A 144,179-nucleotide genomic window follows, 5' to 3' on the forward strand; every position below is an offset into this window, starting at 1 on the left:
ATTAAACCAAGTCACAACGGACTTGTGGCTTTTACCAGAGCCATCAGTGAAGAGAGTCACAGCATGTAAAGGTTCTTCACTTAATTTAGGTTTTTCTCTGAAACTCAATTTTGCTTGCAGTAGTTTGTGAGCTGGATAGTGTATGGAACAAACACCTGGAAAACCTAAGAATGCATATTGTAAATCATCAGAATTTTGCATTGCCCAATTGAAATAATCATTTTTCAATGGCAAATAGATAACTGAACATTCTTGACCTGCCAAAGTTAACAATCTGGTTCTAGCCTTAATTATAATGTATGCAATCATTTCTAAAACTGAGCAAATGGTCTTTGAAAACCTGTAGGGAGGAAAAACCCATTCCATTATTAACAAAGGATCTTGTTCTGTGGCATCCCACTGGAAAATGAGACCACAAAGCTGCATCTTCTCTCCTAAGATTGCAAGAAAGAAAGGATTTTCAGGAACGCAGCGATGAGCTTGTCTTTTTTGAAGAGCTTCTGTGACTTTGTCGAGAGCAGCACGAGCTTCAGGGGTTAAAGTTCTTGGCGAAGTGATGTCGCAACTTCCTCTCAGCAAATGGAAGAGCGGACTCAGTTCATCATTGGTGATTCCCAGCATCGGTCTGACCCAGTTGATTTCTCCTAGAAGTTGTTGTAACTCTTGTAGGTTGTTGACTCTGGTTCGGATCTGAATTTTCTGTGGTATTATTGTCGTCTTCCATCGTCTTCCATCATCTTCCATCCCAGGTACTTCTAAGGTGAAACTTGTTGAATTTTCGTTGCAGAGATTTCAAGTCCAGCTTTTTGAATTTCAGCAACAACACAGTCGCCAGTTTCTTCCATCTCTTCCTTTCAAAGGACTCCACCCTTAAAGCCAATTTTTCTTTCTCTGTATCTATAGATTGACAAACACCAGAACAACCATGTTTTTGCTTAAGTGAAAAAGAGTTCCCCGGAACCACAATTTCCCGAGTGGAAGCAGCCACCTCAGCCTCCACCCCAGGCCCAACAGAATCCAATTCAGGTTTCAGTGTCCCTGCACAAACAATTTTAGGAAGTACAGTCACTTTTTCATTTCCATCTTTTACACACTTTGTTCCATCCCCCTTACAAGAGTCACATATTTTTACATTAACAGAACAACGCAAAGAAAAGTCCAAAAGAGTCTCATTTTTTCCCAGAGAGAGAGAAGAAAGATTTTGTTCAACAGAGTTCAAAGCAATACTTTCAGCATTTGCAACAACACTTGTAACATTCTCCGATACTCACACAGTCTCCTGTTTACTGGAATTTAATGAGACAGAACCAGAAGCTTTGTTTTCTGAGTCCAAGTTGATCTTATTATTATCAGTTTGTTTAAAACAGTGCTCCAACAGCGCTCTACAAACCGGCATAAGTTCTCTTAAGCTTTCATCTTTTTTGAGAGAGACTAGTTTATAGATTCTCCAGTTTATCTGATCCCAAAAATGAAAAGTCAAAGCAGACTGCAGATTTAAATCTTGCGTATTCGCTTTAACCCAGATAAGTAAGTTTTTAAGCTCAGTTTTTGAAATTTCAGAGTGACCTTTTTCTTGTAACATTGTCTCTAATTGATGAAAAACATCCCATTCAACTTTTGATAAATTCGTTCCCATTTTTGTGTTCTTTTAATAATTTTCTTTTTCTCTATTTTGCCTCCCAACGTCACCCAAGCGCTCTCCCGAGATAAGTTACTTACAATTTTCTTGGCTTCGGCGGGAGAGATGATACAGTGTGCTCCTTGTTAACACTTGGGTCTCCGCAGCTGGTACTTCCACGATTTTTCTTTGTTTTTCTTCTATTCTACGTCCTCACACGAGGCACCAATATGCGGGGGACGGGACAGGTATAAGTCCAATAGTGTCAGGAACCCACGCCTTAAAAAAGGAACCCACTAGGCCGCGGCAAAATATCCAAATATGGATAACATGGTAACCAGACCAGTGAAGAGATTTTTGCTTTTATTTCCAGCACATCAGTCTCAAAATACAAAATGGAGACATGACAGCTCACTGATCCACACCAAAAAATGTCTCCTTCAACAGGGCTCATACAGCAATACATAAAATCATCTCAGACTAGAATTCAGCCAATCAGACACAGAAAATACATCTTGACAAGCATTCTATCCAATCTTATAAAACATAGGTAATCGTAGCTAAAACAAAGACTAGTTGATAAGAGACAAAGAACAGAGTTCTATTCATGCTAACCTTCTAAAGATATACATTAAATAACCTTGTTGCCATCCTAAAGCCAGTTCTACAGAAGCCTATTGTTATTTGTCACGTCTACTGCTTGGGAAACTTTTCTGCTTGCATGGAAAACTTTTTCTGCTTGCATGGGAAACTTTTCTGCAATGCTAACAAAACTCCAGTCTAAGGCCTACATACTTCTTTGTAACCATTTCTTAAAAATCCTCTAACCTTATGGATTCCAACATTTCCCCCTCTCTGTTTGACCCAGAAGCTTTCATTTTCTTGTCGCTTGCTATTTGCGTTTCATAGCTCTATTGCAAAATTTCTGCTTATTATCTGCTGAAGACCTATTTTCACTAAACTGAAGCATTGCTATATTATGGCACAGCAACTTAATGCTGTGAAGACCCAATCCCTGAAAGAGAGATATGAATCACGTTTGGCAACAGTCACAAGGCATCGTTCAAAAAACTCTGGTCGATTCCAAGGCCTTAATTCAAAACCTTCGTTCATGTCAATACCCTCATCTACTGCTTTCGTGAGATTTCGTACACTCTCTGTGCTTCTACTTCCTAATTCTCCTGCTTGAATGACAAAAACTTCTCGGGCTGTTTTGTTCATCATTCGCCGAAGACAACAGAGTATACAAGGTGCCACTATCAATATCAGTATTAGAACACCTAATATGTAAAGACCTATCTTGCAAAGTTGCCTTAGCCAAGGTGCAAAACTCCAATTTTGAAACAAATCATCCAACCAGGAACCTCCATCTTCTTTAATTTGGGCTGTCTGATCCTTTAATTTTTGAATGCTTTTGTGAATGGATTCAGAATGATCAGACAAATTCATACAACACAATCCTTCAAATTCCTCACAACCATGTCCTTGTGCCAGTAAAAGAAAATCAATGGCTGCTCTGTTTTGAAGAGTAGCATGTCTAATACTATCAACATCGGTCAACATATCACTGATTGCGGAGGATGTGGCATTAGCTTGTTTGCTCAGCCAACATCCAACTCGATCTAATTGTCTCAATGCCACAGCTGAAGCCAATTGGGGTAGAAATATACCTGCTGAAAGCCTTCTGGCAGCATTCCAAGGCATAAAATCACTCTGACAGTTCTCATCATAATGAGGAACAGCTCTTGTTTTCCTTTGTTTCTTTTTCATCACTGCTTTGGCAGTGGGGGCAATTATGGTAAGCATACCAATGCTACAAGGGCCACCTTCAAGGTGGGCTGGAATGCCTTGCCAACCTCTGTCTCCGCAAATGATCCAATACCCTTCTGGCAATTGCCGTGGATATTGGTCCGTCTCCAGAAACACATCCCAACTGTTTGAAACATTTGCTGCCCTGAGAAGTTTTTTCGAACAAATGTTCCAATTGAAGGAAGGACTGTTTCCATTGTCAATTCCACCTGGTTTACCATTGGATTCTTTTCTGACCAAAGGAAACTCTTTCACTGGCACACCAACCAAACAGGTTGAGAAAGGCTTTTCTGGTTCCGAATTAGACAGGCATATAGTATCCGAGCCGGCAGCCTTGGCTAAGGTCACCCAAACACTCGTTTTCGGTTGATCCACAGGCAAATCTGCACGACAAAAAACAATTAAAATCAAGCAAAACAAGTATACCATTTGATTCTTCCCCATCTCTTTCAAGAACTAAGTTTTGGCAGAATTCTTTCTAAACAAAAACAATAACCTAAATTTTCAGCCAAAAATTAGCTTTGTTAAACAAACATTCAGCATTCAATTCGTATACTCATAAATAACATTGGCACAAAATCAGAGTTCATGGGTTCCACCGATGCACAAAGAACGTCAGGCACAAGAGGCGTCAGGCGAGACCCGGGATGCTTCCATTCGGTCCACGTCTGCGTACTCGCTTCCTCAGTTCTAGGCTCGACAACAGGTTCTGAAGTGCGATACGGTTTGACGTTTTTGGCAGGAACCCACTTAATTCTTCCAGCACCTGTGGAAATAGAAGCATACCCTTTGCCCCACGTTATTAATTGAAACGGGCCTTCCATCTGTCCAGAGTCAGGGCTTCCAATTAGAAGAGGAGGATGTTCTTTCAGTTTTGCCTGTGTGCTATTTGAAAAGTGTCTAAAGATTGGTGGATCTGGTTCTGTACTTGAACTATTTAGAAAATTTAAACCATACAAAGCCTTACTCAGTCTCATCTGTGGGGTGATTTCCGTTCCCCCTCTCTGTTGATCTAATATGCGTTTTAAGGTTTGATGTGTTCTTTCAATGATTGCTTGGCTTGTGGGAGAGTGGGGAATACCAAAAATGTGTGGAACACCCCATTCATTTAAAAATGTGGCCAATTTTTGAGATATGTATGCGGGACCATTGTCAGTTTTTACTTCTTGGGGTATACCCAATGAAGCAAAAGCTTGCAGGAAATGATGACAGGCATGGCTGCCAGTTTCACCTGTGTGAAGGGAAGCAAAAACTGCACCAGAGAACGTGTCTATGGAAACATGAATATTTTTAAATTTACCAAAAGAAGGCTATTTAGTAACACCTGTTTGCCACAACTGTAGGCTTTGTAAGCCTCGGGGGTTGATTGCTCCTGTAGAAACAGGAGGTTGTACCAATTGACAGTCAGGGCAAGTATGAATGATAGCTTTAGCTTGACTTTTAGTGATTTGGAACATTCGCATGAGTGCTTGTGCATTTTGGTGGAAAAAGGCATGACTCAATTTTGCTTGTTCAAAAATATTTGGCAATGTGTTAGAAATGACCATTGTCAGCTTGTCCGCTCTTGCATTTCCTTCCACTAAAAATCCAGGAAGTGAAGAATGCGCCCTAATGTGAGAAACAAAATATGGATTAGTTCTATATTGCAAAGTTATAAAAAGACATGAAAGCCAACGATGTAAAGTTTCATTACTAACATCCTTTAAAATGGAACCTTCTATTCTCCTGACTACATTAGCAACATAAGCAGAATCTGTGACCAAATTAAAAGGCTGAGGAAACAGCTGAAAAGCTCAAACTACTGCAGCAAGCTCAACAATTTGAGGGGATCCCTCTACTGTTTGAATATCAGATTCCCAAACATCAGTCTTTTGATTAAACCAAGTCACAACGGACTTGTGGCTTTTACCAGAGCCATCAGTGAAGAGAGTCACAGCATGTAAAGGTTCTTCACTTAATTTAGGTTTTTCTCTGAAACTCAATTTTGCTTGCAGTAGTTTGTGAGCTGGATAGTGTATGGAACAAACACCTGGAAAACCTAAGAATGCATATTGTAAATCATCAGAATTTTGCATTGCCCAATTGAAATAATCATTTTTCAATGGCAAATAGATAACTGAACATTCTTGACCTGCCAAAGTTAACAATCTGGTTCTAGCCTTAATTATAATGTATGCAATCATTTCTAAAACTGAGCAAATGGTCTTTGAAAACCTGTAGGGAGGAAAAACCCATTCCATTATTAACAAAGGATCTTGTTCTGTGGCATCCCACTGGAAAATGAGACCACAAAGCTGCATCTTCTCTCCTAAGATTGCAAGAAAGAAAGGATTTTCAGGAACGCAGCGATGAGCTTGTCTTTTTTGAAGAGCTTCTGTGACTTTGTCGAGAGCAGCACGAGCTTCAGGGGTTAAAGTTCTTGGCGAAGTGATGTCGCAACTTCCTCTCAGCAAATGGAAGAGCGGACTCAGTTCATCATTGGTGATTCCCAGCATCGGTCTGACCCAGTTGATTTCTCCTAGAAGTTGTTGTAACTCTTGTAGGTTGTTGACTCTGGTTCGGATCTGAATTTTCTGTGGTATTATTGTCGTCTTCCATCGTCTTCCATCATTTTCCATCCCAGGTACTTCTAAGGTGAAACTTGTTGAATTTTCGTTGCAGAGATTTCAAGTCCAGCTTTTTGAATTTCAGCAACAACACAGTCGCCAGTTTCTTCCATCTCTTCCTTTCAAAGGACTCCACCCTTAAAGCCAATTTTTCTTTCTCTGTATCTATAGATTGACAAACACCAGAACAACCATGTTTTTGCTTAAGTGAAAAAGAGTTCCCCGGAACCACAATTTCCCGAGTGGAAGCAGCCACCTCAGCCTCCACCCCAGGCCCAACAGAATCCAATTCAGGTTTCAGTGTCCCTGCACAAACAATTTTAGGAAGTACAGTCACTTTTTCATTTCCATCTTTTACACACTTTGTTCCATCCCCCTTACAAGAGTCACATATTTTTACATTAACAGAACAACGCAAAGAAAAGTCCAAAAGAGTCTCATTTTTTCCCAGAGAGAGAGAAGAAAGATTTTGTTCAACAGAGTTCAAAGCAATACTTTCAGCATTTGCAACAACACTTGTAACATTCTCCGATACTCACACAGTCTCCTGTTTACTGGAATTTAATGAGACAGAACCAGAAGCTTTGTTTTCTGAGTCCAAGTTGATCTTATTATTATCAGTTTGTTTAAAACAGTGCTCCAACAGCGCTCTACAAACCGGCATAAGTTCTCTTAAGCTTTCATCTTTTTTGAGAGAGACTAGTTTATAGATTCTCCAGTTTATCTGATCCCAAAAATGAAAAGTCAAAGCAGACTGCAGATTTAAATCTTGCGTATTCGCTTTAACCCAGATAAGTAAGTTTTTAAGCTCAGTTTTTGAAATTTCAGAGTGACCTTTTTCTTGTAACATTGTCTCTAATTGATGAAAAACATCCCATTCAACTTTTGATAAATTCGTTCCCATTTTTGTGTTCTTTTAATAATTTTCTTTTTCTCTATTTTGCCTCCCAACGTCACCCAAGCGCTCTCCCGAGATAAGTTACTTACAATTTTCTTGGCTTCGGCGGGAGAGATGATACAGTGTGCTCCTTGTTAACACTTGGGTCTCCGCAGCTGGTACTTCCACGATTTTTCTTTGTTTTTCTTCTATTCTACGTCCTCACACGAGGCACCAATATGCGGGGGACGGGACAGGTATAAGTCCAATAGTGTCAGGAACCCACGCCTTAAAAAAGGAACCCACTAGGCCGCGGCAAAATATCCAAATATGGATAACATGGTAACCAGACCAGTGAAGAGATTTTTGCTTTTATTTCCAGCACATCAGTCTCAAAATACAAAATGGAGACATGACAGCTCACTGATCCACACCAAAAAATGTCTCCTTCAACAGGGCTCATACAGCAATACATAAAATCATCTCAGACTAGAATTCAGCCAATCAGACACAGAAAACACATCTTGACAAGCATTCTATCCAATCTTATAAAACATAGGTAATCGTAGCTAAAACAAAGACTAGTTGATAAGAGACAAAGAACAGAGTTCTATTCATGCTAACCTTCTAAAGATATACATTAAATAACCTTGTTGCCATCCTAAAGCCAGTTCTACAGAAGCCTATTGTTATTTGTCACGTCTACTGCTTGGGAAACTTTTCTGCTTGCATGGAAAACTTTTTCTGCTTGCATGGGAAACTTTTCTGCAATGCTAACAAAACTCCAGTCTAAGGCCTACATACTTCTTTGTAACCATTTCTTAAAAATCCTCTAACCTTATGGATTCCAACATTTCCCCCTCTCTGTTTGACCCAGAAGCTTTCATTTTCTTGTCGCTTGCTATTTGCGTTTCATAGCTCTATTGCAAAATTTCTGCTTATTATCTGCTGAAGACCTATTTTCACTAAACTGAAGCATTGCTATATTACGGCACAGCAACTTAATGCTGTGAAGACCCAATCCCTGAAAGAGAGATATGAATCACGTTTGGCAACAGTCACAAGGCATCGTTCAAAAAACTCTGGTCGATTCCAAGGCCTTAATTCAAAACCTTCGTTCATGTCAATACCCTCATCTACTGCTTTCGTGAGATTTCGTACACTCTCTGTGCTTCTACTTCCTAATTCTCCTGCTTGAATGACAAAAACTTCTCGGGCTGTTTTGTTCATCATTCGCCGAAGACAACAGAGTATACAAGGTGCCACTATCAATATCAGTATTAGAACACCTAATATGTAAAGACCTATCTTGCAAAGTTGCCTTAGCCAAGGTGCAAAACTCCAATTTTGAAACAAATCATCCAACCAGGAACCTCCATCTTCTTTAATTTGGGCTGTCAGATCCTTTAATTTTTGAATGCTTTTGTGAATGGATTCAGAATGATCAGACAAATTCATACAACACAATCCTTCAAATTCCTCACAACCATGTCCTTGTGCCATTAAGAGAAAATCAATGGCTGCTCTGTTTTGAAGAGTAGCATGTCTAATACTATCAACATCGGTCAACATATCACTGATTGCGGAGGATGTGGCATTAGCTTGTTTGCTCAGCCAACATCCAACTCGATCTAATTGTCTCAATGCCACAGCTGAAGCCAATTGGGGTAGAAATATACCTGCTGAAAGCCTTCTGGCAGCATTCCAAGGCATAAAATCACTCTGACAGTTCTCATCATAATGAGGAACAGCTCTTGTTTTCCTTTGTTTCTTTTTCATCACTGCTTTGGCAGTGGGGGCAATTATGGTAAGCATACCAATGCTACAAGGGCCACCTTCAAGGTGGGCTGGAATGCCTTGCCAACCTCTGTCTCCGCAAATGATCCAATACCCTTCTGGCAATTGCCGTGGATATTGGTCCGTCTCCAGAAACACATCCCAACTGTTTGAAACATTTGCTGCCCTGAGAAGTTTGTTGGAACAAATGTTCCAATTGAAGGAAGGACTGTTTCCATTGTCAATTCCACCTGGTTTACCATTGGATTCTTTTCTGACCAAAGGAAACTCTTTCACTGGCACACCAACCAAACAGGTTGAGAAAGGCTTTTCTGGTTCCGAATTAGACAGGCATATAGTACCCGAGCCGGCAGCCTTGGCTAAGGTCACCCAAACATTCGTTTTCGGTTGATCCACAGGCAAATCTGCACGACAAAAAACAATTAAAATCAAGCAAAACAAGTATACCATTTGATTCTTCCCCATCTCTTTCAAGAACTAAGTTTTGGCAGAATTCTTTCTAAACAAAAATAATAACCTAAATTTTCAGCCAAAAATTAGCTTTGTTAAACAAACATTCAGCATTCAATTCGTATACTCATAAATAACATTGGCACAAAATCAGAGTTCATGGGTTCCACCGATGCACAAAGAACGTCAGGCACAAGAGGCGTCAGGCGAGACCCGGGATGCTTCCATTCGGTCCACGTCTGCGTACTCGCTTCCTCAGTTCTAGGCTCGACAACAGGTTCTGAAGTGCGATACGGTTTGACGTTTTTGGCAGGAACCCACTTAATTCTTCCAGCACCTGTGGAAATAGAAGCATACCCTTTGCCCCACGTTATTAATTGAAACGGGCCTTCCATCTGTCCAGAGTCAGGGCTTCCAATTAGAAGAGGAGGATGTTCTTTCAGTTTTGCCTGTGTGCTATTTGAAAAGTGTCTAAAGATTGGTGGATCTGGTTCTGTACTTGAACTATTTAGAAAATTAAAACCATACAAAGCCTTACTCAGTCTCATCTGTGGGGTGATTTCCGTTCCCCTTCTCTGTTGATCTAATATGCGTTTTAAGGTTTGATGTGTTCTTTCAATGATTGCTTGGCTTGTGGGAGAGTGGGGAATACCAAAAATGTGTGGAACACCCCATTCATTTAAAAATGTGGCCAATTTTTGAGATATGTATGCGGGACCATTGTCAGTTTTTACTTCTTGGGGTATACCCAATGAAGCAAAAGCTTGCAGGAAATGATGACAGGCATGGCTGCCAGTTTCACCTGTGTGAAGGGAAGCAAAAACTGCACCAGAGAACGTGTCTATGGAAACATGAATATTTTTAAATTTACCAAAAGAAGGCTATTTAGTAACACCTGTTTGCCACAACTGTAGGCTTTGTAAGCCTCGGGGGTTGATTGCTCCTGTAGAAACAGGAGGTTGTACCAATTGACAGTCAGGGCAAGTATGAATGATAGCTTTAGCTTGACTTTTAGTGATTTGGAACATTCGCATGAGTGCTTGTGCATTTTGGTGGAAAAAGGCATGACTCAATTTTGCTTGTTCAAAAATATTTGGCAATGTGTTAGAAATGACCATTGTCAGCTTGTCCGCTCTTGCATTTCCTTCCACTAAAAATCCAGGAAGTGAAGAATGCGCCCTAATGTGAGAAACAAAATATGGATTAGTTCTATATTGCAAAGTTATAAAAAGACATGAAAGCCAACGATGTAAAGTTTCATTACTAACATCCTTTAAAATGGAACCTTCTATTCTCCTGACTACATTAGCAACATAAGCAGAATCTGTGACCAAATTAAAAGGCTGAGGAAACAGCTGAAAAGCTCAAACTACTGCAGCAAGCTCAACAATTTGAGGGGATCCCTCTACTGTTTGAATATCAGATTCCCAAACATCAGTCTTTTGATTAAACCAAGTCACAACGGACTTGTGGCTTTTACCAGAGCCATCAGTGAAGAGAGTCACAGCATGTAAAGGTTCTTCACTTAATTTAGGTTTTTCTCTGAAACTCAATTTTGCTTGCAGTAGTTTGTGAGCTGGATAGTGTATGGAACAAACACCTGGAAAACCTAAGAATGCATATTGTAAATCATCAGAATTTTGCATTGCCCAATTGAAATAATCATTTTTCAATGGCAAATAGATAACTGAACATTCTTGACCTGCCAAAGTTAACAATCTGGTTCTAGCCTTAATTATAATGTATGCAATCATTTCTAAAACTGAGCAAATGGTCTTTGAAAACCTGTAGGGAGGAAAAACCCATTCCATTATTAACAAAGGATCTTGTTCTGTGGCATCCCACTGGAAAATGAGACCACAAAGCTGCATCTTCTCTCCTAAGATTGCAAGAAAGAAAGGATTTTCAGGAACGCAGCGATGAGCTTGTCTTTTTTGAAGAGCTTCTGTGACTTTGTCGAGAGCAGCACGAGCTTCAGGGGTTAAAGTTCTTGGCGAAGTGATGTCGCAACTTCCTCTCAGCAAATGGAAGAGCGGACTCAGTTCATCATTGGTGATTCCCAGCATCGGTCTGACCCAGTTGATTTCTCCTAGAAGTTGTTGTAACTCTTGTAGGTTGTTGACTCTGGTTCGGATCTGAATTTTCTGTGGTATTATTGTCGTCTTCCATCGTCTTCCATCATCTTCCATCCCAGGTACTTCTAAGGTGAAACTTGTTGAATTTTCGTTGCAGAGATTTCAAGTCCAGCTTTTTGAATTTCAGCAACAACACAGTCGCGAGTTTCTTCCATCTCTTCCTTTCAAAGGACTCCACCCTTAAAGCCAATTTTTCTTTCTCTGTATCTATAGATTGACAAACACCAGAACAACCATGTTTTTGCTTAAGTGAAAAAGAGTTCCCCGGAACCACAATTTCCCGAGTGGAAGCAGCCACCTCAGCCTCCACCCCAGGCCCAACAGAATCCAATTCAGGTTTCAGTGTCCCTGCACAAACAATTTTAGGAAGTACAGTCACTTTTTCATTTCCATCTTTTACACACTTTGTTCCATCCCCCTTACAAGAGTCACATATTTTTACATTAATAGAACAACGCAAAGAAAAGTCCAAAAGAGTCTCATTTTTTCCCAGAGAGAGAGAAGAAAGATTTTGTTCAACAGAGTTCAAAGCAATACTTTCAGCATTTGCAACAACACTTGTAACATTCTCCGATACTCACACAGTCTCCGGTTTACTGGAATTTAATGAGACAGAACCAGAAGCTTTGTTTTCTGAGTCCAAGTTGATCTTATTATTATCAGTTTGTTTAAAACAGTGCTCCAACAGCGCTCTACAAACCGGCATAAGTTCTCTTAAGCTTTCATCTTTTTTGAGAGAGACTAGTTTATAGATTCTCCAGTTTATCTGATCCCAAAAATGAAAAGTCAAAGCAGACTGCAGATTTAAATCTTGCGTATTCGCTTTAACCCAGATAAGTAAGTTTTTAAGCTCAGTTTTTGAAATTTCAGAGTGACCTTTTTCTTGTAACATTGTCTCTAATTGATGAAAAACATCCCATTCAACTTTTGATAAATTCGTTCCCATTTTTGTGTTCTTTTAATAATTTTCTTTTTCTCTATTTTGCCTCCCAACGTCACCCAAGCGCTCTCCCGAGATAAGTTACTTACAATTTTCTTGGCTTCGGCGGGAGAGATGATACAGTGTGCTCCTTGTTAACACTTGGGTCTCCGCAGCTGGTACTTCCACGATTTTTCTTTGTTTTTCTTCTATTCTACGTCCTCACACGAGGCACCAATATGCGGGGGACGGGACAGGTATAAGTCCAATAGTGTCAGGAACCCACGCCTTAAAAAAGGAACCCACTAGGCCGCGGCAAAATATCCAAATATGGATAACATGGTAACCAGACCAGTGAAGAGATTTTTGCTTTTATTTCCAGCACATCAGTCTCAAAATACAAAATGGAGACATGACAGCTCACTGATCCACACCAAAAAATGTCTCCTTCAACAGGGCTCATACAGCAATACATAAAATCATCTCAGACTAGAATTCAGCCAATCAGACACAGAAAACACATCTTGACAAGCATTCTATCCAATCTTATAAAACATAGGTAATCGTAGCTAAAACAAAGACTAGTTGATAAGAGACAAAGAACAGAGTTCTATTCATGCTAACCTTCTAAAGATATACATTAAATAACCTTGTTGCCATCCTAAAGCCAGTTCTACAGAAGCCTATTGTTATTTGTCACGTCTACTGCTTGGGAAACTTTTCTGCTTGCATGGAAAACTTTTTCTGCTTGCATGGGAAACTTTTCTGCAATGCTAACAAAACTCCAGTCTAAGGCCTACATACTTCTTTGTAACCATTTCTTAAAAATCCTCTAACCTTATGGATTCCAACATTTCCCCCTCTCTGTTTGACCCAGAAGCTTTCATTTTCTTGTCGCTTGCTATTTGCGTTTCATAGCTCTATTGCAAAATTTCTGCTTATTATCTGCTGAAGACCTATTTTCACTAAACTGAAGCATTGCTATATTATGGCACAGCAACTTAATGCTGTGAAGACCCAATCCCTGAAAGAGAGATATGAATCACGTTTGGCAACAGTCACAAGGCATCGTTCAAAAAACTCTGGTCGATTCCAAGGCCTTAATTCAAAACCTTCGTTCATGTCAATACCCTCATCTACTGCTTTCGTGAGATTTCGTACACTCTCTGTGCTTCTACTTCCTAATTCTCCTGCTTGAATGACAAAAACTTCTCGGGCTGTTTTGTTCATCATTCGCCGAAGACAACAGAGTATACAAGGTGCCACTATCAATATCAGTATTAGAACACCTAATATGTAAAGACCTATCTTGCAAAGTTGCCTTAGCCAAGGTGCAAAACTCCAATTTTGAAACAAATCATCCAACCAGGAACCTCCATCTTCTTTAATTTGGGCTGTCTGATCCTTTAATTTTTGAATGCTTTTGTGAATGGATTCAGAATGATCAGACAAATTCATACAACACAATCCTTCAAATTCCTCACAACCATGTCCTTGTGCCAGTAAAAGAAAATCAATGGCTGCTCTGTTTTGAAGAGTAGCATGTCTAATACTATCAACATCGGTCAACATATCACTGATTGCGGAGGATGTGGCATTAGCTTGTTTGCTCAGCCAACATCCAACTCGATCTAATTGTCTCAATGCCACAGCTGAAGCCAATTGGGGTAGAAATATACCTGCTGAAAGCCTTCTGGCAGCATTCCAAGGCATAAAATCACTCTGACAGTTCTCATCATAATGAGGAACAGCTCTTGTTTTCCTTTGTTTCTTTTTCATCACTGCTTTGGCAGTGGGGGCAATTATGGTAAGCATACCAATGCTACAAGGGCCACCTTCAAGGTGGGCTGGAATGCCTTGCCAACCTCTGTCTCCGCAAATGATCCAATACCCTTCTGGCAATTGCCGTGGATATTGGTCCGTCTCCAGAAACACATCCCAACTGTTTGAAACATTTGCTGCCCTGAGAAGTTTTTTCGAACAAATGTTCCAATTGAAGGAAGGACTGTTTCCATTGTCAATTCCACCTGGTTTACCATTGGATTCTTTTCTGACCAAAGGAAACTCTTTCACTGGCACACCAACCAAACAGGTTGAGAAAGGCTTTTCTGGTTCCGAATTAGACAGGCATATAGTATCCGAGCCGGCAGCCTTGGCTAAGGTCACCCAAACACTCGTTTTCGGTTGATCCACAGGCAAATCTGCACGACAAAAAACAATTAAAATCAAGCAAAACAAGTATACCATTTGATTCTTCCCCATCTCTTTCAAGAACTAAGTTTTGGCAGAATTCTTTCTAAACAAAAACAATAACCTAAATTTTCAGCCAAAAATTAGCTTTGTTAAACAAACATTCAGCATTCAATTCGTATACTCATAAATAACATTGGCACAAAATCAGAGTTCATGGGTTCCACCGATGCACAAAGAACGTCAGGCACAAGAGGCGTCAGGCGAGACCCGGGATGCTTCCATTCGGTCCACGTCTGCGTACTCGCTTCCTCAGTTCTAGGCTCGACAACAGGTTCTGAAGTGCGATACGGTTTGACGTTTTTGGCAGGAACCCACTTAATTCTTCCAGCACCTGTGGAAATAGAAGCATACCCTTTGCCCCACGTTATTAATTGAAACGGGCCTTCCATCTGTCCAGAGTCAGGGCTTCCAATTAGAAGAGGAGGATGTTCTTTCAGTTTTGCCTGTGTGCTATTTGAAAAGTGTCTAAAGATTGGTGGATCTGGTTCTGTACTTGAACTATTTAGAAAATTAAAACCATACAAAGCCTTACTCAGTCTCATCTGTGGGGTGATTTCCGTTCCCCCTCTCTGTTGATCTAATATGCGTTTTAAGGTTTGATGTGTTCTTTCAATGATTGCTTGGCTTGTGGGAGAGTGGGGAATACCAAAAATGTGTGGAACACCCCATTCATTTAAAAATGTGGCCAATTTTTGAGATATGTATGTGGGACCATTGTCAGTTTTTACTTCTTGGGGTATACCCAATGAAGCAAAAGCTTGCAGGAAATGATGACAGGCATGGCTGCCAGTTTCACCTGTGTGAAGGGAAGCAAAAACTGCACCAGAGAACGTGTCTATGGAAACATGAATATTTTTAAATTTACCAAAAGAAGGCTATTTAGTAACACCTGTTTGCCACAACTGTAGGCTTTGTAAGCCTCGGGGGTTGATTGCTCCTGTAGAAACAGGAGGTTGTACCAATTGACAGTCAGGGCAAGTATGAATGATAGCTTTAGCTTGACTTTTAGTGATTTGGAACATTCGCATGAGTGCTTGTGCATTTTGGTGGAAAAAGGCATGACTCAATTTTGCTTGTTCAAAAATATTTGGCAATGTGTTAGAAATGACCATTGTCAGCTTGTCCGCTCTTGCATTTCCTTCCACTAAAAATCCAGGAAGTGAAGAATGCGCCCTAATGTGAGAAACAAAATATGGATTAGTTCTATATTGCAAAGTTATAAAAAGACATGAAAGCCAACGATGTAAAGTTTCATTACTAACATCCTTTAAAATGGAACCTTCTATTCTCCTGACTACATTAGCAACATAAGCAGAATCTGTGACCAAATTAAAAGGCTGAGGAAACAGCTGAAAAGCTCAAACTACTGCAGCAAGCTCAACAATTTGAGGGGATCCCTCTACTGTTTGAATATCAGATTCCCAAACATCAGTCTTTTGATTAAACCAAGTCACAACGGACTTGTGGCTTTTACCAGAGCCATCAGTGAAGAGAGTCACAGCATGTAAAGGTTCTTCACTTAATTTAGGTTTTTCTCTGAAACTCAATTTTGCTTGCAGTAGTTTGTGAGCTGGATAGTGTATGGAACAAACACCTGGAAAACCTAAGAATGCATATTGTAAATCATCAGAATTTTGCATTGCCCAATTGAAATAATCATTTTTCAATGGCAAATAGATAACTGAACATTCTTGACCTGCCAAAGTTAACAATCTGGTTCTAGCCTTAATTATAATGTATGCAATCATTTCTAAAACTGAGCAAATGGTCTTTGAAAACCTGTAGGGAGGAAAAACCCATTCCATTATTAACAAAGGATCTTGTTCTGTGGCATCCCACTGGAAAATGAGACCACAAAGCTGCATCTTCTCTCCTAAGATTGCAAGAAAGAAAGGATTTTCAGGAACGCAGCGATGAGCTTGTCTTTTTTGAAGAGCTTCTGTGACTTTGTCGAGAGCAGCACGAGCTTCAGGGGTTAAAGTTCTTGGCGAAGTGATGTCGCAACTTCCTCTCAGCAAATGGAAGAGCGGACTCAGTTCATCATTGGTGATTCCCAGCATCGGTCTGACCCAGTTGATTTCTCCTAGAAGTTGTTGTAACTCTTGTAGGTTGTTGACTCTGGTTCGGATCTGAATTTTCTGTGGTATTATTGTCGTCTTCCATCGTCTTCCATCATTTTCCATCCCAGGTACTTCTAAGGTGAAACTTGTTGAATTTTCGTTGCAGAGATTTCAAGTCCAGCTTTTTGAATTTCAGCAACAACACAGTCGCGAGTTTCTTCCATCTCTTCCTTTCAAAGGACTCCACCCTTAAAGCCAATTTTTCTTTCTCTGTATCTATAGATTGACAAACACCAGAACAACCATGTTTTTGCTTAAGTGAAAAAGAGTTCCCCGGAACCACAATTTCCCGAGTGGAAGCAGCCACCTCAGCCTCCACCCCAGGCCCAACAGAATCCAATTCAGGTTTCAGTGTCCCTGCACAAACAATTTTAGGAAGTACAGTCACTTTTTCATTTCCATCTTTTACACACTTTGTTCCATCCCCCTTACAAGAGTCACATATTTTTACATTAACAGAACAACGCAAAGAAAAGTCCAAAAGAGTCTCATTTTTTCCCAGAGAGAGAGAAGAAAGATTTTGTTCAACAGAGTTCAAAGCAATACTTTCAGCATTTGCAACAACACTTGTAACATTCTCCGATACTCACACAGTCTCCTGTTTACTGGAATTTAATGAGACAGAACCAGAAGCTTTGTTTTCTGAGTCCAAGTTGATCTTATTATTATCAGTTTGTTTAAAACAGTGCTCCAACAGCGCTCTACAAACCGGCATAAGTTCTCTTAAGCTTTCATCTTTTTTGAGAGAGACTAGTTTATAGATTCTCCAGTTTATCTGATCCCAAAAATGAAAAGTAAAAGCAGACTGCAGATTTAAATCTTGCGTATTCGCTTTAACCCAGATAAGTAAGTTTTTAAGCTCAGTTTTTGAAATTTCAGAGTGACCTTTTTCTTGTAACATTGTCTCTAATTGATGAAAAACATCCCATTCAACTTTTGATAAATTCGTTCCCATTTTTGTGTTCTTTTAATAATTTTCTTTTTCTCTATTTTGCCTCCCAACGTCACCCAAGCGCTCTCCCGAGATAAGTTACTTACAATTTTCTTGGCTTCGGCGGGAGAGATGATACAGTGTGCTCCTTGTTAACACTTGGGTCTCCGCAGCTGGTACTTCCACGATTTTTCTTTGTTTTTCTTCTATTCTACGTCCTCACACGAGGCACCAATATGCGGGGGACGGGACAGGTATAAGTCCAATAGTGTCAGGAACCCACGCCTTAAAAAAGGAACCCACTAGGCCGCGGCAAAATATCCAAATATGGATAACATGGTAACCAGACCAGTGAAGAGATTTTTGCTTTTATTTCCAGCACATCAGTCTCAAAATACAAAATGGAGACATGACAGCTCACTGATCCACACCAAAAAATGTCTCCTTCAACAGGGCTCATACAGCAATACATAAAATCATCTCAGACTAGAATTCAGCCAATCAGACACAGAAAACACATCTTGACAAGCATTCTATCCAATCTTATAAAACATAGGTAATCGTAGCTAAAACAAAGACTAGTTGATAAGAGACAAAGAACAGAGTTCTATTCATGCTAACCTTCTAAAGATATACATTAAATAACCTTGTTGCCATCCTAAAGCCAGTTCTACAGAAGCCTATTGTTATTTGTCACGTCTACTGCTTGGGAAACTTTTCTGCTTGCATGGAAAACTTTTTCTGCTTGCATGGGAAACTTTTCTGCAATGCTAACAAAACTCCAGTCTAAGGCCTACATACTTCTTTGTAACCATTTCTTAAAAATCCTCTAACCTTATGGATTCCAACATTTCCCCCTCTCTGTTTGACCCAGAAGCTTTCATTTTCTTGTCGCTTGCTATTTGCGTTTCATAGCTCTATTGCAAAATTTCTGCTTATTATCTGCTGAAGACCTATTTTCACTAAACTGAAGCATTGCTATATTACGGCACAGCAACTTAATGCTGTGAAGACCCAATCCCTGAAAGAGAGATATGAATCACGTTTGGCAACAGTCACAAGGCATCGTTCAAAAAACTCTGGTCGATTCCAAGGCCTTAATTCAAAACCTTCGTTCATGTCAATACCCTCATCTACTGCTTTCGTGAGATTTCGTACACTCTCTGTGCTTCTACTTCCTAATTCTCCTGCTTGAATGACAAAAACTTCTCGGGCTGTTTTGTTCATCATTCGCCGAAGACAACAGAGTATACAAGGTGCCACTATCAATATCAGTATTAGAACACCTAATATGTAAAGACCTATCTTGCAAAGTTGCCTTAGCCAAGGTGCAAAACTCCAATTTTGAAACAAATCATCCAACCAGGAACCTCCATCTTCTTTAATTTGGGCTGTCTGATCCTTTAATTTTTGAATGCTTTTGTGAATGGATTCAGAATGATCAGACAAATTCATACAACACAATCCTTCAAATTCCTCACAACCATGTCCTTCTGCCAGTAAGAGAAAATCAATGGCTGCTCTGTTTTGAAGAGTAGCATGTCTAATACTATCAACATCGGTCAACATATCACTGATTGCGGAGGATGTGGCATTAGCTTGTTTGCTCAGCCAACATCCAACTCGATCTAATTGTCTCAATGCCACAGCTGAAGCCAATTGGGGTAGAAATATACCTGCTGAAAGCCTTCTGGCAGCATTCCAAGGCATAAAATCACTCTGACAGTTCTCATCATAATGAGGAACAGCTCTTGTTTTCCTTTGTTTCTTTTTCATCACTGCTTTGGCAGTGGGGGCAATTATGGTAAGCATACCAATGCTACAAGGGCCACCTTCAAGGTGGGCTGGAATGCCTTGCCAACCTCTGTCTCCGCAAATGATCCAATACCCTTCTGGCAATTGCCGTGGATATTGGTCCGTCTCCAGAAACACATCCCAACTGTTTGAAACATTTGCTGCCCTGAGAAGTTTGTTGGAACAAATGTTCCAATTGAAGGAAGGACTGTTTCCATTGTCAATTCCACCTGGTTTACCATTGGATTCTTTTCTGACCAAAGGAAACTCTTTCACTGGCACACCAACCAAACAGGTTGAGAAAGGCTTTTCTGGTTCCGAATTAGACAGGCATATAGTACCCGAGCCGGCAGCCTTGGCTAAGGTCACCCAAACATTCGTTTTCGGTTGATCCACAGGCAAATCTGCACGACAAAAAACAATTAAAATCAAGCAAAACAAGTATACCATTTGATTCTTCCCCATCTCTTTCAAGAACTAAGTTTTGGCAGAATTCTTTCTAAACAAAAATAATAACCTAAATTTTCAGCCAAAAATTAGCTTTGTTAAACAAACATTCAGCATTCAATTCGTATACTCATAAATAACATTGGCACAAAATCAGAGTTCATGGGTTCCACCGATGCACAAAGAACGTCAGGCACAAGAGGCGTCAGGCGAGACCCGGGATGCTTCCATTCGGTCCACGTCTGCGTACTCGCTTCCTCAGTTCTAGGCTCGACAACAGGTTCTGAAGTGCGATACGGTTTGACGTTTTTGGCAGGAACCCACTTAATTCTTCCAGCACCTGTGGAAATAGAAGCATACCCTTTGCCCCACGTTATTAATTGAAACGGGCCTTCCATCTGTCCAGAGTCAGGGCTTCCAATTAGAAGAGGAGGATGTTCTTTCAGTTTTGCCTGTGTGCTATTTGAAAAGTGTCTAAAGATTGGTGGATCTGGTTCTGTACTTGAACTATTTAGAAAATTAAAACCATACAAAGCCTTACTCAGTCTCATCTGTGGGGTGATTTCCGTTCCCCTTCTCTGTTGATCTAATGTGCGTTTTAAGGTTTGATGTGTTCTTTCAATGATTGCTTGGCTTGTGGGAGAGTGGGGAATACCAAAAATGTGTGGAACACCCCATTCATTTAAAAATGTGGCCAATTTTTGAGATATGTATGCGGGACCATTGTCAGTTTTTACTTCTTGGGGTATACCCAATGAAGCAAAAGCTTGCAGGAAATGATGACAGGCATGGCTGCCAGTTTCACCTGTGTGAAGGGAAGCAAAAACTGCACCAGAGAACGTGTCTATGGAAACATGAATATTTTTAAATTTACCAAAAGAAGGCTATTTAGTAACACCTGTTTGCCACAACTGTAGGCTTTGTAAGCCTCGGGGGTTGATTGCTCCTGTAGAAACAGGAGGTTGTACCAATTGACAGTCAGGGCAAGTATGAATGATAGCTTTAGCTTGACTTTTAGTGATTTGGAACATTCGCATGAGTGCTTGTGCATTTTGGTGGAAAAAGGCATGACTCAATTTTGCTTGTTCAAAAATATTTGGCAATGTGTTAGAAATGACCATTGTCAGCTTGTCCGCTCTTGCATTTCCTTCCACTAAAAATCCAGGAAGTGAAGAATGCGCCCTAATGTGAGAAACAAAATATGGATTAGTTCTATATTGCAAAGTTATAAAAAGACATGAAAGCCAACGATGTAAAGTTTCATTACTAACATCCTTTAAAATGGAACCTTCTATTCTCCTGACTACATTAGCAACATAAGCAGAATCTGTGACCAAATTAAAAGGCTGAGGAAACAGCTGAAAAGCTCAAACTACTGCAGCAAGCTCAACAATTTGAGGGGATCCCTCTACTGTTTGAATATCAGATTCCCAAACATCAGTCTTTTGATTAAACCAAGTCACAACGGACTTGTGGCTTTTACCAGAGCCATCAGTGAAGAGAGTCACAGCATGTAAAGGTTCTTCACTTAATTTAGGTTTTTCTCTGAAACTCAATTTTGCTTGCAGTAGTTTGTGAGCTGGATAGTGTATGGAACAAACACCTGGAAAACCTAAGAATGCATATTGTAAATCATCAGAATTTTGCATTGCCCAATTGAAATAATCATTTTTCAATGGCAAATAGATAACTGAACATTCTTGACCTGCCAAAGTTAACAATCTGGTTCTAGCCTTAATTATAATGTATGCAATCATTTCTAAAACTGAGCAAATGGTCTTTGAAAACCTGTAGGGAGGAAAAACCCATTCCATTATTAACAAAGGATCTTGTTCTGTGGCATCCCACTGGAAAATGAGACCACAAAGCTGCATCTTCTCTCCTAAGATTGCAAGAAAGAAAGGATTTTCAGGAACGCAGCGATGAGCTTGTCTTTTTTGAAGAGCTTCTGTGACTTTGTCGAGAGCAGCACGAGCTTCAGGGGTTAAAGTTCTTGGCGAAGTGATGTCGCAACTTCCTCTCAGCAAATGGAAGAGCGGACTCAGTTCATCATTGGTGATTCCCAGCATCGGTCTGACCCAGTTGATTTCTCCTAGAAGTTGTTGTAACTCTTGTAGGTTGTTGACTCTGGTTCGGATCTGAATTTTCTGTGGTATTATTGTCGTCTTCCATCGTCTTCCATCATCTTCCATCCCAGGTACTTCTAAGGTGAAACTTGTTGAATTTTCGTTGCAGAGATTTCAAGTCCAGCTTTTTGAATTTCAGCAACAACACAGTCGCGAGTTTCTTCCATCTCTTCCTTTCAAAGTACTCCACCCTTAAAGCCAATTTTTCTTTCTCTGTATCTATAGATTGACAAACACCAGAACAACCATGTTTTTGCTTAAGTGAAAAAGAGTTCCCCGGAACCACAATTTCCCGAGTGGAAGCAGCCACCTCAGCCTCCACCCCAGGCCCAACAGAATCCAATTCAGGTTTCAGTGTCCCTGCACAAACAATTTTAGGAAGTACAGTCACTTTTTCATTTCCATCTTTTACACACTTTGTTCCATCCCCCTTACAAGAGTCACATATTTTTACATTAATAGAACAACGCAAAGAAAAGTCCAAAAGAGTCTCATTTTTTCCCAGAGAGAGAGAAGAAAGATTTTGTTCAACAGAGTTCAAAGCAATACTTTCAGCATTTGCAACAACACTTGTAACATTCTCCGATACTCACACAGTCTCCGGTTTACTGGAATTTAATGAGACAGAACCAGAAGCTTTGTTTTCTGAGTCCAAGTTGATCTTATTATTATCAGTTTGTTTAAAACAGTGCTCCAACAGCGCTCTACAAACCGGCATAAGTTCTCTTAAGCTTTCATCTTTTTTGAGAGAGACTAGTTTATAGATTCTCCAGTTTATCTGATCCCAAAAATGAAAAGTCAAAGCAGACTGCAGATTTAAATCTTGCGTATTCGCTTTAACCCAGATAAGTAAGTTTTTAAGCTCAGTTTTTGAAATTTCAGAGTGACCTTTTTCTTGTAACATTGTCTCTAATTGATGAAAAACATCCCATTCAACTTTTGATAAATTCGTTCCCATTTTTGTGTTCTTTTAATAATTTTCTTTTTCGCTATTTTGCCTCCCCACGTCACCCAAGCGCTCTCCCGAGATAAGTTACTTACAATTTTCTTGGCTTCGGCGGGAGAGATGATACAGTGTGCTCCTTGTTAACACTTGGGTCTCCGCAGCTGGTACTTCCACGATTTTTCTTTGTTTTTCTTCTATTCTACGTCCTCACACGAGGCACCAATATGCGGGGGACGGGACAGGTATAAGTCCAATAGTGTCAGGAACCCACGCCGTAAAAAAGGAACCCACTAGGCCGCGGCAAAATATCCAAATATGGATAACATGGTAACCAGACCAGTGAAGAGATTTTTGCTTTTATTTCCAGCACATCAGTCTCAAAATACAAAATGGAGACATGACAGCTCACTGATCCACACCAAAAAATGTCTCCTTCAACAGGGCTCATACAGCAATACATAAAATCATCTCAGACTAGAATTCAGCCAATCAGACACAGAAAACACATCTTGACAAGCATTCTATCCAATCTTATAAAACATAGGTAATCGTAGCTAAAACAAAGACTAGTTGATAAGAGACAAAGAACAGAGTTCTATTCATGCTAACCTTCTAAAGATATACATTAAATAACCTTGTTGCCATCCTAAAGCCAATTCTACAGAAGCCTATTGTTATTTGTCACGTCTACTGCTTGGGAAACTTTTCTGCTTGCATGGAAAACTTTTTCTGCTTGCATGGGAAACTTTTCTGCAATGCTAACAAAGCTCCAGTCTAAGGCCTACATACTTCTTTGTAACCATTTCTTAAAAATCCTCTAACCTTATGGATTCCAACATTTCCCCCTCTCTGTTTGACCCAGAAGCTTTCATTTTCTTGTCGCTTGCTATTTGCGTTTCATAGCTCTATTGCAAAATTTCTGCTTATTATCTGCTGAAGACCTATTTTCACTAAACTGAAGCATTGCTATATTACGGCACAGCAACTTAATGCTGTGAAGACCCAATCCCTGAAAGAGAGATATGAATCACGTTTGGCAACAGTCACAAGGCATCGTTCAAAAAACTCTGGTCGATTCCAAGGCCTTAATTCAAAACCTTCGTTCATGTCAATACCCTCATCTACTGCTTTCGTGAGATTTCGTACACTCTCTGTGCTTCTACTTCCTAATTCTCCTGCTTGAATGACAAAAACTTCTCGGACTGTTTTGTTCATCATTCGCCGAACACAACAGAGTATACAAGGTGCCACTATCAATATCAGTATTAGAACACCTAATATGTAAAGACCTATCTTGCAAAGTTGCCTTAGCCAAGGTGCAAAACTCCAATTTTGAAACAAATCATCCAACCAGGAACCTCCATCTTCTTTAATTTGGGCTGTCAGATCCTTTAATTTTTGAATGCTTGTGTGAATGGATTCAGAATGATCAGACAAATTCATACAACACAATCCTTCAAATTCCTCACAACCATGTCCTTGTGCCAGTAAGAGAAAATCAATGGCTGCTCTGTTTTGAAGAGTAGCATGTCTAATACTATCAACATCGGTCAACATATCACTGATTGCGGAGGATGTGGCATTAGCTTGTTTGCTCAGCCAACATCCAACTCGATCTAATTGTCTCAATGCCACAGCTGAAGCCAATTGGGGTAGAAATATACCTGCTGAAAGCCTTCTGGCGGCATTCCAAGGCATAAAATCACTCTGACAGTTCTCATCATAATGAGGAACAGCTCTTGTTTTCCTTTGTTTCTTTTTCATCACTGCTTTGGCAGTGGGGGCAATTATGGTAAGCATACCAATGCTACAAGGGCCACCTTCAAGGTGGGCTGGAATGCCTTGCCAACCTCTGTCTCCGCAAATGATCCAATACCCTTTTGGCAATTGCCGTGGATATTGGTCCGTCTCCAGAAACACATCCCAACTGTTTGAAACATTTGCTGCCCTGAGAAGTTTTTTCGAACAAATGTTCCAATTGAAGGAAGGACTGTTTCCATTGTCAATTCCACCTGGTTTATCATTGGATTCTTTTCTGACCAAAGGAAACTCTTTCACTGGCACACCAACCAAACAGGTTGAGAAAGGCTTTTCTGGTTCCGAATTAGACAGACATATAGTATCCGATCCGGCAGCCTTGGCTAAGGTCACCCAAACACTCGTTATCGGTTGATCCACAGGCAAATCTGCACGACAAAAAACAATTAAAATCAAGCAAAACAAGTATACCATTTGATTCTTCCCCATCTCTTTCAAGAACTAAGTTTTGGCAGAATTCTTTCTAAACAAAAACAATAACCTAAATTTTCAGCCAAAAATTAGCTTTGTTAAACAAACATTCAGCATTCAATTCGTATACTCATAAATAACATTGGCACAAAATCAGAGTTCATGGGTTCCACCGATGCACAAAGAACGTCAGGCACAAGAGGCGTCAGGCGAGACCCGGGATGCTTCCATTCGGTCCACGTCTGCGTACTCGCTTCCTCAGTTCTAGGCTCGACAACAGGTTCTGAAGTGTGATACGGTTTGACGTTTTTGGCAGGAACCCACTTAATTCTTCCAGCACCTGTGGAAATAGAAGCATACCCTTTGCCCCACGTTATTAATTGAAACGGGCCTTCCATCTGTCCAGAGTCAGGGTTTCTAATTAGAAGAGGAGGATGTTCTTTCAGTTTTGCCTGTGTGCTATTTGAAAAGTGTCTAAAGATTGGTGGATCTGGTTCTGTACTTGAACTATTTAGAAAATTAAAACCATACAAAGCCTTACTCAGTCTCATCTGTGGGGTGATTTCCGTTCCCCCTCTCTGTCGATCTAATATGCGTTTTAAGGTTTGATGTGTTCTTTCAATGATTGCTTGGCTTGTGGGAGAGTGGGGAATACCAAAAATGTGTCGAACACCCCATTCATTTAAAAATGTGGCCAATTTTTGAGATATGTATGCGGGACCATTGTCAGTTTTTACTTCTTGGGGTATACCCAATGAAGCAAAAGCTTGCAGGAAATGATGACAGGCATGGCTGCCAGTTTCACCTGTGTGAAGGGAAGCAAAAACTGCACCAGAGAACGTGTCTATGGAAACATGAATATTTTTAAATTTACCAAAAGAAGGCTATTTAGTAACACCTGTTTGCCACAACTGTAGGCTTTGTAAGCCTCGGGGGTTGATTGCTCCTGTAGAAACAGGAGGTTGTACCAATTGACAGTCAGGGCAAGTATGAATGATAGCTTTAGCTTGACTTTTAGTGATTTGGAACATTCGCATGAGTGCTTGTGCATTTTGGTGGAAAAAGGCATGACTCAATTTTGCTTGTTCAAAAATATTTGGCAATGTGTTAGAAATGACCATTGTCAGCTTGTCCGCTCTTGCATTTCCTTCCACTAAAAATCCAGGAAGTGAAGAATGCGCCCTAATGTGAGAAACAAAATATGGATTAGTTCTATATTGCAAAGTTATAAAAAGACATGAAAGCCAACGATGTAAAGTTTCATTACTAACATCCTTTAAAATGGAACCTTCTATTCTCCTGACTACATTAGCAACATAAGCAGAATCTGTGACCAAATTAAAAGGCTGAGGAAACAGCTGAAAAGCTCAAACTACTGCAGCAAGCTCAACAATTTGAGGGGATCCCTCTACTGTTTGAATATCAGATTCCCAAACATCAGTCTTTTGATTAAACCAAGTCACAACGGACTTGTGGCTTTTACCAGAGCCATCAGTGAAGAGAGTCACAGCATGTAAAGGTTCTTCACTTAATTTAGGTTTTTCTCTGAAACTCAATTTTGCTTGCAGTAGTTTGTGAGCTGGATAGTGTATGGAACAAACACCTGGAAAACCTAAGAATGCATATTGTAAATCATCAGAATTTTGCATTGCCCAATTGAAATAATCATTTTTCAATGGCAAATAGATAACTGAACATTCTTGACCTGCCAAAGTTAACAATCTGGTTCTAGCCTTAATTATAATGTATGCAATCATTTCTAAAACTGAGCAAATGGTCTTTGAAAACCTGTAGGGAGGAAAAACCCATTCCATTATTAACAAAGGATCTTGTTCTGTGGCATCCCACTGGAAAATGAGACCACAAAGCTGCATCTTCTCTCCTAAGATTGCAAGAAAGAAAGGATTTTCAGGAACGCAGCGATGAGCTTGTCTTTTTTGAAGAGCTTCTGTGACTTTACCGAGAGCAGCACGAGCTTCAGGGGTTAAAGTTCTTGGCGAAGTGATGTCGCAACTTCCTCTCAGCAAATGGAAGAGCGGACTCAGTTCATCATTGGTGATTCCCAGCATCGGTCTGACCCAGTTGATTTCTCCTAGAAGTTGTTGTAACTCTTGTAGGTTGTTGACTCTGGTTCGGATCTGAATTTTCTGTGGTATTATTGTCGTCTTCCATCGTCTTCCATCATCTTCCATCCCAGGTACTTCTAAGGTGAAACTTGTTGAATTTTTGTTGCAGAGATTTCAAGTCCAGCTTTTTGAATTTCAGCAACAACACAGTCGCGAGTTTCTTCCATCTCTTCCTTTCAAAGGACTCCACCCTTAAAGCCAATTTTTCTTTCTCTGTATCTATAGATTGACAAACACCAGAACAACCATGTTTTTGCTTAACTGAAAAAGAGTTCCCCGGAACCACAATTTCCCGAGTGGAAGCAGCCACCTCAGCCTCCACCCCAGGCCCAACAGAATCCAATTCAGGCTTCAGTGTCCCTGCACAAACAATTTTAGGAAGTACAGTCACTTTTTCATTTCCATCTTTTACACACTTTGTTCCATCCCCCTTACAAGAGTCACATATTTTTACATTAACAGAACAACGCAAAGAAAAGTCCAAAAGAGTCTCATTTTTTCCCAGAGAGAGAGAAGAAAGATTTTGTTCAACAGAGTTCAAAGCAATACTTTCAGCATTTGCAACAACACTTGTAACATTCTCCGATACTCACACAGTCTCCGGTTTACTGGAATTTAATGAGACAGAACCAGAAGCTTTGTTTTCTGAGTCCAAGTTGATCTTATTATTATCAGTTTGTTTAAAACAGTGCTCCAACAGCGCTCTACAAACCGGCATAAGTTCTCTTAAGCTTTCATCTTTTTTGAGAGAGACTAGTTTATAGATTCTCCAGTTTATCTGATCCCAAAAATGAAAAGTAAAAGCAGACTGCAGATTTAAATCTTGCGTATTCGCTTTAACCCAGATAAGTAAGGTTTTAAGCTCAGTTTTTGAAATTTCAGAGTGACCTTTTTCTTGTAACATTGTCTCTAATTGATGAAAAACATCCCATTCAACTTTTGATAAATTCGTTCCCATTTTTGTGTTCTTTTAATAATTTTCTTTTTCGCTATTTTGCCTCCCAACGTCACCCAAGCGCTCTCCCGAGATAAGTTACTTACAATTTTCTTGGCTTCGGCGGGAGAGATGATACAGTGTGCTCCTTGTTAACACTTGGGTCTCCGCAGCTGGTACTTCCACGATTTTTCTTTGTTTTTCTTCTATTCTACGTCCTCACACGAGGCACCAATATGCGGGGGACGCGACAGGTATAAGTCCAATAGTGTCAGGAACCCACGCCTTAAAAAAGGAACCCACTAGGCCGCGGCAAAATATCCAAATATGGATAACATGGTAACCAGACCAGTGAAGAGATTTTTGCTTTTATTTCCAGCACATCAGTCTCAAAATACAAAATGGAGACATGACAGCTCACTGATCCACACCAAAAAATGTCTCCTTCAACAGGGCTCATACAGCAATACATAAAATCATCTCAGACTAGAATTCAGCCAATCAGACACAGAAAACACATCTTGACAAGCATTCTATCCAATCTTATAAAACATAGGTAATCGTAGCTAAAACAAAGACTAGTTGATAAGAGACAAAGAACAGAGTTCTATTCATGCTAACCTTCTAAAGATATACATTAAATAACCTTGTTGCCATCCTAAAGCCAATTCTACAGAAGCCTATTGTTATTTGTCACGTCTACTGCTTGGGAAACTTTTCTGCTTGCATGGGAAACTTTTCTGCAATGCTAACAAAACTCCAGTCTAAGGCCTACATACTTCTTTGTAACCATTTCTTAAAAATCCTCTAACCTTATGGATTCCAACATTTTCCCCTCTCTGTTTGACCCAGAAGCTTTCATTTTCTTGTCGCTTGCTATTTGCGTTTCATAGCTCTATTGCAAAATTTCTGCTTATTATCTGCTGAAGACCTATTTTCACTAAACTGAAGCATTGCTATATTACGGCACAGCAACTTAATGCTGTGAAGACCCAATCCCTGAAAGAGAGATATGAATCACGTTTGGCAACAGTCACAAGGCATCGTTCAAAAAACTCTGGTCGATTCCAAGGCCTTAATTCAAAACCTTCGTTCATGTCAATACCCTCATCTACTGCTTTCGTGAGATTTCGTACACTCTCTGTGCTTCTACTTCCTAGTTCTCCTGCTTGAATGACAAAAACTTCTCGGACTGTTTTGTTCATCATTCGCTGAAGACAACAGAGTATACAAGGTGCCACTATCAATATCAGTATTAGAACACCTAATATGTAAACACCTATCTTGCAAAGCTGCCTTAGCCAAGGTGCAAAACTCCAATTTTGAAACAAATCATCCAACCAGGAACCTCCATCTTCTTTAATTTGGGCTGTCAGATCCTTTAATTTTTGAATGCTTTTTTGAATGGATTCGGAATGATCAGACAAATTCATACAACACAATCCTTCAAATTCCTCACAACCATGTCCTTGTGCCAGTAAAAGAAAATCAATGGCTGCTCTGTTTTGAAGAGTAGCATGTCTAATACTATCAACATCGGTCAACATATCACTGATTGCGGAGGATGTGGCATTAGCTTGTTTGCTCAGCCAACATCCAACTCGATCTAATTGTCTCAATGCCACAGCTGAAGCCAATTGGGGTAGAAATATACCTGCTGAAAGCCTTCTGGCGGCATTCCAAGGCATAAAATCACTCTGACAGTTCTCATCATAATGAGGAACAGCTCTTGTTTTCCTTTGTTTCTTTTTCATCACTGCTTTGGCAGTGGGGGCAATTATGGTAAGCATACCAATGCTACAAGGGCCACCTTCAAGGTGGGCTGGAATGCCTTGCCAACCTCTGTCTCCGCAAATGATCCAATACCCTTTTGGCAATTGCCGTGGATATTGGTCCGTCTCCAGAAACACATCCCAACTGTTTGAAACATTTGCTGCCCTGAGAAGTTTTTTCGAACAAATGTTCCAATTGAAGGAAGGACTGTTTCCATTGTCAATTCCACCTGGTTTACCATTGGATTCTTTTCTGACCAAAGGAAACTCTTTCACTGGCACACCAACCAAACAGGTTGAGAAAGGCTTTTCTGGTTCCGAATTCGACAGGCATATAGTATCCGATCCGGCAGCCTTGGCTAAGGTCACCCAAACACTCGTTTTCGGTTGATCCACAGGCAAATCTGCACGACAAAAAACAATTAACATCAAGCAAAACAAGTATACCATTTGATTCTGCCCCATCTCTTTCAAGAACTAAGTTTTGGCAGAATTCTTTCTAAACAAAAACAATAACCTAAATTTTCAGCAAAAATTAGCTTTGTTAAACAAACATTCAGCATTCAATTCGTATACTCATAAATAACATTGGCACAAAATCAGAGTTCATGGGTTCCACCGATGCACAAAGAACGTCAGGCACAAGAGGCGTCAGGCGAGACCCGGGATCCTTCCATTCGGTCCACGTCTGCGTACTCGCTTCCTCAGTTCTAGGCTCGACAACAGGTTCTGAAGTGCGATACGGTTTGACGTTTTTGGCAGGAACCCACTTAATTCTTCCAGCACCTGTGGAAATAGAAGCATACCCTTTGCCCCACGTTATTAATTGAAACGGGCCTTCCATCTGTCCAGAGTCAGGGTTTCTAATTAGAAGAGGAGGATGTTCTTTCAGTTTTGCCTGTGTGCTATTTGAAAAGTGTCTAAAGATTGGTGGATCTGGTTCTGTACTTGAACTATTTAGAAAATTAAAACCATACAAAGCCTTACTCAGTCTCATCTGTGGGGTGATTTCCGTTCCCCCTCTCTGTTGATCTAATATGCGTTTTAAGGTTTGATGTGTTCTTTCAATGATTGCTTGGCTTGTGGGAGAGTGGGGAATACCAAAAATGTGTCGAACACCCCATTCATTTAAAAATGTGGCCAATTTTTGAGATATGTATGCGGGACCATTGTCAGTTTTTACTTCTTGGGGTATACCCAATGAAGCAAAAGCTTGCAGGAAATGATGACAGGCATGGCTGCCAGTTTCACCTGTGTGAAGGGAAGCAAAAACTGCACCAGAGAACGTGTCTATGGAAACATGAATATTTTTAAATTTACCAAAAGAAGGCTATTTAGTAACACCTGTTTGCCACAACTGTAGGCTTTGTAAGCCTCGGGGGTTGATTGCTCCTGTAGAAACAGGAGGTTGTACCAATTGACAGTCAGGGCAAGTATGAATGATAGCTTTAGCTTGACTTTTAGTGATTTGGAACATTCGCATGAGTGCTTGTGCATTTTGGTGGAAAAAGGCATGACTCAATTTTGCTTGTTCAAAAATATTTGGCAATGTGTTAGAAATGACCATTGTCAGCTTGTCCGCTCTTGCATTTCCTTCCACTAAAAATCCAGGAAGTGAAGAATGCGCCCTAATGTGAGAAACAAAATACGGATAAGTTCTATATTGCAAAGTTATAAAAAGACATGAAAGCCAACGATGTAAAGTTTCATTACTAACATCCTTTAAAATGGAACCTTCTATTCTCCTGACTACATTAGCAACATAAGCAGAATCTGTGACCAAATTAAAAGGCTGAGGAAACAGCTGAAAAGCTCAAACTACTGCAGCAAGCTCAACAATTTGAGGGGATCCCTCTACTGTTTGAATATCAGATTCCCAAACATCAGTCTTTTGATTAAACCAAGTCACAACGGACTTGTGGCTTTTACCAGAGCCATCAGTGAAGAGAGTCGCAGCATGTAAAGGTTCTTCACTTAATTTAGGTTTTTCTCTGAAACTCAATTTTGCTTGCAGTAGTTTGTGAGCTGGATAGTGTATGGAACAAACACCTGGAAAACCTAAGAATGCATATTGTAAATCATCAGAATTTTGCATTGCCCAATTGAAATAATCATTTTTCAATGGCAAATAGATAACTGAACATTCTTGACCTGCCAAAGTTAACAATCTGGTTCTAGCCTTAATTATAATGTATGCAATCATTTCTAAAACTGAGCAAATGGTCTTTGAAAACCTGTAGGGAGGAAAAACCCATTCCATTATTAACAAAGGATCTTGTTCTGTGGCATCCCACTGGAAAATGAGACCACAAAGCTGCATCTTCTCTCCTAAGATTGCAAGAAAGAAAGGATTTTCAGGAACGCAGCGATGAGCTTGTCTTTTTTGAAGAGCTTCTGTGACTTTGTCGAGAGCAGCACGAGCTTCAGGGGTTAAAGTTCTTGGCGAAGTGATGTCGCAACTTCCTCTCAGCAAATGGAAGAGCGGACTCAGTTCATCATTGGTGATTCCCAGCATCGGTCTGACCCAGTTGATTTCTCCTAGAAGTTGTTGTAACTCTTGTAGGTTGTTGACTCTGGTTCGGATCTGAATTTTCTGTGGTATTATTGTCGTCTTCCATCGTCTTCCATCATCTTCCATCCCAGGTACTTCTAAGGTGAAACTTGTTGAATTTTCGTTGCAGAGATTTCAAGTCCAGCTTTTTGAATTTCAGCAACAACACAGTCGCGAGTTTCTTCCATCTCTTCCTTTCAAAGGACTCCACCCTTAAAGCCAATTTTTCTTTCTCTGTATCTATAGATTGACAAACACCAGAACAACCATGTTTTTGCTTAACTGAAAAAGAGTTCCCCGGAACCACAATTTCCCGAGTGGAAGCAGCCACCACAGCCTCCACCCCAGGCCCAACAGAATCCAATTCAGGCTTCAGTGTCCCTGCACAAACAATTTTAGGAAGTACAGTCACTTTTTCATTTCCATCTTTTACACACTTTGTTCCATCCCCCTTACAAGAGTCACATATTTTTACATTAACAGAACAACGCAAAGAAAAGTCCAAAAGAGTCTCATTTTTTCCCAGAGAGAGAGAAGAAAGATTTTGTTCAACAGAGTTCAAAGCAATACTTTCAGCATTTGCAACAACACTTGTAACATTCTCCGATAGACACACAGTCTCCGGTTTACTGGAATTTAATGAGACAGAACCAGAAGCTTTGTTTTCTGAGTCCAAGTTGATCTTATTATTATCAGTTTGTTTAAAACAGTGCTCCAACAGCGCTCTACAAACCGGCATAAGTTCTCTTAAGCTTTCATCTTTTTTGAGAGAGACTAGTTTATAGATTCTCCAGTTTATCTGATCCCAAAAATGAAAAGTAAAAGCAGACTGCAGATTTAAATCTTGCGTATTCACTTTAACCCAGATAAGTAAGGTTTTAAGCTCAGTTTTTGAAATTTCAGAGTGACCTTTTTCTTGTAACATTGTCTCTAATTGATGAAAAACATCCCATTCAACTTTTGATAAATTCGTTCCCATTTTTGTGTTCTTTTAATAATTTTCTTTTTCGCTATTTTGCCTCCCCACGTCACCCAAGCGCTCTCCCGAGATAAGTTACTTACAATTTTCTTGGCTTCGGCGGGAGAGATGATACAGTGTGCTCCTTGTTAACACTTGGGTCTCCGCAGCTGGTACTTCCACGATTTTTCTTTGTTTTTCTTCTATTCTACGTCCTCACACGAGGCACCAATATGCGTGGGACGGGACAGGTATAAGTCCAATAGTGTCAGGAACCCACGCCTTAAAAAAGGAACCCACTAGGCCGCGGCAAAATATCCAAATATGGATAACATGGTAACCAGACCAGTGAAGAGATTTTTGCTTTTATTTCCAGCACATCAGTCTCAAAATACAAAATGGAGACATGACAGCTCACTGATCCACACCAAAAAACGTCTCCTTCAACAGGGCTCATACAGCAATACATAAAATCATCTCAGACTAGAATTCAGCCAATCAGACACAGAAAACACATCTTGACAAGCATTCTATCCAATCTTATAAAACATAGGTAATCGTAGCTAAAACAAAGACTAGTTGATAAGAGACAAAGAACAGAGTTCTATTCATGCTAACCTTCTAAAGATATACATTAAATAACCTTGTTGCCATCCTAAAGCCAATTCTACAGAAGCCTATTGTTATTTGTCACGTCTACTGCTTGGGAAACTTTTCTGCTTGCATGGGAAACTTTTCTGCAATGCTAACAAAACTCCAGTCTAAGGCCTACATACTTCTTTGTAACCATTTCTTAAAAATCCTCTAACCTTATGGATTCCAACATTTTCCCCTCTCTGTTTGACCCAGAAGCTTTCATTTTCTTGTCGCTTGCTATTTGCGTTTCATAGCTCTATTGCAAAATTTCTGCTTATTATCTGCTGAAGACCTATTTTCACTAAACTGAAGCATTGCTATATTACGGCACAGCAACTTAATGCTGTGAAGACCCAATCCCTGAAAGAGAGATATGAATCACGTTTGGCAACAGTCACAAGGCATCGTTCAAAAAACTCTGGTCGATTCCAAGGCCTTAATTCAAAACCTTCGTTCATGTCAATACCCTCATCTACTGCTTTCGTGAGATTTCGTACACTCTCTGTGCTTCTACTTCCTAGTTCTCCTGCTTGAATGACAAAAACTTCTCGGACTGTTTTGTTCATCATTCGCTGAAGACAACAGAGTATACAAGGTGCCACTATCAATATCAGTATTAGAACACCTAATATGTAAACACCTATCTTGCAAAGCTGCCTTAGCCAAGGTGCAAAACTCCAATTTTGAAACAAATCATCCAACCAGGAACCTCCATCTTCTTTAATTTGGGCTGTCAGATCCTTTAATTTTTGAATGCTTTTGTGAATGGATTCAGAATGATCAGACAAATTCATACAACACAATCCTTCAAATTCCTCACAACCATGTCCTTGTGCCAGTAAGAGAAAATCAATGGCTGCTCTGTTTTGAAGAGTAGCATGTCTAATACTATCAACATCGGTCAACATATCACTGATTGCGGAGGATGTGGCATTAGCTTGTTTGCTCAGCCAACATCCAACTCGATCTAATTGTCTCAATGCCACAGCTGAAGCCAATTGGGGTAGAAATATACCTGCTGAAAGCCTTCTGGCGGCATTCCAAGGCATAAAATCACTCTGACAGTTCTCATCATAATGAGGAACAGCTCTTGTTTTCCTTTGTTTCTTTTTCATCACTGCTTTGGCAGTGGGGGCAATTATGGTAAGCATACCAATGCTACAAGGGCCACCTTCAAGGTGGGCTGGAATGCCTTGCCAACCTCTGTCTCCGCAAATGATCCAATACCCTTTTGGCAATTGCCGTGGATATTGGTCCGTCTCCAGAAACACATCCCAACTGTTTGAAACATTTGCTGCCCTGAGAAGTTTTTTCGAACAAATGTTCCAATTGAAGGAAGGACTGTTTCCATTGTCAATTCCACCTGGTTTACCATTGGATTCTTTTCTGACCAAAGGAAACTCTTTCACTGGCACACCAACCAAACAGGTTGAGAAAGGCTTTTCTGGTTCCGAATTAGACAGACATATAGTATCCGATCCGGCAGCCTTGGCTAAGGTCACCCAAACACTCGTTTTCGGTTGATCCACAGGCAAATCTGCACGACAAAAAACAATTAAAATCAAGCAAAACAAGTATACCATTTGATTCTGCCCCATCTCTTTCAAGAACTAAGTTTTGGCAGAATTCTTTCTAAACAAAAACAATAACCTAAATTTTCAGCCAAAAACTAGCTTTGTTAAACAAACATTCAGCATTCAATTCGTATACTCATAAATAACATTGGCACAAAATCAGAGTTCATGGGTTCCACCGATGCACAAAGAACGTCAGGCACAAGAGGCGTCAGGCGAGACCCGGGATCCTTCCATTCGGTCCACGTCTGCGTACTCGCTTCCTCAGTTCTAGGCTCGACAACAGGTTCTGAAGTGCGATACGGTTTGACGTTTTTGGCAGGAACCCACTTAATTCTTCCAGCACCTGTGGAAATAGAAGCATACCCTTTGCCCCACGTTATTAATTGAAACGGGCCTTCCATCTGTCCAGAGTCAGGGTTTCTAATTAGAAGAGGAGGATGTTCTTTCAGTTTTGCCTGTGTGCTATTTGAAAAGTGTCTAAAGATTGGTGGATCTGGTTCTGTACTTGAACTATTTAGAAAATTAAAACCATACAAAGCCTTACTCAGTCTCATCTGTGGGGTGATTTCCGTTCCCCCTCTCTGTTGATCTAATATGCGTTTTAAGGTTTGATGTGTTCTTTCAATGATTGCTTGGCTTGTGGGAGAGTGGGGAATACCAAAAATGTGTCGAACACCCCATTCATTTAAAAATGTGGCCAATTTTTGAGATATGTATGCGGGACCATTGTCAGTTTTTACTTCTTGGGGTATACCCAATGAAGCAAAAGCTTGCAGGAAATGATGACAGGCATGGCTGCCAGTTTCACCTGTGTGAAGGGAAGCAAAAACTGCACCAGAGAACGTGTCTATGGAAACATGAATATTTTTAAATTTACCAAAAGAAGGCTATTTAGTAACACCTGTTTGCCACAACTGTAGGCTTTGTAAGCCTCGGGGGTTGATTGCTCCTGTAGAAACAGGAGGTTGTACCAATTGACAGTCAGGGCAAGTATGAATGATAGCTTTAGCTTGACTTTTAGTGATTTGGAACATTCGCATGAGTGCTTGTGCATTTTGGTGGAAAAAGGCATGACTCAATTTTGCTTGTTCAAAAATATTTGGCAATGTGTTAGAAATGACCATTGTCAGCTTGTCCGCTCTTGCATTTCCTTCCACTAAAAATCCAGGAAGTGAAGAATGCGCCCTAATGTGAGAAACAAAATATGGATTAGTTCTATATTGCAAAGTTATAAAAAGACATGAAAGCCAACGATGTAAAGTTTCATTACTAACATCCTTTAAAATGGAACCTTCTATTCTCCTGACTACATTAGCAACATAAGCAGAATCTGTGACCAAATTAAAAGGCTGAGGAAACAGCTGAAAAGCTCAAACTACTGCAGCAAGCTCAACAATTTGAGGGGATCCCTCTACTGTTTGAATATCAGATTCCCAAACATCAGTCTTTTGATTAAACCAAGTCACAACGGACTTGTGGCTTTTACCAGAGCCATCAGTGAAGAGAGTCGCAGCATGTAAAGGTTCTTCACTTAATTTAGGTTTTCCTCTGAAACTCAATTTTGCTTGCAGTAGTTTGTGAGCTGGATAGTGTATGGAACAAACACCTGGAAAACCTAAGAATGCATATTGTAAATCATCAGAATTTTGCATTGCCCAATTGAAATAATCATTTTTCAATGGCAAATAGATAACTGAACATTCTTGACCTGCCAAAGTTAACAATCTGGTTCTAGCCTTAATTATAATGTATGCAATCATTTCTAAAACTGAGCAAATGGTCTTTGAAAACCTGTAGGGAGGAAAAACCCATTCCATTATTAACAAAGGATCTTGTTCTGTGGCATCCCACTGGAAAATGAGACCACAAAGCTGCATCTTCTCTCCTAAGATTGCAAGAAAGAAAGGATTTTCAGGAACGCAGCGATGAGCTTGTCTTTTTTGAAGAGCTTCTGTGACTTTGTCGAGAGCAGCACGAGCTTCAGGGGTTAAAGTTCTTGGCGAAGTGATGTCGCAACTTCCTCTCAGCAAATGGAAGAGCGGACTCAGTTCATCATTGGTGATTCCCAGCATCGGTCTGACCCAGTTGATTTCTCCTAGAAGTTGTTGTCACTCTTGTAGGTTGTTGACTCTGGTTCGGATCTGAATTTTCTGTGGTATTATTGTCGTCTTCCATCGTCTTCCATCATCTTCCATCCCAGGTACTTCTAAGGTGAAACTTGTTGAATTTTCGTTGCAGAGATTTCAAGTCCAGCTTTTTGAATTTCAGCAACAACACAGTCGCGAGTTTCTTCCATCTCTTCCTTTCAAAGGACTCCACCCTTAAAGCCAATTTTTCTTTCTCTGTATCTATAGATTGACAAACACCAGAACAACCCTGTTTTTGCTTAACTGAAAAAGAGTTCCCCGGAACCACAATTTCCCGCGTGGAAGCAGCCACCTCAGCCTCCACCCCAGGCCCAACAGAATCCAATTCAGGTTTCAGTGTCCCTGCACAAACAATTTTAGGAAGTACAGTCAATTTTTCATTTCCATCTTTTACACACTTTGTTCCATCCCCCTTACAAGAGTCACATATTTTTACATTAACAGAACAACGCAAAGAAAAGTCCAAAAGAGTCTCATTTTTCCCCAGAGAGAGAGAAGAAAGATTTTGTTCAACAGAGTTCAAAGCAATACTTTCAGCATTTGCAACAACACTTGTAACATTCTCCGATACTCACACAGTCTCCGGTTTACTGGAATTTAATGAGACAGAACCAGAAGCTTTGTTTTCTGAGTCCAAGTTGATCTTATTATTATCAGTTTGTTTAAAACAGCGCTCCAACAGCGCTCTACAAACCGGCATAAGTTCTCTTAAGCTTTCATCTTTTTTGAGAGAGACTAGATTATAGATTCTCCAGTTTATCTGATCCCAAAAATGAAAAGTAAAAGCAGACTGCAGATTTAAATCTTGCGTATTCGCTTTAACCCAGATAAGTAAGTTTTTAAGCTCAGTTTTTGAAATTTCAGAGTGACCTTTTTCTTGTAACATTGTCTCTAATTGATGAAAAACATCCCATTCAACTTTTGATAAATTCGTTCCCATTTTTGTGTTCTTTTAATAATTTTCTTTTTCGCTATTTTGCCTCCCAACGTCACCCAAGCGCTCTCCCGAGATAAGTTACTTACAATTTTCTTGGCTTCGGCGGGAGAGATGATACAGTGTGCTCCTTGTTAACACTTGGGTCTCCGCAGCTGGTACTTCCACGATTTTTCTTTGTTTTTCTTCTATTCTACGTCCTCACACGAGGCACCAATATGCGGGGGACGCGACAGGTATAAGTCCAATGGTGTCAGGAGCCCACGCCTTAAAAAAGGAACCCACTAGGTCGCGGCAAAATATCCAAATATGGATAACATGGTAACCAGACCAGTGAAGAGATTTTTGCTTTTATTTCCAGCACATCAGTCTCAAAATACAAAATGGAGACATGACAGCTCACTGATCCACACCAAAAAATGTCTCCTTCAACAGGGCTCATACAGCAATACATAAAATCATCTCAGACTAGAATTCAGCCAATCAGACACAGAAAACACATCTTGACAAGCATTCTATCCAATCTTATAAAACATAGGTAATCGTAGCTAAAACAAAGACTAGTTGATAAGAGACAAAGAACAGAGTTCTATTCATGCTAACTTTCTAAAGATATACATTAAATAACCTTGTTGCCATCCTAAAGCCAATTCTACAGAAGCCTATTGTTATTTGTCACGTCTACTGCTTGGGAAACTTTTCTGCTTGCATGGAAAACTTTTTCTGCTTGCATGGGAAACTTTTCTGCAATGCTAACAAAACTCCAGTCTAAGGCCTACATACTTCTTTGTAACCATTTCTTAAAAATCCTCTAACCTTATGGATTCCAACATTTCCCCCTCTCTGTTTGACCCAGAAGCTTTCATTTTCTTGTCGCTTGCTATTTGCGTTTCATAGCTCTATTGCAAAATTTCTGCTTATTATCTGCTGAAGACCTATTTTCACTAAACTGAAGCATTGCTATATTACAGCACAGCAACTTAATGCTGTGAAGACCCAATCCCTGAAAGAGAGATATGAATCACGTTTGGCAACAGTCACAAGGCATCGTTCAAAAAACTCTGGTCGATTCCAAGGCCTTAATTCAAAACCTTCGTTCATGTCAATACCCTCATCTACTGCTTTCGTGAGATTTCGTACACTCTCTGTGCTTCTACTTCCTAATTCTCCTGCTTGAATGACAAAAACTTCTCGGACTGTTTTGTTCATCATTCGCCGAACACAACAGAGTATACAAGGTGCCACTATCAATATCAGTATTAGAACACCTAATATGTAAAGACCTATCTTGCAAAGTTGCCTTAGCCAAGGTGCAAAACTCCAATTTTGAAACAAATCATCCAACCAGGAACCTCCATCTTCTTTAATTTGGGCTGTCAGATCCTTTAATTTTTGAATGCTTTTGTGAATGGATTCGGAATGATCAGACAAATTCATACAACACAATCCTTCCAATTCCTCACAACCATGTCCTTGTGCCAGTAAGAGAAAATCAATGGCTGCTCTGTTTTGAAGAGTAGCATGTCTAATACTATCAACATCGGTCAACATATCACTGATTGCGGAGGATGTGGCATTAGCTTGTTTGCTCAGCCAACATCCAACTCGATCTAATTGTCTCAATGCCACAGCTGAAGCCAATTGGGGTAGAAATATACCTGCTGAAAGCCTTCTGGCGGCATTCCAAGGCATAAAATCACTCTGACAGTTCTCATCATAATGAGGAACAGCTCTTGTTTTCCTTTGTTTCTTTTTCATCACTGCTTTGGCAGTGGGGGCAATTATGGTAAGCATACCAATGCTACAAGGGCCACCTTCAAGGTGGGCTGGAATGCCTTGCCAACCTCTGTCTCCGCAAATGATCCAATACCCTTTTGGCAATTGCCGTGGATATTGGTCCGTCTCCAGAAACACATCCCAACTGTTTGAAACATTTGCTGCCCTGAGAAGTTTGTTGGACCAAATGTTCCAATTGAAGGAAGGACTGTTTCCATTGTCAATTCCACCTGGTTTACCATTGGATTCTTTTCTGACCAAAGGAAACTCTTTCACTGGCACACCAACCAAACAGGTTGAGAAAGGCTTTTCTGGTTCCGAATTAGACAGGCATATAGTATCCGATCCGGCAGCCTTGGCTAAGGTCACCCAAACATTCGTTTTCGGTTGATCCACAGGCAAATCTGCACGACAAAAAACAATTAACATCAAGCAAAACAAGTATACCATTTGATTCTGCCCCATCTCTTTCAAGAACTAAGTTTTGGCAGAATTCTTTCTAAACAAAAACAATAACCTAAATTTTCAGCCAAAAATTAGCTTTGTTAGACAAACATTCAGCATTCAATTCGTATACTCATAAATAACATTGGCACAAAATCAGAGTTCATGGGTTCCACCGATGCACAAAGAACGTCAGGCACAAGAGGCGTCAGGCGAGACCCGGGATCCTTCCATTCGGTCCACGTCTGCGTACTCGCTTCCTCAGTTCTAGGCTCGACAACAGGTTCTGAAGTGCGATACGGTTTGACGTTTTTGGCAGGAACCCACTTAATTCTTCCAGCACCTGTGGAAATAGAAGCATACCCTTTGCCCCACGTTATTAATTGAAACGGGCCTTCCATCTGTCCAGAGTCAGGGTTTCTAATTAGAAGAGGAGGATGTTCTTTCAGTTTTGCCTGTGTGCTATTTGAAAAGTGTCTAAAGATTGGCGGATCTGGTTCTGTACTTGAACTATTTAGAAAATTAAAACCATACAAAGCCTTACTCAGTCTCATCTGTGGGGTGATTTCCGTTCCCCCTCTCTGTTGATCTAATATGCGTTTTAAGGTTTGATGTGTTCTTTCAATGATTGCTTGGCTTGTGGGAGAGTGGGGAATACCAAAAATGTGTCGAACACCCCATTCATTTAAAAATGTGGCCAATTTTTGAGATATGTATGCGGGACCATTGTCAGTTTTTACTTCTTGGGGTATACCCAATGAAGCAAAAGCTTGCAGGAAATGATGACAGGCATGGCTGCCAGTTTCACCTGTGTGAAGGGAAGCAAAAACTGCACCAGAGAACGTGTCTATGGAAACATGAATATTTTTAAATTTACCAAAAGAAGGCTATTTAGTAACACCTGTTTGCCACAACTGTAGGCTTTGTAAGCCTCGGGGGTTGATTGCTCCTGTAGAAACAGGAGGTTGTACCAATTGACAGTCAGGGCAAGTATGAATGATAGCTTTAGCTTGACTTTTAGTGATTTGGAACATTCGCATGAGTGCTTGTGCATTTTGGTGGAAAAAGGCATGACTCAATTTTGCTTGTTCAAAAATATTTGGCAATGTGTTAGAAATGACCATTGTCAGCTTGTCCGCTCTTGCATTTCCTTCCACTAAAAATCCAGGAAGTGAAGAATGCGCCCTAATGTGAGAAACAAAATATGGATTAGTTCTATATTGCAAAGTTATAAAAAGACATGAAAGCCAACGATGTAAAGTTTCATTACTAACATCCTTTAAAATGGAACCTTCTATTCTCCTGACTACATTAGCAACATAAGCAGAATCTGTGACCAAATTGAAAGGCTGAGGAAACAGCTGAAAAGCTCAAACTACTGCAGCAAGCTCAACAATTTGAGGGGATCCCTCTACTGTTTGAATATCAGATTCCCAAACATCAGTCTTTTGATTAAACCAAGTCACAACGGACTTGTGGCTTTTACCAGAGCCATCAGTGAAGAGAGTCACAGCATGTAAAGGTTCTTCACTTAATTTAGGTTTTTCTCTGAAACTCAGTTTTGCTTGCAGTAGTTTGTGAGCTGGATAGTGTATGGAACAAACACCTGGAAAACCTAAGAATGTATATTGTAAATCATCAGAATTTTGCATTGCCCAATTGAAATAATCATTTTTCAATGGCAAATAGATAACTGAACATTCTTGACCTGCCAAAGTTAACAATCTGGTTCTAGCCTTAATTATAATGTATGCAATCATTTCTAAAACTGAGCAAATGGTCTTTGAAAACCTGTAGGGAGGAAAAACCCATTCCATTATTAACAAAGGATCTTGTTCTGTGGCATCCCACTGGAAAATGAGACCACAAAGCTGCATCTTCTCTCCTAAGATTGCAAGAAAGAAAGGATTTTCAGGAACGCAGCGATGAGCTTGTCTTTTTTGAAGAGCTTCTATGACTTTGTCGAGAGCAGCACGAGCTTCAGGGGTTAAAGTTCTTGGCGAAGTGATGTCGCAACTTCCTCTCAGCAAATGGAAGAGCGGACTCAGTTCATCATTGGTGATTCCCACCATCGGTCTGACCCAGTTGATGTCTCCTAGAAGTTGTTGTAACTCTTGTAGGTTGTTGACTCTGGTTCGGATCTGAATTTTCTGTGGTATTATTGTCGTCTTCCATCGTCTTCCATCATCTTCCATCCCAGGTACTTCTAAGGTGAAACTTGTTGAATTTTCATTGCAGAGATTTCAAGTCCAGCTTTTTGAATTTCAGCAACAACACAGTCGCGAGTTTCTTCCATCTCTTCCTTTCAAAGGACTCCACCCTTAAAGCCAATTTTTCTTTCTCTGTATCTATAGATTGACAAACACCAGAACAACCCTGTTTTTGCTTAACTGAAAAAGAGTTCCCCGGAACCACAATTTCCCGCGTGGAAGCAGCCACCTCAGCCTCCACCCCAGGCCCAACAGAATCCAATTCAGGTTTCAGTGTCCCTGCACAAACAATTTTAGGAAGTACAGTCACTTTTTCATTTCCATCTTTTACACACTTTGTTCCATCCCCCTTACAAGAGTCACATATTTTTACATTAACAGAACAACGCAAAGAAAAGTCCAAAAGAGTCTCATTTTTCCCCAGAGAGAGAGAAGAAAGATTTTGTTCAACAGAGTTCAAAGCAATACTTTCAGCATTTGCAACAACACTTGTAACATTCTCCGATACTCACACAGTCTCCGGTTTACTGGAATTTAATGAGACAGAACCAGAAGCTTTGTTTTCTGAGTCCAAGTTGATCTTATTATTATCAGTTTGTTTAAAACAGCGCTCCAACAGCGCTCTACAAACCGGCATAAGTTCTCTTAAGCTTTCATCTTTTTTGAGAGAGACTAGTTTATAGATTCTCCAGTTTATCTGATCCCAAAAATGAAAAGTAAAAGCAGACTGCAGATTTAAATCTTGCGTATTCGCTTTAACCCAGATAAGTAAGTTTTTAAGCTCAGTTTTTGAAATTTCAGAGTGACCTTTTTCTTGTAACATTGTCTCTAATTGATGAAAAACATCCCATTCAACTTTTGATAAATTCGTTCCCATTTTTGTGTTCTTTTAATAATTTTCTTTTTCGCTATTTTGCCTCCCAACGTCACCCAAGCGCTCTCCCGAGATAAGTTACTTACAATTTTCTTGGCTTCGGCGGGAGAGATGATACAGTGTGCTCCTTGTTAACACTTGGGTCTCCGCAGCTGGTACTTCCACGATTTTTCTTTGTTTTTCTTCTATTCTACGTCCTCACACGAGGCACCAATATGCGGGGGACGCGACAGGTATAAGTCCAATGGTGTCAGGAGCCCACGCCTTAAAAAAGGAACCCACTAGGTCGCGGCAAAATATCCAAATATGGATAACATGGTAACCAGACCAGTGAAGAGATTTTTGCTTTTATTTCCAGCACATCAGTCTCAAAATACAAAATGGAGACATGACAGCTCACTGATCCACACCAAAAAATGTCTCCTTCAACAGGGCTCATACAGCAATACATAAAATCATCTCAGACTAGAATTCAGCCAATCAGACACAGAAAACACATCTTGACAAGCATTCTATCCAATCTTATAAAACATAGGTAATCGTAGCTAAAACAAAGACTAGTTGATAAGAGACAAAGAACAGAGTTCTATTCATGCTAACCTTCTAAAGATATACATTAAATAACCTTGTTGCCATCCTAAAGCCAATTCTACAGAAGCCTATTGTTATTTGTCACGTCTACTGCTTGGGAAACTTTTCTGCTTGCATGGAAAACTTTTTCTGCTTGCATGGGAAACTTTTCTGCAATGCTAACAAAACTCCAGTCTAAGGCCTACATACTTCTTTGTAACCATTTCTTAAAAATCCTCTAACCTTATGGATTCCAACATTTCCCCCTCTCTGTTTGACCCAGAAGCTTTCATTTTCTTGTCGCTTGCTATTTGCGTTTCATAGCTCTATTGCAAAATTTCTGCTTATTATCTGCTGAAGACCTATTTTCACTAAACTGAAGCATTGCTATATTACAGCACAGCAACTTAATGCTGTGAAGACCCAATCCCTGAAAGAGAGATATGAATCACGTTTGGCAACAGTCACAAGGCATCGTTCAAAAAACTCTGGTCGATTCCAAGGCCTTAATTCAAAACCTTCGTTCATGTCAATACCCTCATCTACTGCTTTCGTGAGATTTCGTACACTCTCTGTGCTTCTACTTCCTAATTCTCCTGCTTGAATGACAAAAACTTCTCGGACTGTTTTGTTCATCATTCGCCGAAGACAACAGAGTATACAAGGTGCCACTATCAATATCAGTATTAGAACACCTAATATGTAAAGACCTATCTTGCAAAGTTGCCTTAGCCAAGGTGCAAAACTCCAATTTTGAAACAAATCATCCAACCAGGAACCTCCATCTTCTTTAATTTTGGCTGTCAGATCCTTTAATTTTTGAATGCTTTTGTGAATGGATTCGGAATGATCAGACAAATTCATACAACACAATCCTTCCAATTCCTCACAACCATGTCCTTGTGCCAGTAAGAGAAAATCAATGGCTGCTCTGTTTTGAAGAGTAGCATGTCTAATACTATCAACATCGGTCAACATATCACTGATTGCGGAGGATGTGGCATTAGCTTGTTTGCTCAGCCAACATCCAACTCGATCTAATTGTCTCAATGCCACAGCTGAAGCCAATTGGGGTAGAAATATACCTGCTGAAAGCCTTCTGGCGGCATTCCAAGGCATAAAATCACTCTGACAGTTCTCATCATAATGAGGAACAGCTCTTGTTTTCCTTTGTTTCTTTTTCATCACTGCTTTGGCAGTGGGGGCAATTATGGTAAGCATACCAATGCTACAAGGGCCACCTTCAAGGTGGGCTGGAATGCCTTGCCAACCTCTGTCTCCGCAAATGATCCAATACCCTTTTGGCAATTGCCGTGGATATTGGTCCGTCTCCAGAAACACATCCCAACTGTTTGAAACATTTGCTGCCCTGAGAAGTTTGTTGGACCAAATGTTCCAATTGAAGGAAGGACTGTTTCCATTGTCAATTCCACCTGGTTTACCATTGGATTCTTTTCTGACCAAAGGAAACTCTTTCACTGGCACACCAACCAAACAGGTTGAGAAAGGCTTTTCTGGTTCCGAATTAGACAGGCATATAGTATCCGATCCGGCAGCCTTGGCTAAGGTCACCCAAACATTCGTTTTCGGTTGATCCACAGGCAAATCTGCACGACAAAAAACAATTAACATCAAGCAAAACAAGTATACCATTTGATTCTGCCCCATCTCTTTCAAGAACTAAGTTTTGGCAGAATTCTTTCTAAACAAAAACAATAACCTAAATTTTCAGCCAAAAATTAGCTTTGTTAGACAAACATTCAGCATTCAATTCGTATACTCATAAATAACATTGGCACAAAATCAGAGTTCATGGGTTCCACCGATGCACAAAGAACGTCAGGCACAAGAGGCGTCAGGCGAGACCCGGGATCCTTCCATTCGGTCCACGTCTGCGTACTCGCTTCCTCAGTTCTAGGCTCGACAACAGGTTCTGAAGTGCGATACGGTTTGACGTTTTTGGCAGGAACCCACTTAATTCTTCCAGCACCTGTGGAAATAGAAGCATACCCTTTGCCCCACGTTATTAATTGAAACGGGCCTTCCATCTGTCCAGAGTCAGGGTTTCTAATTAGAAGAGGAGGATGTTCTTTCAGTTTTGCCTGTGTGCTATTTGAAAAGTGTCTAAAGATTGGCGGATCTGGTTCTGTACTTGAACTATTTAGAAAATTAAAACCATACAAAGCCTTACTCAGTCTCATCTGTGGGGTGATTTCCGTTCCCCCTCTCTGTTGATCTAATATGCGTTTTAAGGTTTGATGTGTTCTTTCAATGATTGCTTGGCTTGTGGGAGAGTGGGGAATACCAAAAATGTGTCGAACACCCCATTCATTTAAAAATGTGGCCAATTTTTGAGATATGTATGCGGGACCATTGTCAGTTTTTACTTCTTGGGGTATACCCAATGAAGCAAAAGCTTGCAGGAAATGATGACAGGCATGGCTGCCAGTTTCACCTGTGTGAAGGGAAGCAAAAACTGCACCAGAGAACGTGTCTATGGAAACATGAATATTTTTAAATTTACCAAAAGAAGGCTATTTAGTAACACCTGTTTGCCACAACTGTAGGCTTTGTAAGCCTCGGGGGTTGATTGCTCCTGTAGAAACAGGAGGTTGTACCAATTGACAGTCAGGGCAAGTATGAATGATAGCTTTAGCTTGACTTTTAGTGATTTGGAACATTCGCATGAGTGCTTGTGCATTTTGGTGGAAAAAGGCATGACTCAATTTTGCTTGTTCAAAAATATTTGGCAATGTGTTAGAAATGACCATTGTCAGCTTGTCCGCTCTTGCATTTCCTTCCACTAAAAATCCAGGAAGTGAAGAATGCGCCCTAATGTGAGAAACAAAATATGGATTAGTTCTATATTGCAAAGTTATAAAAAGACATGAAAGCCAACGATGTAAAGTTTCATTACTAACATCCTTTAAAATGGAACCTTCTATTCTCCTGACTACATTAGCAACATAAGCAGAATCTGTGACCAAATTAAAAGGCTGAGGAAACAGCTGAAAAGCTCAAACTACTGCAGCAAGCTCAACAATTTGAGGGGATCCCTCTACTGTTTGAATATCAGATTCCCAAACATCAGTCTTTTGATTAAACCAAGTCACAACGGACTTGTGGCTTTTACCAGAGCCATCAGTGAAGAGAGTCACAGCATGTAAAGGTTCTTCACTTAATTTAGGTTTTTCTCTGAAACTCAGTTTTGCTTGCAGTAGTTTGTGAGCTGGATAGTGTATGGAACAAACACCTGGAAAACCTAAGAATGTATATTGTAAATCATCAGAATTTTGCATTGCCCAATTGAAATAATCATTTTTCAATGGCAAATAGATAACTGAACATTCTTGACCTGCCAAAGTTAACAATCTGGTTCTAGCCTTAATTATAATGTATGCAATCATTTCTAAAACTGAGCAAATGGTCTTTGAAAACCTGTAGGGAGGAAAAACCCATTCCATTATTAACAAAGGATCTTGTTCTGTGGCATCCCACTGGAAAATGAGACCACAAAGCTGCATCTTCTCTCCTAAGATTGCAAGAAAGAAAGGATTTTCAGGAACGCAGCGATGAGCTTGTCTTTTTTGAAGAGCTTCTGTGACTTTGTCGAGAGCAGCACGAGCTTCAGGGGTTAAAGTTCTTGGCGAAGTGATGTCGCAACTTCCTCTCAGCAAATGGAAGAGCGGACTCAGTTCATCATTGGTGATTCCCACCATCGGTCTGACCCAGTTGATGTCTCCTAGAAGTTGTTGTAACTCTTGTAGGTTGTTGACTCTGGTTCGGATCTGAATTTTCTGTGGTATTATTGTCGTCTTCCATCGTCTTCCATCATCTTCCATCCCAGGTACTTCTAAGGTGAAACTTGTTGAATTTTCATTGCAGAGATTTCAAGTCCAGCTTTTTGAATTTCAGCAACAACACAGTCGCGAGTTTCTTCCATCTCTTCCTTTCAAAGGACTCCACCCTTAAAGCCAATTTTTCTTTCTCTGTATCTATAGATTGACAAACACCAGAACAACCCTGTTTTTGCTTAACTGAAAAAGAGTTCCCCGGAACACAATTTCCCGAGTGGAAGCAGCCACCTCAGCCTCCACCCCAGGCCCAACAGAATCCAATTCAGGTTTCAGTGTCCCTGCACAAACAATTTTAGGAAGTACAGTCACTTTTTCATTTCCATCTTTTACACACTTTGTTCCATCCCCCTTACAAGAGTCACATATTTTTACATTAACAGAACAACGCGAAGAAAAGTCCAAAAGAGTCTCATTTTTTCCCAGAGAGAGAGAAGAAAGATTTTGTTCAACAGAGTTCAAAGCAATACTTTCAGCATTTGCAACAACACTTGTAACATTCTCCGATACTCACACAGTCTCCGGTTTACTGGAATTTAATGAGACAGAACCAGAAGCTTTGTTTTCTGAGTCCAAGTTGATCTTATTATTATCAGTTTGTTTAAAACAGTGCTCCAACAGCGCTCTACAAACCGGCATAAGTTCTCTTAAGCTTTCATCTTTTTTGAGAGAGACTAGTTTATAGATTCTCCAGTTTATCTGATCCCAAAAATGAAAAGTAAAAGCAGACTGCAGATTTAAATCTTGCGTATTCGCTTTAACCCAGATAAGTAAGTTTTTAAGCTCAGTTTTTGAAATTTCAGAGTGACCTTTTTCTTGTAACATTGTCTCTAATTGATGAAAAACATCCCATTCAACTTTTGATAAATTCGTTCCCATTTTGTGTTCTTTTAATAATTTTCTTTTTCTCTATTTTGCCTCCCAACGTCACCCAAGCGCTGTCCCGAGATAAGTTACTTACAATTTTCTTGGCTTCGGCGGGAGAGATGATACAGTGTGCTCCTTGTTAACACTTGGGTCTCCGCAGCTGGTACTTCCACGATTTTTCTTTGTTTTTCTTCTATTCTACGTCCTCACACGAGGCACCAATATGCAGGGGACGGGACAGGTATAAGTCCAATGGTGTCAGGAGCCCACGCCTTAAAAAAGGAACCCACTAGGTCGCGGCAAAATATCCAAATATGGATAACATGGTAACCAGACCAGTGAAGAGATTTTTGCTTTTATTTCCAGCACATCAGTCTCAAAATACAAAATGGAGACATGACAGCTCACTGATCCACACCAAAAAATGTCTCCTTCAACAGGGCTCATACAGCAATACATAAAATCATCTCAGACTAGAATTCAGCCAATCAGACACAGAAAACACATCTTGACAAGCATTCTATCCAATCTTATAAAACATAGGTAATCGTAGCTAAAACAAAGACTAGTTGATAAGAGACAAAGAACAGAGTTCTATTCATGTCGGATCCCATTTTTCTCTTTCTCTTCTGTTTTATGGTTGATTTATGTTTGCTGGTTGTCGGTTTCTCTTCCCGGCTGTTTTATGTCCGGAGATAGCTCAGGGATGCCACTTGCTCGGTTTCTGCTCTCTTTTCTCGGCTGTTTCAAAGACCTGGAAAGGCCCAGAGTGGCCTTGGACAGCCCGCGCTTCAAAGGACGAGGAGAGACTTCTGATCTTGTTTCGGTCTCAGTGTTTATTAATTGTTTATCTAAAAGATTTTCTTTCAGCCCGACAGAGGTCTGCACAGCAAGTCAGCCATGGGCACACACCCGAGCCTCCGGGGCGGTCACTTATCTTTATACCTAAAGTTACGTGTACAATATTTATGATTTTTCTCCAATACCTTCTACTCTTATTAACCGGTGCACTTTTAGTAAAGACCAATCCCAAAGTGCCACCATCACCACAGAAGATGGAGGCCAAGAAGAAGAAGAAGAAGAACAGGACACACCCCAATTCCTCCATCTTACTTCTTTAGACCCCCCTGTACAGAAATCCTAAACCCTGTGTTCTACACCTTAATTAACTTATCCCTTCACCATTCACCCAGTGAAATCCTCCCAGTCCTCATACAGGTGTCGTCTCCTGTGTAGGATCAAAGTCCTGTCACCAGACACTTCTGGCAACATTCCAGGACTCCCGAGCCCCCCAAGGGTGTTCTCGGTCTCTCTGTACCTCAGTCCTGAGGTGCTGAGATCCCACATCTCCCCCTTCTGTTTGCACCAGGAAAACTTCTTTTGCTATCCGATTCATAGTGTCTTTTAAACATGCAAATATTCATGGGATAACAAGTATGAGGACTAGTAGAATTATTAAAACATAGAACTCTACCCTTAAATTCCTCTCCAAATAGGAGAGATGTCAAAGAAGTCTACCCTTAAAATTCCTCTCCAAATGGGAGAGATGTCAAAGAATTCTACCATACATTTTGCTTTGGCTGACTAATAGGTATATTACCCCCATTGCTTACTGCAATGAATGAAAGAATGATGCAGATAAGCATCATGAAACTCATGGCTTCGCTTCTATGTGAAATCATTGTTTCGCTTTTCTTTCAGGACCTTAACAGAGAATTCCCCCAAAGTCCTTAGTTTCTTTTTATTTCTCTTCCAAGTCGTCTTGTGCAGTCTGAGTCTCGACTCCTGTCTGAGTACTCGTCTCTTTGTTACTTGAATCATTGTTTCTCGGATCCACGTTTTCATGTTCTCGCACTCGAAATGGTTTCACGTGTCGTACCAACATCCACGTCAGATCTCGATCTGTGGAAACACAAGCGAAAGCCTTGCCCCCCACTAGGTGGCGCTGTCACCGGCCTCCCCAGGTCGGACGACAGCATGAGCTGGACTGCCCCTCGTCCTGTCAACTGCCGTGTTCGTGATCTCGTTTGAGACCGTGTCTGTCTGGCTTTTAATTCAGCTGGAAATGGAGCTTGAACACCAGAACGTCTCCCTTGAAGGGAAGGGACTGGGACTCCGAGGGTTATAACCAGAGGTACCAAGTCTGAAGAGGGTGTGGAGCCGCTGGGACAGAGGATCCCGAGCACGGCCCCTCCTCGCCCGAGACGTCACGGGCCCGCCCCCGCCCGCGCTCTACTCTGCGCATGCGTGCTCTCCGAGCCTCTCCCCGTCTCTCCTGGGCTGACGTCACTCTCCCCCCCTTGTTCCACCTCCGAGGTCTCCTCCCTCGGTCTGCCCCTGACTCTGTCTCTGTGTCCATTCCTCCCGCCGGTGTGTACGGCCCGCCCCCCGCCGGCACCCGGGCCCGCTCCGCCCCGCAATTCGAGCCGAATTTGTCCGCGGGTTTTTGCGAGTTCTGCCCGCCGCGCGCGTCTCCGGGACGGCCGCCACCCCCCGGCGCCGTGCTGACAAAAGCCGCACCGGGACTCGTGTCTCCCAGTATCTCTTCTCCCGCGCTCCCCGCCTGCTCCGCCGCTACCTCGCCGTGCCCCCGCGAGGAAGCGTCCCCCCCCAATCCCTTCTCTGTCCCCCTTCACCCCCCCCTCCGATCCTGACTCCCCTGTACTCTCCGGAGTTTCAGGACGCTTTAGGAGCTTCCTGGGGTTTCTGGGTTTTGGGACCGGGGCTTTAATATTTTTTCCTGCTCTCTTTTCTCGAGAGCCCTTTCCCCCTGGCTTCTTAAGGCCAGAAATAATTTTTTTTTTCCGGAGCTTTGCTCCCCCATCCTTCTGCTGAGGATGCCGTAACTTTTCGTTGCTCTCCCAGTCTTTTCGACTGAACCGGTATGCTTTTCTCTAGCATTACCCTTGCCGGCGAGAGCAGCTTTAACGCTGTCTCGTCTTTTTTTTGTCGTTAAGAAATATCAGTGCCTATTGATTTCCTGCCAAAACCCCACTTCCAATAGCAGGCATGTTTCGGCCAGTGGGTAATTAAGCCTTGCCCACAACAATAGCTGTTTTAATACTTTCTTTGGGATCTCTTCTGTGTGTGCTTGAGCCACGCCTTGTAAGGCGGACAAAATTTCCCGTTGTTCTTGGGAGAGTGTGTGCAATTATGTTCTTATATTTTGACCTTCTCACCGAATCTGTCGTCAGAGCTGTCCGAAGGCTCCCGTCTCTGTCCAGCAGGTCACAGGAGAAGAATCCGGAGGCGCCTTCCGGTTCCGATCCGGGCTGCTCTGCTACGAACTGTCTTCGGTAGAAGCTGAGAGATGTAATTCTCAGTGACTGCTGTTTTTTGCAGACTCTTCTGGCTGTTTTTTTTTTTTTTTTCTTCTTTTTCTTTTTTCTTCAGGCTTCTCTCCTCAGGAGCTATCAGTGCTCTCCTGAGAACTCGTCCTAGATTGGAGCTGCCCTCTTTGCTCTTCAGTTCTTGAGCTTCAGCTCTTCAGGGCTGATCCCCCCCCCGAAAGGGTTGGTGGGGAGTAGCCCAAGCAGGGAACGCCAGATGTCGGATCCCATTTTTCTCTTTCTCCTCTGTTTTATGGTTGATTTATGTTTGCTGGTTGTCGGTTTCTCTTCCCGGCTGTTTTATGTCCGGAGATAGCTCAGGGATGCCACTTGCTCGGTTTCTGCTCTCTTTTCTCGGCTGTTTCAAAGACCTGGAAAGGCCCAGAGTGGCCTTGGACAGCCCGCGCTTCAAAGGACGAGGAGAGACTTCTGATCTTGTTTCGGTCTCAGTGTTTATTAATTGTTTATCTAAAAGATTTTCTTTCAGCCCGACAGAGGTCTGCACAGCAAGTCAGCCATGGGCACACACCCGAGCCTCCGGGGCGGTCACTTATCTTTATACCTAAAGTTACGTGTACAATATTTATGATTTTTCTCCAATACCTTCTACTCTTATTAACCGGTGCACTTTTAGTAAAGACCAATCCCAAAGTGCCACCATCACCACAGAAGATGGAGGCCAAGAAGAAGAAGAAGAAGAACAGGACACGCCCCAATTCCTCCATTTTACTTCTTTAGACCCCCCTGTACAGAAATCCTGAACCCTGTGTTCTACACCTTAATTAACTTATCCCTTCACCATTCACCCAGTGAAATCCTCCCAGTCCTCATACAGGTGTCGTCTCCTGTGTAGGATCAAAGTCCTGTCACCAGACACTTCTGGCAACATTCCAGGACTCCCGAGCCCCCCAAGGGTGTTCTCGGTCTCTCTGTACCTCAGTCCTGAGGTGCTGAGATCCCACATATTCATGCTAACCTTCTAAAGATATACATTAAATAACCTTGTTGCCATCCTAAAGCCAATTCTACAGAAGCCTATTGTTATTTGTCACGTCTACTGCTTGGGAAACTTTTCTGCTTGCATTGAAAACTTTTTCTGCTTGCATGGGAAACTTTTCTGCAATGCTAACAAAACTCCAGTCTAAGGCCTACATACTTCTTTGTAACCATTTCTTAAAAATCCTCTAACCTTATGGATTCCAACATTTCCCCCTCTCTGTTTGACCCAGAAGCTTTCATTTTCTTGTCGCTTGCTATTTGCGTTTCATAGCTCTATTGCAAAATTTCTGCTTATTATCTGCTGAAGACCTATTTTCACTAAACTGAAGCATTGCTATATTACGGCACAGCAACTTAATGCTGTGAAGACCCAATCCCTGAAAGAGAGCTATGAATCACGTTTGGCAACAGTCACAAGGCATCGTTCAAAAAACTCTGGTCGATTCCAAGGCCTTAATTCAAAACCTTCGTTCATGTCAATACCCTCATCTACTGCTTTCGTGAGATTTCGTACACTCTCTGTGCTTCTACTTCCTAGTTCTCCTGCTTGAATGACAAAAACTTCTCGGACTGTTTTGTTCATCATTCGCCGAAGACAACAGAGTATACAAGGTGCCACTATCAATATCAGTATTAGAACACCTAATATGTAAAGACCTATCTTGCAAAGTTGCCTTAGCCAAGGTGCAAAACTCCAATTTTGAAACAAATCATCCAACCAGGAACCTCCATCTTCTTTAATTTGGGCTGTCAGATCCTTTAATTTTTGAATGCTTTTGTGAATGGATTCGGAATGATCAGACAAATTCATACAACACAATCCTTCCAATTCCTCACAACCATGTCCTTGTGCCAGTAAGAGAAAATCAATGGCTGCTCTGTTTTGAAGAGTAGCATGTCTAATACTATCAACATCAGTCCACATATCACTGATTGCGGAGGATGTGGCATTTGCTTGTTTGCTCAGCCAACATCCAACTCGATCTAATTGTCTCAATGCCACAGCTGAAGCCAATTGGGGTAGAAATATACCTGCTGAAAGCCTTCTGGCGGCATTCCAAGGCATAAAATCACTCTGACAGTTCTCATCATAATGAGGAACAGCTCTTGTTTTCCTTTGTTTCTTTTTCATCACTGCTTTGGCAGTGGGGGCAATTATGGTAAGCATACCAATGCTACAAGGGCCACCTTCAAGGTGGGCTGGAATGCCTTGCCAACCTCTGTCTCCGCAAATGATCCAATACCCTTTTGGCAATTGCCGTGGATATTGGTCCGTCTCCAGAAACACATCCCAACTGTTTGAAACATTTGCTGCCCTGAGAAGTTTGTTGGACCAAATGTTCCAATTGAAGGAAGGACTGTTTCCATTGTCAATTCCACCTGGTTTACCATTGGATTCTTTTCTGACCAAAGGAAACTCTTTCACTGGCACACCAACCAAACAGGTTGAGAAAGGCTTTTCTGGTTCCGAATTCGACAGGCATATAGTATCCGATCCGGCAGCCTTGGCTAAGGTCACCCAAACATTCGTTTTCGGTTGATCCACAGGCAAATCTGCACGACAAAAAACAATTAACATCAAGCAAAACTAGTATACCATTTGATTCTGCCCCATCTCTTTCAAGAACTAAGTTTTGGCAGAATTCTTTCTAAACAAAAACAATAGCCTAAATTTTCAGCCAAAAACTAGCTTTGTAAAACAAACATTCAGCATTCAATTCGTATACTCATAAATAACATTGGCACAAAATCAGAGTTCATGGGTTCCACCGATGCACAAAGAACGTCAGGCACAAGAGGCGTCAGGCGAGACCCGGGATCCTTCCATTCGGTCCACGTCTGCGTACTCGCTTCCTCAGTTCTAGGCTCGACAACAGGTTCTGAAGTGCGATACGGTTTGACGTTTTTGGCAGGAACCCACTTAATTCTTCCAGCACCTGTGGAAATAGAAGCATACCCTTTGCCCCACGTTATTAATTGAAACGGGCCTTCCATCTGTCCAGAGTCAGGGTTTCTAATTAGAAGAGGAGGATGTTCTTTCAGTTTTGCCTGTGTGCTATTTGAAAAGTGTCTAAAGATTGGTGGATCTGGTTCTGTACTTGAACTATTTAGAAAATTAAAACCATACAAAGCCTTACTCAGTCTCATCTGTGGGGTGATTTCCGTTCCCCCTCTCTGTTGATCTAATATGCGTTTTAAGGTTTGATGTGTTCTTTCAATGATTGCTTGGCTTGTGGGAGAGTGGGGAATACCAAAAATGTGTCGAACACCCCATTCATTTAAAAATGTGGCCAATTTTTGAGATATGTATGCGGGACCATTGTCAGTTTTTACTTCTTGGGGTATACCCAATGAAGCAAAAGCTTGCAGGAAATGATTACAGGCATGGCTGCCAGTTTCACCTGTGTGAAGGGAAGCAAAAACTGCACCAGAGAACGTGTCTATGGAAACATGAATATTTTTAAATTTACCAAAAGAAGGCTATTTAGTAACACCTGTTTGCCACAACTGTAGGCTTTGTAAGCCTCGGGGGTTGATTGCTCCTGTAGAAACAGGAGGTTGTACCAATTGACAGTCAGGGCAAGTATGAATGATAGCTTTAGCTTGACTTTTAGTGATTTGGAACATTCGCATGAGTGCTTGTGCATTTTGGTGGAAAAAGGCATGACTCAATTTTGCTTGTTCAAAAATATTTGGCAATGTGTTAGAAATGACCATTGTCAGCTTGTCGGCTCTTGCATTTCCTTCCACTAATATTGTGGTGTGCTGTAATGTCCCATTTTGGCCTTCCAGGTCACTTTCCCAGGTGTGCCAATACCTCTCTCCCTTCCCCCTTGCCCCCATGCTGAGTGAGTCCTGTCACTCAGGCTTAACATTCCAGCAAGGCGTCGTGTGGTTGGTCAAGTTCAAAGGATGCCACTCAGGCCCAGGGGTCATTGGCCTGTCTGGGTGTCATCTTCCCCTGAGACCCTGCCCCTCTCACCTGGTTGGTGGCTCACCTGTACCTCCCCTCCCCCTGTCCCTGAGCTTAAAAAGGTCATCAGACCATGCGGTCGGTGTTCTGTTGGAGCAGGTCCTCACGTTCAGACCTCTGTAACCATGGAATAAACCTCTGGACATTAAACCCTCCAACAGAATCCTCTCCTTTTTCTCTTCACCATCGCCTGAAGCTATCCTCCTGAGGTAACAGGGTCCCTTACAAGCCTGGACGTGTTCAGTGCCCAGCTGCAACCACCAGCAAGCTAAGGTATCTCTGGGGTGACACGCCGCAGTTGCTGCCTTTGGCCCAGCAGCGAGGGTCAGACTGGCCCAGGCACAATCTAACTGGTAATATTGGGAGCTTTTTTTTCCAATACACTAAAAATCCAGGAAGTGAAGAATGCGCCCTAATGTGAGAAACAAAATATGGATTAGTTCTATATTGCAAAGTTATAAAAAGACATGAAAGCCAACGATGTAAAGTTTCATTACTAACATCCTTTAAAATGGAACCTTCTATTCTCCTGACTACATTAGCAACATAAGCAGAATCTGTGACCAAATTAAAAGGCTGAGGAAACAGCTGAAAAGCTCAAACTACTGCAGCAAGCTCAACAATTTGAGGGGATCCCTCTACTGTTTGAATATCAGATTCCCAAACATCAGTCTTTTGATTAAACCAAGTCACAACGGACTTGTGGCTTTTACCAGAGCCATCAGTGAAGAGAGTCACAGCATGTAAAGGTTCTTCACTTAATTTAGGTTTTTCTCTGAAACTCAATTTTGCTTGCAGTAGTTTGTGAGCTGGATAGTGTATGGAACAAACACCTGGAAAACCTAAGAATGCATATTGTAAATCATCAGAATTTTGCATTGCCCAATTGAAATAATCATTTTTCAATGGCAAATAGATAACTGAACATTCTTGACCTGCCAAAGTTAACAATCTGGTTCTAGCCTTAATTATAATGTATGCAATCATTTCTAAAACTGAGCAAATGGTCTTTGAAAACCTGTAGGGAGGAAAAACCCATTCCATTATTAACAAAGGATCTTGTTCTGTGGCATCCCACTGGAAAATGAGACCACAAAGCTGCATCTTCTCTCCTAAGATTGCAAGAAAGAAAGGATTTTCAGGAACGCAGCGATGAGCTTGTCTTTTTTGAAGAGCTTCTGTGACTTTGTCGAGAGCAGCACGAGCTTCAGGGGTTAAAGTTCTTGGCGAAGTGATGTCGCAACTTCCTCTCAGCAAATGGAAGAGCGGACTCAGTTCATCATTGGTGATTCCCAGCATCGGTCTGACCCAGTTGATTTCTCCTAGAAGTTGTTGTAACTCTTGTAGGTTGTTGACTCTGGTTCGGATCTGAATTTTCTGTGGTATTATTGTCGTCTTCCATCGTCTTCCATCATCTTCCATCCCAGGTACTTCTAAGGTGAAACTTGTTGAATTTTCGTTGCAGAGATTTCAAGTCCAGCTTTTTGAATTTCAGCAACAACACAGTCGCGAGTTTCTTCCATCTCTTCCTTTCAAAGGACTCCACCCTTAAAGCCAATTTTTCTTTCTCTGTATCTATAGATTGACAAACACCAGAACAACCATGTTTTTGCTTAAGTGAAAAAGAGTTCCCCGGAACCACAATTTCCTGAGTGGAAGCAGCCACCTCAGCCTCCACCCCAGGCCCAACAGAATCCAATTCAGGTTTCAGTGTCCCTGCACAAACAATTTTAGGAAGTACAGTCACTTTTTCATTTCCATCTTTTACACACTTTGTTCCATCCCCCTTACAAGAGTCACATATTTTTACATTAACAGAACAACGCGAAGAAAAGTCCAAAAGAGTCTCATTTTTTCCCAGAGAGAGAGAAGAAAGATTTTGTTCAACAGAGTTCAAAGCAATACTTTCAGCATTTGCAACAACACTTGTAACATTCTCCGATACTCACACAGTCTCCGGTTTACTGGAATTTAATGAGACAGAACCAGAAGCTTTGTTTTCTGAGTCCAAGTTGATCTTATTATTATCAGTTTGTTTAAAACAGTGCTCCAACAGCGCTCTACAAACCGGCATAAGTTCTCTTAAGCTTTCATCTTTTTTGAGAGAGACTAGATTATAGATTCTCCAGTTTATCTGATCCCAAAAATGAAAAGTAAAAGCAGACTGCAGATTTAAATCTTGCGTATTCGCTTTAACCCAGATAAGTAAGTTTTTAAGCTCAGTTTTTGAAATTTCAGAGTGACCTTTTTCTTGTAACATTGTCTCTAATTGATGAAAAACATCCCATTCAACTTTTGATAAATTCGTTCCCATTTTTGTGTTCTTTTAATAATTTTCTTTTTCGCTATTTTGCCTCCCAACGTCACCCAAGCACTCTCCCGAGATAAGTTACTTACAATTTTCTTGGCTTCGGCGGGAGAGATGATACAGTGTGCTCCTTGTTAACACTTGGGTCTCCGCAGCTGGTACTTCCACGATTTTTCTTTGTTTTTCTTCTATTCTACGTCCTCACACGAGGCACCAATATGCGGGGGACGAGACAGGTATAAGTCCAATGGTGTCAGGAGCCCACGCCTTAAAAAAGGAACCCACTAGGTCGCGGCAAAATATCCAAATATGGATAACATGGTAACCAGACCAGTGAAGAGATTTTTGCCTTTATTTCCAGCACATCAGTCTCAAAATACAAAATGGAGACATGACAGCTCACTGATCCACACCAAAAAATGTCTCCTTCAACAGGGCTCATACAGCAATACATAAAATCATCTCAGACTAGAATTCAGCCAATCAGACACAGAAAACACATCTTGACAAGCATTCTATCCAATCTTATAAAACATAGGTAATCGTAGCTAAAACAAAGACTAGTTGATAAGAGACAAAGAACAGAGTTCTATTCATGCTAACCTTCTAAAGATATACATTAAATAACCTTGTTGCCATCCTAAAGCCAATTCTACAGAAGCCTATTGTTATTTGTCACGTCTACTGCTTGGGAAACTTTTCTGCTTGCATGGAAAACTTTTTCTGCTTGCATGGGAAACTTTTCTGCAATGCTAACAAAACTCCAGTCTAAGGCCTACATACTTCTTTGTAACCATTTCTTAAAAATCCTCTAACCTTATGGATTCCAACATTTCCCCCTCTCTGTTTGACCCAGAAGCTTTCATTTTCTTGTCGCTTGCTATTTGCGTTTCATAGCTCTATTGCAAAATTTCTGCTTATTATCTGCTGAAGACCTATTTTCACTAAACTGAAGCATTGCTATATTACGGCACAGCAACTTAATGCTGTGAAGACCCAATCCCTGAAAGAGAGATATGAATCACGTTTGGCAACAGTCACAAGGCATCGTTCAAAAAACTCTGGTCGATTCCAAGGCCTTAATTCAAAACCTTCGTTCATGTCAATACCCTCATCTACTGCTTTCGTGAGATTTCGTACACTCTCTGTGCTTCTACTTCCTAATTCTCCTGCTTGAATGACAAAAACTTCTCGGACTGTTTTGTTCATCATTCGCCGAACACAACAGAGTATACAAAGTGCCACTATCAATATCAGTATTAGAACACCTAATATGTAAAGACCTATCTTGCAAAGTTGCCTTAGCCAAGGTGCAAAACTCCAATTTTGAAACAAATCATCCAACCAGGAACCTCCATCTTCTTTAATTTGGGCTGTCAGATCCTTTAATTTTTGAATGCTTTTGTGAATGGATTCGGAATGATCAGACAAATTCATACAACACAATCCTTCCAATTCCTCACAACCATGTCCTTGTGCCAGTAAGAGAAAATCAATGGCTGCTCTGTTTTGAAGAGTAGCATGCCTAATACTATCAACATCAGTCCACATATCACTGATTGCGGAGGATGTGGCATTTGCTTGTTTGCTCAGCCAACATCCAACTCGATCTAATTGTCTCAATGCCACAGCTGAAGCCAATTGGGGTAGAAATATACCTGCTGAAAGCCTTCTGGCGGCATTCCAAGGCATAAAATCACTCTGACAGTTCTCATCATAATGAGGAACAGCTCTTGTTTTCCTTTGTTTCTTTTTCATCACTGCTTTGGCAGTGGGGGCAATTATGGTAAGCATACCAATGCTACAAGGGCCACCTTCAAGGTGGGCTGGAATGCCTTGCCAACCTCTGTCTCCGCAAATGATCCAATACCCTTTTGGCAATTGCCGTGGATATTGGTCCGTCTCCAGAAACACATCCCAACTGTTTGAAACATTTGCTGCCCTGAGAAGTTTTTTCGAACAAATGTTCCAATTGAAGGAAGGACTGTTTCCATTGTCAATTCCACCTGGTTTACCATTGGATTCTTTTCTGACCAAAGGAAACTCTTTCACTGGCACACCAACCAAACAGGTTGAGAAAGGCTTTTCTGGTTCCGAATTAGACAGGCATATAGTATCCGATCCGGCAGCCTTGGCTAAGGTCACCCAAACATTCGTTTTCGGTTGATCCACAGGCAAATCTGCACGACAAAAAACAATTAACATCAAGCAAAACAAGTATACCATTTGATTCTGCCCCATCTCTTTCAAGAACTAAGTTTTGGCAGAATTCTTTCTAAACAAAAACAATAACCTAAATTTTCAGCCAAAAATTTGCTTCGTTAGACAAACATTCAGCATTCAATTCGTATACTCATAAATAACATTGGCACAAAATCAGAGTTCATGGGTTCCACCGATGCACAAAGAACGTCAGGCACAAGAGGCGTCAGGCGAGACCCGGGATCCTTCCATTCGGTCCACGTCTGCGTACTCGCTTCCTCAGTTCTAGGCTCGACAACAGGTTCTGAAGTGCGATACGGTTTGACGTTTTTGGCAGGAACCCACTTAATTCTTCCAGCACCTGTGGAAATAGAAGCATACCCTTTGCCCCACGTTATTAATTGAAACGGGCCTTCCATCTGTCCAGAGTCAGGGTTTCTAATTAGAAGAGGAGGATGTTCTTTCAGTTTTGCCTGTGTGCTATTTGAAAAGTGTCTAAAGATTGGTGGATCTGGTTCTGTACTTGAACTATTTAGAAAATTAAAACCATACAAAGCCTTACTCAGTCTCATCTGTGGGGTGATTTCCGTTCCCCCTCTCTGTTGATCTAATATGCGTTTTAAGGTTTGATGTGTTCTTTCAATGATTGCTTGGCTTGTGGGAGAGTGGGGAATACCAAAAATGTGTCGAACACCCCATTCATTTAAAAATGTGGCCAATTTTTGAGATATGTATGCGGGACCATTGTCAGTTTTTACTTCTTGGGGTATACCCAATGAAGCAAAAGCTTGCAGGAAATGATGACAGGCATGGCTGCCAGTTTCACCTGTGTGAAGGGAAGCAAAAACTGCACCAGAGAACGTGTCTATGGAAACATGAATATTTTTAAATTTACCAAAAGAAGGCTATTTAGTAACACCTGTTTGCCACAACTGTAGGCTTTGTAAGCCTCGGGGGTTGATTGCTCCTGTAGAAACAGGAGGTTGTACCAATTGACAGTCAGGGCAAGTATGAATGATAGCTTTAGCTTGACTTTTAGTGATTTGGAACATTCGCATGAGTGCTTGTGCATTTTGGTGGAAAAAGGCATGGCTCAATTTTGCTTGTTCAAAAATATTTGGCAATGTGTTAGAAATGACCATTGTCAGCTTGTCGGCTCTTGCATTTCCTTCCACTAATATTGTGGTGTGCTGTAATGTCCCATTTTGGCCTTCCAGGTCACTTTCCCAGGTGTGCCAATACCTCTCTCCCTTCCCCCTTGCCCCCATGCTGAGTGAGTCCTGTCACTCAGGCTTAACATTCCAGCAAGGCGTCGTGTGGTTGGTCAAGTTCAAAGGATGCCACTCAGGCCCAGGGGTCATTGGCCTGTCTGGGTGTCATCTTCCCCTGAGACCCTGCCCCTCTCACCTGGTTGGTGGCTCACCTGTACCTCCCCTCCCCCTGTCCCTGAGCTTAAAAAGGTCATCAGACCATGCGGTCGGTGTTCTGTTGGAGCAGGTCCTCACGTTCAGACCTCTGTAACCATGGAATAAACCTCTGGACATTAAACCCTCCAGCAGAATCCTCTCCTTTTTCTCTTCACCATCGCCTGAAGCTATCCTCCTGAGGTAACGGGGTCCCTTACAAGCCTGGACGTGTTCAGTGCCCAGCTGCAACCACCAGCAAGCTAAGGTATCTCTGGGGTGACACGCCGCAGTTGCTGCCTTTGGCCCAGCAGCGAGGGTCAGACCGGCCCAGGCACAATCTAACTGGTAATATTGGGAGCTTTTTTTTCCAATACACTAAAAATCCAGGAAGTGAAGAATGCGCCCTAATGTGAGAAACAAAATATGGATTAGTTCTATATTGCAAAGTTATAAAAAGACATGAAAGCCAACGATGTAAAGTTTCATTACTAACATCCTTTAAAATGGAACCTTCTATTCTCCTGACTACATTAGCAACATAAGCAGAATCTGTGACCAAATTAAAAGGCTGAGGAAACAGCTGAAAAGCTCAAACTACTGCAGCAAGCTCAACAATTTGAGGGGATCCCTCTACTGTTTGAATATCAGATTCCCAAACATCAGTCTTTTGATTAAACCAAGTCACAACGGACTTGTGGCTTTTACCAGAGCCATCAGTGAAGAGAGTCACAGCATGTAAAGGTTCTTCACTTAATTTAGGTTTTTCTCTGAAACTCAATTTTGCTTGCAGTAGTTTGTGAGCTGGATAGTGTATGGAACAAACACCTGGAAAACCTAAGAATGCATATTGTAAATCATCAGAATTTTGCATTGCCCAATTGAAATAATCATTTTTCAATGGCAAATAGATAACTGAACATTCTTGACCTGCCAAAGTTAACAATCTGGTTCTAGCCTTAATTATAATGTATGCAATCATTTCTAAAACTGAGCAAATGGTCTTTGAAAACCTGTAGGGAGGAAAAACCCATTCCATTATTAACAAAGGATCTTGTTCTGCGGCATCCCACTGGAAAATGAGACCACAAAGCTGCATCTTCTCTCCTAAGATTGCAAGAAAGAAAGGATTTTCAGGAACGCAGCGATGAGCTTGTCTTTCTTGAAGAGCTTCTGTGACTTTGTCGAGAGCAGCACGAGCTTCAGGAGTTAAAGTTCTTGGCGAAGTGATGTTGCAACTTCCTCTCAGCAAATGGAAGAGCGGACTCAGTTCATCATTGGTGATTCCCAGCATCGGTCTGACCCAGTTGATTTCTCCTAGAAGTTGTTGTAACTCTTGTAGGTTGTTGACTCTGGTTCGGATCTGAATTTTCTGTGGTCTTCTTGTCGTCTCAGTCATCTTCCATCCCAGGTACTTCTAAGGTGAAACTTGTTGAATTTTCGTTGCAGAGATTTCAAGTCCAGCTTTTTGAATTTCAGCAACAACACAGTCGCGAGTTTCTTCCATCTCTTCCTTTCAAAGGACTCCACCCTTAAAGCCAATTTTTCTTTCTCTGTATCTATAGATTGACAAACACCAGAACAACCCTGTTTTTGCTTAACTGAAAAAGAGTTCCCCGGAACACAATTTCCCGAGTGGAAGCAGCCACCTCAGCCTCCACCCCAGGCCCAACAGAATCCAATTCAGGTTTCAGTGTCCCTGCACAAACAATTTTAGGAAGTACAGTCACTTTTTCATTTCCTTCTTTTACACACTTTGTTCCATCCCCCTTACAAGAGTCACATATTTTTACATTAACAGAACAACGCGAAGAAAAGTCCAAAAGAGTCTCATTTTTTCCCAGAGAGAGAGAAGAAAGATTTTGTTCAACAGAGTTCAAAGCAATACTTTCAGCATTTGCAACAACACTTGTAACATTCTCCGATACTCACACAGTCTCCGGTTTACTGGAATTTAATGAGACAGAACCAGAAGCTTTGTTTTCTGAGTCCAAGTTGATCTTATTATTATCAGTTTGTTTAAAACAGTGCTCCAACAGCGCTCTACAAACCGGCATAAGTTCTCTTAAGCTTTCATCTTTTTTGAGAGAGACTAGATTATAGATTCTCCAGTTTATCTGATCCCAAAAATGAAAAGTAAAAGCAGACTGCAGATTTAAATCTTGCGTATTCGCTTTAACCCAGATAAGTAAGTTTTTAAGCTCAGTTTTTGAAATTTCAGAGTGACCTTTTTCTTGTAACATTGTCTCTAATTGATGAAAAACATCCCATTCAACTTTTGATAAATTCGTTCCCATTTTTGTGTTCTTTTAATAATTTTCTTTTTCGCTATTTTGCCTCCTAACGTCACCCAAGCGCTGTCCCGAGATAAGTTACTTACAATTTTCTTGGCTTCGGCGGGAGAGATGATACAGTGTGCTCCTTGTTAACACTTGGGTCTCCGCAGCTGGTACTTCCACGATTTTTCTTTGTTTTTCTTCTATTCTACGTCCTCACACGAGGCACCAATATGCGGGGGACGCGACAGGTATAAGTCCAATGGTGTCAGGAGCCCACGCCTTAAAAAAGGAACCCACTAGGTCGCGGCAAAATATCCAAATATGGATAACATGGTAACCAGACCAGTGAAGAGATTTTTGCTTTTATTTCCAGCACATCAGTCTCAAAATACAAAATGGAGACATGACAGCTCACTGATCCACACCAAAAAATGTCTCCTTCAACAGGGCTCATACAGCAATACATAAAATCATCTCAGACTAGAATTCAGCCAATCAGACACAGAAAACACATCTTGACAAGCATTCTATCCAATCTTATAAAACATAGGTAATCGTAGCTAAAACAAAGACTAGTTGATAAGAGACAAAGAACAGAGTTCTATTCATGCTAGCCTTCTAAAGATATACATTAAATAACCTTGTTGCCATCCTAAAGCCAATTCTACAGAAGCCTATTGTTATTTGTCACGTCTACTGCTTGGGAAACTTTTCTGCTTGCATGGAAAACTTTTTCTGCTTGCATGGGAAACTTTTCTGCAATGCTAACAAAACTCCAGTCTAAGGCCTACATACTTCTTTGTAACCATTTCTTAAAAATCCTCTAACCTTATGGATTCCAACATTTCCCCCTCTCTGTTTGACCCAGAAGCTTTCATTTTCTTGTCGCTTGCTATTTGCGTTTCATAGCTCTATTGCAAAATTTCTGCTTATTATCTGCTGAAGACCTATTTTCACTAAACTGAAGCATTGCTATATTACGGCACAGCAACTTAATGCTGTGAAGACCCAATCCCTGAAAGAGAGATATGAATCACGTTTGGCAACAGTCACAAGGCATCGTTCAAAAAACTCTGGTCGATTCCAAGGCCTTAATTCAAAACCTTCGTTCATGTCAATACCCTCATCTACTGCTTTCGTGAGATTTCGTACACTCTCTGTGCTTCTACTTCCTAGTTCTCCTGCTTGAATGACAAAAACTTCTCGGACTGTTTTGTTCATCATTCGCTGAAGACAACAGAGTATACAAGGTGCCACTATCAATATCAGTATTAGAACACCTAATATGTAAAGACCTATCTTGCAAAGTTGCCTTAGCCAAGGTGCAAAACTCCAATTTTGAAACAAATCATCCAACCAGGAACCTCCATCTTCTTTAATTTGGGCTGTCAGATCCTTTAATTTTTGAATGCTTTTTTGAATGGATTCGGAATGATCAGACAAATTCATACAACACAATCCTTCCAATTCCTCACAACCATGTCCTTGTGCCAGTAAGAGAAAATCAATGGCTGCTCTGTTTTGAAGAGTAGCATGTCTAATACTATCAACATCAGTCCACATATCACTGATTGTGGAGGATGTGGCATTAGCTTGTTTGCTCAGCCAACATCCAACTCGATCTAATTGTCTCAATGCCACAGCTGAAGCCAATTGGGGTAGAAATATACCTGCTGAAAGCCTTCTGGCGGCATTCCAAGGCATAAAATCACTCTGACAGTTCTCATCATAGTGAGGAACAGCTCTTGTTTTCCTTTGTTTCTTTTTCATCACTGCTTTGGCAGTGGGGGCAATTATGGTAAGCATACCAATGCTACAAGGGCCACCTTCAAGGTGGGCTGGAATGCCTTGCCAACCTCTGTCTCCGCAAATGATCCAATACCCTTTTGGCAATTGCCGTGGATATTGGTCCGTCTCCAGAAACACATCCCAACTGTTTGAAACATTTGCTGCCCTGAGAAGTTTTTTCGAACAAATGTTCCAATTGAAGGAAGGACTGTTTCCATTGTCAATTCCACCTGGTTTACCATTGGATTCTTTTCTGACCAAAGGAAACTCTTTCACTGGCACACCAACCAAACAGGTTGAGAAAGGCTTTTCTGGTTCCGAATTCGACAGGCATATAGTATCCGATCCGGCAGCCTTGGCTAAGGTCACCCAAACATTCGTTTTCGGTTGATCCACAGGCAAATCTGCACGACAAAAAACAATTAACATCAAGCAAAACAAGTATACCATTTGATTCTGCCCCATCTCTTTCAAGAACTAAGTTTTGGCAGAATTCTTTCTAAACAAAAACAATAACCTAAATTTTCAGCCAAAAATTAGCTTTGTTAGACAAACATTCAGCATTCAATTCGTATACTCATAAATAACATTGGCACAAAATCAGAGTTCATGGGTTCCACCGATGCACAAAGAACGTCAGGCACAAGAGGCGTCAGGCGAGACCCGGGATCCTTCCATTCGGTCCACGTCTGCGTACTCGCTTCCTCAGTTCTAGGCTCGACAACAGGTTCTGAAGTGCGATACGGTTTGACGTTTTTGGCAGGAACCCACTTAATTCTTCCAGCACCTGTGGAAATAGAAGCATACCCTTTGCCCCACGTTATTAATTGAAACGGGCCTTCCATCTGTCCAGAGTCAGGGTTTCTAATTAGAAGAGGAGGATGTTCTTTCAGTTTTGCCTGTGTGCTATTTGAAAAGTGTCTAAAGATTGGCGGATCTGGTTCTGTACTTGAACTATTTAGAAAATTAAAACCATACAAAGCCTTACTCAGTCTCATCTGTGGGGTGATTTCCGTTCCCCCTCTCTGTTGATCTAATATGCGTTTTAAGGTTTGATGTGTTCTTTCAATGATTGCTTGGCTTGTGGGAGAGTGGGGAATACCAAAAATGTGTCGAACACCCCATTCATTTAAAAATGTGGCCAATTTTTGAGATATGTATGCGGGACCATTGTCAGTTTTTACTTCTTGGGGTATACCCAATGAAGCAAAAGCTTGCAGGAAATGATGACAGGCATGGCTGCCAGTTTCACCTGTGTGAAGGGAAGCAAAAACTGCACCAGAGAACGTGTCTATGGAAACATGAATATTTTTAAATTTACCAAAAGAAGGCTATTTAGTAACACCTGTTTGCCACAACTGTAGGCTTTGTAAGCCTCGGGGGTTGATTGCTCCTGTAGAAACAGGAGGTTGTACCAATTGACAGTCAGGGCAAGTATGAACGATAGCTTTAGCTTGACTTTTAGTGATTTGGAACATTCGCATGAGTGCTTGTGCATTTTGGTGGAAAAAGGCATGACTCAATTTTGCTTGTTCAAAAATATTTGGCAATGTGTTAGAAATGACCATTGTCAGCTTGTCCGCTCTTGCATTTCCTTCCACTAAAAATCCAGGAAGTGAAGAATGCGCCCTAATGTGAGAAACAAAATATGGATTAGTTCTATATTGCAAAGTTATAAAAAGACATGAAAGCCAACGATGTAAAGTTTCATTACTAACATCCTTTAAAATGGAACCTTCTATTCTCCTGACTACATTAGCAACATAAGCAGAATCTGTGACCAAATTAAAAGGCTGAGGAAACAGCTGAAAAGCTCAAACTACTGCAGCAAGCTCAACAATTTGAGGGGATCCCTCTACTGTTTGAATATCAGATTCCCAAACATCAGTCTTTTGATTAAACCAAGTCACAACGGACTTGTGGCTTTTACCAGAGCCATCAGTGAAGAGAGTCACAGCATGTAAAGGTTCTTCACTTAATTTAGGTTTTTCTCTGAAACTCAATTTTGCTTGCAGTAGTTTGTGAGCTGGATAGTGTATGGAACAAACACCTGGAAAACCTAAGAATGCATATTGTAAATCATCAGAATTTTGCATTGCCCAATTGAAATAATCATTTTTCAAGGGCAAATAGATAACTGAACATTCTTGACCTGCCAAAGTTAACAATCTGGTTCTAGCCTTAATTATAATGTATGCAATCATTTCTAAAACTGAGCAAATGGTCTTTGAAAACCTGTAGGGAGGAAAAACCCATTCCATTATTAACAAAGGATCTTGTTCTGTGGCATCCCACTGGAAAATGAGACCACAAAGCTGCATCTTCTCTCCTAAGATTGCAAGAAAGAAAGGATTTTCAGGAACGCAGCGATGAGCTTGTCTTTTTTGAAGAGCTTCTGTGACTTTGTCGAGAGCAGCACGAGCTTCAGGGGTTAAAGTTCTTGGCGAAGTGATGTCGCAACTTCCTCTCAGCAAATGGAAGAGCGGACTCAGTTCATCATTGGTGATTCCCAGCATCGGTCTGACCCAGTTGATTTCTCCTAGAAGTTGTTGTAACTCTTGTAGGTTGTTGACTCTGGTTCGGATCTGAATTTTCTGTGGTCTTCTTGTCGTCTCAGTCATCTTCCATCCCAGGTACTTCTAAGGTGAAACTTGTTGAATTTTCGTTGCAGAGATTTCAAGTCCAGCTTTTTGAATTTCAGCAACAACACAGTCGCGAGTTTCTTCCATCTCTTCCTTTCAAAGGACTCCACCCTTAAAGCCAATTTTTCTTTCTCTGTATCTATAGATTGACAAACACCAGAACAACCCTGTTTTTGCTTAACTGAAAAAGAGTTCCCCGGAACACAATTTCCCGAGTGGAAGCAGCCACCTCAGCCTCCACCCCAGGCCCAACAGAATCCAATTCAGGTTTCAGTGTCCCTGCACAAACAATTTTAGGAAGTACAGTCACTTTTTCATTTCCATCTTTTACACAATTTGTTCCATCCCCCTTACAAGAGTCACATATTTTTACATTAATAGAACAACGCAAAGAAAAGTCCAAAAGAGTCTCATTTTTTCCCAGAGAGAGAGAAGAAAGATTTTGTTCAACAGAGTTCAAAGCAATACTTTCAGCATTTGCTACAACACTTGTAACATTCTCCGATACACACACAGTCTCCGGTTTACTGGAATTTAATGAGACAGAACCAGAAGCTTTGTTTTCTGAGTCCAAGTTGATCTTATTATTATCCGTTTGTTTAAAACAGTGCTCCAACAGCGCTCTACAAACCGGCATAAGTTCTCTTAAGCTTTCATCTTTTTTGAGAGAGACTAGATTATAGATTCTCCAGTTTATCTGATCCCAAAAATGAAAAGTAAAAGCAGACTGCAGATTTAAATCTTGCGTATTCGCTTTAACCCAGATAAGTAAGTTTTTAAGCTCAGTTTTTGAAATTTCAGAGTGACCTTTTTCTTGTAACATTGTCTCTAATTGATGAAAAACATCCCATTCAACTTTTGATAAATTCGTTCCCATTTTTGTGTTCTTTTAATAATTTTCTTTTTCGCTATTTTGCCTCCCAACGTCACCCAAGCGCTCTCCCGAGATAAGTTACTTACAATTTTCTTGGCTTCGGCGGGAGAGATGATACAGTGTGCTCCTTGTTAACACTTGGGTCTCCGCAGCTGGTACTTCCAAGATTTTTCTTTGTTTTTCTTCTATTCTACGTCCTCACACGAGGCACCAATATGCGGGGGACGGGACAGGTATAAGTCCAATAGTGTCAGGAACCCACGCCTTAAAAAAGGAACCCACTAGGCCGCGGCAAAATATCCAAATATGGATAACATGGTAACCAGACCAGTGAAGAGATTTTTGCTTTTATTTCCAGCACATCAGTCTCAAAATACAAAATGGAGACATGACAGCTCACTGATCCACACCAAAAAATGTCTCCTTCAACAGGGCTCATACAGCAATACATAAAATCATCTCAGACTAGAATTCAGCCAATCAGACACAGAAAACACATCTTGACAAGCATTCTATCCAATCTTATAAAACATAGGTAATCGTAGCTAAAACAAAGACTAGTTGATAAGAGACAAAGAACAGAGTTCTATTCATGCTAACCTTCTAAAGATATACATTAAATAACCTTGTTGCCATCCTAAAGCCAATTCTACAGAAGCCTATTGTTATTTGTCACGTCTACTGCTTGGGAAACTTTTCTGCTTGCATGGAAAACTTTTTCTGCTTGCATGGGAAACTTTTCTGCAATGCTAACAAAACTCCAGTCTAAGGCCTACATACTTCTTTGTAACCATTTCTTAAAAATCCTCTAACCTTATGGATTCCAACATTTCCCCCTCTCCGTTTGACCCAGAAGCTTTCATTTTCTTGTCGCTTGCTATTTGCGTTTCATAGCTCTATTGCAAAATTTCTGCTTATTATCTGCTGAAGACCTATTTTCACTAAACTGAAGCATTGCTATATTACGGCACAGCAACTTAATGCTGTGAAGACCCAATCCCTGAAAGAGAGATATGAATCACGTTTGGCAACAGTCACAAGGCATCGTTCAAAAAACTCTGGTCGATTCCAAGGCCTTAATTCAAAACCTTCGTTCATGTCAATACCCTCATCTACTGCTTTCGTGAGATTTCGTACACTCTCTGTGCTTCTACTTCCTAGTTCTCCTGCTTGAATGACAAAAACTTCTCGGACTGTTTTGTTCATCATTCGCTGAAGACAACAGAGTATACAAGGTGCCACTATCAATATCAGTATTAGAACACCTAATATGTAAAGACCTATCTTGCAAAGTTGCCTTAGCCAAGGTGCAAAACTCCAATTTTGAAACAAATCATCCAACCAGGAACCTCCATCTTCTTTAATTTGGGCTGTCAGATCCTTTAATTTTTGAATGCTTTTTTGAATGGATTCGGAATGATCAGACAAATTCATACAACACAATCCTTCCAATTCCTCACAACCATGTCCTTGTGCCAGTAAGAGAAAATCAATGGCTGCTCTGTTTTGAAGAGTAGCATGTCTAATACTATCAACATCAGTCCACATATCACTGATTGTGGAGGATGTGGCATTAGCTTGTTTGCTCAGCCAACATCCAACTCGATCTAATTGTCTCAATGCCACAGCTGAAGCCAATTGGGGTAGAAATATACCTGCTGAAAGCCTTCTGGCGGCATTCCAAGGCATAAAATCACTCTGACAGTTCTCATCATAGTGAGGAACAGCTCTTGTTTTCCTTTGTTTCTTTTTCATCACTGCTTTGGCAGTGGGGGCAATTATGGTAAGCATACCAATGCTACAAGGGCCACCTTCAAGGTGGGCTGGAATGCCTTGCCAACCTCTGTCTCCGCAAATGATCCAATACCCTTTTGGCAATTGCCGTGGATATTGGTCCGTCTCCAGAAACACATCCCAACTGTTTGAAACATTTGCTGCCCTGAGAAGTTTTTTCGAACAAATGTTCCAATTGAAGGAAGGACTGTTTCCATTGTCAATTCCACCTGGTTTACCATTGGATTCTTTTCTGACCAAAGGAAACTCTTTCACTGGCACACCAACCAAACAGGTTGAGAAAGGCTTTTCTGGTTCCGAATTCGACAGGCATATAGTATCCGATCCGGCAGCCTTGGCTAAGGTCACCCAAACATTCGTTTTTGGTTGATCCACAGGCAAATCTGCACGACAAAAAACAATTAACATCAAGCAAAACAAGTATACCATTTGATTCTGCCCCATCTCTTTCAAGAACTAAGTTTTGGCAGAATTCTTTCTAAACAAAAACAATAACCTAAATTTTCAGCCAAAAACTAGCTTTGTTAAACAAACATTCAGCATTCAATTCGTATACTCATAAATAACATTGGCACAAAATCAGAGTTCATGGGTTCCACCGATGCACAAAGAACGTCAGGCACAAGAGGCGTCAGGCGAGACCCGGGATCCTTCCATTCGGTCCACGTCTGCGTACTCGCTTCCTCAGTTCTAGGCTCGACAACAGGTTCTGAAGTGCGATACGGTTTGACGTTTTTGGCAGGAACCCACTTAATTCTTCCAGCACCTGTGGAAATAGAAGCATACCCTTTGCCCCACGTTATTAATTGAAACGGGCCTTCCATCTGTCCAGAGTCAGGGTTTCTAATTAGAAGAGGAGGATGTTCTTTCAGTTTTGCCTGTGTGCTATTTGAAAAGTGTCTAAAGATTGGTGGATCTGGTTCTGTACTTGAACTATTTAGAAAATTAAAACCATACAAAGCCTTACTCAGTCTCATCTGTGGGGTGATTTCCGTTCCCCCTCTCTGTTGATCTAATATGCGTTTTAAGGTTTGATGTGTTCTTTCAATGATTGCTTGGCTTGTGGGAGAGTGGGGAATACCAAAAATGTGTCGAACACCCCATTCATTTAAAAATGTGGCCAATTTTTGAGATATGTATGCGGGACCATTGTCAGTTTTTACTTCTTGGGGTATACCCAATGAAGCAAAAGCTTGCAGGAAATGATGACAGGCATGGCTGCCAGTTTCACCTGTGTGAAGGGAAGCAAAAACTGCACCAGAGAACGTGTCTATGGAAACATGAATATTTTTAAATTTACCAAAAGAAGGCTATTTAGTAACACCTGTTTGCCACAACTGTAGGCTTTGTAAGCCTCGGGGGTTGATTGCTCCTGTAGAAACAGGAGGTTGTACCAATTGACAGTCAGGGCAAGTATGAACGATAGCTTTAGCTTGACTTTTAGTGATTTGGAACATTCGCATGAGTGCTTGTGCATTTTGGTGGAAAAAGGCATGACTCAATTTTGCTTGTTCAAAAATATTTGGCAATGTGCTAGAAATGACCATTGTCAGCTTGTCCGCTCTTGCATTTCCTTCCACTAAAAATCCAGGAAGTGAAGAATGCGCCCTAATGTGAGAAACAAAATATGGATTAGTTCTATATTGCAAAGTTATAAAAAGACATGAAAGCCAACGATGTAAAGTTTCATTACTAACATCCTTTAAAATGGAACCTTCTATTCTCCTGACTACATTAGCAACATAAGCAGAATCTGTGACCAAATTAAAAGGCTGAGGAAACAGCTGAAAAGCTCAAACTACTGCAGCAAGCTCAACAATTTGAGGGGATCCCTCTACTGTTTGAATATCAGATTCCCAAACATCAGTCTTTTGATTAAACCAAGTCACAACGGACTTGTGGCTTTTACCAGAGCCATCAGTGAAGAGAGTCACAGCATGTAAAGGTTCTTCACTTAATTTAGGTTTTTCTCTGAAACTCAATTTTGCTTGCAGTAGTTTGTGAGCTGGATAGTGTATGGAACAAACACCTGGAAAACCTAAGAATGCATATTGTAAATCATCAGAATTTTGCATTGCCCAATTGAAATAATCATTTTTCAAGGGCAAATAGATAACTGAACATTCTTGACCTGCCAAAGTTAACAATCTGGTTCTAGCCTTAATTATAATGTATGCAATCATTTCTAAAACTGAGCAAATGGTCTTTGAAAACCTGTAGGGAGGAAAAACCCATTCCATTATTAACAAAGGATCTTGTTCTGTGGCATCCCACTGGAAAATGAGACCACAAAGCTGCATCTTCTCTCCTAAGATTGCAAGAAAGAAAGGATTTTCAGGAACGCAGCGATGAGCTTGTCTTTTTTGAAGAGCTTCTGTGACTTTGTCGAGAGCAGCACGAGCTTCAGGGGTTAAAGTTCTTGGCGAAGTGATGTCGCAACTTCCTCTCAGCAAATGGAAGAGCGGACTCAGTTCATCATTGGTGATTCCCAGCATCGGTCTGACCCAGTTGATTTCTCCTAGAAGTTGTTGTAACTCTTGTAGGTTGTTGACTCTGGTTCGGATCTGAATTTTCTGTGGTCTTCTTGTCGTCTCAGTCATCTTCCATCCCAGGTACTTCTAAGGTGAAACTTGTTGAATTTTCGTTGCAGAGATTTCAAGTCCAGCTTTTTGAATTTCAGCAACAACACAGTCGCCAGTTTCTTCCATCTCTTCCTTTCAAAGGACTCCACCCTTAAAGCCAATTTTTCTTTCTCTGTATCTATAGATTGACAAACACCAGAACAACCCTGTTTTTGCTTAACTGAAAAAGAGTTCCCCGGAACACAATTTCCCGAGTGGAAGCAGCCACCTCAGCCTCCACCCCAGGCCCAACAGAATCCAATTCAGGTTTCAGTGTCCCTGCACAAACAATTTTAGGAAGTACAGTCACTTTTTCATTTCCATCTTTTACACACTTTGTTCCATCCCCCTTACAAGAGTCACATATTTTTACATTAACAGAACAACGCAAAGAAAAGTCCAAAAGAGTCTCATTTTTTCCCAGAGAGAGAAGAAAGATTTTGTTCAACAGAGTTCAAAGCAATACTTTCAGCATTTGCAACAACACTTGTAACATTCTCCGATACTCACACAGTCTCCGGTTTACTGGAATTTAATGAGACAGAACCAGAAGCTTTGTTTTCTGAGTCCAAGTTGATCTTATTATTATCCGTTTGTTTAAAACAGTGCTCCAACAGCGCTCTACAAACCGGCATAAGTTCTCTTAAGCTTTCATCTTTTTTGAGAGAGACTAGATTATAGATTCTCCAGTTTATCTGATCCCAAAAATGAAAAGTAAAAGCAGACTGCAGATTTAAATCTTGCGTATTCGCTTTAACCCAGATAAGTAAGTTTTTAAGCTCAGTTTTTGAAATTTCAGAGTGACCTTTTTCTTGTAACATTGTCTCTAATTGATGAAAAACATCCCATTCAACTTTTGATAAATTCGTTCCCATTTTTGTGTTCGTTTAATAATTTTCTTTTTCTCTATTTTGCCTCCCAACGTCACCCAAGCGCTCTCCTGAGATAAGTAACTTACAATTTTCTTGGCTTCGGCGGGAGAGATGATACAGTGTGCTCCTTGTTAACACTTGGGTCTCCGGAGCTGGTACTTCCACGATTTTTCTTTGTTTTTCTTCTATTCTACGTCCTCACACGAGGCACCAATATGCGGGGGACGGGACAGGTATAAGTCCAATAGTGTCAGGAACCCACGCCCTAAAAAAGGAACCCACTAGGCCGCGGCAAAATATCCAAATATGGATAACATGGTAACCAGACCAGTGAAGAGATTTTTGCTTTTATTTCCAGCACATCAGTCTCAAAATACAAAATGGAGACATGACAGCTCACTGATCCACACCAAAAAATGTCTCCTTCAACAGGGCTCATACAGCAATACATAAAATCATCTCAGACTAGAATTCAGCCAATCAGACACAGAAAACACATCTTGACAAGCATTCTATCCAATCTTATAAAACATAGGTAATCGTAGCTAAAACAAAGACTAGTTGATAAGAGACAAAGAACAGAGTTCTATTCATGCTAACCTTCTAAAGATATACATTAAATAACCTTGTTGCCATCCTAAAGCCAATTCTACAGAAGCCTATTGTTATTTGTCACGTCTACTGCTTGGGAAACTTTTCTGCTTGCATGGAAAACTTTTTCTGCTTGCATGGGAAACTTTTCTGCAATGCTAACAAAACTCCAGTCTAAGGCCTACATACTTCTTTGTAACCATTTCTTAAAAATCCTCTAACCTTATGGATTCCAACATTTCCCCCTCTCTGTTTGACCCAGAAGCTTTCATTTTCTTGTCGCTTGCTATTTGCGTTTCATAGCTCTATTGCAAAATTTCTGCTTATTATCTGCTGAAGACCTATTTTCACTTAACTGAAGCATTGCTATATTACGGCACAGCAACTTAATGCTGTGAAGACCCAATCCCTGAAAGAGAGATATGAATCACGTTTGGCAACAGTCACAAGGCATCGTTCAAAAAACTCTGGTCGATTGCAAGGCCTTAATTCAAAACCTTCGTTCATGTCAATACCCTCATCTACTGCTTTCGTGAGATTTCGTACACTCTCTGTGCTTCTACTTCCTAGTTCTCCTGCTTGAATGACAAAAATTTCTCGGACTGTTTTGTTCATCATTCGCCGAACACAACAGAGTATACAAGGTGCCACTATCAATATCAGTATTAGAACACCTAATATGTAAAGACCTATCTTGCAAAGTTGCCTTAGCCAAGGTGCAAAACTCCAATTTTGAAACAAATCATCCAACCAGGAACCTCCATCTTCTTTAATTTGGGCTGTCAGATCCTTTAATTTTTGAATGCTTTTGTGAATGGATTCGGAATGATCAGACAAATTCATACAACACAATCCTTCAAATTCCTCACAACCATGTCCTTGTGCCAGTAAGAGAAAATCAATGGCTGCTCTGTTTTGAAGAGTAGCATGTCTAATACTATCAACATCGGTCAACATATCACTGATTGCGGAGGATGTGGCATTAGCTTGTTTGCTCAGCCAACATCCAACTCGATCTAATTGTCTCAATGCCACAGCTGAAGCCAATTGGGGTAGAAATATACCTGCTGAAAGCCTTCTGGCGGCATTCCAAGGCATAAAATCACTCTGACAGTTCTCATCATAATAAGGAACAGCTCTTGTTTTCCTTTGTTTCTTTTTCATCACTGCTTTGGCAGTGGGGGCAATTATGGTAAGCATACCAATGCTAAAAGGGCCACCTTCAAGGTGGGCTGGAATGCCTTGCCAACCTCTGTCTCCGCAAATGATCCAATACCCTTTTGGCAATTGCCATGGATATTGGTCCGTCTCCAGAAACACATCCCAACTGTTTGAAACATTTGCTGCCCTGAGAAGTTTTTTCGAACAAATGTTCCAATTGAAGGAAGGACTGTTTCCATTGTCAATTCCACCTGGTTTACCATTGGATTCTTTTCTGACCAAAGGAAACTCTTTCACTGGCACACCAACCAAACAGGTTGAGAAAGGCTTTTCTGGTTCCGAATTAGACAGGCATATAGTATCCGATCCGGCAGCCTTGGCTAAGGTCACCCAAACATTCGTTTTCGGTTGATCCACAGGCAAATCTGCACGACAAAAAACAATTAACATCAAGCAAAACAAGTATACCATTTGATTCTGCCCCATCTCTTTCAAGAACTAAGTTTTGGCAGAATTCTTTCTAAACAAAAACAATAACCTAAATTTTCAGCCAAAAATTAGCTTCGTTAAACAAACATTCAGCATTCAATTCGTATACTCATAAATAACATTGGCACAAAATCAGAGTTCATGGGTTCCACCGATGCACAAAGAACGTCAGGCACAAGAGGCGTCAGACGAGACTCGGGATCCTTCGATTCGGTCCACGTCTGCGTACTCGCTTCCTCAGTTCTAGGCTCGACAACAGGTTCTGAAGTGCGATACGGTTTGACGTTTTTGGCAGGAACCCACTTAATTCTTCCAGCACCTGTGGAAATAGAAGCATACCCTTTGCCCCACGTTATTAATTGAAACGGGCCTTCCATCTGTCCAGAGTCAGGGCTTCCAATTAGAAGAGGAGGATGTTCTTTCAGTTTTGCCTGTGTGCTATTTGAAAAGTGTCTAAAGATTGGTGGATCTGGTTCTGTACTTGAACTATTTAGAAAATTAAAACCATACAAAGCCTTACTCAGTCTCATCTGTGGGGTGATTTCCGTTCCCCCTCTCTGTTGATCTAATATGCGTTTTAAGGTTTGATGTGTTCTTTCAATGATTGCTTGGCTTGTGGGAGAGTGGGGAATACCAAAAATGTGTCGAACACCCCATTCATTTAAAAATGTGGCCAATTTTTGAGATATGTATGCGGGACCATTGTCAGTTTTTACTTCTTGGGGTATACCCAATGAAGCAAAAGCTTGCAGGAAATGATGACAGGCATGGCTGCCAGTTTCACCTGTGTGAAGGGAAGCAAAAACTGCACCAGAGAACGTGTCTATGGAAACATGAATATTTTTAAATTTACCAAAAGAAGGCTATTTAGTAACACCTGTTTGCCACAACTGTAGGCTTTGTAAGCCTCGGGGGTTGATTGCTCCTGTAGAAACAGGAGGTTGTACCAATTGACAGTCAGGGCAAGTATGAATGATAGCTTTAGCTTGACTTTTAGTGATTTGGAACATTCGCATGAGTGCTTGTGCATTTTGGTGGAAAAAGGCATGACTCAATTTTGCTTGTTCAAAAATATTTGGCAATGTGTTAGAAATGACCATTGTCAGCTTGTCCGCTCTTGCATTTCCTTCCACTAAAAATCCAGGAAGTGAAGAATGCGCCCTAATGTGAGAAACAAAATATGGATTAGTTCTATATTGCAAAGTTATAAAAAGACATGAAAGCCAACGATGTAAAGTTTCATTACTAACATCCTTTAAAATGGAACCTTCTATTCTCCTGACTACATTAGCAACATAAGCAGAATCTGTGACCAAATTAAAAGGCTGAGGAAACAGCTGAAAAGCTCAAACTACTGCAGCAAGCTCAACAATTTGAGGGGATCCCTCTACTGTTTGAATATCAGATTCCCAAACATCAGTCTTTTGATTAAACCAAGTCACAACGGACTTGTGGCTTTTACCAGAGCCGTCAGTGAAGAGAGTCACAGCATGTAAAGGTTCTTCACTTAATTTAGGTTTTTCTCTGAAACTCAATTTTGCTTGCAGTAGTTTGTGAGCTGGATAGTGTATGGAACAAACACCTGGAAAACCTAAGAATGCATATTGTAAATCATCAGAATTTTGCATTGCCCAATTGAAATAATCATTTTTCAATGGCAAATAGATAACTGAACATTCTTGACCTGCCAAAGTTAACAATCTGGTTCTAGCCTTAATTATAATGTATGCAATCATTTCTAAAACTGAGCAAATGGTCTTTGAAAACCTGTAGGGAGGAAAAACCCATTCCATTATTAACAAAGGATCTTGTTCTGTGGCATCCCACTGGAAAATGAGACCACAAAGCTGCATCTTCTCTCCTAAGATTGCAAGAAAGAAAGGATTTTCAGGAACGCAGCGATGAGCTTGTCTTTTTTGAAGAGCTTCTGTGACTTTGTCGAGAGCAGCACGAGCTTCAGGGGTTAAAGTTCTTGGCGAAGTGATGTCGCAACTTCCTCTCAGCAAATGGAAGAGCGGACTCAGTTCATCATTGGTGATTCCCAGCATCGGTCTGACCCAGTTGATTTCTCCTAGAAGTTGTTGTAACTCTTGTAGGTTGTTGACTCTGGTTCGGATCTGAATTTTCTGTGGTCTTCTTGTCGTCTCAGTCATCTTCCATCCCAGGTACTTCTAAGGTGAAACTTGTTGAATTTTCGTTGCAGAGATTTCAAGTCCAGCTTTTTGAATTTCAGCAACAACACAGTCGCGAGTTTCTTCCATCTCTTCCTTTCAAAGGACTCCACCCTTAAAGCCAATTTTTCTTTCTCTGTATCTATAGATTGACAAACACCAGAACAACCCTGTTTTTGCTTAACTGAAAAAGAGTTCCCCGGAACACAATTTCCCGAGTGGAAGCAGCCACCTCAGCCTCCACCCCAGGCCCAACAGAATCCAATTCAGGTTTCAGTGTCCCTGCACAAACAATTTTAGGAAGTACAGTCACTTTTTCATTTCCATCTTTTACACACTTTGTTCCATCCCCCTTACAAGAGTCACATATTTTTACATTAACAGAACAACGCAAAGAAAAGTCCAAAAGAGTCTCATTTTTTCCCAGAGAGAGAAGAAAGATTTTGTTCAACAGAGTTCAAAGCAATACTTTCAGCATTTGCAACAACACTTGTAACATTCTCCGATACTCACACAGTCTCCGGTTTACTGGAATTTAATGAGACAGAACCAGAAGCTTTGTTTTCTGAGTCCAAGTTGATCTTATTATTATCCGTTTGTTTAAAACAGTGCTCCAACAGCGCTCTACAAACCGGCATAAGTTCTCTTAAGCTTTCATCTTTTTTGAGAGAGACTAGATTATAGATTCTCCAGTTTATCTGATCCCAAAAATGAAAAGTAAAAGCAGACTGCAGATTTAAATCTTGCATATTCGCTTTAACCCAGATAAGTAAGTTTTTAAGCTCAGTTTTTGAAATTTCAGAGTGACCTTTTTCTTGTAACATTGTCTCTAATTGATGAAAAACATCCCATTCAACTTTTGATAAATTCGTTCCCATTTTTGTGTTCTTTTAATAATTTTCTTTTTCGCTATTTTGCCTCCCAACGTCACCCAAGCGCTCTCCCGAGATAAGTTACTTACAATTTTCTTGGCTTCGGCGGGAGAGATGATACAGTGTGCTCCTTGTTAACACTTGGGTCTCCGCAGCTGGTACTTCCAAGATTTTTCTTTGTTTTTCTTCTATTCTACGTCCTCACACGAGGCACCAATATGCGGGGGACGGGACAGGTATAAGTCCAATAGTGTCAGGAACCCACGCCTTAAAAAAGGAACCCACTAGGCCGCGGCAAAATATCCAAATATGGATAACATGGTAACCAGACCAGTGAAGAGATTTTTGCTTTTATTTCCAGCACATCAGTCTCAAAATACAAAATGGAGACATGACAGCTCACTGATCCACACCAAAAAATGTCTCCTTCAACAGGGCTCATACAGCAATACATAAAATCATCTCAGACTAGAATTCAGCCAATCAGACACAGAAAACACATCTTGACAAGCATTCTATCCAATCTTATAAAACATAGGTAATCGTAGCTAAAACAAAGACTAGTTGATAAGAGACAAAGAACAGAGTTCTATTCATGCTAACCTTCTAAAGATATACATTAAATAACCTTGTTGCCATCCTAAAGCCAATTCTACAGAAGCCTATTGTTATTTGTCACGTCTACTGCTTGGGAAACTTTTCTGCTTGCATGGAAAACTTTTTCTGCTTGCATGGGAAACTTTTCTGCAATGCTAACAAAACTCCAGTCTAAGGCCTACATACTTCTTTGTAACCATTTCTTAAAAATCCTCTAACCTTATGGATTCCAACATTTCCCCCTCTCTGTTTGACCCAGAAGCTTTCATTTTCTTGTCGCTTGCTATTTGCGTTTCATAGCTCGATTGCAAAATTTCTGCTTATTATCTGCTGAAGACCTATTTTCACTAAACTGAAGCATTGCTATATTACAGCACAGCAACTTAATGCTGTGAAGACCCAATCCCTGAAAGAGAGATATGAATCACGTTTGGCAACAGTCACAAGGCATCGTTCAAAAAACTCTGGTTGATTCCAAGGCCTTAATTCAAAACCTTCGTTCATGTCAATACCCTCATCTACTGCTTTCGTGAGATTTCGTACACTCTCTGTGCGTCTACTTCCTAGTTCTCCTGCTTGAATGACAAAAATTTCTCGGACTGTTTTGTTCATCATTCGCCGAACACAACAGAGTATACAAGGTGCCACTATCAATATCAGTATTAGAACACCTAATATGTAAAGACCTATCTTGCAAAGTTGCCTTAGCCAAGGTGCAAAACTCCAATTTTGAAACAAATCATCCAACCAGGAACCTCCATCTTCTTTAATTTGGGCTGTCAGATCCTTTAATTTTTGAATGCTTTTGTGAATGGATTCGGAATGATCAGACAAATTCATACAACACAATCCTTCAAATTCCTCACAACCATGTCCTTGTGCCAGTAAAAGAAAATCAATGGCTGCTCTGTTTTGAAGAGTAGCATGTCTAATACTATCAACATCGGTCAACATATCACTGATTGCGGAGGATGTGGCATTAGCTTGTTTGCTCAGCCAACATCCAACTCGATCTAATTGTCTCAATGCCACAGCTGAAGCCAATTGGGGTAGAAATATACCTGCTGAAAGCCTTCTGGCGGCATTCCAAGGCATAAAATCACTCTGACAGTTCTCATCATAATGAGGAACAGCTCTTGTTTTCCTTTGTTTCTTTTTCATCACTGCTTTGGCAGTGGGGGCAATTATGGTAAGCATACCAATGCTACAAGGGCCACCTTCAAGGTGGGCTGGAATGCCTTGCCAACCTCTGTCTCCGCAAATGATCCAATACCCTTTTGGCAATTGCCGTGGATATTGGTCCGTCTCCAGAAACACATCCCAACTGTTTGAAACATTTGCTGCCCTGAGAAGTTTTTTCGAACAAATGTTCCAATTGAAGGAAGGACTGTTTCCATTGTCAATTCCACCTGGTTTACCATTGGATTCTTTTCTGACCAAAGGAAACTCTTTCACTGGCACACCAACCAAACAGGTTGAGAAAGGCTTTTCTGGTTCCGAATTAGACAGACATATAGTATCCGATCCGGCAGCCTTGGCTAAGGTCACCCAAACATTCGTTTTCGGTTGATCCACAGGCAAATCTGCACGACAAAAAACAATTAACATCAAGCAAAACAAGTATACCATTTGATTCTGCCCCATCTCTTTCAAGAACTAAGTTTTGGCAGAATTCTTTCTAAACAAAAACAATAACCTAAATTTTCAGCCAAAAATTAGCTTCGTTAAACAAACATTCAGCATTCAATTCGTATACTCATAAATAACATTGGCACAAAATCAGAGTTCATGGGTTCCACCGATGCACAAAGAACGTCAGGCACAAGAGGCGTCAGGCGAGACCCGGGATCCTTCCATTCGGTCCACGTCTGCGTACTCGCTTCCTCAGTTCTAGGCTCGACAACAGGTTCTGAAGTGCGATACGGTTTGACGTTTTTGGCAGGAACCCACTTAATTCTTCCAGCACCTGTGGAAATGGAAGCATACCCTTTGCCCCACGTTATTAATTGAAACGGGCCTTCCATCTGTCCAGAGTCAGGGTTTCTAATTAGAAGAGGAGGATGTTCTTTCAGTTTTGCCTGTGTGCTATTTGAAAAGTGTCTAAAGATTGGCGGATCTGGTTCTGTACTTGAACTATTTAGAAAATTAAAACCATACAAAGCCTTACTCAGTCTCATCTGTGGGGTGATTTCCGTTCCCCCTCTCTGTTGATCTAATATGCGTTTTAAGGTTTGATGTGTTCTTTCAATGATTGCTTGGCTTGTGGGAGAGTGGGGAATACCAAAAATGTGTCGAACACCCCATTCATTTAAAAATGTGGCCAATTTTTGAGATATGTATGCGGGACCATTGTCAGTTTTTACTTCTTGGGGTATACCCAATGAAGCAAAAGCTTGCAGGAAATGATGACAGGCATGGCTGCCAGTTTCACCTGTGTGAAGGGAAGCAAAAACTGCACCAGAGAACGTGTCTATGGAAACATGAATATTTTTAAATTTACCAAAAGAAGGCTATTTAGTAACACCTGTTTGCCACAACTGTAGGCTTTGTAAGCCTCGGGGGTTGATTGCTCCTGTAGAAACAGGAGGTTGTACCAATTGACAGTCAGGGCAAGTATGAATGATAGCTTTAGCTTGACTTTTAGTGATTTGGAACATTCGCATGAGTGCTTGTGCATTTTGGTGGAAAAAGGCATGACTCAATTTTGCTTGTTCAAAAATATTTGGCAATGTGTTAGAAATGACCATTGTCAGCTTGTCCGCTCTTGCATTTCCTTCCACTAAAAATCCAGGAAGTGAAGAATGCGCCCTAATGTGAGAAACAAAATATGGATTAGTTCTATATTGCAAAGTTATAAAAAGACATGAAAGCCAACGATGTAAAGTTTCATTACTAACATCCTTTAAAATGGAACCTTCTATTCTCCTGACTACATTAGCAACATAAGCAGAATCTGTGACCAAATTAAAAGGCTGAGGAAACAGCTGAAAAGCTCAAACTACTGCAGCAAGCTCAACAATTTGAGGGGATCCCTCTACTGTTTGAATATCAGATTCCCAAACATCAGTCTTTTGATTAAACCAAGTCACAACGGACTTGTGGCTTTTACCAGAGCCGTCAGTGAAGAGAGTCACAGCATGTAAAGGTTCTTCACTTAATTTAGGTTTTTCTCTGAAACTCAATTTTGCTTGCAGTAGTTTGTGAGCTGGATAGTGTATGGAACAAACACCTGGAAAACCTAAGAATGCATATTGTAAATCATCAGAATTTTGCATTGCCCAATTGAAATAATCATTTTTCAATGGCAAATAGATAACTGAACATTCTTGACCTGCCAAAGTTAACAATCTGGTTCTAGCCTTAATTATAATGTATGCAATCATTTCTAAAACTGAGCAAATGGTCTTTGAAAACCTGTAGGGAGGAAAAACCCATTCCATTATTAACAAAGGATCTTGTTCTGTGGCATCCCACTGGAAAATGAGACCACAAAGCTGCATCTTCTCTCCTAAGATTGCAAGAAAGAAAGGATTTTCAGGAACGCAGCGATGAGCTTGTCTTTTTTGAAGAGCTTCTGTGACTTTGTCGAGAGCAGCACGAGCTTCAGGGGTTAAAGTTCTTGGCGAAGTGATGTCGCAACTTCCTCTCAGCAAATGGAAGAGCGGACTCAGTTCATCATTGGTGATTCCCAGCATCGGTCTGACCCAGTTGATTTCTCCTAGAAGTTGTTGTAACTCTTGTAGGTTGTTGACTCTGGTTCGGATCTGAATTTTCTGTGGTCTTCTTGTCGTCTCAGTCATCTTCCATCCCAGGTACTTCTAAGGTGAAACTTGTTGAATTTTCGTTGCAGAGATTTCAAGTCCAGCTTTTTGAATTTCAGCAACAACACAGTCGCGAGTTTCTTCCATCTCTTCCTTTCAAAGGACTCCACCCTTAAAGCCAATTTTTCTTTCTCTGTATCTATAGATTGACAAACACCAGAACAACCCTGTTTTTGCTTAACTGAAAAAGAGTTCCCCGGAACACAATTTCCCGAGTGGAAGCAGCCACCTCAGCCTCCACCCCAGGCCCAACAGAATCCAATTCAGGTTTCAGTGTCCCTGCACAAACAATTTTAGGAAGTACAGTCACTTTTTCATTTCCATCTTTTACACACTTTGTTCCATCCCCCTTACAAGAGTCACATATTTTTACATTAACAGAACAACGCAAAGAAAAGTCCAAAAGAGTCTCATTTTTTCCCAGAGAGAGAAGAAAGATTTTGTTCAACAGAGTTCAAAGCAATACTTTCAGCATTTGCAACAACACTTGTAACATTCTCCGATACTCACACAGTCTCCGGTTTACTGGAATTTAATGAGACAGAACCAGAAGCTTTGTTTTCTGAGTCCAAGTTGATCTTATTATTATCCGTTTGTTTAAAACAGTGCTCCAACAGCGCTCTACAAACCGGCATAAGTTCTCTTAAGCTTTCATCTTTTTTGAGAGAGACTAGATTATAGATTCTCCAGTTTATCTGATCCCAAAAATGAAAAGTAAAAGCAGACTGCAGATTTAAATCTTGCATATTCGCTTTAACCCAGATAAGTAAGTTTTTAAGCTCAGTTTTTGAAATTTCAGAGTGACCTTTTTCTTGTAACATTGTCTCTAATTGATGAAAAACATCCCATTCAACTTTTGATAAATTCGTTCCCATTTTTGTGTTCTTTTAATAATTTTCTTTTTCGCTATTTTGCCTCCCAACGTCACCCAAGCGCTCTCCCGAGATAAGTTACTTACAATTTTCTTGGCTTCGGCGGGAGAGATGATACAGTGTGCTCCTTGTTAACACTTGGGTCTCCGCAGCTGGTACTTCCAAGATTTTTCTTTGTTTTTCTTCTATTCTACGTCCTCACACGAGGCACCAATATGCGGGGGACGGGACAGGTATAAGTCCAATAGTGTCAGGAACCCACGCCTTAAAAAAGGAACCCACTAGGCCGCGGCAAAATATCCAAATATGGATAACATGGTAACCAGACCAGTGAAGAGATTTTTGCTTTTATTTCCAGCACATCAGTCTCAAAATACAAAATGGAGACATGACAGCTCACTGATCCACACCAAAAAATGTCTCCTTCAACAGGGCTCATACAGCAATACATAAAATCATCTCAGACTAGAATTCAGCCAATCAGACACAGAAAACACATCTTGACAAGCATTCTATCCAATCTTATAAAACATAGGTAATCGTAGCTAAAACAAAGACTAGTTGATAAGAGACAAAGAACAGAGTTCTATTCATGCTAACCTTCTAAAGATATACATTAAATAACCTTGTTGCCATCCTAAAGCCAATTCTACAGAAGCCTATTGTTATTTGTCACGTCTACTGCTTGGGAAACTTTTCTGCTTGCATGGAAAACTTTTTCTGCTTGCATGGGAAACTTTTCTGCAATGCTAACAAAACTCCAGTCTAAGGCCTACATACTTCTTTGTAACCATTTCTTAAAAATCCTCTAACCTTATGGATTCCAACATTTCCCCCTCTCTGTTTGACCCAGAAGCTTTCATTTTCTTGTCGCTTGCTATTTGCGTTTCATAGCTCGATTGCAAAATTTCTGCTTATTATCTGCTGAAGACCTATTTTCACTAAACTGAAGCATTGCTATATTACAGCACAGCAACTTAATGCTGTGAAGACCCAATCCCTGAAAGAGAGATATGAATCACGTTTGGCAACAGTCACAAGGCATCGTTCAAAAAACTCTGGTTGATTCCAAGGCCTTAATTCAAAACCTTCGTTCATGTCAATACCCTCATCTACTGCTTTCGTGAGATTTCGTACACTCTCTGTGCGTCTACTTCCTAGTTCTCCTGCTTGAATGACAAAAATTTCTCGGACTGTTTTGTTCATCATTCGCCGAACACAACAGAGTATACAAGGTGCCACTATCAATATCAGTATTAGAACACCTAATATGTAAAGACCTATCTTGCAAAGTTGCCTTAGCCAAGGTGCAAAACTCCAATTTTGAAACAAATCATCCAACCAGGAACCTCCATCTTCTTTAATTTGGGCTGTCAGATCCTTTAATTTTTGAATGCTTTTGTGAATGGATTCGGAATGATCAGACAAATTCATACAACACAATCCTTCAAATTCCTCACAACCATGTCCTTGTGCCAGTAAAAGAAAATCAATGGCTGCTCTGTTTTGAAGAGTAGCATGTCTAATACTATCAACATCGGTCAACATATCACTGATTGCGGAGGATGTGGCATTAGCTTGTTTGCTCAGCCAACATCCAACTCGATCTAATTGTCTCAATGCCACAGCTGAAGCCAATTGGGGTAGAAATATACCTGCTGAAAGCCTTCTGGCGGCATTCCAAGGCATAAAATCACTCTGACAGTTCTCATCATAATGAGGAACAGCTCTTGTTTTCCTTTGTTTCTTTTTCATCACTGCTTTGGCAGTGGGGGCAATTATGGTAAGCATACCAATGCTACAAGGGCCACCTTCAAGGTGGGCTGGAATGCCTTGCCAACCTCTGTCTCCGCAAATGATCCAATACCCTTTTGGCAATTGCCGTGGATATTGGTCCGTCTCCAGAAACACATCCCAACTGTTTGAAACATTTGCTGCCCTGAGAAGTTTTTTCGAACAAATGTTCCAATTGAAGGAAGGACTGTTTCCATTGTCAATTCCACCTGGTTTACCATTGGATTCTTTTCTGACCAAAGGAAACTCTTTCACTGGCACACCAACCAAACAGGTTGAGAAAGGCTTTTCTGGTTCCGAATTAGACAGACATATAGTATCCGATCCGGCAGCCTTGGCTAAGGTCACCCAAACATTCGTTTTCGGTTGATCCACAGGCAAATCTGCACGACAAAAAACAATTAACATCAAGCAAAACAAGTATACCATTTGATTCTGCCCCATCTCTTTCAAGAACTAAGTTTTGGCAGAATTCTTTCTAAACAAAAACAATAACCTAAATTTTCAGCCAAAAATTAGCTTCGTTAAACAAACATTCAGCATTCAATTCGTATACTCATAAATAACATTGGCACAAAATCAGAGTTCATGGGTTCCACCGATGCACAAAGAACGTCAGGCACAAGAGGCGTCAGGCGAGACCCGGGATCCTTCCATTCGGTCCACGTCTGCGTACTCGCTTCCTCAGTTCTAGGCTCGACAACAGGTTCTGAAGTGCGATACGGTTTGACGTTTTTGGCAGGAACCCACTTAATTCTTCCAGCACCTGTGGAAATGGAAGCATACCCTTTGCCCCACGTTATTAATTGAAACGGGCCTTCCATCTGTCCAGAGTCAGGGTTTCTAATTAGAAGAGGAGGATGTTCTTTCAGTTTTGCCTGTGTGCTATTTGAAAAGTGTCTAAAGATTGGCGGATCTGGTTCTGTACTTGAACTATTTAGAAAATTAAAACCATACAAAGCCTTACTCAGTCTCATCTGTGGGGTGATTTCCGTTCCCCCTCTCTGTTGATCTAATATGCGTTTTAAGGTTTGATGTGTTCTTTCAATGATTGCTTGGCTTGTGGGAGAGTGGGGAATACCAAAAATGTGTCGAACACCCCATTCATTTAAAAATGTGGCCAATTTTTGAGATATGTATGCGGGACCATTGTCAGTTTTTACTTCTTGAGGTATACCCAATGAAGCAAAAGCTTGCAGGAAATGATGACAGGCATGGCTGCCAGTTTCACCTGTGTGAAGGGAAGCAAAAACTGCACCAGAGAACGTGTCTATGGAAACATGAATATTTTTAAATTTACCAAAAGAAGGCTATTTAGTAACACCTGTTTGCCACAACTGTAGGCTTTGTAAGCCTCGGGGGTTGATTGCTCCTGTAGAAACAGGAGGTTGTACCAATTGACAGTCAGGGCAAGTATGAATGATAGCTTTAGCTTGACTTTTAGTGATTTGGAACATTCGCATGAGTGCTTGTGCATTTTGGTGGAAAAAGGCATGACTCAATTTTGCTTGTTCAAAAATATTTGGCAATGTGTTAGAAATGACCATTGTCAGCTTGTCCGCTCTTGCATTTCCTTCCACTAAAAATCCAGGAAGTGAAGAATGCGCCCTAATGTGAGAAACAAAATATGGATTAGTTCTATATTGCAAAGTTATAAAAAGACATGAAAGCCAACGATGTAAAGTTTCATTACTAACATCCTTTAAAATGGAACCTTCTATTCTCCTGACTACATTAGCAACATAAGCAGAATCTGTGACCAAATTAAAAGGCTGAGGAAACAGCTGAAAAGCTCAAACTACTGCAGCAAGCTCAACAATTTGAGGGGATCCCTCTACTGTTTGAATATCAGATTCCCAAACATCAGTCTTTTGATTAAACCAAGTCACAACGGACTTGTGGCTTTTACCAGAGCCGTCAGTGAAGAGAGTCACAGCATGTAAAGGTTCTTCACTTAATTTAGGTTTTTCTCTGAAACTCAATTTTGCTTGCAGTAGTTTGTGAGCTGGATAGTGTATGGAACAAACACCTGGAAAACCTAAGAATGCATATTGTAAATCATCAGAATTTTGCATTGCCCAATTGAAATAATCATTTTTCAATGGCAAATAGATAACTGAACATTCTTGACCTGCCAAAGTTAACAATCTGGTTCTAGCCTTAATTATAATGTATGCAATCATTTCTAAAACTGAGCAAATGGTCTTTGAAAACCTGTAGGGAGGAAAAACCCATTCCATTATTAACAAAGGATCTTGTCCTGTGGCATCCCACTGGAAAATGAGACCACAAAGCTGCATCTTCTCTCCTAAGATTGCAAGAAAGAAAGGATTTTCAGGAACGCAGCGATGAGCTTGTCTTTTTTGAAGAGCTTCTGTGACTTTGTCGAGAGCAGCACGAGCTTCAGGAGTTAAAGTTCTTGGCGAAGTGATGTCGCAACTTCCTCTCAGCAAATGGAAGAGCGGACTCAGTTCATCATTGGTGATTCCCAGCATCGGTCTGACCCAGTTGATTTCTCCTAGAAGTTGTTGTAACTCTTGTAGGTTGTTGACTCTGGTTCGGATCTGAATTTTCTGTGGTATTATTGTCGTCTTCCATCGTCTTCCATCGTCTTCCATCATCTTCCATCCCAGGCACTTCTAAGGTGAAACTTGTTGAATTTTCGTTGCAGAGATTTCAAGTCCAGCTTTTTGAATTTCAGCAACAACACAGTCGCGAGTTTCTTCCATCTCTTCCTTTCAAAGGACTCCACCCTTAAAGCCAATTTTTCTTTCTCTGTATCTATAGATTGACAAACACCAGAACAACCCTGTTTTTGCTTAAGTGAAAAAGAGTTCCCCGGAACCACAATTTCCCGAGTGGAAGCAGCCACCTCAGCCTCCACCCCAGGCCCAACAGAATCCAATTCAGGTTTCAGTGTCCCTGCACAAACAATTTTAGGAAGTACAGTCACTTTTTCATTTCCTTCTTTTACACACTTTGTTCCATCCCCCTTACAAGAGTCACATATTTTTACATTAACAGAACAACGCAAAGAAAAGTCCAAAAGAGTCTCATTTTTTCCCAGAGAGAGAGGAGAAAGATTTTGTTCAACAGAGTTCAAAGCAATACTTTCAGCATTTGCAACAACACTTCTAACATTCTCCGATACTCACACAGTCTCCGGTTTACTGGAATTTAATGAGACAGAACCAGAAGCTTTGTTTTCTGAGTCCAAGTTGATCTTATTATTATCAGTTTGTTTAAAACAGTGCTCCAACAGCGCTCTACAAACCGGCATAAGTTCTCTTAAGCTTTCATCTTTTTTGAGAGAGACTAGATTATAGATTCTCCAGTTTATCTGATCCCAAAAATGAAAAGTAAAAGCAGACTGCAGATTTAAATCTTGCGTATTCGCTTTAACCCAGATAAGTAAGTTTTTAAGCTCAGTTTTTGAAATTTCAGAGTGACCTTTTTCTTGTAACATTGTCTCTAATTGATGAAAAACATCCCATTCAACTTTTGATAAATTCGTTCCCATTTTTGTGTTCTTTTAATAATTTTCTTTTTCGCTATTTTGCCTCCCAACGTCACCCAAGCGCTCTCCCGAGATAAGTTACTTACAATTTTCTTGGCTTCGGCGGGAGAGATGATACAGTGTGCTCCTTGTTAACACTTGGGTCTCCGCAGCTGGTACTTCCAAGATTTTTCTTTGTTTTTCTTCTATTCTACGTCCTCACACGAGGCACCAATATGCGGGGGACGGGACAGGTATAAGTCCAATAGTGTCAGGAACCCACGCCTTAAAAAAGGAACCCACTAGGCCGCGGCAAAATATCCAAATATGGATAACATGGTAACCAGACCAGTGAAGAGATTTTTGCTTTTATTTCCAGCACATCAGTCTCAAAATACAAAATGGAGACATGACAGCTCACTGATCCACACCAAAAAATGTCTCCTTCAACAGGGCTCATACAGCAATACATAAAATCATCTCAGACTAGAATTCAGCCAATCAGACACAGAAAACACATCTTGACAAGCATTCTATCCAATCTTATAAAACATAGGTAATCGTAGCTAAAACAAAGACTAGTTGATAAGAGACAAAGAACAGAGTTCTATTCATGCTAACCTTCTAAAGATATACATTAAATAACCTTGTTGCCGTCCTAAAGCCAATTCTACAGAAGCCTATTGTTATTTGTCACGTCTACTGCTTGGGAAACTTTTCTGCTTGCATGGAAAACTTTTTCTGCTTGCATGGGAAACTTTTCTGCAATGCTAACAAAACTCCAGTCTAAGGCCTACATACTTCTTTGTAACCATTTCTTAAAAATCCTCTAACCTTATGGATTCCAACATTTCCCCCTCTCTGTTTGACCCAGAAGCTTTCATTTTCTTGTCGCTTGCTATTTGCGTTTCATAGCTCTATTGCAAAATTTCTGCTTATTATCTGCTGAAGACCTATTTTCACTAAACTGAAGCATTGCTATATTACGGCACAGCAACTTAATGCTGTGAAGACCCAATCCCTGAAAGAGAGATATGAATCACGTTTGGCAACAGTCACAAGGCATCGTTCAAAAAACTCTGGTTGATTCCAAGGCCTTAATTCAAAACCTTCGTTCATGTCAATACCCTCATCTACTGCTTTCGTGAGATTTCGTACACTCTCTGTGCTTCTACTTCCTAGTTCTCCTGCTTGAATGACAAAAACTTCTCGGACTGTTTTGTTCATCATTCGCCGAACACAACAGAGTATACAAGGTGCCACTATCAATATCAGTATTAGAACACCTAATATGTAAAGACCTATCTTGCAAAGTTGCCTTAGTCAAGGTGCAAAACTCCAATTTTGAAACAAATCATCCAACCAGGAACCTCCATCTTCTTTAATTTGGGCTGTCAGATCCTTTAATTTTTGAATGCTTCTGTGAATGGATTCAGAATGATCAGACAAATTCATACAACACAATCCTTCCAATTCCTCACAACCATGTCCTTGTGCCAGTAAAAGAAAATCAATGGCTGCTCTGTTTTGAAGAGTAGCATGTCTAATACTATCAACATCGGTCAACATATCACTGATTGCGGAGGATGTGGCATTAGCTTGTTTGCTCAGCCAACATCCAACTCGATCTAATTGTCTCAATGCCACAGCTGAAGCCAATTGGGGTAGAAATATACCTGCTGAAAGCCTTCTGGCGGCATTCCAAGGCATAAAATCACTCTGACAGTTCTCATCATAATGAGGAACAGCTCTTGTTTTCCTTTGTTTCTTTTTCATCACTGCTTTGGCAGTGGGGGCAATTATGGTAAGCATACCAATGCTACAAGGGCCACCTTCAAGGTGGGCTGGAATGCCTTGCCAACCTCTGTCTCCGCAAATGATCCAATACCCTTTTGGCAATTGCCGTGGATATTGGTCCGTCTCCAGAAACACATCCCAACTGTTTGAAACATTTGCTGCCCTGAGAAGTTTGTTGGACCAAATGTTCCAATTGAAGGAAGGACTGTTTCCATTGTCAATTCCACCTGGTTTACCATTGGATTCTTTTCTGACCAAAGGAAACTCTTTCACTGGCACACCAACCAAACAGGTTGAGAAAGGCTTTTCTGGTTCCGAATTAGACAGGCATATAGTATCCGATCCGGCAGCCTTGGCTAAGGTCACCCAAACATTCGTTTTCGGTTGATCCACAGGCAAATCTGCACGACAAAAAACAATTAACATCAAGCAAAACAAGTATACCATTTGATTCTGCCCCATCTCTTTCAAGAACTAAGTTTTGGCAGAATTCTTTCTAAACAAAAACAATAACCTAAATTTTCAGCCAAAAATTAGCTTCGTTAAACAAACATTCAGCATTCAATTCGTATACTCATAAATAACATTGGCACAAAATCAGAGTTCATGGGTTCCACCGATGCACAAAGAACGTCAGGCACAAGAGGCGTCAGGCGAGACCCGGGATCCTTCCATTCGGTCCACGTTTGCGTACTCGCTTCCTCAGTTCTAGGCTCGACAACAGGTTCTGAAGTGCGATACGGTTTGACGTTTTTGGCAGGAACCCACTTAATTCTTCCAGCACCTGTGGAAATAGAAGCATACCCTTTGCCCCACGTTATTAATTGAAACGGGCCTTCCATCTGTCCAGAGTCAGGGTTTCTAATTAGAAGAGGAGGATGTTCTTTCAGTTTTGCCTGTGTGCTATTTGAAAAGTGTCTAAAGATTGGCGGATCTGGTTCTGTACTTGAACTATTTAGAAAATTAAAACCATACAAAGCCTTACTCAGTCTCATCTGTGGGGTGATTTCCGTTCCCCCTCTCTGTTGATCTAATATGCGTTTTAAGGTTTGATGTGTTCTTTCAATGATTGCTTGGCTTGTGGGAGAGTGGGGAATACCAAAAATGTGTCGAACACCCCATTCATTTAAAAATGTGGCCAATTTTTGAGATATGTATGCGGGACCATTGTCAGTTTTTACTTCTTGAGGTATACCCAATGAAGCAAAAGCTTGCAGGAAATGATGACAGGCATGGCTGCCAGTTTCACCTGTGTGAAGGGAAGCAAAAACTGCACCAGAGAACGTGTCTATGGAAACATGAATATTTTTAAATTTACCAAAAGAAGGCTATTTAGTAACACCTGTTTGCCACAACTGTAGGCTTTGTAAGCCTCGGGGGTTGATTGCTCCTGTAGAAACAGGAGGTTGTACCAATTGACAGTCAGGGCAAGTATGAATGATAGCTTTAGCTTGACTTTTAGTGATTTGGAACATTCGCATGAGTGCTTGTGCATTTTGGTGGAAAAAGGCATGACTCAATTTTGCTTGTTCAAAAATATTTGGCAATGTGTTAGAAATGACCATTGTCAGCTTGTCCGCTCTTGCATTTCCTTCCACTAAAAATCCAGGAAGTGAAGAATGCGCCCTAATGTGAGAAACAAAATATGGATTAGTTCTATATTGCAAAGTTATAAAAAGACATGAAAGCCAACGATGTAAAGTTTCATTACTAACATCCTTTAAAATGGAACCTTCTATTCTCCTGACTACATTAGCAACATAAGCAGAATCTGTGACCAAATTAAAAGGCTGAGGAAACAGCTGAAAAGCTCAAACTACTGCAGCAAGCTCAACAATTTGAGGGGATCCCTCTACTGTTTGAATATCAGATTCCCAAACATCAGTCTTTTGATTAAACCAAGTCACAACGGACTTGTGGCTTTTACCAGAGCCATCAGTGAAGAGAGTCACAGCATGTAAAGGTTCTTCACTTAATTTAGGTTTTTCTCTGAAACTCAGTTTTGCTTGCAGTAGTTTGTGAGCTGGATAGTGTATGGAACAAACACCTGGAAAACCTAAGAATGTATATTGTAAATCATCAGAATTTTGCATTGCCCAATTGAAATAATCATTTTTCAATGGCAAATAGATAACTGAACATTCTTGACCTGCCAAAGTTAACAATCTGGTTCTAGCCTTAATTATAATGTATGCAATCATTTCTAAAACTGAGCAAATGGTCTTTGAAAACCTGTAGGGAGGAAAAACCCATTCCATTATTAACAAAGGATCTTGTTCTGTGGCATCCCACTGGAAAATGAGACCACAAAGCTGCATCTTCTCTCCTAAGATTGCAAGAAAGAAAGGATTTTCAGGAACGCAGCGATGAGCTTGTCTTTTTTGAAGAGCTTCTGTGACTTTGTCGAGAGCAGCACGAGCTTCAGGGGTTAAAGTTCTTGGCGAAGTGATGTCGCAACTTCCTCTCAGCAAATGGAAGAGCGGACTCAGTTCATCATTGGTGATTCCCACCATCGGTCTGACCCAGTTGATGTCTCCTAGAAGTTGTTGTAACTCTTGTAGGTTGTTGACTCTGGTTCGGATCTGAATTTTCTGTGGTATTATTGTCATCTTCCATCGTCTTCCATCATCTTCCATCCCAGGTACTTCTAAGGTGAAACTTGTTGAATTTTCATTGCAGAGATTTCAAGTCCAGCTTTTTGAATTTCAGCAACAACACAGTCGCGAGTTTCTTCCATCTCTTCCTTTCAAAGGACTCCACCCTTAAAGCCAATTTTTCTTTCTCTGTATCTATAGATTGACAAACACCAGAACAACCCTGTTTTTGCTTAACTGAAAAAGAGTTCCCCGGAACCACAATTTCCCGCGTGGAAGCAGCCACCTCAGCCTCCACCCCAGGCCCAACAGAATCCAATTCAGGTTTCAGTGTCCCTGCACAAACAATTTTAGGAAGTACAGTCACTTTTTCATTTCCATCTTTTACACACTTTGTTCCATCCCCCTTACAAGAGTCACATATTTTTACATTAACAGAACAACGCAAAGAAAAGTCCAAAAGAGTCTCATTTTTCCCCAGAGAGAGAGAAGAAAGATTTTGTTCAACAGAGTTCAAAGCAATACTTTCAGCATTTGCAACAACACTTGTAACATTCTCCGATACTCACACAGTCTCCGGTTTACTGGAATTTAATGAGACAGAACCAGAAGCTTTGTTTTCTGAGTCCAAGTTGATCTTATTATTATCAGTTTGTTTAAAACAGCGCTCCAACAGCGCTCTACAAACCGGCATAAGTTCTCTTAAGCTTTCATCTTTTTTGAGAGAGACTAGTTTATAGATTCTCCAGTTTATCTGATCCCAAAAATGAAAAGTAAAAGCAGACTGCAGATTTAAATCTTGCGTATTCGCTTTAACCCAGATAAGTAAGTTTTTAAGCTCAGTTTTTGAAATTTCAGAGTGACCTTTTTCTTGTAACATTGTCTCTAATTGATGAAAAACATCCCATTCAACTTTTGATAAATTCGTTCCCATTTTTGTGTTCTTTTAATAATTTTCTTTTTCGCTATTTTGCCTCCCAACGTCACCCAAGCGCTCTCCCGAGATAAGTTACTTACAATTTTCTTGGCTTCGGCGGGAGAGATGATACAGTGTGCTCCTTGTTAACACTTGGGTCTCCGCAGCTGGTACTTCCACGATTTTTCTTTGTTTTTCTTCTATTCTACGTCCTCACACGAGGCACCAATATGCGGGGGACGCGACAGGTATAAGTCCAATGGTGTCAGGAGCCCACGCCTTAAAAAAGGAACCCACTAGGTCGCGGCAAAATATCCAAATATGGATAACATGGTAACCAGACCAGTGAAGAGATTTTTGCTTTTATTTCCAGCACATCAGTCTCAAAATACAAAATGGAGACATGACAGCTCACTGATCCACACCAAAAAATGTCTCCTTCAACAGGGCTCATACAGCAATACATAAAATCATCTCAGACTAGAATTCAGCCAATCAGACACAGAAAACACATCTTGACAAGCATTCTATCCAATCTTATAAAACATAGGTAATCGTAGCTAAAACAAAGACTAGTTGATAAGAGACAAAGAACAGAGTTCTATTCATGCTAACCTTCTAAAGATATACATTAAATAACCTTGTTGCCATCCTAAAGCCAATTCTACAGAAGCCTATTGTTATTTGTCACGTCTACTGCTTGGGAAACTTTTCTGCTTGCATGGAAAACTTTTTCTGCTTGCATGGGAAACTTTTCTGCAATGCTAACAAAACTCCAGTCTAAGGCCTACATACTTCTTTGTAACCATTTCTTAAAAATCCTCTAACCTTATGGATTCCAACATTTCCCCCTCTCTGTTTGACCCAGAAGCTTTCATTTTCTTGTCGCTTGCTATTTGCGTTTCATAGCTCTATTGCAAAATTTCTGCTTATTATCTGCTGAAGACCTATTTTCACTAAACTGAAGCATTGCTATATTACAGCACAGCAACTTAATGCTGTGAAGACCCAATCCCTGAAAGAGAGATATGAATCACGTTTGGCAACAGTCACAAGGCATCGTTCAAAAAACTCTGGTCGATTCCAAGGCCTTAATTCAAAACCTTCGTTCATGTCAATACCCTCATCTACTGCTTTCGTGAGATTTCGTACACTCTCTGTGCTTCTACTTCCTAGTTCTCCTGCTTGAATGACAAAAATTTCTCGGACTGTTTTGTTCATCATTCGCCGAAGACAACAGAGTATACAAGGTGCCACTATCAATATCAGTATTAGAACACCTAATATGTAAAGACCTATCTTGCAAAGTTGCCTTAGCCAAGGTGCAAAACTCCAATTTTGAAACAAATCATCCAACCAGGAACCTCCATCTTCTTTAATTTGGGCTGTCAGATCCTTTAATTTTTGAATGCTTTTGTGAATGGATTCGGAATGATCAGACAAATTCATACAACACAATCCTTCCAATTCCTCACAACCATGTCCTTGTGCCAGTAAGAGAAAATCAATGGCTGCTCTGTTTTGAAGAGTAGCATGTCTAATACTATCAACATCGGTCAACATATCACTGATTGCGGAGGATGTGGCATTAGCTTGTTTGCTCAGCCAACATCCAACTCGATCTAATTGTCTCAATGCCACAGCTGAAGCCAATTGGGGTAGAAATATACCTGCTGAAAGCCTTCTGGCGGCATTCCAAGGCATAAAATCACTCTGACAGTTCTCATCATAATGAGGAACAGCTCTTGTTTTCCTTTGTTTCTTTTTCATCACTGCTTTGGCAGTGGGGGCAATTATGGTAAGCATACCAATGCTACAAGGGCCACCTTCAAGGTGGGCTGGAATGCCTTGCCAACCTCTGTCTCCGCAAATGATCCAATACCCTTTTGGCAATTGCCGTGGATATTGGTCCGTCTCCAGAAACACATCCCAACTGTTTGAAACATTTGCTGCCCTGAGAAGTTTGTTGGACCAAATGTTCCAATTGAAGGAAGGACTGTTTCCATTGTCAATTCCACCTGGTTTACCATTGGATTCTTTTCTGACCAAAGGAAACTCTTTCACTGGCACACCAACCAAACAGGTTGAGAAAGGCTTTTCTGGTTCCGAATTAGACAGGCATATAGTATCCGATCCGGCAGCCTTGGCTAAGGTCACCCAAACATTCGTTTTCGGTTGATCCACAGGCAAATCTGCACGACAAAAAACAATTAACATCAAGCAAAACAAGTATACCATTTGATTCTGCCCCATCTCTTTCAAGAACTAAGTTTTGGCAGAATTCTTTCTAAACAAAAACAATAACCTAAATTTTCAGCCAAAAATTAGCTTTGTTAGACAAACATTCAGCATTCAATTCGTATACTCATAAATAACATTGGCACAAAATCAGAGTTCATGGGTTCCACCGATGCACAAAGAACGTCAGGCACAAGAGGCGTCAGGCGAGACCCGGGATCCTTCCATTCGGTCCACGTCTGCGTACTCGCTTCCTCAGTTCTAGGCTCGACAACAGGTTCTGAAGTGCGATACGGTTTGACGTTTTTGGCAGGAACCCACTTAATTCTTCCAGCACCTGTGGAAATAGAAGCATACCCTTTGCCCCACGTTATTAATTGAAACGGGCCTTCCATCTGTCCAGAGTCAGGGTTTCTAATTAGAAGAGGAGGATGTTCTTTCAGTTTTGCCTGTGTGCTATTTGAAAAGTGTCTAAAGATTGGCGGATCTGGTTCTGTACTTGAACTATTTAGAAAATTAAAACCATACAAAGCCTTACTCAGTCTCATCTGTGGGGTGATTTCCGTTCCCCCTCTCTGTTGATCTAATATGCGTTTTAAGGTTTGATGTGTTCTTTCAATGATTGCTTGGCTTGTGGGAGAGTGGGGAATACCAAAAATGTGTCGAACACCCCATTCATTTAAAAATGTGGCCAATTTTTGAGATATGTATGCGGGACCATTGTCAGTTTTTACTTCTTGGGGTATACCCAATGAAGCAAAAGCTTGCAGGAAATGATGACAGGCATGGCTGCCAGTTTCACCTGTGTGAAGGGAAGCAAAAACTGCACCAGAGAACGTGTCTATGGAAACATGAATATTTTTAAATTTACCAAAAGAAGGCTATTTAGTAACACCTGTTTGCCACAACTGTAGGCTTTGTAAGCCTCGGGGGTTGATTGCTCCTGTAGAAACAGGAGGTTGTACCAATTGACAGTCAGGGCAAGTATGAATGATAGCTTTAGCTTGACTTTTAGTGATTTGGAACATTCGCATGAGTGCTTGTGCATTTTGGTGGAAAAAGGCATGACTCAATTTTGCTTGTTCAAAAATATTTGGCAATGTGTTAGAAATGACCATTGTCAGCTTGTCCGCTCTTGCATTTCCTTCCACTAAAAATCCAGGAAGTGAAGAATGCGCCCTAATGTGAGAAACAAAATATGGATTAGTTCTATATTGCAAAGTTATAAAAAGACATGAAAGCCAACGATGTAAAGTTTCATTACTAACATCCTTTAAAATGGAACCTTCTATTCTCCTGACTACATTAGCAACATAAGCAGAATCTGTGACCAAATTGAAAGGCTGAGGAAACAGCTGAAAAGCTCAAACTACTGCAGCAAGCTCAACAATTTGAGGGGATCCCTCTACTGTTTGAATATCAGATTCCCAAACATCAGTCTTTTGATTAAACCAAGTCACAACGGACTTGTGGCTTTTACCAGAGCCATCAGTGAAGAGAGTCACAGCATGTAAAGGTTCTTCACTTAATTTAGGTTTTTCTCTGAAACTCAGTTTTGCTTGCAGTAGTTTGTGAGCTGGATAGTGTATGGAACAAACACCTGGAAAACCTAAGAATGTATATTGTAAATCATCAGAATTTTGCATTGCCCAATTGAAATAATCATTTTTCAATGGCAAATAGATAACTGAACATTCTTGACCTGCCAAAGTTAACAATCTGGTTCTAGCCTTAATTATAATGTATGCAATCATTTCTAAAACTGAGCAAATGGTCTTTGAAAACCTGTAGGGAGGAAAAACCCATTCCATTATTAACAAAGGATCTTGTTCTGTGGCATCCCACTGGAAAATGAGACCACAAAGCTGCATCTTCTCTCCTAAGATTGCAAGAAAGAAAGGATTTTCAGGAACGCAGCGATGAGCTTGTCTTTTTTGAAGAGCTTCTGTGACTTTGTCGAGAGCAGCACGAGCTTCAGGGGTTAAAGTTCTTGGCGAAGTGATGTCGCAACTTCCTCTCAGCAAATGGAAGAGCGGACTCAGTTCATCATTGGTGATTCCCACCATCGGTCTGACCCAGTTGATGTCTCCTAGAAGTTGTTGTAACTCTTGTAGGTTGTTGACTCTGGTTCGGATCTGAATTTTCTGTGGTATTATTGTCGTCTTCCATCGTCTTCCATCATCTTCCATCCCAGGTACTTCTAAGGTGAAACTTGTTGAATTTTCATTGCAGAGATTTCAAGTCCAGCTTTTTGAATTTCAGCAACAACACAGTCGCGAGTTTCTTCCATCTCTTCCTTTCAAAGGACTCCACCCTTAAAGCCAATTTTTCTTTCTCTGTATCTATAGATTGACAAACACCAGAACAACCCTGTTTTTGCTTAACTGAAAAAGAGTTCCCCGGAACCACAATTTCCCGCGTGGAAGCAGCCACCTCAGCCTCCACCCCAGGCCCAACAGAATCCAATTCAGGTTTCAGTGTCCCTGCACAAACAATTTTAGGAAGTACAGTCACTTTTTCATTTCCATCTTTTACACACTTTGTTCCATCCCCCTTACAAGAGTCACATATTTTTACATTAACAGAACAACGCAAAGAAAAGTCCAAAAGAGTCTCATTTTTCCCCAGAGAGAGAGGAGAAAGATTTTGTTCAACAGAGTTCAAAGCAATACTTTCAGCATTTGCAACAACACTTCTAACATTCTCCGATACTCACACAGTCTCCGGTTTACTGGAATTTAATGAGACAGAACCAGAAGCTTTGTTTTCTGAGTCCAAGTTGATCTTATTATTATCAGTTTGTTTAAAACAGCGCTCCAACAGCGCTCTACAAACCAGCATAAGTTCTCTTAAGCTTTCATCTTTTTTGAGAGAGACTAGTTTATAGATTCTCCAGTTTATCTGATCCCAAAAATGAAAAGTAAAAGCAGACTGCAGATTTAAATCTTGCGTATTCGCTTTAACCCAGATAAGTAAGTTTTTAAGCTCAGTTTTTGAAATTTCAGAGTGACCTTTTTCTTGTAACATTGTCTCTAATTGATGAAAAACATCCCATTCAACTTTTGATAAATTCGTTCCCATTTTTGTGTTCTTTTAATAATTTTCTTTTTCGCTATTTTGCCTCCCAACGTCACCCAAGCGCTCTCCCGAGATAAGTTACTTACAATTTTCTTGGCTTCGGCGGGAGAGATGATACAGTGTGCTCCTTGTTAACACTTGGGTCTCCGCAGCTGGTACTTCCACGATTTTTCTTTGTTTTTCTTCTATTCTACGTCCTCACACGAGGCACCAATATGCGGGGGACGCGACAGGTATAAGTCCAATGGTGTCAGGAGCCCACGCCTTAAAAAAGGAACCCACTAGGTCGCGGCAAAATATCCAAATATGGATAACATGGTAACCAGACCAGTGAAGAGATTTTTGCTTTTATTTCCAGCACATCAGTCTCAAAATACAAAATGGAGACATGACAGCTCACTGATCCACACCAAAAAATGTCTCCTTCAACAGGGCTCATACAGCAATACATAAAATCATCTCAGACTAGAATTCAGCCAATCAGACACAGAAAACACATCTTGACAAGCATTCTATCCAATCTTATAAAACATAGGTAATCGTAGCTAAAACAAAGACTAGTTGATAAGAGACAAAGAACAGAGTTCTATTCATGCTAACCTTCTAAAGATATACATTAAATAACCTTGTTGCCATCCTAAAGCCAATTCTACAGAAGCCTATTGTTATTTGTCACGTCTACTGCTTGGGAAACTTTTCTGCTTGCATGGAAAACTTTTTCTGCTTGCATGGGAAACTTTTCTGCAATGCTAACAAAACTCCAGTCTAAGGCCTACATACTTCTTTGTAACCATTTCTTAAAAATCCTCTAACCTTATGGATTCCAACATTTCCCCCTCTCTGTTTGACCCAGAAGCTTTCATTTTCTTGTCGCTTGCTATTTGCGTTTCATAGCTCTATTGCAAAATTTCTGCTTATTATCTGCTGAAGACCTATTTTCACTAAACTGAAGCATTGCTATATTACAGCACAGCAACTTAATGCTGTGAAGACCCAATCCCTGAAAGAGAGATATGAATCACGTTTGGCAACAGTCACAAGGCATCGTTCAAAAAACTCTGGTTGATTCCAAGGCCTTAATTCAAAACCTTCGTTCATGTCAATACCCTCATCTACTGCTTTCGTGAGATTTCGTACACTCTCTGTGCTTCTACTTCCTAGTTCTCCTGCTTGAATGACAAAAACTTCTCGGACTGTTTTGTTCATCATTCGCCGAACACAACAGAGTATACAAGGTGCCACTATCAATATCAGTATTAGAACACCTAATATGTAAAGACCTATCTTGCAAAGTTGCCTTAGTCAAGGTGCAAAACTCCAATTTTGAAACAAATCATCCAGCCAGGAACCTCCATCTTCTTTAATTTGGGCTGTCAGATCCTTTAATTTTTGAATGCTTCTGTGAATGGATTCAGAATGATCAGACAAATTCATACAACACAATCCTTCCAATTCCTCACAACCATGTCCTTGTGCCAGTAAAAGAAAATCAATGGCTGCTCTGTTTTGAAGAGTAGCATGTCTAATACTATCAACATCGGTCAACATATCACTGATTGCGGAGGATGTGGCATTAGCTTGTTTGCTCAGCCAACATCCAACTCGATCTAATTGTCTCAATGCCACAGCTGAAGCCAATTGGGGTAGAAATATACCTGCTGAAAGCCTTCTGGCGGCATTCCAAGGCATAAAATCACTCTGACAGTTCTCATCATAATGAGGAACAGCTCTTGTTTTCCTTTGTTTCTTTTTCATCACTGCTTTGGCAGTGGGGGCAATTATGGTAAGCATACCAATGCTACAAGGGCCACCTTCAAGGTGGGCTGGAATGCCTTGCCAACCTCTGTCTCCGCAAATGATCCAATACCCTTTTGGCAATTGCCGTGGATATTGGTCCGTCTCCAGAAACACATCCCAACTGTTTGAAACATTTGCTGCCCTGAGAAGTTTGTTGGACCAAATGTTCCAATTGAAGGAAGGACTGTTTCCATTGTCAATTCCACCTGGTTTACCATTGGATTCTTTTCTGACCAAAGGAAACTCTTTCACTGGCACACCAACCAAACAGGTTGAGAAAGGCTTTTCTGGTTCCGAATTAGACAGGCATATAGTATCCGATCCGGCAGCCTTGGCTAAGGTCACCCAAACATTCGTTTTTGGTTGATCCACAGGCAAATCTGCACGACAAAAAACAATTAACATCAAGCAAAACAAGTATACCATTTGATTCTGCCCCATCTCTTTCAAGAACTAAGTTTTGGCAGAATTCTTTCTAAACAAAAACAATAACCTAAATTTTCAGCCAAAAATTAGCTTCGTTAAACAAACATTCAGCATTCAATTCGTATACTCATAAATAACATTGGCACAAAATCAGAGTTCATGGGTTCCACCGATGCACAAAGAACGTCAGGCACAAGAGGCGTCAGGCGAGACCCGGGATCCTTCCATTCGGTCCACGTTTGCGTACTCGCTTCCTCAGTTCTAGGCTCGACAACAGGTTCTGAAGTGCGATACGGTTTGACGTTTTTGGCAGGAACCCACTTAATTCTTCCAGCACCTGTGGAAATAGAAGCATACCCTTTGCCCCACGTTATTAATTGAAACGGGCCTTCCATCTGTCCAGAGTCAGGGTTTCTAATTAGAAGAGGAGGATGTTCTTTCAGTTTTGCCTGTGTGCTATTTGAAAAGTGTCTAAAGATTGGCGGATCTGGTTCTGTACTTGAACTATTTAGAAAATTAAAACCATACAAAGCCTTACTCAGTCTCATCTGTGGGGTGATTTCCGTTCCCCCTCTCTGTTGATCTAATATGCGTTTTAAGGTTTGATGTGTTCTTTCAATGATTGCTTGGCTTGTGGGAGAGTGGGGAATACCAAAAATGTGTCGAACACCCCATTCATTTAAAAATGTGGCCAATTTTTGAGATATGTATGCGGGACCATTGTCAGTTTTTACTTCTTGGGGTATACCCAATGAAGCAAAAGCTTGCAGGAAATGATGACAGGCATGGCTGCCAGTTTCACCTGTGTGAAGGGAAGCAAAAACTGCACCAGAGAACGTGTCTATGGAAACATGAATATTTTTAAATTTACCAAAAGAAGGCTATTTAGTAACACCTGTTTGCCACAACTGTAGGCTTTGTAAGCCTCGGGGGTTGATTGCTCCTGTAGAAACAGGAGGTTGTACCAATTGACAGTCAGGGCAAGTATGAATGATAGCTTTAGCTTGACTTTTAGTGATTTGGAACATTCGCATGAGTGCTTGTGCATTTTGGTGGAAAAAGGCATGACTCAATTTTGCTTGTTCAAAAATATTTGGCAATGTGTTAGAAATGACCATTGTCAGCTTGTCCGCTCTTGCATTTCCTTCCACTAAAAATCCAGGAAGTGAAGAATGCGCCCTAATGTGAGAAACAAAATATGGATTAGTTCTATATTGCAAAGTTATAAAAAGACATGAAAGCCAACGATGTAAAGTTTCATTACTAACATCCTTTAAAATGGAACCTTCTATTCTCCTGACTACATTAGCAACATAAGCAGAATCTGTGACCAAATTAAAAGGCTGAGGAAACAGCTGAAAAGCTCAAACTACTGCAGCAAGCTCAACAATTTGAGGGGATCCCTCTACTGTTTGAATATCAGATTCCCAAACATCAGTCTTTTGATTAAACCAAGTCACAACGGACTTGTGGCTTTTACCAGAGCCATCAGTGAAGAGAGTCACAGCATGTAAAGGTTCTTCACTTAATTTAGGTTTTTCTCTGAAACTCAGTTTTGCTTGCAGTAGTTTGTGAGCTGGATAGTGTATGGAACAAACACCTGGAAAACCTAAGAATGTATATTGTAAATCATCAGAATTTTGCATTGCCCAATTGAAATAATCATTTTTCAATGGCAAATAGATAACTGAACATTCTTGACCTGCCAAAGTTAACAATCTGGTTCTAGCCTTAATTATAATGTATGCAATCATTTCTAAAACTGAGCAAATGGTCTTTGAAAACCTGTAGGGAGGAAAAACCCATTCCATTATTAACAAAGGATCTTGTTCTGTGGCATCCCACTGGAAAATGAGACCACAAAGCTGCATCTTCTCTCCTAAGATTGCAAGAAAGAAAGGATTTTCAGGAACGCAGCGATGAGCTTGTCTTTTTTGAAGAGCTTCTGTGACTTTGTCGAGAGCAGCACGAGCTTCAGGGGTTAAAGTTCTTGGCGAAGTGATGTCGCAACTTCCTCTCAGCAAATGGAAGAGCGGACTCAGTTCATCATTGGTGATTCCCACCATCGGTCTGACCCAGTTGATGTCTCCTAGAAGTTGTTGTAACTCTTGTAGGTTGTTGACTCTGGTTCGGATCTGAATTTTCTGTGGTATTATTGTCGTCTTCCATCGTCTTCCATCATCTTCCATCCCAGGTACTTCTAAGGTGAAACTTGTTGAATTTTCATTGCAGAGATTTCAAGTCCAGCTTTTTGAATTTCAGCAACAACACAGTCGCGAGTTTCTTCCATCTCTTCCTTTCAAAGGACTCCACCCTTAAAGCCAATTTTTCTTTCTCTGTATCTATAGATTGACAAACACCAGAACAACCCTGTTTTTGCTTAACTGAAAAAGAGTTCCCCGGAACACAATTTCCCGAGTGGAAGCAGCCACCTCAGCCTCCACCCCAGGCCCAACAGAATCCAATTCAGGTTTCAGTGTCCCTGCACAAACAATTTTAGGAAGTACAGTCACTTTTTCATTTCCATCTTTTACACACTTTGTTCCATCCCCCTTACAAGAGTCACATATTTTTACATTAACAGAACAACGCGAAGAAAAGTCCAAAAGAGTCTCATTTTTTCCCAGAGAGAGAGAAGAAAGATTTTGTTCAACAGAGTTCAAAGCAATACTTTCAGCATTTGCAACAACACTTGTAACATTCTCCGATACTCACACAGTCTCCGGTTTACTGGAATTTAATGAGACAGAACCAGAAGCTTTGTTTTCTGAGTCCAAGTTGATCTTATTATTATCAGTTTGTTTAAAACAGTGCTCCAACAGCGCTCTACAAACCGGCATAAGTTCTCTTAAGCTTTCATCTTTTTTGAGAGAGACTAGATTATAGATTCTCCAGTTTATCTGATCCCAAAAATGAAAAGTAAAAGCAGACTGCAGATTTAAATCTTGCGTATTCGCTTTAACCCAGATAAGTAAGTTTTTAAGCTCAGTTTTTGAAATTTCAGAGTGACCTTTTTCTTGTAACATTGTCTCTAATTGATGAAAAACATCCCATTCAACTTTTGATAAATTCGTTCCCATTTTGTGTTCTTTTAATAATTTTCTTTTTCTCTATTTTGCCTCCCAACGTCACCCAAGCGCTGTCCCGAGATAAGTTACTTACAATTTTCTTGGCTTCGGCGGGAGAGATGATACAGTGTGCTCCTTGTTAACACTTGGGTCTCCGCAGCTGGTACTTCCACGATTTTTCTTTGTTTTTCTTCTATTCTACGTCCTCACACGAGGCACCAATATGCAGGGGACGGGACAGGTATAAGTCCAATGGTGTCAGGAGCCCACGCCTTAAAAAAGGAACCCACTAGGCCGCGGCAAAATATCCAAATATGGATAACATGGTAACCAGACCAGTGAAGAGATTTTTGCTTTTATTTCCAGCACATCAGTCTCAAAATACAAAATGGAGACATGACAGCTCACTGATCCACACCAAAAAATGTCTCCTTCAACAGGGCTCATACAGCAATACATAAAATCATCTCAGACTAGAATTCAGCCAATCAGACACAGAAAACACATCTTGACAAGCATTCTATCCAATCTTATAAAACATAGGTAATCGTAGCTAAAACAAAGACTAGTTGATAAGAGACAAAGAACAGAGTTCTATTCATGTCGGATCCCATTTTTCTCTTTCTCCTCTGTTTTATGGTTGATTTATGTTTGCTGGTTGTCGGTTTCTCTTCCCGGCTGTTTTATGTCCGGAGATAGCTCAGGGATGCCACTTGCTCGGTTTCTGCTCTCTTTTCTCGGCTGTTTCAAAGACCTGGAAAGGCCCAGAGTGGCCTTGGACAGCCCGCGCTTCAAAGGACGAGGAGAGACTTCTGATCTTGTTTCGGTCTCAGTGTTTATTAATTGTTTATCTAAAAGATTTTCTTTCAGCCCGACAGAGGTCTGCACAGCAAGTCAGCCATGGGCACACACCCGAGCCTCCGGGGCGGTCACTTATCTTTATACCTAAAGTTACGTGTACAATATTTATGATTTTTCTCCAATACCTTCTACTCTTATTAACCGGTGCACTTTTAGTAAAGACCAATCCCAAAGTGCCACCATCACCACAGAAGATGGAGGCCAAGAAGAAGAAGAAGAAGAACAGGACACACCCCAATTCCTCCATCTTACTTCTTTAGACCCCCCTGTACAGAAATCCTAAACCCTGTGTTCTACACCTTAATTAACTTATCCCTTCACCATTCACCCAGTGAAATCCTCCCAGTCCTCATACAGGTGTCGTCTCCTGTGTAGGATCAAAGTCCTGTCACCAGACACTTCTGGCAACATTCCAGGACTCCCGAGCCCCCCAAGGGTGTTCTCGGTCTCTCTGTACCTCAGTCCTGAGGTGCTGAGATCCCACATCTCCCCCTTCTGTTTGCACCAGGAAAACTTCTTTTGCTATCCGATTCATAGTGTCTTTTAAACATGCAAATATTCATGGGATAACAAGTATGAGGACTAGTAGAATTATTAAAACATAGAACTCTACCCTTAAATTCCTCTCCAAATAGGAGAGATGTCAAAGAAGTCTACCCTTAAAATTCCTCTCCAAATGGGAGAGATGTCAAAGAATTCTACCATACATTTTGCTTTGGCTGACTAATAGGTATATTACCCCCATTGCTTACTGCAATGAATGAAAGAATGATGCAGATAAGCATCATGAAACTCATGGCTTCGCTTCTATGTGAAATCATTGTTTCGCTTTTCTTTCAGGACCTTAACAGAGAATTCCCCCAAAGTCCTTAGTTTCTTTTTATTTCTCTTCCAAGTCGTCTTGTGCAGTCTGAGTCTCGACTCCTGTCTGAGTACTCGTCTCTTTGTTACTTGAATCATTGTTTCTCGGATCCACGTTTTCATGTTCTCGCACTCGAAATGGTTTCACGTGTCGTACCAACACCCACGTCAGATCTCGATCTGTGGAAACACAAGCGAAAGCCTTGCCCCCCACTAGGTGGCGCTGTCACCGGCCTCCCCAGGTCGGACGACAGCATGAGCTGGACTGCCCCTCGTCCTGTCAACTGCCGTGTTCGTGATCTCGTTTGAGACCGTGTCTGTCTGGCTTTTAATTCAGCTGGAAATGGAGCTTGAACACCAGAACGTCTCCCTTGAAGGGAAGGGACTGGGACTCCGAGGGTTATAACCAGAGGTACCAAGTCTGAAGAGGGTGTGGAGCCGCTGGGACAGAGGATCCCGAGCACGGCCCCTCCTCGCCCGAGACGTCACGGGCCCGCCCCCGCCCGCGCTCTACTCTGCGCATGCGTGCTCTCCGAGCCTCTCCCCGTCTCTCCTGGGCTGACGTCACTCTCCCCCCCTTGTTCCACCTCCGAGGTCTCCTCCCTCGGTCTGCCCCTGACTCTGTCTCTGTGTCCATTCCTCCCGCCGGTGTGTACGGCCCGCCCCCCGCCGGCACCCGGGCCCGCTCCGCCCCGCAATTCGAGCCGAATTTGTCCGCGGGTTTTTGCGAGTTCTGCCCGCCGCGCGCGTCTCCGGGACGGCCGCCACCCCCCGGCGCCGTGCTGACAAAAGCCGCACCGGGACTCGTGTCTCCCAGTATCTCTTCTCCCGCGCTCCCCGCCTGCTCCGCCGCTACCGCGCCGTGCCCCCGCGAGGAAGCGTCCCCCCCCAATCCCTTCTCTGTCCCCCTTCACCCCCCCCTCCGATCCTGACTCCCCTGTACTCTCCGGAGTTTCAGGACGCTTTAGGAGCTTCCTGGGGTTTCTGGGTTTTGGGACCGGGGCTTTAATATTTTTTCCTGCTCTCTTTTCTCGAGAGCCCTTTCCCCCTGGCTTCTTAAGGCCAGAAATAATTTTTTTTTTCCGGAGCTTTGCTCCCCCATCCTTCTGCTGAGGATGCCGTAACTTTTCGTTGCTCTCCCAGTCTTTTCGACTGAACCGGTATGCTTTTCTCTAGCATTACCCTTGCCGGCGAGAGCAGCTTTAACGCTGTCTCGTCTTTTTTTTGTCGTTAAGAAATATCAGTGCCTATTGATTTCCTGCCAAAACCCCACTTCCAATAGCAGGCATGTTTCGGCCAGTGGGTAATTAAGCCTTGCCCACAACAATAGCTGTTTTAATACTTTCTTTGGGATCTCTTCTGTGTGTGCTTGAGCCACGCCTTGTAAGGCGGACAAAATTTCCCGTTGTTCTTGGGAGAGTGTGTGCAATTATGTTCTTATATTTTGACCTTCTCACCGAATCTGTCGTCAGAGCTGTCCGAAGGCTCCCGTCTCTGTCCAGCAGGTCACAGGAGAAGAATCCGGAGGCGCCTTCCGGTTCCGATCCGGGCTGCTCTGCTACGAACTGTCTTCGGTAGAAGCTGAGAGATGTAATTCTCAGTGACTGCTGTTTTTTGCAGACTCTTCTGGCTGTTTTTTTTTTTTTTTTTCTTCTTTTTCTTTTTTCTTCAGGCTTCTCTCCTCAGGAGCTATCAGTGCTCTCCTGAGAACTCGTCCTAGATTGGAGCTGCCCTCTTTGCTCTTCAGTTCTTGAGCTTCAGCTCTTCAGGGCTGATCCCCCCCCCGAAAGGGTTGGTGGGGAGTAGCCCAAGCAGGGAACGCCAGATGTCGGATCCCATTTTTCTCTTTCTCCTCTGTTTTATGGTTGATTTATGTTTGCTGGTTGTCGGTTTCTCTTCCCGGCTGTTTTATGTCCGGAGATAGCTCAGGGATGCCACTTGCTCGGTTTCTGCTCTCTTTTCTCGGCTGTTTCAAAGACCTGGAAAGGCCCAGAGTGGCCTTGGACAGCCCGCGCTTCAAAGGACGAGGAGAGACTTCTGATCTTGTTTCGGTCTCAGTGTTTATTAATTGTTTATCTAAAAGATTTTCTTTCAGCCCGACAGAGGTCTGCACAGCAAGTCAGCCATGGGCACACACCCGAGCCTCCGGGGCGGTCACTTATCTTTATACCTAAAGTTACGTGTACAATATTTATGATTTTTCTCCAATACCTTCTACTCTTATTAACCGGTGCACTTTTAGTAAAGACCAATCCCAAAGTGCCACCATCACCACAGAAGATGGAGGCCAAGAAGAAGAAGAAGAAGAACAGGACACGCCCCAATTCCTCCATTTTACTTCTTTAGACCCCCCTGTACAGAAATCCTAAACCCTGTGTTCTACACCTTAATTAACTTATCCCTTCACCATTCACCCAGTGAAATCCTCCCAGTCCTCATACAGGTGTCGTCTCCTGTGTAGGATCAAAGTCCTGTCACCAGACACTTCTGGCAACATTCCAGGACTCCCGAGCCCCCCAAGGGTGTTCTCGGTCTCTCTGTACCTCAGTCCTGAGGTGCGGAGATCCCACATATTCATGCTAACCTTCTAAAGATATACATTAAATAACCTTGTTGCCATCCTAAAGCCAATTCTACAGAAGCCTATTGTTATTTGTCACGTCTACTGCTTGGGAAACTTTTCTGCTTGCATGGAAAACTTTTTCTGCTTGCATGGGAAACTTTTCTGCAATGCTAACAAAACTCCAGTCTAAGGCCTACATACTTCTTTGTAACCATTTCTTAAAAATCCTCTAACCTTATGGATTCCAACATTTCCCCCTCTCTGTTTGACCCAGAAGCTTTCATTTTCTTGTCGCTTGCTATTTGCGTTTCATAGCTCTATTGCAAAATTTCTGCTTATTATCTGCTGAAGACCTATTTTCACTAAACTGAAGCATTGCTATATTACGGCACAGCAACTTAATGCTGTGAAGACCCAATCCCTGAAAGAGAGCTATGAATCACGTTTGGCAACAGTCACAAGGCATCGTTCAAAAAACTCTGGTCGATTCCAAGGCCTTAATTCAAAACCTTCGTTCATGTCAATACCCTCATCTACTGCTTTCGTGAGATTTCGTACACTCTCTGTGCTTCTACTTCCTAGTTCTCCTGCTTGAATGACAAAAACTTCTTGGGCTGTTTTGTTCATCATTCGCCGAAGACAACAGAGTATACAAGGTGCCACTATCAATATCAGTATTAGAACACCTAATATGTAAAGACCTATCTTGCAAAGTTGCCTTAGCCAAGGTGCAAAACTCCAATTTTGAAACAAATCATCCAACCAGGAACCTCCATCTTCTTTAATTTGGGCTGTCAGATCCTTTAATTTTTGAATGCTTTTGTGAATGGATTCGGAATGATCAGACAAATTCATACAACACAATCCTTCCAATTCCTCACAACCATGTCCTTGTGCCAGTAAGAGAAAATCAATGGCTGCTCTGTTTTGAAGAGTAGCATGTCTAATACTATCAACATCAGTCCACATATCACTGATTGCGGAGGATGTGGCATTTGCTTGTTTGCTCAGCCAACATCCAACTCGATCTAATTGTCTCAATGCCACAGCTGAAGCCAATTGGGGTAGAAATATACCTGCTGAAAGCCTTCTGGCGGCATTCCAAGGCATAAAATCACTCTGACAGTTCTCATCATAATGAGGAACAGCTCTTGTTTTCCTTTGTTTCTTTTTCATCACTGCTTTGGCAGTGGGGGCAATTATGGTAAGCATACCAATGCTACAAGGGCCACCTTCAAGGTGGGCTGGAATGCCTTGCCAACCTCTGTCTCCGCAAATGATCCAATACCCTTTTGGCAATTGCCGTGGATATTGGTCCGTCTCCAGAAACACATCCCAACTGTTTGAAACATTTGCTGCCCTGAGAAGTTTTTTCGAACAAATGTTCCAATTGAAGGAAGGACTGTTTCCATTGTCAATTCCTCCTGGTTTACCATTGGATTCTTTTCTGACCAAAGGAAACTCTTTCACTGGCACACCAACCAAACAGGTTGAGAAAGGCTTTTCTGGTTCCGAATTAGACAGGCATATAGTATCCGATCCGGCAGCCTTGGCTAAGGTCACCCAAACATTCGTTTTCGGTTGATCCACAGGCAAATCTGCACGACAAAAAACAATTAACATCAAGCAAAACTAGTATACCATTTGATTCTGCCCCATCTCTTTCAAGAACTAAGTTTTGGCAGAATTCTTTCTAAACAAAAACAATAACCTAAATTTTCAGCCAAAAACTAGCTTTGTAAAACAAACATTCAGCATTCAATTCGTATACTCATAAATAACATTGGCACAAAATCAGAGTTCATGGGTTCTACCGATGCACAAAGAACGTCAGGCACAAGAGGCGTCAGGCGAGACCCGGGATCCTTCCATTCGGTCCACGTCTGCGTACTCGCTTCCTCAGTTCTAGGCTCGACAACAGGTTCTGAAGTGCGATACGGTTTGACGTTTTTGGCAGGAACCCACTTAATTCTTCCAGCACCTGTGGAAATGGAAGCATACCCTTTGCCCCACGTTATTAATTGAAACGGGCCTTCCATCTGTCCAGAGTCAGGGTTTCTAATTAGAAGAGGAGGATGTTCTTTCAGTTTTGCCTGTGTGCTATTTGAAAAGTGTCTAAAGATTGGTGGATCTGGTTCTGTACTTGAACTATTTAGAAAATTAAAACCATACAAAGCCTTACTCAGTCTCATCTGTGGGGTGATTTCCGTTCCCCCTCTCTGTTGATCTAATATGCGTTTTAAGGTTTGATGTGTTCTTTCAATGATTGCTTGGCTTGTGGGAGAGTGGGGAATACCAAAAATGTGTCGAACACCCCATTCATTTAAAAATGTGGCCAATTTTTGAGATATGTATGCGGGACCATTGTCAGTTTTTACTTCTTGGGGTATACCCAATGAAGCAAAAGCTTGCAGGAAATGATTACAGGCATGGCTGCCAGTTTCACCTGTGTGAAGGGAAGCAAAAACTGCACCAGAGAACGTGTCTATGGAAACATGAATATTTTTAAATTTACCAAAAGAAGGCTATTTAGTAACACCTGTTTGCCACAACTGTAGGCTTTGTAAGCCTCGGGGGTTGATTGCTCCTGTAGAAACAGGAGGTTGTACCAATTGACAGTCAGGGCAAGTATGAATGATAGCTTTAGCTTGACTTTTAGTGATTTGGAACATTCGCATGAGTGCTTGTGCATTTTGGTGGAAAAAGGCATGACTCAATTTTGCTTGTTCAAAAATATTTGGCAATGTGTTAGAAATGACCATTGTCAGCTTGTCGGCTCTTGCATTTCCTTCCACTAATATTGTGGTGTGCTGTAATGTCCCATTTTGGCCTTCCAGGTCACTTTCCCAGGTGTGCCAATACCTCTCTCCCTTCCCCCTTGCCCCCATGCTGAGTGAGTCCTGTCACTCAGGCTTAACATTCCAGCAAGGCGTCGTGTGGTTGGTCAAGTTCAAAGGATGCCACTCAGGCCCAGGGGTCATTGGCCTGTCTGGGTGTCATCTTCCCCTGAGACCCTGCCCCTCTCACCTGGTTGGTGGCTCACCTGTACCTCCCCTCCCCCTGTCCCTGAGCTTAAAAAGGTCATCAGACCATGCGGTCGGTGTTCTGTTGGAGCAGGTCCTCACGTTCAGACCTCTGTAACCATGGAATAAACCTCTGGACATTAAACCCTCCAACAGAATCCTCTCCTTTTTCTCTTCACCATCGCCTGAAGCTATCCTCCTGAGGTAACAGGGTCCCTTACAAGCCTGGACGTGTTCAGTGCCCAGCTGCAACCACCAGCAAGCTAAGGTATCTCTGGGGTGACACGCCGCAGTTGCTGCCTTTGGCCCAGCAGCGAGGGTCAGACTGGCCCAGGCACAATCTAACTGGTAATACTGGGAGCTTTTTTTTCCAATACACTAAAAATCCAGGAAGTGAAGAATGCGCCCTAATGTGAGAAACAAAATATGGATTAGTTCTATATTGCAAAGTTATAAAAAGACATGAAAGCCAACGATGTAAAGTTTCATTACTAACATCCTTTAAAATGGAACCTTCTATTCTCCTGACTACATTAGCAACATAAGCAGAATCTGTGACCAAATTAAAAGGCTGAGGAAACAGCTGAAAAGCTCAAACTACTGCAGCAAGCTCAACAATTTGAGGGGATCCCTCTACTGTTTGAATATCAGATTCCCAAACATCAGTCTTTTGATTAAACCAAGTCACAACGGACTTGTGGCTTTTACCAGAGCCATCAGTGAAGAGAGTCACAGCATGTAAAGGTTCTTCACTTAATTTAGGTTTTTCTCTGAAACTCAATTTTGCTTGCAGTAGTTTGTGAGCTGGATAGTGTATGGAACAAACACCTGGAAAACCTAAGAATGCATATTGTAAATCATCAGAATTTTGCATTGCCCAATTGAAATAATCATTTTTCAATGGCAAATAGATAACTGAACATTCTTGACCTGCCAAAGTTAACAATCTGGTTCTAGCCTTAATTATAATGTATGCAATCATTTCTAAAACTGAGCAAATGGTCTTTGAAAACCTGTAGGGAGGAAAAACCCATTCCATTATTAACAAAGGATCTTGTTCTGTGGCATCCCACTGGAAAATGAGACCACAAAGCTGCATCTTCTCTCCTAAGATTGCAAGAAAGAAAGGATTTTCAGGAACGCAGCGATGAGCTTGTCTTTTTTGAAGAGCTTCTGTGACTTTGTCGAGAGCAGCACGAGCTTCAGGGGTTAAAGTTCTTGGCGAAGTGATGTCGCAACTTCCTCTCAGCAAATGGAAGAGCGGACTCAGTTCATCATTGGTGATTCCCAGCATCGGTCTGACCCAGTTGATTTCTCCTAGAAGTTGTTGTAACTCTTGTAGGTTGTTGACTCTGGTTCGGATCTGAATTTTCTGTGGTATTATTGTCGTCTTCCATCGTCTTCCATCATCTTCCATCCCAGGTACTTCTAAGGTGAAACTTGTTGAATTTTCGTTGCAGAGATTTCAAGTCCAGCTTTTTGAATTTCAGCAACAACACAGTCGCGAGTTTCTTCCATCTCTTCCTTTCAAAGGACTCCACCCTTAAAGCCAATTTTTCTTTCTCTGTATCTATAGATTGACAAACACCAGAACAACCATGTTTTTGCTTAAGTGAAAAAGAGTTCCCCGGAACCACAATTTCCCGAGTGGAAGCAGCCACCTCAGCCTCCACCCCAGGCCCAACAGAATCCAATTCAGGTTTCAGTGTCCCTGCACAAACAATTTTAGGAAGTACAGTCACTTTTTCATTTCCATCTTTTACACACTTTGTTCCATCCCCCTTACAAGAGTCACATATTTTTACATTAACAGAACAACGCGAAGAAAAGTCCAAAAGAGTCTCATTTTTTCCCAGAGAGAGAGAAGAAAGATTTTGTTCAACAGAGTTCAAAGCAATACTTTCAGCATTTGCAACAACACTTGTAACATTCTCCGATACTCACACAGTCTCCGGTTTACTGGAATTTAATGAGACAGAACCAGAAGCTTTGTTTTCTGAGTCCAAGTTGATCTTATTATTATCAGTTTGTTTAAAACAGTGCTCCAACAGCGCTCTACAAACCGGCATAAGTTCTCTTAAGCTTTCATCTTTTTTGAGAGAGACTAGATTATAGATTCTCCAGTTTATCTGATCCCAAAAATGAAAAGTAAAAGCAGACTGCAGATTTAAATCTTGCGTATTCGCTTTAACCCAGATAAGTAAGTTTTTAAGCTCAGTTTTTGAAATTTCAGAGTGACCTTTTTCTTGTAACATTGTCTCTAATTGATGAAAAACATCCCATTCAACTTTTGATAAATTCGTTCCCATTTTTGTGTTCTTTTAATAATTTTCTTTTTCGCTATTTTGCCTCCCAACGTCACCCAAGCACTCTCCCGAGATAAGTTACTTACAATTTTCTTGGCTTCGGCGGGAGAGATGATACAGTGTGCTCCTTGTTAACACTTGGGTCTCCGCAGCTGGTACTTCCACGATTTTTCTTTGTTTTTCTTCTATTCTACGTCCTCACACGAGGCACCAATATGCGGGGGACGGGACAGGTATAAGTCCAATGGTGTCAGGAGCCCACGCCTTAAAAAAGGAACCCACTAGGTCGCGGCAAAATATCCAAATATGGATAACATGTTAACCAGACCAGTGAAGAGATTTTTGCCTTTATTTCCAGCACATCAGTCTCAAAATACAAAATGGAGACATGACAGCTCACTGATCCACACCAAAAAATGTCTCCTTCAACAGGGCTCATACAGCAATACATAAAATCATCTCAGACTAGAATTCAGCCAATCAGACACAGAAAACACATCTTGACAAGCATTCTATCCAATCTTATAAAACATAGGTAATCGTAGCTAAAACAAAGACTAGTTGATAAGAGACAAAGAACAGAGTTCTATTCATGCTAACCTTCTAAAGATATACATTAAATAACCTTGTTGCCATCCTAAAGCCAATTCTACAGAAGCCTATTGTTATTTGTCACGTCTACTGCTTGGGAAACTTTTCTGCTTGCATGGAAAACTTTTTCTGCTTGCATGGGAAACTTTTCTGCAATGCTAACAAAACTCCAGTCTAAGGCCTACATACTTCTTTGTAACCATTTCTTAAAAATCCTCTAACCTTATGGATTCCAACATTTCCCCCTCTCTGTTTGACCCAGAAGCTTTCATTTTCTTGTCGCTTGCTATTTGCGTTTCATAGCTCTATTGCAAAATTTCTGCTTATTATCTGCTGAAGACCTATTTTCACTAAACTGAAGCATTGCTATATTACGGCACAGCAACTTAATGCTGTGAAGACCCAATCCCTGAAAGAGAGATATGAATCACGTTTGGCAACAGTCACAAGGCATCGTTCAAAAAACTCTGGTCGATTCCAAGGCCTTAATTCAAAACCTTCGTTCATGTCAATACCCTCATCTACTGCTTTCGTGAGATTTCGTACACTCTCTGTGCTTCTACTTCCTAATTCTCCTGCTTGAATGACAAAAACTTCTCGGACTGTTTTGTTCATCATTCGCCGAACACAACAGAGTATACAAAGTGCCACTATCAATATCAGTATTAGAACACCTAATATGTAAAGACCTATCTTGCAAAGTTGCCTTAGCCAAGGTGCAAAACTCCAATTTTGAAACAAATCATCCAACCAGGAACCTCCATCTTCTTTAATTTGGGCTGTCAGATCCTTTAATTTTTGAATGCTTTTGTGAATGGATTCGGAATGATCAGACAAATTCATACAACACAATCCTTCCAATTCCTCACAACCATGTCCTTGTGCCAGTAAGAGAAAATCAATGGCTGCTCTGTTTTGAAGAGTAGCATGCCTAATACTATCAACATCAGTCCACATATCACTGATTGCGGAGGATGTGGCATTTGCTTGTTTGCTCAGCCAACATCCAACTCGATCTAATTGTCTCAATGCCACAGCTGAAGCCAATTGGGGTAGAAATATACCTGCTGAAAGCCTTCTGGCGGCATTCCAAGGCATAAAATCACTCTGACAGTTCTCATCATAATGAGGAACAGCTCTTGTTTTCCTTTGTTTCTTTTTCATCACTGCTTTGGCAGTGGGGGCAATTATGGTAAGCATACCAATGCTACAAGGGCCACCTTCAAGGTGGGCTGGAATGCCTTGCCAACCTCTGTCTCCGCAAATGATCCAATACCCTTTTGGCAATTGCCGTGGATATTGGTCCGTCTCCAGAAACACATCCCAACTGTTTGAAACATTTGCTGCCCTGAGAAGTTTGTTGGACCAAATGTTCCAATTGAAGGAAGGACTGTTTCCATTGTCAATTCCACCTGGTTTACCATTGGATTCTTTTCTGACCAAAGGAAACTCTTTCACTGGCACACCAACCAAACAGGTTGAGAAAGGCTTTTCTGGTTCCGAATTAGACAGGCATATAGTATCCGATCCGGCAGCCTTGGCTAAGGTCACCCAAACATTCGTTTTCGGTTGATCCACAGGCAAATCTGCACGACAAAAAACAATTAACATCAAGCAAAACAAGTATACCATTTGATTCTGCCCCATCTCTTTCAAGAACTAAGTTTTGGCAGAATTCTTTCTAAACAAAAACAATAACCTAAATTTTCAGCCAAAAATTTGCTTCGTTAGACAAACATTCAGCATTCAATTCGTATACTCATAAATAACATTGGCACAAAATCAGAGTTCATGGGTTCCACCGATGTACAAAGAACGTCAGGCACAAGAGGCGTCAGGCGAGACCCGGGATCCTTCCATTCGGTCCACGTCTGCGTACTCGCTTCCTCAGTTCTAGGCTCGACAACAGGTTCTGAAGTGCGATACGGTTTGACGTTTTTGGCAGGAACCCACTTAATTCTTCCAGCACCTGTGGAAATAGAAGCATACCCTTTGCCCCACGTTATTAATTGAAACGGGCCTTCCATCTGTCCAGAGTCAGGGCTTCCAATTAGAAGAGGAGGATGTTCTTTCAGTTTTGCCTGTGTGCTATTTGAAAAGTGTCTAAAGATTGGTGGATCTGGTTCTGTACTTGAACTATTTAGAAAATTAAAACCATACAAAGCCTTACTCAGTCTCATCTGTGGGGTGATTTCCGTTCCCCCTCTCTGTTGATCTAATATGCGTTTTAAGGTTTGATGTGTTCTTTCAATGATTGCTTGGCTTGTGGGAGAGTGGGGAATACCAAAAATGTGTCGAACACCCCATTCATTTAAAAATGTGGCCAATTTTTGAGATATGTATGCGGGACCATTGTCAGTTTTTACTTCTTGGGGTATACCCAATGAAGCAAAAGCTTGCAGGAAATGATGACAGGCATGGCTGCCAGTTTCACCTGTGTGAAGGGAAGCAAAAACTGCACCAGAGAACGTGTCTATGGAAACATGAATATTTTTAAATTTACCAAAAGAAGGCTATTTAGTAACACCTGTTTGCCACAACTGTAGGCTTTGTAAGCCTCGGGGGTTGATTGCTCCTGTAGAAACAGGAGGTTGTACCAATTGACAGTCAGGGCAAGTATGAATGATAGCTTTAGCTTGACTTTTAGTGATTTGGAACATTCGCATGAGTGCTTGTGCATTTTGGTGGAAAAAGGCATGGCTCAATTTTGCTTGTTCAAAAATATTTGGCAATGTGTTAGAAATGACCATTGTCAGCTTGTCGGCTCTTGCATTTCCTTCCACTAATATTGTGGTGTGCTGTAATGTCCCATTTTGGCCTTCCAGGTCACTTTCCCAGGTGTGCCAATACCTCTCTCCCTTCCCCCTTGCCCCCATGCTGAGTGAGTCCTGTCACTCAGGCTTAACATTCCAGCAAGGCGTCGTGTGGTTGGTCAAGTTCAAAGGATGCCACTCAGGCCCAGGGGTCATTGGCCTGTCTGGGTGTCATCTTCCCCTGAGACCCTGCCCCTCTCACCTGGTTGGTGGCTCACCTGTACCTCCCCTCCCCCTGTCCCTGAGCTTAAAAAGGTCATCAGACCATGCGGTCGGTGTTCTGTTGGAGCAGGTCCTCACGTTCAGACCTCTGTAACCATGGAATAAACCTCTGGACATTAAACCCTCCAGCAGAATCCTCTCCTTTTTCTCTTCACCATCGCCTGAAGCTATCCTCCTGAGGTAACGGGGTCCCTTACAAGCCTGGACGTGTTCAGTGCCCAGCTGCAACCACCAGCAAGCTAAGGTATCTCTGGGGTGACACGCCGCAGTTGCTGCCTTTGGCCCAGCAGCGAGGGTCAGACCGGCCCAGGCACAATCTAACTGGTAATATTGGGAGCTTTTTTTTCCAATACACTAAAAATCCAGGAAGTGAAGAATGCGCCCTAATGTGAGAAACAAAATATGGATTAGTTCTATATTGCAAAGTTATAAAAAGACATGAAAGCCAACGATGTAAAGTTTCATTACTAACATCCTTTAAAATGGAACCTTCTATTCTCCTGACTACATTAGCAACATAAGCAGAATCTGTGACCAAATTGAAAGGCTGAGGAAACAGCTGAAAAGCTCAAACTACTGCAGCAAGCTCAACAATTTGAGGGGATCCCTCTACTGTTTGAATATCAGATTCCCAAACATCAGTCTTTTGATTAAACCAAGTCACAACGGACTTGTGGCTTTTACCAGAGCCATCAGTGAAGAGAGTCACAGCATGTAAAGGTTCTTCACTTAATTTAGGTTTTTCTCTGAAACTCAATTTTGCTTGCAGTAGTTTGTGAGCTGGATAGTGTATGGAACAAACACCTGGAAAACCTAAGAATGCATATTGTAAATCATCAGAATTTTGCATTGCCCAATTGAAATAATCATTTTTCAATGGCAAATAGATAACTGAACATTCTTGACCTGCCAAAGTTAACAATCTGGTTCTAGCCTTAATTATAATGTATGCAATCATTTCTAAAACTGAGCAAATGGTCTTTGAAAACCTGTAGGGAGGAAAAACCCATTCCATTATTAACAAAGGATCTTGTTCTGCGGCATCCCACTGGAAAATGAGACCACAAAGCTGCATCTTCTCTCCTAAGATTGCAAGAAAGAAAGGATTTTCAGGAACGCAGCGATGAGCTTGTCTTTCTTGAAGAGCTTCTGTGACTTTGTCGAGAGCAGCACGAGCTTCAGGAGTTAAAGTTCTTGGCGAAGTGATGTTGCAACTTCCTCTCAGCAAATGGAAGAGCGGACTCAGTTCATCATTGGTGATTCCCAGCATCGGTCTGACCCAGTTGATTTCTCCTAGAAGTTGTTGTAACTCTTGTAGGTTGTTGACTCTGGTTCGGATCTGAATTTTCTGTGGTCTTCTTGTCGTCTCAGTCATCTTCCATCCCAGGTACTTCTAAGGTGAAACTTGTTGAATTTTCGTTGCAGAGATTTCAAGTCCAGCTTTTTGAATTTCAGCAACAACACAGTCGCGAGTTTCTTCCATCTCTTCCTTTCAAAGGACTCCACCCTTAAAGCCAATTTTTCTTTCTCTGTATCTATAGATTGACAAACACCAGAACAACCCTGTTTTTGCTTAACTGAAAAAGAGTTCCCCGGAACCACAATTTCCCGAGTGGAAGCAGCCACCTCAGCCTCCACCCCAGGCCCAACAGAATCCAATTCAGGTTTCAGTGTCCCTGCACAAACAATTTTAGGAAGTACAGTCACTTTTTCATTTCCTTCTTTTACACACTTTGTTCCATCCCCCTTACAAGAGTCACATATTTTTACATTAACAGAACAACGCGAAGAAAAGTCCAAAAGAGTCTCATTTTTTCCCAGAGAGAGAGAAGAAAGATTTTGTTCAACAGAGTTCAAAGCAATACTTTCAGCATTTGCAACAACACTTGTAACATTCTCCGATACTCACACAGTCTCCGGTTTACTGGAATTTAATGAGACAGAACCAGAAGCTTTGTTTTCTGAGTCCAAGTTGATCTTATTATTATCAGTTTGTTTAAAACAGTGCTCCAACAGCGCTCTACAAACCGGCATAAGTTCTCTTAAGCTTTCATCTTTTTTGAGAGAGACTAGATTATAGATTCTCCAGTTTATCTGATCCCAAAAATGAAAAGTAAAAGCAGACTGCAGATTTAAATCTTGCGTATTCGCTTTAACCCAGATAAGTAAGTTTTTAAGCTCAGTTTTTGAAATTTCAGAGTGACCTTTTTCTTGTAACATTGTCTCTAATTGATGAAAAACATCCCATTCAACTTTTGATAAATTCGTTCCCATTTTTGTGTTCTTTTAATAATTTTCTTTTTCGCTATTTTGCCTCCTAACGTCACCCAAGCGCTGTCCCGAGATAAGTTACTTACAATTTTCTTGGCTTCGGCGGGAGAGATGATACAGTGTGCTCCTTGTTAACACTTGGGTCTCCGCAGCTGGTACTTCCACGATTTTTCTTTCTTTTTCTTCTATTCTACGTCCTCACATGAGGCACCAATATGCGGGGGACGCGACAGGTATAAGTCCAATGGTGTCAGGAGCCCACGCCTTAAAAAAGGAACCCACTAGGTCGCGGCAAAATATCCAAATATGGATAACATGGTAACCAGACCAGTGAAGAGATTTTTGCTTTTATTTCCAGCACATCAGTCTCAAAATACAAAATGGAGACATGACAGCTCACTGATCCACACCAAAAAATGTCTCCTTCAACAGGGCTCATACAGCAATACATAAAATCATCTCAGACTAGAATTCAGCCAATCAGACACAGAAAACACATCTTGACAAGCATTCTATCCAATCTTATAAAACATAGGTAATCGTAGCTAAAACAAAGACTAGTTGATAAGAGACAAAGAACAGAGTTCTATTCATGCTAGCCTTCTAAAGATATACATTAAATAACCTTGTTGCCATCCTAAAGCCAATTCTACAGAAGCCTATTGTTATTTGTCACGTCTACTGCTTGGGAAACTTTTCTGCTTGCATGGAAAACTTTTTCTGCTTGCATGGGAAACTTTTCTGCAATGCTAACAAAACTCCAGTCTAAGGCCTACATACTTCTTTGTAACCATTTCTTAAAAATCCTCTAACCTTATGGATTCCAACATTTCCCCCTCTCTGTTTGACCCAGAAGCTTTCATTTTCTTGTCGCTTGCTATTTGCGTTTCATAGCTCTATTGCAAAATTTCTGCTTATTATCTGCTGAAGACCTATTTTCACTAAACTGAAGCATTGCTATATTACGGCACAGCAACTTAATGCTGTGAAGACCCAATCCCTGAAAGAGAGATATGAATCACGTTTGGCAACAGTCACAAGGCATCGTTCAAAAAACTCTGGTCGATTCCAAGGCCTTAATTCAAAACCTTCGTTCATGTCAATACCCTCATCTACTGCTTTCGTGAGATTTCGTACACTCTCTGTGCTTCTACTTCCTAGTTCTCCTGCTTGAATGACAAAAACTTCTCGGACTGTTTTGTTCATCATTCGCTGAAGACAACAGAGTATACAAGGTGCCACTATCAATATCAGTATTAGAACACCTAATATGTAAAGACCTATCTTGCAAAGTTGCCTTAGCCAAGGTGCAAAACTCCAATTTTGAAACAAATCATCCAACCAGGAACCTCCATCTTCTTTAATTTGGGCTGTCAGATCCTTTAATTTTTGAATGCTTTTTTGAATGGATTCAGAATGATCAGACAAATTCATACAACACAATCCTTCCAATTCCTCACAACCATGTCCTTGTGCCAGTAAGAGAAAATCAATGGCTGCTCTGTTTTGAAGAGTAGCATGTCTAATACTATCAACATCAGTCCACATATCACTGATTGTGGAGGATGTGGCATTAGCTTGTTTGCTCAGCCAACATCCAACTCGATCTAATTGTCTCAATGCCACAGCTGAAGCCAATTGGGGTAGAAATATACCTGCTGAAAGCCTTCTGGCGGTATTCCAAGGCATAAAATCACTCTGACAGTTCTCATCATAGTGAGGAACAGCTCTTGTTTTCCTTTGTTTCTTTTTCATCACTGCTTTGGCAGTGGGGGCAATTATGGTAAGCATACCAATGCTACAAGGGCCACCTTCAAGGTGGGCTGGAATGCCTTGCCAACCTCTGTCTCCGCAAATGATCCAATACCCTTTTGGCAATTGCCGTGGATATTGGTCCGTCTCCAGAAACACATCCCAACTGTTTGAAACATTTGCTGCCCTGAGAAGTTTTTTCAAACAAATGTTCCAATTGAAGGAAGGACTGTTTCCATTGTCAATTCCACCTGGTTTACCATTGGATTCTTTTCTGACCAAAGGAAACTCTTTCACTGGCACACCAACCAAACAGGTTGAGAAAGGCTTTTCTGGTTCCGAATTAGACAGGCATATAGTATCCGATCCGGCAGCCTTGGCTAAGGTCACCCAAACATTCGTTTTCGGTTGATCCACAGGCAAATCTGCACGACAAAAAACAATTAACATCAAGCAAAACAAGTATACCATTTGATTCTGCCCCATCTCTTTCAAGAACTAAGTTTTGGCAGAATTCTTTCTAAACAAAAACAATAACCTAAATTTTCAGCCAAAAACTAGCTTTGTTAAACAAACATTCAGCATTCAATTCGTATACTCATAAATAACATTGGCACAAAATCAGAGTTCATGGGTTCCACCGATGCACAAAGAACGTCAGGCACAAGAGGCGTCAGGCGAGACCCGGGATCCTTCCATTCGGTCCACGTCTGCGTACTCGCTTCCTCAGTTCTAGGCTCGACAACAGGTTCTGAAGTGCGATACGGTTTGACGTTTTTGGCAGGAACCCACTTAATTCTTCCAGCACCTGTGGAAATAGAAGCATACCCTTTGCCCCACGTTATTAATTGAAACGGGCCTTCCATCTGTCCAGAGTCAGGGTTTCTAATTAGAAGAGGAGGATGTTCTTTCAGTTTTGCCTGTGTGCTATTTGAAAAGTGTCTAAAGATTGGTGGATCTGGTTCTGTACTTGAACTATTTAGAAAATTAAAACCATACAAAGCCTTACTCAGTCTCATCTGTGGGGTGATTTCCGTTCCCCCTCTCTGTTGATCTAATATGCGTTTTAAGGTTTGATGTGTTCTTTCAATGATTGCTTGGCTTGTGGGAGAGTGGGGAATACCAAAAATGTGTCGAACACCCCATTCATTTAAAAATGTGGCCAATTTTTGAGATATGTATGCGGGACCATTGTCAGTTTTTACTTCTTGGGGTATACCCAATGAAGCAAAAGCTTGCAGGAAATGATGACAGGCATGGCTGCCAGTTTCACCTGTGTGAAGGGAAGCAAAAACTGCACCAGAGAACGTGTCTATGGAAACATGAATATTTTTAAATTTACCAAAAGAAGGCTATTTAGTAACACCTGTTTGCCACAACTGTAGGCTTTGTAAGCCTCGGGGGTTGATTGCTCCTGTAGAAACAGGAGGTTGTACCAATTGACAGTCAGGGCAAGTATGAATGATAGCTTTAGCTTGACTTTTAGTGATTTGGAACATTCGCATGAGTGCTTGTGCATTTTGGTGGAAAAAGGCATGACTCAATTTTGCTTGTTCAAAAATATTTGGCAATGTGTTAGAAATGACCATTGTCAGCTTGTCCGCTCTTGCATTTCCTTCCACTAAAAATCCAGGAAGTGAAGAATGCGCCCTAATGTGAGAAACAAAATATGGATTAGTTCTATATTGCAAAGTTATAAAAAGACATGAAAGCCAACGATGTAAAGTTTCATTACTAACATCCTTTAAAATGGAACCTTCTATTCTCCTGACTACATTAGCAACATAAGCAGAATCTGTGACCAAATTAAAAGGCTGAGGAAACAGCTGAAAAGCTCAAACTACTGCAGCAAGCTCAACAATTTGAGGGGATCCCTCTACTGTTTGAATATCAGATTCCCAAACATCAGTCTTTTGATTAAACCAAGTCACAACGGACTTGTGGCTTTTACCAGAGCCATCAGTGAAGAGAGTCACAGCATGTAAAGGTTCTTCACTTAATTTAGGTTTTTCTCTGAAACTCAATTTTGCTTGCAGTAGTTTGTGAGCTGGATAGTGTATGGAACAAACACCTGGAAAACCTAAGAATGCATATTGTAAATCATCAGAATTTTGCATTGCCCAATTGAAATAATCATTTTTCAAGGGCAAATAGATAACTGAACATTCTTGACCTGCCAAAGTTAACAATCTGGTTCTAGCCTTAATTATAATGTATGCAATCATTTCTAAAACTGAGCAAATGGTCTTTGAAAACCTGTAGGGAGGAAAAACCCATTCCATTATTAACAAAGGATCTTGTTCTGTGGCATCCCACTGGAAAATGAGACCACAAAGCTGCATCTTCTCTCCTAAGATTGCAAGAAAGAAAGGATTTTCAGGAACGCAGCGATGAGCTTGTCTTTTTTGAAGAGCTTCTGTGACTTTGTCGAGAGCAGCACGAGCTTCAGGGGTTAAAGTTCTTGGCGAAGTGATGTCGCAACTTCCTCTCAGCAAATGGAAGAGCGGACTCAGTTCATCATTGGTGATTCCCAGCATCGGTCTGACCCAGTTGATTTCTCCTAGAAGTTGTTGTAACTCTTGTAGGTTGTTGACTCTGGTTCGGATCTGAATTTTCTGTGGTCTTCTTGTCGTCTCAGTCATCTTCCATCCCAGGTACTTCTAAGGTGAAACTTGTTGAATTTTCGTTGCAGAGATTTCAAGTCCAGCTTTTTGAATTTCAGCAACAACACAGTCGCCAGTTTCTTCCATCTCTTCCTTTCAAAGGACTCCACCCTTAAAGCCAATTTTTCTTTCTCTGTATCTATAGATTGACAAACACCAGAACAACCCTGTTTTTGCTTAACTGAAAAAGAGTTCCCCGGAACACAATTTCCCGAGTGGAAGCAGCCACCTCAGCCTCCACCCCAGGCCCAACAGAATCCAATTCAGGTTTCAGTGTCCCTGCACAAACAATTTTAGGAAGTACAGTCACTTTTTCATTTCCATCTTTTACACAATTTGTTCCATCCCCCTTACAAGAGTCACATATTTTTACATTAAGAGAACAACGCGAAGAAAAGTCCAAAAGAGTCTCATTTTTTCCCAGAGAGAGAGAAGAAAGATTTTGTTCAACAGAGTTCAAAGCAATACTTTCAGCATTTGCAACAACACTTGTAACATTCTCCGATACACACACAGTCTCCGGTTTACTGGAATTTAATGAGACAGAACCAGAAGCTTTGTTTTCTGAGTCCAAGTTGATCTTATTATTATCCGTTTGTTTAAAACAGTGCTCCAACAGCGCTCTACAAACCGGCATAAGTTCTCTTAAGCTTTCATCTTTTTTGAGAGAGACTAGATTATAGATTCTCCAGTTTATCTGATCCCAAAAATGAAAAGTAAAAGCAGACTGCAGATTTAAATCTTGCGTATTCGCTTTAACCCAGATAAGTAAGTTTTTAAGCTCAGTTTTTGAAATTTCAGAGTGACCTTTTTCTTGTAACATTGTCTCTAATTGATGAAAAACATCCCATTCAACTTTTGATAAATTCGTTCCCATTTTTGTGTTCTTTTAATAATTTTCTTTTTCGCTATTTTGCCTCCTAACGTCACCCAAGCGCTGTCCCGAGATAAGTTACTTACAATTTTCTTGGCTTCGGCGGGAGAGATGATACAGTGTGCTCCTTGTTAACACTTGGGTCTCCGCAGCTGGTACTTCCACGATTTTTCTTTGTTTTTCTTCTATTCTACGTCCTCACACGAGGCACCAATATGCGGGGGACGGGACAGGTATAAGTCCAATAGTGTCAGGAACCCACGCCTTAAAAAAGGAACCCACTAGGCCGCGGCAAAATATCCAAATATGGATAACATGGTAACCAGACCAGTGAAGAGATTTTTGCTTTTATTTCCAGCACATCAGTCTCAAAATACAAAATGGAGACATGACAGCTCACTGATCCACACCAAAAAATGTCTCCTTCAACAGGGCTCATACAGCAATACATAAAATCATCTCAGACTAGAATTCAGCCAATCAGACACAGAAAACACATCTTGACAAGCATTCTATCCAATCTTATAAAACATAGGTAATCGTAGCTAAAACAAAGACTAGTTGATAAGAGACAAAGAACAGAGTTCTATTCATGCTAACCTTCTAAAGATATACATTAAATAACCTTGTTGCCATCCTAAAGCCAATTCTACAGAAGCCTATTGTTATTTGTCACGTCTACTGCTTGGGAAACTTTTCTGCTTGCATGGAAAACTTTTTCTGCTTGCATGGGAAACTTTTCTGCAATGCTAACAAAACTCCAGTCTAAGGCCTACATACTTCTTTGTAACCATTTCTTAAAAATCCTCTAACCTTATGGATTCCAACATTTCCCCCTCTCTGTTTGACCCAGAAGCTTTCATTTTCTTGTCGCTTGCTATTTGCGTTTCATAGCTCTATTGCAAAATTTCTGCTTATTATCTGCTGAAGACCTATTTTCACTAAACTGAAGCATTGCTATATTACGGCACAGCAACTTAATGCTGTGAAGACCCAATCCCTGAAAGAGAGATATGAATCACGTTTGGCAACAGTCACAAGGCATCGTTCAAAAAACTCTGGTCGATTCCAAGGCCTTAATTCAAAACCTTCGTTCATGTCAATACCCTCATCTACTGCTTTCGTGAGATTTCGTACACTCTCTGTGCTTCTACTTCCTAGTTCTCCTGCTTGAATGACAAAAACTTCTCGGACTGTTTTGTTCATCATTCGCTGAAGACAACAGAGTATACAAGGTGCCACTATCAATATCAGTATTAGAACACCTAATATGTAAAGACCTATCTTGCAAAGTTGCCTTAGCCAAGGTGCAAAACTCCAATTTTGAAACAAATCATCCAACCAGGAACCTCCATCTTCTTTAATTTGGGCTGTCAGATCCTTTAATTTTTGAATGCTTTTTTGAATGGATTCAGAATGATCAGACAAATTCATACAACACAATCCTTCCAATTCCTCACAACCATGTCCTTGTGCCAGTAAGAGAAAATCAATGGCTGCTCTGTTTTGAAGAGTAGCATGTCTAATACTATCAACATCAGTCCACATATCACTGATTGTGGAGGATGTGGCATTAGCTTGTTTGCTCAGCCAACATCCAACTCGATCTAATTGTCTCAATGCCACAGCTGAAGCCAATTGGGGTAGAAATATACCTGCTGAAAGCCTTCTGGCGGTATTCCAAGGCATAAAATCACTCTGACAGTTCTCATCATAGTGAGGAACAGCTCTTGTTTTCCTTTGTTTCTTTTTCATCACTGCTTTGGCAGTGGGGGCAATTATGGTAAGCATACCAATGCTACAAGGGCCACCTTCAAGGTGGGCTGGAATGCCTTGCCAACCTCTGTCTCCGCAAATGATCCAATACCCTTTTGGCAATTGCCGTGGATATTGGTCCGTCTCCAGAAACACATCCCAACTGTTTGAAACATTTGCTGCCCTGAGAAGTTTTTTCGAACAAATGTTCCAATTGAAGGAAGGACTGTTTCCATTGTCAATTCCACCTGGTTTACCATTGGATTCTTTTCTGACCAAAGGAAACTCTTTCACTGGCACACCAACCAAACAGGTTGAGAAAGGCTTTTCTGGTTCCGAATTAGACAGGCATATAGTATCCGATCCGGCAGCCTTGGCTAAGGTCACCCAAACATTCGTTTTCGGTTGATCCACAGGCAAATCTGCACGACAAAAAACAATTAACATCAAGCAAAACAAGTATACCATTTGATTCTGCCCCATCTCTTTCAAGAACTAAGTTTTGGCAGAATTCTTTCTAAACAAAAACAATAACCTAAATTTTCAGCCAAAAACTAGCTTTGTTAAACAAACATTCAGCATTCAATTCGTATACTCATAAATAACATTGGCACAAAATCAGAGTTCATGGGTTCCACCGATGCACAAAGAACGTCAGGCACAAGAGGCGTCAGGCGAGACCCGGGATCCTTCCATTCGGTCCACGTCTGCGTACTCGCTTCCTCAGTTCTAGGCTCGACAACAGGTTCTGAAGTGCGATACGGTTTGACGTTTTTGGCAGGAACCCACTTAATTCTTCCAGCACCTGTGGAAATAGAAGCATACCCTTTGCCCCACGTTATTAATTGAAACGGGCCTTCCATCTGTCCAGAGTCAGGGTTTCTAATTAGAAGAGGAGGATGTTCTTTCAGTTTTGCCTGTGTGCTATTTGAAAAGTGTCTAAAGATTGGTGGATCTGGTTCTGTACTTGAACTATTTAGAAAATTAAAACCATACAAAGCCTTACTCAGTCTCATCTGTGGGGTGATTTCCGTTCCCCCTCTCTGTTGATCTAATATGCGTTTTAAGGTTTGATGTGTTCTTTCAATGATTGCTTGGCTTGTGGGAGAGTGGGGAATACCAAAAATGTGTCGAACACCCCATTCATTTAAAAATGTGGCCAATTTTTGAGATATGTATGCGGGACCATTGTCAGTTTTTACTTCTTGGGGTATACCCAATGAAGCAAAAGCTTGCAGGAAATGATGACAGGCATGGCTGCCAGTTTCACCTGTGTGAAGGGAAGCAAAAACTGCACCAGAGAACGTGTCTATGGAAACATGAATATTTTTAAATTTACCAAAAGAAGGCTATTTAGTAACACCTGTTTGCCACAACTGTAGGCTTTGTAAGCCTCGGGGGTTGATTGCTCCTGTAGAAACAGGAGGTTGTACCAATTGACAGTCAGGGCAAGTATGAATGATAGCTTTAGCTTGACTTTTAGTGATTTGGAACATTCGCATGAGTGCTTGTGCATTTTGGTGGAAAAAGGCATGACTCAATTTTGCTTGTTCAAAAATATTTGGCAATGTGTTAGAAATGACCATTGTCAGCTTGTCCGCTCTTGCATTTCCTTCCACTAAAAATCCAGGAAGTGAAGAATGCGCCCTAATGTGAGAAACAAAATATGGATTAGTTCTATATTGCAAAGTTATAAAAAGACATGAAAGCCAACGATGTAAAGTTTCATTACTAACATCCTTTAAAATGGAACCTTCTATTCTCCTGACTACATTAGCAACATAAGCAGAATCTGTGACCAAATTAAAAGGCTGAGGAAACAGCTGAAAAGCTCAAACTACTGCAGCAAGCTCAACAATTTGAGGGGATCCCTCTACTGTTTGAATATCAGATTCCCAAACATCAGTCTTTTGATTAAACCAAGTCACAACGGACTTGTGGCTTTTACCAGAGCCATCAGTGAAGAGAGTCACAGCATGTAAAGGTTCTTCACTTAATTTAGGTTTTTCTCTGAAACTCAATTTTGCTTGCAGTAGTTTGTGAGCTGGATAGTGTATGGAACAAACACCTGGAAAACCTAAGAATGCATATTGTAAATCATCAGAATTTTGCATTGCCCAATTGAAATAATCATTTTTCAAGGGCAAATAGATAACTGAACATTCTTGACCTGCCAAAGTTAACAATCTGGTTCTAGCCTTAATTATAATGTATGCAATCATTTCTAAAACTGAGCAAATGGTCTTTGAAAACCTGTAGGGAGGAAAAACCCATTCCATTATTAACAAAGGATCTTGTTCTGTGGCATCCCACTGGAAAATGAGACCACAAAGCTGCATCTTCTCTCCTAAGATTGCAAGAAAGAAAGGATTTTCAGGAACGCAGCGATGAGCTTGTCTTTTTTGAAGAGCTTCTGTGACTTTGTCGAGAGCAGCACGAGCTTCAGGGGTTAAAGTTCTTGGCGAAGTGATGTCGCAACTTCCTCTCAGCAAATGGAAGAGCGGACTCAGTTCATCATTGGTGATTCCCAGCATCGGTCTGACCCAGTTGATTTCTCCTAGAAGTTGTTGTAACTCTTGTAGGTTGTTGACTCTGGTTCGGATCTGAATTTTCTGTGGTCTTCTTGTCGTCTCAGTCATCTTCCATCCCAGGTACTTCTAAGGTGAAACTTGTTGAATTTTCGTTGCAGAGATTTCAAGTCCAGCTTTTTGAATTTCAGCAACAACACAGTCGCCAGTTTCTTCCATCTCTTCCTTTCAAAGGACTCCACCCTTAAAGCCAATTTTTCTTTCTCTGTATCTATAGATTGACAAACACCAGAACAACCCTGTTTTTGCTTAACTGAAAAAGAGTTCCCCGGAACACAATTTCCCGAGTGGAAGCAGCCACCTCAGCCTCCACCCCAGGCCCAACAGAATCCAATTCAGGTTTCAGTGTCCCTGCACAAACAATTTTAGGAAGTACAGTCACTTTTTCATTTCCATCTTTTACACAATTTGTTCCATCCCCCTTACAAGAGTCACATATTTTTACATTAAGAGAACAACGCGAAGAAAAGTCCAAAAGAGTCTCATTTTTTCCCAGAGAGAGAGAAGAAAGATTTTGTTCAACAGAGTTCAAAGCAATACTTTCAGCATTTGCAACAACACTTGTAACATTCTCCGATACACACACAGTCTCCGGTTTACTGGAATTTAATGAGACAGAACCAGAAGCTTTGTTTTCTGAGTCCAAGTTGATCTTATTATTATCCGTTTGTTTAAAACAGTGCTCCAACAGCGCTCTACAAACCGGCATAAGTTCTCTTAAGCTTTCATCTTTTTTGAGAGAGACTAGATTATAGATTCTCCAGTTTATCTGATCCCAAAAATGAAAAGTAAAAGCAGACTGCAGATTTAAATCTTGCGTATTCGCTTTAACCCAGATAAGTAAGTTTTTAAGCTCAGTTTTTGAAATTTCAGAGTGACCTTTTTCTTGTAACATTGTCTCTAATTGATGAAAAACATCCCATTCAACTTTTGATAAATTCGTTCCCATTTTTGTGTTCTTTTAATAATTTTCTTTTTCGCTATTTTGCCTCCTAACGTCACCCAAGCGCTGTCCCGAGATAAGTTACTTACAATTTTCTTGGCTTCGGCGGGAGAGATGATACAGTGTGCTCCTTGTTAACACTTGGGTCTCCGCAGCTGGTACTTCCACGATTTTTCTTTGTTTTTCTTCTATTCTACGTCCTCACACGAGGCACCAATATGCGGGGGACGGGACAGGTATAAGTCCAATAGTGTCAGGAACCCACGCCTTAAAAAAGGAACCCACTAGGCCGCGGCAAAATATCCAAATATGGATAACATGGTAACCAGACCAGTGAAGAGATTTTTGCTTTTATTTCCAGCACATCAGTCTCAAAATACAAAATGGAGACATGACAGCTCACTGATCCACACCAAAAAATGTCTCCTTCAACAGGGCTCATACAGCAATACATAAAATCATCTCAGACTAGAATTCAGCCAATCAGACACAGAAAACACATCTTGACAAGCATTCTATCCAATCTTATAAAACATAGGTAATCGTAGCTAAAACAAAGACTAGTTGATAAGAGACAAAGAACAGAGTTCTATTCATGCTAACCTTCTAAAGATATACATTAAATAACCTTGTTGCCATCCTAAAGCCAATTCTACAGAAGCCTATTGTTATTTGTCACGTCTACTGCTTGGGAAACTTTTCTGCTTGCATGGAAAACTTTTTCTGCTTGCATGGGAAACTTTTCTGCAATGCTAACAAAACTCCAGTCTAAGGCCTACATACTTCTTTGTAACCATTTCTTAAAAATCCTCTAACCTTATGGATTCCAACATTTCCCCCTCTCTGTTTGACCCAGAAGCTTTCATTTTCTTGTCGCTTGCTATTTGCGTTTCATAGCTCTATTGCAAAATTTCTGCTTATTATCTGCTGAAGACCTATTTTCACTAAACTGAAGCATTGCTATATTACGGCACAGCAACTTAATGCTGTGAAGACCCAATCCCTGAAAGAGAGATATGAATCACGTTTGGCAACAGTCACAAGGCATCGTTCAAAAAACTCTGGTCGATTCCAAGGCCTTAATTCAAAACCTTCGTTCATGTCAATACCCTCATCTACTGCTTTCGTGAGATTTCGTACACTCTCTGTGCTTCTACTTCCTAGTTCTCCTGCTTGAATGACAAAAACTTCTCGGACTGTTTTGTTCATCATTCGCTGAAGACAACAGAGTATACAAGGTGCCACTATCAATATCAGTATTAGAACACCTAATATGTAAAGACCTATCTTGCAAAGTTGCCTTAGCCAAGGTGCAAAACTCCAATTTTGAAACAAATCATCCAACCAGGAACCTCCATCTTCTTTAATTTGGGCTGTCAGATCCTTTAATTTTTGAATGCTTTTTTGAATGGATTCAGAATGATCAGACAAATTCATACAACACAATCCTTCCAATTCCTCACAACCATGTCCTTGTGCCAGTAAGAGAAAATCAATGGCTGCTCTGTTTTGAAGAGTAGCATGTCTAATACTATCAACATCAGTCCACATATCACTGATTGTGGAGGATGTGGCATTAGCTTGTTTGCTCAGCCAACATCCAACTCGATCTAATTGTCTCAATGCCACAGCTGAAGCCAATTGGGGTAGAAATATACCTGCTGAAAGCCTTCTGGCGGCATTCCAAGGCATAAAATCACTCTGACAGTTCTCATCATAGTGAGGAACAGCTCTTGTTTTCCTTTGTTTCTTTTTCATCACTGCTTTGGCAGTGGGGGCAATTATGGTAAGCATACCAATGCTACAAGGGCCACCTTCAAGGTGGGCTGGAATGCCTTGCCAACCTCTGTCTCCGCAAATGATCCAATACCCTTTTGGCAATTGCCGTGGATATTGGTCCGTCTCCAGAAACACATCCCAACTGTTTGAAACATTTGCTGCCCTGAGAAGTTTTTTCGAACAAATGTTCCAATTGAAGGAAGGACTGTTTCCATTGTCAATTCCACCTGGTTTACCATTGGATTCTTTTCTGACCAAAGGAAACTCTTTCACTGGCACACCAACCAAACAGGTTGAGAAAGGCTTTTCTGGTTCCGAATTCGACAGGCATATAGTATCCGATCCGGCAGCCTTGGCTAAGGTCACCCAAACATTCGTTTTTGGTTGATCCACAGGCAAATCTGCACGACAAAAAACAATTAACATCAAGCAAAACAAGTATACCATTTGATTCTGCCCCATCTCTTTCAAGAACTAAGTTTTGGCAGAATTCTTTCTAAACAAAAACAATAACCTAAATTTTCAGCCAAAAACTAGCTTTGTTAAACAAACATTCAGCATTCAATTCGTATACTCATAAATAACATTGGCACAAAATCAGAGTTCATGGGTTCCACCGATGCACAAAGAACGTCAGGCACAAGAGGCGTCAGGCGAGACCCGGGATCCTTCCATTCGGTCCACGTCTGCGTACTCGCTTCCTCAGTTCTAGGCTCGACAACAGGTTCTGAAGTGCGATACGGTTTGACGTTTTTGGCAGGAACCCACTTAATTCTTCCAGCACCTGTGGAAATAGAAGCATACCCTTTGCCCCACGTTATTAATTGAAACGGGCCTTCCATCTGTCCAGAGTCAGGGTTTCTAATTAGAAGAGGAGGATGTTCTTTCAGTTTTGCCTGTGTGCTATTTGAAAAGTGTCTAAAGATTGGTGGATCTGGTTCTGTACTTGAACTATTTAGAAAATTAAAACCATACAAAGCCTTACTCAGTCTCATCTGTGGGGTGATTTCCGTTCCCCCTCTCTGTTGATCTAATATGCGTTTTAAGGTTTGATGTGTTCTTTCAATGATTGCTTGGCTTGTGGGAGAGTGGGGAATACCAAAAATGTGTCGAACACCCCATTCATTTAAAAATGTGGCCAATTTTTGAGATATGTATGCGGGACCATTGTCAGTTTTTACTTCTTGGGGTATACCCAATGAAGCAAAAGCTTGCAGGAAATGATGACAGGCATGGCTGCCAGTTTCACCTGTGTGAAGGGAAGCAAAAACTGCACCAGAGAACGTGTCTATGGAAACATGAATATTTTTAAATTTACCAAAAGAAGGCTATTTAGTAACACCTGTTTGCCACAACTGTAGGCTTTGTAAGCCTCGGGGGTTGATTGCTCCTGTAGAAACAGGAGGTTGTACCAATTGACAGTCAGGGCAAGTATGAACGATAGCTTTAGCTTGACTTTTAGTGATTTGGAACATTCGCATGAGTGCTTGTGCATTTTGGTGGAAAAAGGCATGACTCAATTTTGCTTGTTCAAAAATATTTGGCAATGTGCTAGAAATGACCATTGTCAGCTTGTCCGCTCTTGCATTTCCTTCCACTAAAAATCCAGGAAGTGAAGAATGCGCCCTAATGTGAGAAACAAAATATGGATTAGTTCTATATTGCAAAGTTATAAAAAGACATGAAAGCCAACGATGTAAAGTTTCATTACTAACATCCTTTAAAATGGAACCTTCTATTCTCCTGACTACATTAGCAACATAAGCAGAATCTGTGACCAAATTAAAAGGCTGAGGAAACAGCTGAAAAGCTCAAACTACTGCAGCAAGCTCAACAATTTGAGGGGATCCCTCTACTGTTTGAATATCAGATTCCCAAACATCAGTCTTTTGATTAAACCAAGTCACAACGGACTTGTGGCTTTTACCAGAGCCATCAGTGAAGAGAGTCACAGCATGTAAAGGTTCTTCACTTAATTTAGGTTTTTCTCTGAAACTCAATTTTGCTTGCAGTAGTTTGTGAGCTGGATAGTGTATGGAACAAACACCTGGAAAACCTAAGAATGCATATTGTAAATCATCAGAATTTTGCATTGCCCAATTGAAATAATCATTTTTCAAGGGCAAATAGATAACTGAACATTCTTGACCTGCCAAAGTTAACAATCTGGTTCTAGCCTTAATTATAATGTATGCAATCATTTCTAAAACTGAGCAAATGGTCTTTGAAAACCTGTAGGGAGGAAAAACCCATTCCATTATTAACAAAGGATCTTGTTCTGTGGCATCCCACTGGAAAATGAGACCACAAAGCTGCATCTTCTCTCCTAAGATTGCAAGAAAGAAAGGATTTTCAGGAACGCAGCGATGAGCTTGTCTTTTTTGAAGAGCTTCTGTGACTTTGTCGAGAGCAGCACGAGCTTCAGGAGTTAAAGTTCTTGGCGAAGTGATGTCGCAACTTCCTCTCAGCAAATGGAAGAGCGGACTCAGTTCATCATTGGTGATTCCCAGCATCGGTCTGACCCAGTTGATTTCTCCTAGAAGTTGTTGTAACTCTTGTAGGTTGTTGACTCTGGTTCGGATCTGAATTTTCTGTGGTCTTCTTGTCGTCTCAGTCATCTTCCATCCCAGGTACTTCTAAGGTGAAACTTGTTGAATTTTCGTTGCAGAGATTTCAAGTCCAGCTTTTTGAATTTCAGCAACAACACAGTCGCCAGTTTCTTCCATCTCTTCCTTTCAAAGGACTCCACCCTTAAAGCCAATTTTTCTTTCTCTGTATCTATAGATTGACAAACACCAGAACAACCCTGTTTTTGCTTAACTGAAAAAGAGTTCCCCGGAACACAATTTCCCGAGTGGAAGCAGCCACCTCAGCCTCCACCCCAGGCCCAACAGAATCCAATTCAGGTTTCAGTGTCCCTGCACAAACAATTTTAGGAAGTACAGTCACTTTTTCATTTCCATCTTTTACACACTTTGTTCCATCCCCCTTACAAGAGTCACATATTTTTACATTAACAGAACAACGCAAAGAAAAGTCCAAAAGAGTCTCATTTTTTCCCAGAGAGAGAAGAAAGATTTTGTTCAACAGAGTTCAAAGCAATACTTTCAGCATTTGCAACAACACTTGTAACATTCTCCGATACTCACACAGTCTCCGGTTTACTGGAATTTAATGAGACAGAACCAGAAGCTTTGTTTTCTGAGTCCAAGTTGATCTTATTATTATCCGTTTGTTTAAAACAGTGCTCCAACAGCGCTCTACAAACCGGCATAAGTTCTCTTAAGCTTTCATCTTTTTTGAGAGAGACTAGATTATAGATTCTCCAGTTTATCTGATCCCAAAAATGAAAAGTAAAAGCAGACTGCAGATTTAAATCTTGCGTATTCGCTTTAACCCAGATAAGTAAGTTTTTAAGCTCAGTTTTTGAAATTTCAGAGTGACCTTTTTCTTGTAACATTGTCTCTAATTGATGAAAAACATCCCATTCAACTTTTGATAAATTCGTTCCCATTTTTGTGTTCGTTTAATAATTTTCTTTTTCTCTATTTTGCCTCCCAACGTCACCCAAGCGCTGTCCCGAGATAAGTTACTTACAATTTTCTTGGCTTCGGCGGGAGAGATGATACAGTGTGCTCCTTGTTAACACTTGGGTCTCCGCAGCTGGTACTTCCACGATTTTTCTTTGTTTTTCTTCTATTCTACGTCCTCACACGAGGCACCAATATGCGGGGGACGGGACAGGTATAAGTCCAATGGTGTCAGGAACCCACGCCCTAAAAAAGGAACCCACTAGGCCGCGGCAAAATATCCAAATATGGATAACATGGTAACCAGACCAGTGAAGAGATTTTTGCTTTTATTTCCAGCACATCAGTCTCAAAATACAAAATGGAGACATGACAGCTCACTGATCCACACCAAAAAATGTCTCCTTCAACAGGGCTCATACAGCAATACATAAAATCATCTCAGACTAGAATTCAGCCAATCAGACACAGAAAACACATCTTGACAAGCATTCTATCCAATCTTATAAAACATAGGTAATCGTAGCTAAAACAAAGACTAGTTGATAAGAGACAAAGAACAGAGTTCTATTCATGCTAACCTTCTAAAGATATACATTAAATAACCTTGTTGCCATCCTAAAGCCAATTCTACAGAAGCCTATTGTTATTTGTCACGTCTACTGCTTGGGAAACTTTTCTGCTTGCATGGAAAACTTTTTCTGCTTGCATGGGAAACTTTTCTGCAATGCTAACAAAACTCCAGTCTAAGGCCTACATACTTCTTTGTAACCATTTCTTAAAAATCCTCTAACCTTATGGATTCCAACATTTCCCCCTCTCTGTTTGACCCAGAAGCTTTCATTTTCTTGTCGCTTGCTATTTGCGTTTCATAGCTCTATTGCAAAATTTCTGCTTATTATCTGCTGAAGACCTATTTTCACTTAACTGAAGCATTGCTATATTACGGCACAGCAACTTAATGCTGTGAAGACCCAATCCCTGAAAGAGAGATATGAATCACGTTTGGCAACAGTCACAAGGCATCGTTCAAAAAACTCTGGTCGATTGCAAGGCCTTAATTCAAAACCTTCGTTCATGTCAATACCCTCATCTACTGCTTTCGTGAGATTTCGTACACTCTCTGTGCTTCTACTTCCTAGTTCTCCTGCTTGAATAACAAAAATTTCTCGGACTGTTTTGTTCATCATTCGCCGAACACAACAGAGTATACAAGGTGCCACTATCAATATCAGTATTAGAACACCTAATATGTAAAGACCTATCTTGCAAAGTTGCCTTAGCCAAGGTGTAAAACTCCAATTTTGAAACAAATCATCCAACCAGGAACCTCCATCTTCTTTAATTTGGGCTGTCAGATCCTTTAATTTTTGAATGCTTTTGTGAATGGATTCGGAATGATCAGACAAATTCATACAACACAATCCTTCCAATTCCTCACAACCATGTCCTTGTGCCAGTAAGAGAAAATCAATGGCTGCTCTGTTTTGAAGAGTAGCATGTCTAATACTATCAACATCGGTCAACATATCACTGATTGCGGAGGATGTGGCATTAGCTTGTTTGCTCAGCCAACATCCAACTCGATCTAATTGTCTCAATGCCACAGCTGAAGCCAATTGGGGTAGAAATATACCTGCTGAAAGCCTTCTGGCGGCATTCCAAGGCATAAAATCACTCTGACAGTTCTCATCATAATAAGGAACAGCTCTTGTTTTCCTTTGTTTCTTTTTCATCACTGCTTTGGCAGTGGGGGCAATTATGGTAAGCATACCAATGCTAAAAGGGCCACCTTCAAGGTGGGCTGGAATGCCTTGCCAACCTCTGTCTCCGCAAATGATCCAATACCCTTTTGGCAATTGCCATGGATATTGGTCCGTCTCCAGAAACACATCCCAACTGTTTGAAACATTTGCTGCCCTGAGAAGTTTTTTCGAACAAATGTTCCAATTGAAGGAAGGACTGTTTCCATTGTCAATTCCACCTGGTTTACCATTGGATTCTTTTCTGACCAAAGGAAACTCTTTCACTGGCACACCAACCAAACAGGTTGAGAAAGGCTTTTCTGGTTCCGAATTAGACAGGCATATAGTATCCGATCCGGCAGCCTTGGCTAAGGTCACCCAAACATTCGTTTTCGGTTGATCCACAGGCAAATCTGCACGACAAAAAACAATTAACATCAAGCAAAACAAGTATACCATTTGATTCTGCCCCATCTCTTTCAAGAACTAAGTTTTGGCAGAATTCTTTCTAAACAAAAACAATAACCTAAATTTTCAGCCAAAAATTAGCTTCGTTAAACAAACATTCAGCATTCAATTCGTATACTCATAAATAACATTGGCACAAAATCAGAGTTCATGGGTTCCACCGATGCACAAAGAACGTCAGGCACAAGAGGCGTCAGACGAGACTCGGGATCCTTCGATTCGGTCCACGTCTGCGTACTCGCTTCCTCAGTTCTAGGCTCGACAACAGGTTCTGAAGTGCGATACGGTTTGACGTTTTTGGCAGGAACCCACTTAATTCTTCCAGCACCTGTGGAAATAGAAGCATACCCTTTGCCCCACGTTATTAATTGAAACAGGCCTTCCATCTGTCCAGAGTCAGGGCTTCCAATTAGAAGAGGAGGATGTTCTTTCAGTTTTGCCTGTGTGCTATTTGAAAAGTGTCTAAAGATTGGTGGATCTGGTTCTGTACTTGAACTATTTAGAAAATTAAAACCATACAAAGCCTTACTCAGTCTCATCTGTGGGGTGATTTCCGTTCCCCCTCTCTGTTGATCTAATATGCGTTTTAAGGTTTGATGTGTTCTTTCAATGATTGCTTGGCTTGTGGGAGAGTGGGGAATACCAAAAATGTGTCGAACACCCCATTCATTTAAAAATGTGGCCAATTTTTGAGATATGTATGCGGGACCATTGTCAGTTTTTACTTCTTGGGGTATACCCAATGAAGCAAAAGCTTGCAGGAAATGATGACAGGCATGGCTGCCAGTTTCACCTGTGTGAAGGGAAGCAAAAACTGCACCAGAGAACGTGTCTATGGAAACATGAATATTTTTAAATTTACCAAAAGAAGGCTATTTAGTAACACCTGTTTGCCACAACTGTAGGCTTTGTAAGCCTCGGGGGTTGATTGCTCCTGTAGAAACAGGAGGTTGTACCAATTGACAGTCAGGGCAAGTATGAATGATAGCTTTAGCTTGACTTTTAGTGATTTGGAACATTCGCATGAGTGCTTGTGCATTTTGGTGGAAAAAGGCATGACTCAATTTTGCTTGTTCAAAAATATTTGGCAATGTGTTAGAAATGACCATTGTCAGCTTGTCCGCTCTTGCATTTCCTTCCACTAAAAATCCAGGAAGTGAAGAATGCGCCCTAATGTGAGAAACAAAATATGGATTAGTTCTATATTGCAAAGTTATAAAAAGACATGAAAGCCAACGATGTAAAGTTTCATTACTAACATCCTTTAAAATGGAACCTTCTATTCTCCTGACTACATTAGCAACATAAGCAGAATCTGTGACCAAATTAAAAGGCTGAGGAAACAGCTGAAAAGCTCAAACTACTGCAGCAAGCTCAACAATTTGAGGGGATCCCTCTACTGTTTGAATATCAGATTCCCAAACATCAGTCTTTTGATTAAACCAAGTCACAACGGACTTGTGGCTTTTACCAGAGCCGTCAGTGAAGAGAGTCACAGCATGTAAAGGTTCTTCACTTAATTTAGGTTTTTCTCTGAAACTCAATTTTGCTTGCAGTAGTTTGTGAGCTGGATAGTGTATGGAACAAACACCTGGAAAACCTAAGAATGCATATTGTAAATCATCAGAATTTTGCATTGCCCAATTGAAATAATCATTTTTCAATGGCAAATAGATAACTGAACATTCTTGACCTGCCAAAGTTAACAATCTGGTTCTAGCCTTAATTATAATGTATGCAATCATTTCTAAAACTGAGCAAATGGTCTTTGAAAACCTGTAGGGAGGAAAAACCCATTCCATTATTAACAAAGGATCTTGTTCTGTGGCATCCCACTGGAAAATGAGACCACAAAGCTGCATCTTCTCTCCTAAGATTGCAAGAAAGAAAGGATTTTCAGGAACGCAGCGATGAGCTTGTCTTTTTTGAAGAGCTTCTGTGACTTTGTCGAGAGCAGCACGAGCTTCAGGAGTTAAAGTTCTTGGCGAAGTGATGTCGCAACTTCCTCTCAGCAAATGGAAGAGCGGACTCAGTTCATCATTGGTGATTCCCACCATCGGTCTGACCCAGTTGATTTCTCCTAGAAGTTGTTGTAACTCTTGTAGGTTGTTGACTCTGGTTCGGATCTGAATTTTCTGTGGTCTTCTTGTCGTCTCAGTCATCTTCCATCCCAGGTACTTCTAAGGTGAAACTTGTTGAATTTTCGTTGCAGAGATTTCAAGTCCAGCTTTTTGAATTTCAGCAACAACACAGTCGCGAGTTTCTTCCATCTCTTCCTTTCAAAGGACTCCACCCTTAAAGCCAATTTTTCTTTCTCTGTATCTATAGATTGACAAACACCAGAACAACCCTGTTTTTGCTTAACTGAAAAAGAGTTCCCCGGAACACAATTTCCCGAGTGGAAGCAGCCACCTCAGCCTCCACCCCAGGCCCAACAGAATCCAATTCAGGTTTCAGTGTCCCTGCACAAACAATTTTAGGAAGTACAGTCACTTTTTCATTTCCATCTTTTACACACTTTGTTCCATCCCCCTTACAAGAGTCACATATTTTTACATTAACAGAACAACGCAAAGAAAAGTCCAAAAGAGTCTCATTTTTTCCCAGAGAGAGAAGAAAGATTTTGTTCAACAGAGTTCAAAGCAATACTTTCAGCATTTGCAACAACACTTGTAACATTCTCCGATACTCACACAGTCTCCGGTTTACTGGAATTTAATGAGACAGAACCAGAAGCTTTGTTTTCTGAGTCCAAGTTGATCTTATTATTATCCGTTTGTTTAAAACAGTGCTCCAACAGCGCTCTACAAACCGGCATAAGTTCTCTTAAGCTTTCATCTTTTTTGAGAGAGATTAGATTATAGATTCTCCAGTTTATCTGATCCCAAAAATGAAAAGTAAAAGCAGACTGCAGATTTAAATCTTGCGTATTCGCTTTAACCCAGATAAGTAAGTTTTTAAGCTCAGTTTTTGAAATTTCAGAGTGACCTTTTTCTTGTAACATTGTCTCTAATTGATGAAAAACATCCCATTCAACTTTTGATAAATTCGTTCCCATTTTTGTGTTCTTTTAATAATTTTCTTTTTCGCTATTTTGCCTCCCAACGTCACCCAAGCGCTCTCCCGAGATAAGTTACTTACAATTTTCTTGGCTTCGGCGGGAGAGATGATACAGTGTGCTCCTTGTTAACACTTGGGTCTCCGCAGCTGGTACTTCCAAGATTTTTCTTTGTTTTTCTTCTATTCTACGTCCTCACACGAGGCACCAATATGCGGGGGACAGGACAGGTATAAGTCCAATAGTGTCAGGAACCCACGCCTTAAAAAAGGAACCCACTAGGCCGCGGCAAAATATCCAAATATGGATAACATGGTAACCAGACCAGTGAAGAGATTTTTGCTTTTATTTCCAGCACATCAG

This window comes from Melospiza melodia, chromosome W, assembly GCF_035770615.1.
Source record: "Melospiza melodia melodia isolate bMelMel2 chromosome W, bMelMel2.pri, whole genome shotgun sequence".
In the NCBI taxonomy this organism is placed as follows: Eukaryota; Metazoa; Chordata; class Aves; order Passeriformes; family Passerellidae; genus Melospiza; species Melospiza melodia.